The sequence below is a fragment of the Bos javanicus genome, chromosome 21, assembly GCF_032452875.1.
Source record: "Bos javanicus breed banteng chromosome 21, ARS-OSU_banteng_1.0, whole genome shotgun sequence".
In the NCBI taxonomy this organism is placed as follows: Eukaryota; Metazoa; Chordata; class Mammalia; order Artiodactyla; family Bovidae; genus Bos; species Bos javanicus.
Window position 1 is genome coordinate 33984656 of NC_083888.1, and position 140347 is coordinate 34125002.

Genomic DNA, 140347 nt, shown 5'->3' on the forward strand with positions numbered 1-140347 from the left:
GTTTACAAGAGCATGCAAAAAGGGTGTGAAAAGCTACATGCTCCCCCAATAAGAGTGATTATCACTGGAGAGAATGCTGGGATTGCAGCTAGTGGTCAAGGGGAGTTTCAATTAATCAGCGTTTAATTATTTCAGGATGAGAATGCATTCACACATCACTCATGTAATTTCAAAAAGTTTCATGTACGTTTCATAAAAACTTCTTTTAGAGCAAGCCTGGAAGGCATACAAAATGTTAACTATGGTTTTTGTTGGATGCGGTACTATGAATACTGTTATTTTTCTATATACTTTTAAAAAATATTTATTTATTTGGCTGTCTCAGGTCTCCATTGCAGCACATGGGATCTTTCCCTTTGGTGAGGTGCGTGGGCTCAATAGTTATGGCGCAGGGGCTTAGCTGCCCTGGGGTATGTGGGATCTTAGTTCTCTGACTAGGGATCAAACCTGCATCCCCTGAATTGCAAGGCTGATTCTTAACCACTGTATCACCAGGGAAGTTTCTATATATTTCAGCATTTTTCAATTTTCTGTTGAAACACTACCAACAGAATTTTCCGTGAGGATGGAAATGTTCTGTCTCTCTGCTACCCGATATACTGAAATCACTAGCCATGTGTGGCTATTGGGCACTTGAAATGTGGTTAGGAACTGTGAAATTCGATGAAGGACTGAATTTTTCATTTCATTTTAATTAATTAAAATTAAATCTAAATAACCACATGTGGCTAGTGGCTGCTGCATTGGTCAGGGCAGTTCTAATATAATGAGTTCATATTATTTTGTTGCTTTGTTTCCAAGGGTTATTTTTCCATTTTTAAAAATCAGAGTATAACAAATACAATAAAGTGCACAAATTTCAAGTTTATAGCTTGATGAATTTTGACATATGCACAGACCCATGATACTACCACCTATCTCCAGATATAAACCACCACTGGGGGAATTCCCTAACAGTCCAGTGACTAGGACTCCAGGCTCTCACTGCTGAAGGCCCAGGTTTGATCCCTGGTCAGGGAACTAAGATCCCACAAGCCTCACAGAGCGGCCAAAATAAAGAAAAAGAAAACCACCGCTGGGATCCAGCTGTGAAACACTTTCTCACAATTCAGAGTACTCCTTTGACCGCTCCCACTCCTAGTCAGTCCCTTTCAACACTATTCTGACTTCTTTCACCAAAAACTAGTTTGACCCATGTTTGAACTTGAGGTAAATGAAATCACACATTACATATTCTTCTTTCACTCAATCTTATGACATCCTTGCTGTTGTGTGTAATTGTAGCTTTGTTCTTTTTCGTGGTTGTGTGGGATATTCATCCCATTGTGTGAATATACCACAGTCCCGGCACCGCCCCCCGCCCCATCCTACTGTTGGTGAATATTTGTGTTATTTCTAATTTGGGGCTATTACAAATAAAGGCAGTATGAACATCCTTGTGCTTATGTCTATCAAAAGTCTCGCTTGTCTTTTGATGGACATAAGCATTCGTTTCTATTGGGTATTTGCCCGAGAGTGAAATTGCTGTATCATAAGTTCTTTGTATCTTTACCTTTAGAATACTGTCAAAGATTTGTCCCAATGTGGCTATAACCATATGTATTAAATCATGCCTACCTTTTATAATTGTGGTGGGGGCGGGGGTGGGGTGATGCTAGTTTGAGAAATAAGAGAGACAGCAAGAGAAATCCTTTTTCTAGACAAATTCCATAATTAGAAGCAAATTTGGCAACACTGTGTAAAATACATTACCCTTTGCTTAAACTGATTTATATAGGTATTGGGAGGAGGTTTGGCTTGGCGTCTTAGAGTTCCGATGTTGGAGTCAGATAACCAAAGAACAAATCTCACTCAACTCTGCAAGTAACAGCTATGTGACCTTCAGCAAATGACTAACCCTCTCTGTGCTTTGGTCTCTGTTTATAAATGGAATAATATCATCTCACAGGATTATGGTAAGGATTAATAAAATAATGCTTACAAGTTCTATAGCATGTGCCTTAAATATGGTAGTTCAATGAATCTTAGCTAGTATTACTATTATTAATATTTTTATTAACGTTTGATGACCAATAGTGTTTTCAGCCAGTTTTAATACATGATAGTCCACTTTTATTACAAAGCATTGGTAATTAATTCTCCATTCCCATTCTTTTCTCCATTTCCACACTGATCAATTCTTATGAAGTTTCTCTCTGATCTCTATGATTGTGGCAGTTTTTCTCACAAATGGTTGGATGCCTTGCATGGCTTTTAGACTCAATTTAAAGACCAGTTTGCTAGAGTGTTGCTAAGAGAAAATGCGTCTAATTTGCCAAAACCAAATTAACTCCTAATACTCAAGGGGAAATGTTTAAGCAGCAAACAGTTGATAAAAATATAAACACTTTCATTCTCCTTATTCCATGTGGACTTGAACTTAATTATTGAACTTACTCTCACGTGTCCAGACAAAGCATATGCAATTAGCACAATTTAAAAAATCATACCATCTTCAAATTACCTAAATTGCTTATTCAACCAACAGATGATACAAAATCTTTCCAACTAATTTAAACCAACAAGTCTGCCCATCATGGGGTCTTTGGATGGCTTTTTTTTTTTTTTAATCCATATCAAGTCTCATTAGGAACACTGGCCATATTTTGAAATAAATGCTAATATTGTAAGACATTTTATAATTCAATCTCTTTTGTATGCCAGTCACAGCAGATACCTTTCATTTTCAATGTAATGTTATTCTCTATTGAGTCCTAAGGCAAAAGCTTGTCATTGAGCACATATGCGTGGGTGGGTGTGTTGCAAATACAATCAATTAATTGACACATTACAACTGAAGTGGCTTTGGTTGCTCCATCTTCAATTTTCCAGAATTGTTCTTGTCATTATGTTGGAGATTTACAAGGTAAAGGTATTTGTTAGGTCAAACTTGGCAATTTATGGCCTCTACCTGGGGCCTTTCTTATATCCTAGTATCTGGGCTTGCCTTTTCAGCAGAGAACACATATAATCCCTAGAAGGACAAGGTCCCCCAGTTTCTTTTGCTCATGCTCTTGCCGTCAGGGTTCTTTCTTTATAGATGATGCCTTCTTTTGTGCAGACAGAAGGTCCCTCTTTCCCTGTGAAGTGCCCTGCAATGTAGGGGGTGTGGGTTTGATTCCTGGGCAGGAACTAAGATCCCATGTGCCCTGAAGCAACTAAGCCCCTTGCCATGACTAAGACCTGACAGTTAAATAAAAAAAAAAAATAAGAAGAAGAAAAAAAGTACTCCTTCAGAAAAATCCTCAAAAAACAAAGTAGAGTTTAGAGAACTTATGTTTAAAAAAAAAAAAATCTGGGGCAAGGCAGCCATGGCAAGATGCCATCCATCCCCTTTCCTTTATGTACCAAATGCATCACCCCGATACCCCAGAAGGAAATCCAAGGTTAGCATCACCCCCAGGGAATAGCAATTCAAACATTTACTGACTCAGGTAATCTTCAGAGATGTTAGCTTTAGCTGTGGATGTTATTCAGGTGTCATGGGGGTGGTGGGGGTTGCATTCCAGACAGGAGATCAGGACGCAGAGGACCCTGCACCAGCTGCTGCTTCCTCAAAGAAGCCCTGCCTCCTTTTGTCCTTTTGTATTAGTGGACTTTCTCTAAGGATCTTCAAGACGGTTCTCATTCCAGCTGATCTTTAGGAGATGCTGGGCGGTGGGAGGGGGCCACTCCTTTCAAATCACCTTTCTGCAGACAGTTTTCCGATCTGATTCAAGGCCACATCCTGGGCATCTGGTTTCTGTAGCTCAAAGAATTACTGCTCCTGATAAATTGCTCTGAGTTCCAAGGCTACCGCTGTCATCCTGCATTCTCTGACCATTTTCCAGGTCCCCTCATACACACTTAGATTCTCTCTCTCTGTCTGTCTCTTCAACCCATTACACACCACTCCCACCCAAACAAGCTTTATGACAAAATGCACTGGAGCTAGCTAGCTAGCACAGCACCCAAAGCATACAGTAGAGGCTCACAAATGTGCTTTGCGTTAGAAGCTTTGGAGCCCTGAAGCGAGGGATGGAGGCAGGGCTCTCACCTCCGCACCTCTGTAGTTCTCACAGAGCACGTGGCAAAGCAGTGTCAGGCCTGGGGGCTGGAAGGGCGGAGGACAGACATTTTAAACTGCTCAACACCGGTTCTTCAGTGAGAGGGAGTGAACAGTGAGTTCCCATGTAGACTGAGGTGGCACAACTACCTGATAGACAGTGTGGAAAAGAATCGCATCTCAGGGGGTAGTTGAATTAGTAAGTCTTCAGGGTCCCTTCCCATCCTGGGATTTTATGACATTCCTTGTGGACGAAAAAGGGGAGAGGCAGGAAAGAAAAAAAAAAAACAAAAACAGAGGAGAGAGGGGGAAAAAGTGAAAGAATAAAATATAAAAAGAGACAAGAAGGAAGGCCGAAGGCTGGGGACCGTTCTATGCATGGGCCAAATATTCAGATAGAAAGTGCAGAGTTCCTGAGAGGCTGGTGTCTCAATGGGTGGTGCACAGAGTGTCACAGCACCCTTCAGCACCCACCCATTCTTGTCCTGTGGGCCAAGCCTTTGGGCCTGGCCCCACCCAGGGGGCATGAGGCCCACCTGAGCAGTGTGTGTTCATTAGGAAGCTTGGCCTGGGACAAAGAAGGGCAGAACTCTCAGCAACTCTGCACAATCTCTTAGGGGCACGCAGGATCTTAGGAGTTCTCCAGGAGGGTTCTCAATCCTTAGAACAGAGAGGACAAGAAGGAGCCCTTCGTCCTCCGAGCCTGCCCTCCCACAATGAGAGGATTGTGTGGGATTGACATCCACAAGCACTCAGCAGCCGGGCCTGTGTCCAAATGCAACTGTGTGGTTGGATTCATGAACCAATCATAGACATCAGGCCAGTCCCTGCCCCCTGCTCAAAAGCAGCATTTGCAGGTAGAACAAATCAGCCCTCCTCCTAAAAGATTATACTTCTGAGTTACGTCCCTGACAGTGGTGTGGACTACAGTGGCGGGGCTTGGGGCTGTGACCCTCAGAGGGGAATCTTTCTCAGAGACAGCTTTGCTGGCCTGGGAAGGGAAACTGGGCTCTGGCCCCGGGAAGCGTCCCAGCTGGGACAGGATGCTGGATGTCAGGACCTGGGCCTGGTCTCCAGACAGGGCTGATCCAGTTAGGAAGACCTGATACTCATAGAGACGGTGAGGGATGAGATAGACTGGAAGCGAGAAGTAGGGAGCGTAGGGATGGACTCTTCACCTGCCCCACTCTTTTCTATTCCTTTCCTCTTCCACCCCACTTCCTACCCCGCGATTCAGCTGAAACACACCAGCCCAGTCCCAGCACTGTAAGCTGGACAGGAGTGTCACTTTTCATCCCTCTTCTCTCCTGTTTCCCACCCAAGAAGCCCAGTTTCTAGGACTAAAATCAGTCTGCTTCCAATCCTGAGGGTACGTACCTCAGCCCACACCAACATCACATGCCCTACCAAGTGTCCATGCATCACTTCACTGAGCATCATCACTGCCACCACCAACACACACACACACACACACACACACACACACACACACCGGCTCCTGGGGTAAAGGTGCCAGCTTGTTTTTGCAGTTTTCCCCCTTTGCTGCTCTCCATCATTTGCCCGCTCTGTCCTTTACATGACTTGTGCCAACTTTTGTGCATAAGTCTTGCCCCTCTACCTCCTCAGAGAACCCAAGCTGGTGCTGAGACACAGAAACTAGGCAGTCCTCACACACAAAGCCACAGCCCATCATGGTGATAGGGTCAAACCAGGGAGGATTGTGCATGCTCTCACACTTACACACACACTCTGGAGCTCCCCAAGAGTTCAGTCTGCAGAAAACCACCCCTCCCTCCCTGCTAACCTTCCTCACTCACTTGCAGCCTCCCCCATCCCACTTGGTCTCCCGGCTCCATCCCTGAGTTGGAGGCGCACAGAGCAGGCACCAGGATGTAAACACCTGGAAAAAATCACAAAGCAGTCAAGCAAAAAAATCACACAAAGGACCCCAAAGGGAGGATCCCAGGGGATCCTTCCTTCTGCGGCTTCCTCTTGCATCCCCTCCCTCTGTTCCCCTCCCCACCCCCGACAAAGAGTCACCAAGCCCAGTCCAAATCGATTGTTTTATTGACTGTTTACATCATACAGACGCCTTTAGAAAAGGGCGCGGGCTCCAGGGGGCTATTCCGCCCCGAGGCCTCACTTGTGCTGCGCTTCACCGACAGGTCTGGTCCCCGATGCCCCTAACCCCCCACCCCAACCCCTAGGCTTTTCTGCAAGAAGAACGAAAAAAAGACCACCGCCCCAGTTGCCGCGCCCACCCCGCCCTCCCTCCCGCCCGACTCCCAACACTATACTTGATACACTTTTACGGGACACAGACTTTTCTCCTACGGAGCACGCTCTTCTAGGGCTACAGCCCGGCAAACACTGTTCTCGAAGAAGGAGGGGCGGGGCGGGGGAGGCGCGAGCATCCGTGGCTTTTCTCCATCAGGACCCCGCCGCAGTCACACGCAGGCTTTGTGCGAACTGGAGCACTAGCCCCTCACGGGAGACCTGATCCAGGAGGCCAGAGCAGGCTTCCTGGGCTCCCCGGCCCTTCTCTAGCTGAGGTCCAGGCCGCGAGCAGCAGCGGAAGCGGAGCTGTCGAGTCTCCGGAAACCCCAAGTCCCCCACAACGAAATTGGCCCGGGACCAAGGCCGCACCCTCAGCGGAAAAGGGGTGCGTGGTTCTCCGGCACTTTAAGTTAGGGGAGAGGGCGAAAGAAGACGGATTCCCCCCACCCCAAGACACACACACACACATTTTTCACCAGAGGCAAAGAAGGGAGTGTTAGCACCAGACCCGGAGAGTCGCTGTCTTGGAACACAACGAAAATACGAAAATCAAAGTGCGGCGCTGAAATGCGCCCCAGGCACCCGGCTCGGCTCCAGCCGGTCCGAAGTGGAGAAACGATGAAAGTACAGAAGCGTTTGGTTTCCAGGCATGAGGGGGCTTTGAAACTAGAAACGGGATTGCCGCCGAATCCTGGTTTCTGGGATGCGCAGCCCCGGAAAGGGCAGAGTAGGGGGTTGAGGCGGGACGCCATAGCGCTCCACGCCAGGGACGTCTGCTGGGGGTCCCGGGCTGACCGCGAGCCACAGCATGACCATCAGATGTTTCCAACGTCTTTTTCTATTTCCTTCGGCTTCCGGGCCCACAGTGAAGTGGGCTCCGGGGCGGGATTGCGCAGATAATTGGAATGGGAATGGAGAGGCTTGGAGTTCGCCTCACGGTCAGCGGATGGTGTCTCACACAGGGCGGGAGGAGCAGGGGGGAACTGTGCTTGCATGGAGGGGAATTCAGCCCACAGGGACAACGACCGTCGTGGGTGGGACTGGTGAAATCGTCCCACTCCCCACTGGACGCTCCCAGTAGTCAGGGTAAGGAGGTGGAGTAAGTGAAGGTGGGGTTGGGGCATAAATCCTAACAGCCCTAAGCCTCTGCTCCCAGATACCCGAGGTCGGGGACGGGGATGGGCCGCCAGGTAGGCTGGGGTTCAGCCCACCGTCTGCCTGTAGTTGCCGTTAATCTCCTGGGCGATGTCGACCGCTTCGGCACCTAAGGGCAACCGGTCACTGTACTCGGAGCCCGCCTCGAACTCCTCTTGGTTGGCCTTGGACTGGGATTCCACCAGCGAGCAAGCTGCCAGGCTCTCCTCTCTCTGCAGGTCCCCACTGGGGTCCCCCTGCTCCGCATCTTCGTCAAGGCTCTCCCCGGGGGCCTCTTCTGGCTCCTCCCCGCCCGCCTCGCCACCTGCGGGGTAGCTTTTCTCGGACTCGAGGTAGGAGGCGCGCGGGTCGAAGTCGGCGGCGATGCGCTTCTCCATGGGGTCGGGGGCCTGCGGCCTCAGGATTAGGCGGTAGGGCTTGCCCGGGTGTTTGGCCAGCAGATGGCAGCAGGCGGCGCCCAGCAGGGGCACGGTGGCCAGCACCAGAAGGAACACGCTCACCGCCACGATCACCAGCAGCGAGGGCAGCTCTTTCTTGGTGGCGAACACCACTTGCACGTGGCAGGCCTCGCCTGCTAGCGCCAGGCACACGGAGTAGTTGGTGCCGGGCCGCAGGCCACGGAACCAGTAGGCGTTGACGCCCTCCTCTACACGCGACCACTGCACTGCTGCGCCGCCCCCCGCCGGGCACAGATAAAGCAGGCGCAGTGGCCGCCGCCCGGGTCGCCCTCCTCCCGAAGCGCCCCCGGGCCCCGGGCCCCAGCGAGCCGCCAAGGGCGTCAGCTGCACCCGCGCCTCCCGCTCCGCCACGTCCAGCGCGATGACGCCCAGCTCAAAAACGTGAGGCTTGAGCTCGGCGCTCTGGTTGAAGGCGTGGTTGGACACGTACCGCGAGAGGTCTCCTTGGCCACAGCGCTGCTCCTCCATTGGGTCGGCGGGGACCTGATTTTCCGCTTCTTCACCCTCACCTGCCTCCTCCTCCGCCTCCTCCTGCTCCGGCCCCATCTCTGAATCCCCGAGGACGCTAACCCGGCCCACGCCTTGGCCTTTGATTTTGCCTTCGGGCTTGGACGTTAAGACGCTGTTGCCCCGGGTTTTAGCTGTGGACTTACGCTCAGAGGTTGGAGCCTGCCCATCAGGGTCTCCCCCTGCGCCAGGAGCGTGCTTTGGGGGGCCGGCAGCTGCCACTGCCACACGAACCGACGTGGAGTTGGCGCCCAGCTCGTTGTGGGCACGGCAGGTGTAGACGCCTGCCTCCTTGGCACTCAGGAAGGGCACCAACAGGGAGCCATTGGTGAGGGCCAGGAAGCGCTGGGTGGCTGGGGGAGCCGGCCAGGCGTGTGCTGGAGTCGGGGTTGGGGCCTCTGTCTGCGTTGGCCCGTCCCCATCTCCTTCCCCCTCCCCGTCTTCCGCCCCGTCCCCGCCGTCCTCCCCGCTCAGGACTTGCGGGGCTAGCACTACGGTGCCACCCGGGATCTGAAGTTGCCATTGCAGGCGGGGCGTGGGGTGTCCTTCGGCGACGCAGTGTACCATGAGCGTCAGGCCGGAGGGCAGGGGGCTGCCTGGCGCTTCGGGCGGCGGCTCCATACTCAGATGCACACTGGGCGGTACACAGGACAGGGCTGGCAGGCGATGCACCGGCACGCCCTGCAGCTCAGGAGGCGAGGCGCACGCTATGGAGTCGGGCTCGGGCAAGGAGACCCGGGTGCTCGCGGCCCAGGCCTGCAGCCACACAAGACTGCAACTGCAGTGGAAGGGGTTGTGGTAGAGTTGCAGATGCGACAGCGCGCTTAGCGCGTCGAAGGTGCCGGGAGCCAGTGTGCGAAGCCGGTTGTTGTTGATGCGCAGAGAGCGCAGATCAGGCAGCGCACCGAGTGCGTCCCGGGGCAACGAGCCCAGGCGGTTGTGGTTCATCTTGAGCAGCTGTAGCGCGCTCAGATTACGCAGGTCGCTCCATGGGAAGCTGGATATGAGGTTGTGGCTCAGGTCGAGGTTCTTGAGCTGGCTCAGCACGGCCAGCGAGCCGGGTTCCACCGTGCGCACCTCATTGTGCGCCAACCACAGCGAGGTGACCTGCGTGACGTCGGCGAAAGCCCCGCGCCGCAATACGGTGATCTTGTTCGCCGACAGACTGAGCGTGGTCACGTTGGCCGGCAGTCCTTCTGGAACCTCGCGCAGCTCCTTGTAGGCGCAGTCGGCGAACTGGTGCGCGTACTTGTCCACGCAGGCGCACGGCTCTGGGCACGCTGCGGCCGCTCCTAGCAGCGCCCAAGCCAGACACAGGGCCCTCAAGGGCACCATCGCTGATCCTGCAGGTGGAAACGGGGGTGGGGGGGGCGGGGTGAGGGGATGGTAGGCGTGGGGTGGGGGTAGGATAGGCATGGGAGAGGGAGGGGGTAGGCGTAGGACGGGGAGAGGGAGGGGGAGAATGTGACTCACCGAGCTCCAGCTTCCCTCCCCTGCCAAGCTCTGCCTCCTGTAAACCTGTCTAGGGCAGATCGCAGGGCTCTGGTAACTTTCTGCTCTGGGCCCAGAGTCTCTCTTAGGCACGAGTTGGAGCTCAATAAGTCTCGGGATTCAATGCGTGCTCCCTCTCAGGACTTCCTTTTCTAGCAGCCTCCTACCTCGCTCTTTTCTCTCTACCTATCCCGTCAGCCTCCACAGCTAGACCCTCCACAGGCTGGGCCTATACCCGGTCTGCCCTGAGCTTTGCATTGATCCCTGACTCTGTTTCTAACCCTAGGTTTAACTCAGTGAAAGGGATACATAGGCTATTTTTGTCCATGACTGTCTGTCCTCCCCTGAACTCTTTGTCACACTGCACAGAAATCGCCCACACACGCCCATACAGACACCGGACAATACAACACAAGCCCAGGCGCCTGCCATCAAACCGGGACTTCTGTTTAGGGGGTCCCAACACATTTAATAGACAGACAAACACAAAGACACCCAGACACAGGCACCATATCCTCTGGAGACCTCATTGTTCTCTGAACTGAACACAGCATTTGTACAGCGTTCTCCAGCACCGGGCAAGGCACTTTCCTGTTCATTGTTGGAACTGACAGACATCAGGGCACAAATCCTCACATGCGCGGACCCACATACCGGGACACAGGCGGGCACTTGCGTCTGTAGACAGCCCTCTGAGACTGAAATCCCAGCGGCTCAGCAAAAGGTGTGAACTTGCTGCAGGTGGCAAGAAGACTGGGACGGGAACGGGGAAGCAGACTCGCCAGGCCCCTCTCGGGCTGCAATCAAAGCTGCCTTTCCCGGGGGCTGCAACTCCAGGGAGGGGAAAACCATCAGGGCTGCTCAGTTAACCTTCATTCTCCAAGCTGGGACCAAGAGCAATGGAGGGATGTCACTAAAGATTCTTACTTCCACCTCGGGACCTCCCATGGGGTGAGGGGGTGTCCCTAGCCAGTGGGGTCAAGGCGGCTGTCACTAGCTAATCAAGTAGAAGGTTCAAGATTTGGCCTCTCTTCTGCAGCCCAGATGCCTGACAACGCCCCCGCCTCCCCCCAAAAAAGATTCTTATCCCCAGTCACAACAAACGCACCTACAAACAGAATCCCGGCTTCCACTTAGGGCTCCTGACAGGTTGCCAGAGCCCCTCCCACACTCCGGTCTTTAGAACCGGCATCCCCCACTTCCTCTTGTTCCCGAGGGAAAGCCCCTCCCCTCTGCTCCCCGTCTCCTGCTTGCAAGAGCCAGCAGGGTCTGGCACCCTGGACGGACTCTACCCCTTCCTGGGTCAGGGTTGTGCAGTGGTCTCCGAGGCTTACCGGCTGCTCTCCAACTCTCCGTGCGCTGCCCTCGGGTTGCAACCCCCTCTCCAGACTGGATGTCGCGGAGCCAGGACGACAGCCCAAGGGCGCTTCCCACATCTGTTGCTGCGACTGTGGGGGAAGATGGTAGAGAGGCAGAGAAAGGGACAGGTAAGTTGCGGATTCCCCTGGCCCTGAGGTCCCACTTCAGTTTTCTCTTTCGCATCTGTCTCCCCGCACCTCTCACCGGCTGCAGATTGAAGAGTCCTCCCGGGCTGCGGGGCTTTGCGCAGCCTCTCCCACCTCCCGCATCATCTACATTTGTTAAAGCCGTAGAGATTCGTCCCCTGGTCACAAAGAGGCGCCCCCACGCCCACCGCCCTCGACTTGGCTCTTTCTAGTTCACCGCACTCCCAAAACCCACGTTTCCCCTACATCTACACATCTGCAGACATGATCACTATTCTTAATTATACAGCCCCCTCCCCCTGTTCAAACATGTTGGCACAGACACAGACCCTCACACCGTCCACACAGTTGCTCTTCAATATTAGAATCACCCATCATCATGTAATAATCGCGCCAATGTGTTGAGCTCTCGCTTCGTTCACGCACATTTTCACTCGCCGGTGAGTGTTCACACCCGGGACACTCACCATTCTCCTCCTCCTGCACGCACACACATTCATGCGCACTCACCCTCACGCCCGGGTCCCGCCAGGGCCCGTTAGCTTTGCTGCTAATTGAATGCGAGCCTCTTTTACGCCCCGCAACACGTGAGACAAACCATCTTTGAGGAATTGGGGGAAGGAAAGGCGCACGCCTGAAGTGGGGGAGGCGTGTCTTTGCTTTAAAACTCTTTCTGCAAAGGCAGGCGGTGGTGCCGACAGACCTCGCCCGGGACTGGCTGAGCTGCGCGCCGCCCGGCTCGCGCGGACCCTTCCTTCCCGCACCCTCGCTGCTAGCCGCCTCCTCCCCGAAGCCACGTTCAACACGATGCATAATTGATAGTGTTAGCAGAGCGCCTCACCCTCCCTGCTATTTTTGCCTGGATCCGGGCAGCTACAAGCCCCTGTCTTCCCCGCCCCCTCCCCACCCCCAACAGCCCAACCCGGAGACTAGAACGCACCGCCCTGCTGGGCGCGCGGAGAAGCGACGCTCCCCTCCCCAGCCCACCACCGCCCCAGCCCAGCCTCCTCAGCTGGACTGCGTACGTCTTGTCTTTTGTGGCTAACCCAGTGCTTGAAGCCCACCGCCCAGCGTATGGGACCGTGCGTATCGCAGAGTAGGGCAGGGCGCTTGGGTACCATCCTGCGCTCCCAGGAAGCCCACCCAGGCGCACCCCAGCGCCTCGCCCTCTGGTCTTGCTAGCTTGGGGCTCCGAGGCTGCAGCAGACGGCGGGATGGAGAGGCATGGTTACAAAACGTCTGCTCCTTTTGAGCACTGTGGGTTGGGGATGTAAGGCTTGAGCATCTCTCTCCCTCCTCCGCCCCCACCAACGTCTTCACGGTCTAACCAGCAAACACACCATCAGCCACCACCGCCCCCCCCACTATCCCTGACAGCCTCCGCAGCCCCGATACCGCCCTACTGTCTCACACCCTCACACAACAGTCGGCCTCAGCAGACTCGAATATTTGCTCTTCCAGTCTCTGGCGAAACTCCGACAATTCTTCTAGCGACAAGAAAGTGGAGGCTCAGGGATGTCCATGCATTTGTATAGAACTCGACTTCTGTTCCCCCACAGTGTCTATGACAGCCCTGGAGACAGAGTTGCTGACCAGAATCGGAAAGGAGGGTGCAGGCGGTGAACATGCAGAGCCCCGTTCCTCGGTTTTTCCGTAGACACTGAGCACTCTGGGGGCTCTTGGCCCCCCAGCCCTCACTCCGGCCAAGGCGGTCTCTGGAGGTGGGTCGGTTTGGGGCCTCTGAGATCAATCTTCTTACTTGAATTTGAGCATTTTAATGAGCTGAGTAGGTGGGGGAGAGCGACGGGTGAGGAGGGCTGCATCTAAAGGGACCACCCCACGAGGGGTTCCGAGGAGGCTTTGTAAATTAAATATGAACAGACTGCTCCATGCATACTCCGCATCCTTTCCTCTCGCCTATTCCTGCGGTCGCTACAGGCAGCCCTGATGGGACCAGCGCATCTCATCAACCCAGAATTCAGAACCCTGAACTTCACTTCACTTGCCTGTGTCTGTAATCCCTACAGACACCTCCGGGGAAGGTGATGGGGGCACCCAGAGGGAGAAGGTGGCTTCGAGGAGGGAGGAGGGGTAAGAGGCTCTTGACCACGAGGTAGGGGCGGCACCAGTAGGTCCCCATGGCGCCGGCCGCGGGCCTGGCACAGCTTCTTTGTCTGCTCAGCAAGGGGGGTTTCCTGGATGTACAGTCTGAGCGTCTTGGGAATCTTGAAGGGCAATTCCAGGAGCCTTGGTCGAATAAGAGGGATCTGGGGAGATGGGGGCCCTGCAGCCAGGTTGGAGAATAGAGTCCTGGATGGGGGGTCCTGGAGACTTTCTTTGGCAGGGGGAGGGGTGTCTGGCTTAAAGGCAGTGACCTAGACTCTGGCTTGGAGGCAGGTGACTTGTGGACCAGTTTTCACTCCCTCCCCCTGTTTTGGTTCTTTTTGCCTTGGGCTAGGAAGCCTAAGGGGAGGCAGGGTTAGGGTAGCTCAGAACGGTTGAGGGACTGGAAGACAGAGGCTGGGGAATGGAAGGAAAAATGACCTCTCTCTCCGCAGAAGAACTTCCCTCGACCGTGGGGACTCGCCCAACCTGGGAACCTCTGGGGCCCGAGAGCCAAGAAAGACCCCCTTCCTTGCTCTTTTCCCGGGGATGCAGAAGCCAGGGGAATTTGGCAGGGAGACAGGGCTCCAGGCGCCTGGAGAGGGGCTAAGGGCTCAGTAGCCACCCAGGAGAGGGCGTCAATTCCCGCGGACCCCCGCAGCTCCCACCCACTCTCCTGCAAGCGCTTTTGTTCCCGGAGCCTGCCTTGGGGAAAAAAGACAACCCTTACCCCCGCCTTGAACCCTGAAGAGTTCAGTGCCCGCCAAGGCAGGGCTGGAGCCCGAGTCGCCCCGGGCAGAGTCCGCCGAGGTCTCGGTTGGGAGCTACGACTCCAGGATCAGGCTCCGAGCTCCTCTTGGAGAAGGCTGCGCGTATTTCCACCGGCGCCGCCAGGCGCGCAGGAGCCAGCCTCTCTAATGTTTGTAATGTGGATGATGGTACAGTTACTGAAGGGCTGGGGAACCGGGAGCGAAGATACCACCCCCACCTCCGCCTACGTCTTTTATGGTTAAAGAAACAGACACCTAATTAGGTGCGTGGAAATAGGGGAGAGACGGGGTACAAGTTTCCAAGACGCCAGCGTGGAGGCCCAGGTTTGAAATCTGCAGAATCTAGGCTAAGGTTTTTGGACCAGGCTGTGGTGCCGACCCTAGATTCACCCAGAGAGGATAACTCGAGCTCTGGGCAGCTTTTTGTGGACTTTTAACTGCGACCTTGCCGACCCTCACGGTTCCGAGGGTAGGGAGAGTTGAGACCCCCTGGATCCCGGCACTAAGCTACCCGGATTCTATTCAAAGCTAGGGCCCAGGGCTGGTTCGCGCGCTCCCCCTGCTGGAAACCGCCTGTCGGGCTCAGAGGCGCAGGGCAGCGGCTGGGGTACCTTGGGCCGGGAGGTTCTGAGGCTCGAACCGGGGCCAGGACCGAAGCCTGCGCGGCTCCCGGTTCTTCATCCCGCGGTGCGACATTCCGAAGTGGGACATGCTAACCCAAGCAACAAAGCTTTCGTCCCCATGCCCACCACTCAGCGGACGTCCCAGGAATCTGCAGCTTCTTCACCCCCGCACAACACAGGCACAGTCCTCGCTTTGCACCCCGCTGTGTTTCCCACGCCGAGGGCACAATTGGCACCTTCTGGATACTCGGTGAGCAACGAAGAAGTTTCTTTCTCCTGGGAGGAAGCCACCCTGTACTCCTCCCCTACCTTCCCTGTGCGGGCTAAGTGCTTTCTCTTTGAGTCCAGTACCCAGGCTTGGACCGGAGGAGAGAATGGCACCCCACTCCAGTACCCTTGCCTGGAAAAATCCCAAGGATGGAGGAGCCTGGTAGGCTACAGCCTGTGGGTCGCAATGAGTCGGACACGACTGAACGACTAACACACACACACACACACACACACACACACACACGGCTAGAAGGCCGACCTTAGGTCTTCTGATTTTGCCAGACCTATAAAATGCCTGTATCTGAAAAACAAAATCTCTTTCAGGCTCTAAGAAGGAAATAGAAAACTGCAGAGTTGGAAGTGGTAGACGTTTGATGAAATGTTTAGGACATATAACATTGTGCAGACCATTCCTTTGCAACTGCACGCAGAGTTGTACACGCCCTTGTATTTATTTACTGCCTTCCTAAAGAAAAGCTCAATGCTTTTTAAAGGAAAAGAACAAAAATCCAAACATCCATAATGGGCAATGTCCAACCAAAACTTACTGTACTTGTAAAGAAGGTGGATATAGGACCCATAACTAAGAAAAAAATTAGTCAACAGAAATAGAAATCACAGAGATGATGGAATTAGCAGACAATGACTTGGAAATCATGCCCTTGTATTTAATGTGACAGGCAGGTGATTTAATGAAAGAACAAGGGTCTCTGAGAGTAAGAAAGCCAGAACCCAGAAGGGCATCAAGTATCTTCAGCATAGCAACCTATTCAGGAGACCCTTCCCACCTGCCCTCCAGCCAAAATCTCTTAAACCCACAGCTTCCCACCTTTCAGCTTCTGTAGTCCTTGTTTATAAAACCACACCACCACCACCACCCCCAGCCTGTCCTCAACCTTGACTCAGATGATAAAGAATCTGCTGGCAATGCAGGAGACCTGGGTTTAATCCCTGGGTCAGGAAGATCCCCTAGAGAATGCATGGCAACCCACTCCAGTATTCTTGCCTGGAGAGTTCCATGGACAGAGAAGCCTGGTGGGCTACAGTCCTTGGGGTTCAACAAAGAGTTGGACACGACTGAGCGACTAACACACTTCAATCCCAACTTCCATCTCTCCTTCTCCTCATACACACTCTACATAGTGGTTAGGAGGGAAGGTGCTAGCATCTGACTTCACCGTGTATGCACTGTGTGACCTTGGCCAAGTTACTTAACCTCTCTGTGTGGAGTGGGGGCAGTGGAGTGGAGGGTATAAATAAGAATAACTGTTTTATTGGGTTGCTGTGAGGATTAAGTGAGTCAATGCATGCAAAACACTGGCACTTAGGTAGTACTCAGAAATGAGCTATTCCCTGCCTCCCAACAATAGCTAGAATTAACTATCATTATTATCTTACAGCACTGGGTACAGGTATGATGAGATGTTCCACTGAGCATGCTCCTATATGTTTGTGTACTGCCTCTCCAGTAGGAAGAAAGGCCTTGGCCCTCCCCCTAAAATCTCTCTTCATTCCTCCTGTACCTCCCACACACCATGGCACAGGTAAAAATCAGAATTGCTATTATCATTATTTGTAAAGTCTTTCTAGTCTCAGATGCTTAAACCCAGGTTCTCATATTTGCAGCTGTCACCAGTGCGCCTGTTTGGGAAGAGAGACCTGCAGCTGCAGGCTTGGAGAAAGGTTTTTAATTAAAACCACAATCTGTTTAAGTATTTATTGGGCTCTGTGACTTTAATTATTTTCTAGGGAAAAACAGAAAAATCCACATTTGCATATGGGAAGACTGTTGATTTCAGAGGAAAGTAGCAACCTGTGGCAGTTTGCTGGAGGCAACTGGGAGGAATTTCCTGAATGGTTCAAATGAAGCTCGACATTATTAATAAGCTGGAATCCAGTCCATGACCTTCCTCCCAGCGCTTTCATGAAATTAGCTTAACTTGCTGGCAAGGCGCTTTATTGCCATCAAAATTAACGACAGCTTTTCCAGTGGCATCTCATGTAATTATCTGAGTCTGTGCTTGTCTCACCAAAGATGGGAAAGTCCCACCTGGAAGATACAACACGCCTGCCTGGGCAACCTGCTTAGCTATTCTACCCAGTCCAGGCATGACTGGAACCCCTAGAGCTGGAGTCCTGGGCAGCCAGCCTCTCCATGGCAGGGGGAAGCAGGGGCAGGGAGGCCAGGGGATCATTTATGATGCTTCCATCTGCAGATAACAGAATGCCCATCTTAAAGTGTGTTAAACTATTAAGTGCATCATCTCACAAGCAGGAAGCAGGTCTGGCTTCAGGGAGGGCTGATTCAGTAGCTCAATGACATTGGCAGGCTTGGGTTCTTCTGTCTCTTCTCCCATTCTCAACAGGGCTTCAACTTGAGCCTCATGTCCCTCAGCGTCATTGGAGGGCTTTGGCAGCAGCTCAGGTAACATGCTTATCAGTAGCACACCCCAGAAGAGAGAGACTGGAACTATTGCCTCTCATTAGGTCTTTTGGACACATATTGGCTTAGGACTCTCCATCTTTGAGCCAGTCACTGGCAGAGGGGATAGGATTGATTGGCTTAGAGTAATCATCTAGTCCTGAAATAGATGTTGAGGAGTCAGTCCCAAGATTCACTACAAGCAAGAAATCTCCTTTCAATAGAAGTTGGGGAATTGCATGATCAGAGTAATCTAACATTGTGTTAAAATGAATTGAGGTTGACATAATTATAATGAACCGTAGTAGATACCTTTTATCTGGAAATAAGACCAGATTATGTCCACAGATTGTGACCATGGTCAAGGCTCAACGTGTGACCAGGATCAGGGAGCTCTCTTGAGCAGGCATACAGACTAGAGGATTCTCTGCTTTCATAGAATTCTTGAAAGGATAAAAATCTGTTCTTGGAAATGCCAGCGCTGGATCCAAAGCTATTTTGGGAGCCGTGGAAGTTTCAGTCGTTAGTTGGGTATTTATGAACAGGAGATGTTTCTGAATTCAAAGACTGTTCCTACATGACTTCACATCCTGAACATGTCACTGGGTCCCAAGGCAGGGGAGAGAGGCATTTTACTGTCGAGGTGGAAAACAGGAGGAAGAATTCTACTGGTCTTGTGAAGAACGCGGAGGTGGCACAAAGGTGTCAGCTTCACAGATTTGCTGTGTGATCTCAAGCAACTCCTCACCCTCTCTCATTCTAAGTCTCTACCATTGGGAAGGTAGACGAATGGGCTAGAAGAGCTGTCTGGGGTGCTGCAGCTTGAGAAGCAAGCTTGCAGGTTGAATTGAGGCCTCTAGGGGGCATCTGCCAGGGCTTCCTGCAGGAGGGGCTCTTCATCAAGTCTGGGGACCACCTCTTGCCCTCCTCCTCATGCCCCCAGACAGGTTTCTTGTTCCCCTCCCATCACACTGCAGCCCACCTCATCTCTTGAGGCCATCAGCATCCCTGCGCCCAGGAGCTCACCCTTTCCCAGAGTGCTGTCCACAACTCTGTGGGCAGGGGGATTCCTGCTACAAAACACTTCCTGAAGGTCCTTCACATAGTAGGAGTCTGGGGGCAGAGGGCGTGATGTAATTAGAGATTAAATCCAATCAATGAATATTTCAAGAACATGGCAGGTAGGCTTAGAAAGAAAGGCCAAGGTTGCCAGGGACTCCCTGGCTGGTGGGGTGGGGTTGGGGGTAGGGATGCAGAAGGGATTCCAACTCTTCCAACAGCTGAGGCCACTCATCTCTGTTCCGGGGCCCTCAGCTCTCTCTTGCTTGGCATTATCAGAGGACTTGGAGAGCAGATCACAATAAATATGCTGTCAGAGACTCTCTGCCCCCCAACCCAGTGTGGTCTCTGGCAGAGCCCACAAGGGCAAGCAAGGCCCAGGGAACCTCCGCCACTTCCATCCCTCAGACTCAAAGCTCCTGGAGGGTCACCCGGGGTCTCTGCATCCGCTGTCCCCATCAAAGCCCATGGGGGTCATGTGGCGGCATGGACTAAATTGAATTTCCTCCTGGGAATCTTTAGTCTCCTGTGGCAATCAGGCTTTTCATTTGTCTCTGAATATGGTTTCCCAGAGAGCAGAACGGAGGCAGGGATTTGCACCCAGTGATCCATTAAGGAAATGCCTCAGCAGAGACTAGCAAGGGAGAAGGGAGGCAGGAGAGGAAGGGGAGGAAGCCAAGCCAGGGTGTGATTTCAGGCAGGCTTAGCCCGATCCCAGGAAGCTCTAGGCATAATCACACCTCAGAGTTTGCCCTGATTTAGGGAGGGGAGCTTGGCTTCCACAGACACAGGTAGTCTTAAGGGGCTGCCCCTGGGGTTGGAAGCTTCCAGGCATTTCCCTCTCTGTGCCTGTAGGCAATCAGTTTCAGCAGCTGAAGGGCAGGCCTTGGAAGAAAGTTGCAGGTGTGAGCTGTCAGAAGTAAAGCACACAGAGGCAGGGACTCTCTTGGTGGTCCAGTGGTTAAGAATCTGCCTTCCAATGCAAGGGACGCAGGTTCAATTCCTGGTCTGGAAACTAAGATTCCATGTGCCAAGGAGCAACTAAGCCCATGCACCACAACTACTGAACCTGTGGGCTCTGGAAAGAAGCCTGCACCACAACCAAGATCCCACCTCCACCTGCTGCAAGACCCAACACCACGCCCCTCGCCAAATAAAAGCACACAGAAGCAGAGGGATGGCAAGCAGAGACAGGTTTGCTACATCATTCATTCCACAAATATTAATTGAGTCTCCCCATCCCTGGTAGCTCAGCTGGTAAAGAATCTGCCTGCAATGCTGGAGACCTGGGTTCAGTCCCTGGGTTGGGAAGATCCCCTGGAGAAGGGCATGGCAACCCACTCCAGTATTCTTCAACCCACTTCAGTATTCTTGTCTGGAGAATCCCTTTGGACAGAGATGCCTGGTGGGCTACAGTCCATGGGGTGGTATGGGGTGGGGGGTGTCACAAAGAGTCAGGCACAACTGAGCGACTATGCAGAGCCCCCCACCCTGTTACCGGGTGCCCTGCTTGGCCTGGGCAAGCTGTGAACCAGGCAGACGCTGTCTCTGCCCTAAGAGAGCTTATGGGCCCCTGTACCTCCCAGCATGATCAGATCTCCTGTGTGTATGAACCAGCTTCTGGAAGGCAAGTATCCCTTGGACAGGCTCCAACAGGTCACCTGGGCCAAAGTCAGAAGGACTCTCTGAAGCCTGCACCTGCCTGAGATGAAGGACAGATAAGGAGCTGTCTGGATTTACAGAGCATCAGAGCTCAGGCCCTGGAGCTCCTCTCCCCCTACCTCTCCACTTTACAGGAGAGAAGACAGGCCAAGACGGAGGTCACAGAGCAGTCAGGGCTGCGAGATGCCCCCGGCAGGCAGCTTCTCTGAGATGCTCTCCCAGGGCAGTCTGGTCAAGGGCAGGCTGAGCTCAGTGGCCATCACTGACCTTGCTGGTTAGGAAGCCCTCGAGATTCTCGGTAGGTGTGGCCTTTCCGACAGCAGAGGGCAGGTGTTTCTGGAGTGGGACAGGTGCTCCGACTTCAGGTTTCTTGTATTAGTACCCTGTCATTCTCCTCTGGGCCCTGTGGTCATCAGCAGCAGAGCCGTGCCCATGTCTGAGCCAGACTGAGGTGCCCTGGATTGGAACAGCCCTGATTACAGCCCTCATCCCGGCAGCCAGCTGGGCCAGAGGTTTAGAGAAAGGAGAGCTCTCCTCAGTGGGTCTTGGCCTGATGCAGAGGGGCCTCCAATCTGTAGCTGGGCAAGTCCAGTTCTAATGGCCACCCCTTGGTGGTGGTCAGCGTAAGGGGATCCAGAACAGGAGATCAGGGGTGGGGAGCTGTACCTGCTTTTCCACCAATTTCCTCTAAGCCTTTTGGAAAAGCTTCTCTCCGTTCTTGGATTCAGTTTCCCTTCCTGAGCCTTGGGGCTAACCATCCCTCCCCACCCACCGGCCCCAGCTGGAACAGTAGCTAGGATCCATCATATTCTTTTTTGTCAGGCCTGTCCCTACCAAATTCATCCCCAGGAGGGACAGCCCCGTCCCTGCCCTCAACGCCCCCACCCCGCAGTTCTCTGCAATGTCATCTCTGAAGTTCCCCAAATAGGGTTTCCTGCTGCCAGGAAAACCAGCGTGGACAGGCTGAGAAGCGTGAACCCATACAGCGATGCCACAGCCTGTCTCCGGAGCCCTTATCTCCAGACCCAGCTGGGAACTTGATGTATTTATTAGCTTCTCCCAGGACCTCCTCTGTCCAACCCACATCTTTGTTGGTACTGCAAGAAAGTGACCTTCCTGCAGATAGCTGTGTCTGGGCGGGGGGGAAGCTGTAGTAAATCCATCCAGCCTGCAGCCTGCAGGGTGACCCCATCGGGGTAGAGGAGATGGCGGAGGAGGCTTGAAGAGATGCGGACAGAGGTACTAGTCAACGGAGCTGGGGACAGAGTTGCCCAAATCCTAATGAACTGGAACCAGAAGAGAGGAAGGGGAGAGAGGTAGGGGAAGGGGGAGGGGGAGGGGAGGGCACGGGAGAGGAGTATTATAGACCAATCGCTTTCTGGGAGTCAACCCAGGGCCTTCTCTGTGGCACTGGATGTATAGTTATTTTTTACTGAGCATTGCTGCATCTGAACATCCCTTGGAGAAAGAAATGGCAACCCACTCCAGTATTCTTGCCTGGAGAATCCCATGGACAGAGGACCCGGGTGGGCTACAGTCCATGGGATTGCAAAGAGTTGGACATGACTGAGTGACTAACACTTTCACTTTTCAATTCACAAAGTTAATGCTGTATGTATTTCATCTGATCTTCACAATTTTATAAGTATGTATTATCACCTCCAATTTGCATCTGAGACCTCAGAGGCTAAGTTGTTTGTTCAAGGTCATTCAGCAGACTTAGGGTTTGAACCAGGTCCCTCCAAAGCCCACGTCCTAACTACTACTCATCTTCTCCCCCGCGACGCCCCCAAGCAGACTTGACAAGGGCACTGTCACCGTGGGCCCAGGGCCACCCACCCCCTGCCTTCTCCTTGGTTGGTCTGCTTTACTCTACAATCAGTCTGCTGTGGTGTCGGCCAGAGCTTCATGGCTGGAGAACTCCAGGAGAACTCCAGAAAGAAAGCCCTCAGATAAACCCTACCCCCAGGCCCTCTGCATTTTGTCTGCACAAAGAACGCAGTTTTAGACAATCAGACATGCGACACTGGATTTTGGAATATTTCCGGTCACAATTGTTTGGCTGGATAGCTTTGTGGAAATTTTCTGTGGTTTGCTAGCTAGCTTTTGTAATCTGCTTAGCTATCAACTTTGGGATATTTATAATATTTATCAATTGACTTCAGCATAGTCCAGGCAGCTGGTCTTTAAAGAATTCTTCTGGGCTGAGTTTAAGGAAGTTCCTTGAGCCAAGAATGAAGGAATTTTCCCCCTCTGTTGGCAGCAAGTGCATTCTGTAGGAGTGGGTAGAGATTTTCAAACTTTGGGTTTTGTTTTTTGAGAGGGGGAGTCAGCTGAAATTCTAGATCTATCTCTGCTTTATCCAGGTCCAAAAGCTTTGGAGCTGACACCTGGATTCCAAGACAAAAATAAATAATAAATAATAATCAATAATGGTGCTGCCCCATCCCTCCTAGCCCCAGGCTCAGCCTGGATCTGGGCCTGAGTCCAGGACGAAGGCCACCCCAGGGAAACGTGTCCTCAGAGACCTCTGCCCACATTCCCTCCCATCTCCCTGTAGCCTAGACTCACCTCAACCCCACTGTGAACCAAGCCACATGGAGGGGCTGACACCAATCATGACTTCTTGACTTGCATTATAATCAGAGATAGGGCCTTACCCTAAATTATGCACTCTCAACAGGGCCCATATTGCCCCAGAGAGGATGAAAATTGGTTCAGGGTAGAGAGGACACTAACACTTTAGATATTCCAATGGTTTCTGACCTTCCAAAGGACCACAGAACATACACAGATATATAGGACACCTGTATAAGGAAGAAGTAAAATGATCTCTATTTGCAGATGACATAATTTTGTATATAGAAAACCCTAAGGAATCAAGTATTAAAATTTCATGGGAGAGAGTCTCAACTAGGAAAAAACATTGTCTAAAAAGGCTCCTTGGTGGTGGGGGGTGTCAGGCAACAATGGAGAAAGAAATTGGAGAAGCAGGGTCTTTAAAGAAAAAAATAGAACTAGGATAAGTTCAAATTCTGGGACCCTGGGGCCACAAGGTTTTGGTGTGAGTTTTCTGGGCCCTGCATTTTGCATCGTGTGAGATCAAACAGCCCAGGAGGCCACCGGAAGGAGAGGATGGAAACCCCCATCCAAATGCATGGCAAGATACCTGGCAGTGTGGGCTATACAAGGCTCCAGTGTAGACACAGCCTCCCTGTGGGGCAAATCCCAACTCTGCCGCATTCAAGTTCAATGACCTGGAGCAAGGTACTCAACCTTCCTTCCTCAGCCCCCATCCCAGGTCCAGAATAGAATGAGGACGATAATGTAAACCGCACAGGGTGTCTGGGGAGACGATAAGGCTGCTCTGCTGAGTGAGAACGAGTGTCCAGTGACCTTTCAGTCATGTTAGTTGGGAGCTTTATTCACCTGATTGTCCCAGGCACTCTCACCTGGATGGTCATTGTGTCCTCCCCAGGGTTCAGTAAGCTCAGGTGGAATCCCTGCTGGATGCTTCTAGAAGAGGATGGCTACACTTAGCCACCGAACACGGATATGACTTAGCAACAGAGCAACAGCAAACCCAGTATTTCCCCAGATTAAGTCTTCCACTTCCACTGCCATAAGTTTTGCTGTTCCTGTGATCCTTCTGAGCTTGTAGTTACTTCATGCTACTGCTGCGGCTGAAGTCACTTCAGTCGTGTCCGACTCTGTGCGACCCCATAGACGGCAGCCCATCAGGCTCCCCCGTCCCTGGGATTCTCCAGGCAAGAACACTGGAGTGGGTTGTCATTTCTTTCTTCAATGCATGCAAGTGAAAAGTGAAAGTGAAGACGCTCAGTTGTGTCCGACTCTTAGCGACCCCATGGACTGCAGCCTACCAGGCTCCTCCGTCCACGGGATCTTCCAGGCAAGAGTACTGGAGTGGGGTGCCATTGCCTTCTCCAAGTCACTTCATAGTTGTCCTTAAATCAGACCTTTAAAGAATTCTCTTTTAGCATCATTCTGAGCAGCCAGATTCCAGAAATCAGGGCATTGATAGGCTGGTTATATATTTTCTGATAGATGTTAAAATAAATACAAAGTTGTCAACACGTTAAAAATGCTTCTCCATGCACCATCTACTTAAAGATACCTGCCATGCCACCGGCGGTACACGTGGCGCTTTGGAAAAGATGCTGCCATCACGAGCCTGAGTCCACACCACGCCGCTCCCCATCCGCAAGGAGCAGCAACCTCAGCACGGGTCTCAGTGGGGCTGCAGCGCCCTCTGCTGGCCAGTTTGGGAGCCTCTCCGGCTCGACTCCCCTTCCGCCTGGGCTGGAGCCACAAGGGGGGACTCTCTCCGACTGGACGTTTGATGTCACCAGCGGTGTAGTTTTCCTTCGTTGTGAGGCGTGAAGAGAAGTGAGAAAGGACCCCCTGCCGCAGGTGCAGGGGCTGGGGCACTTGGGGTGCAAGGTGGAGACCCGCCTGAGGTCGGAGGAGGTGGGTACAGGGCGGGGGCTGGGCCTCGGGCAGGTGCGGGGTGAAGGGTCAACTCTGAATTACGGAGGATTGTCAGGGACGGGACTGAGGGATTGGAATGAGTCTAGGGTAGATGTTAAGGGCAGGGCCGGCCAGGGCTGGATGAGAGGAGGGTGCAGCTCAGGGGAACAGCAGCACCCGGCGGTGAAGTTGTGCAAGTAAAAGGCAGGGCGAGGTTGAGATGAAAATGGACTTGCAGATCACCTTCCTGGGGGTGTCAGTGAGCTCCTGGGCCTCAGAAGGGGGCCCTAGAGTTGGGGAGGGTTGGGCAGGGCCGAGCTGGTTGTCACGGGAAGGCTGTTTTCAGCTCCAGGTCTGTGTGGTTGAAACCTCCCATCTGGGTGTTTAGGGGGCGCAAAGCCACCCACTGCTCGACCACTCCAAGGTAGACTCCCTGGCTCTCCTTCCTGGGACCCAGGACCAGCACACCCCACCCCAACCCCACTCCTTAGTTCTCTGCTCCATCCCAGAGCTTGTTCTTCATCCCCCTGAAGGCAAGCCCAAGTCCTTTGTTTACTAAGATCCAGTATCTGTTTATTTTTCTATTGTTTATAAAGCAATAACACTGTCATCTTGTTTGTCGCTAAGATCTTACATTTGTGCAATTCTTCATACATTAAAAGGCTATTTTCACAAACGTCTCCTTACTGGTTCACACAGGATCCTATGAAGTAAAAAACGACCCATCTTATACCATGTTACAGACTGGGAGCCTGAACATCAGTGAGCTTGATGCAGCAGACCAGAGTCAGGGGCTACTGAGTGAGGACTGAAACTCTGCCCTGGCTTCCAGCCCAGCAAGCTTGTGGTTCATTGACATAGGTAAACCTGAGATCGATTCAGAGATTCAAAGCACAGGGGAAGTATCTGGATTTGCCATTAGAGACTTGGGCTTCCCAGGTAGCACTAGTGGTAAAGAACCTGCCTGCCAATGCAGGAAATGCAAGAGACACGGGTTCGGTCTCTAGGCCGGGAAGACTGCCTGGAAAAAGAAATGGCAACCCACTCCAGTATTCTTGCCTGGAAAATTCTATGGTCAGAGGAACCTGGCGGGTTAGTCTATGGGGCCACAAGAAGTCGGACATGGCTAAGTGAGACAGGTAGGTGAGGCTAAGGATGGGGGCACTGATCAAATCACATTACCTGGGTCCTCACCCAGGCCGGGGGGCACTAATTCCTACAGCGCCTTTGCCAAGGGAACCCCTGCAGGCACTAATGAGAACTCCACCTGAGACGGCCAGGGTACAAAGTTACCCAGCAGGAGGCAGATGTAAAGTCCCTGGTCTCTCTGGTCCCTGACTACCTCTAGGGGGTGATTCTTGAAACTGGTGCTTCTTTCCCTCCATGTGGTTACCTGCCCTTGGAGATGATCCCAGATAGGTCCACCCTGGTCTCTCCACTTAGAACAGGGGCTTATGTCCTTGAGACACTCATCACTGAGCAATGAGGGGTTCTCAGCTCTGTTGAGTCCTGAAAGACGCCCTCACAAAGAACAGCTATGCCAGCTAGCTTCCCCTTCACCAGGCAAGAGACTGCTCAGGACTCTGGGGTGGGTTGGGCAGTCTGTGATTGGCACACCAGGCTTTGAAGATTCACATCTTTATTAAAGGCTTTGACAGTGGCGAGAGGGCTGAACAGTCCTTTGCTATAACAAATGTGATCAACTCCATCTGAAGGAAGAAAGCCTTGTGGGGCTGGCTTGGAGCTGGAAATCAGCAGGTTCAGTCTTGGGGTGGGGCTGGGGGTAAGATACGGTGAGGAGGGGCCCAATTCCTTCCCTGCTGCAGCCAAGATGGTCATCACAGGCAGACTGAGGCTCCAGCCCCCTCCTCCCCTCACCCAGCCGCTAGTTTTACCGAGCTTCAGAGCCAGTGCCTACTTTTAAGTCGGAATCTGATTTTAAATGCATCAGAGTTCACTATTAGAGCCAGCACTCTCACATGGCAACAAGTTCCTATGTGATCCCTCTGTGGGTCTTCAGGGTCCCCAGTGGGTGGGGGTGGGGATGTGGGCACACAGCCTTCACCCATGTGAAAGCTGAGGCCATGGGGGTATCCCCAGGATCAGGGCGTCAAGGAAGAGGGATGGCAGAGGGGCTGAGGGGAAGGGGCAGTGGTTCCGCTAGTCAGATGAGACCACCTGCCTGTGTTCCGCTCAAGTTTGGGGGCCTTAGTTAGCTTAGGGTTGGGGCCAAGGGCTCAAGAACGAAAACCTCCTTCACCACTGCCCCAGAAGCCTGCTGCTCATTCCTAAAACCCCAGAATGGTGGGGCTAGATGAGAGCTCTGGGACCATGCAGGATAACCAACCCATTTTATAGGTGGGGACATGGGGGCTCAGGAAGGGGCCCTTTCCTGGGTCCCACTCGGCGCACACAACCAGAGCCAGGACTTCCTCTGCTGCTCCACACTGCTTCTCCTGGGAGGGCAGTCTATCAGAGCAAAGGCGCTGAAACTTGGCGGGCCTCAGAATCATCTGGAGAACCTGCTAAAGCAGTCTGCTGGGCCCTACCCCAGAGATTCCCAGGCTGCAGGTCCCTGGACTCCACTGAGAGCAGTGCTGGGTTGGAGGTCACCCCTTGGGAGGGCTTGGGGCAGGTGGTGGCATGGCAGAGAGAGAGAAGGGCCCAGTGTGGCCAGCAGGAGGGAAGCAGGCTTGGAAGGTCATGTTTGGAAGCAGGGAGCGGCAGGGAGTGGCAGGCCCCATCTCCGCTGAGAGGAGGCCCTTTGGGGGTGAAAGTGCCCCAGAGGGGACATGAACTGGGCTGGCCTCCAGGCAGGCAAAGGCTGGAAGAACCCAAACCCTTCAGGGAAGGTTTGGTTTGAAAGGCACTTTGGTACCCGTGGGGCCCCTGGTGGTGTACGCAGTGTCTGTGGGTGCTGTCAGCAGGTCCCCTGGGGCCATGCCAGGGCTCAGGAAGGAGCAGTAAGGGCCCCTCTGAGGTTGGCTGGGGCAATATGGGGGCTGCTTCGAGAGCCTAGCGACCAGGCCTTCTTCACCAGGGACCCCGCCCTGCCCCTGGTTCTGGCTCCTGGAGTGGGAGGCCCAGGGGGTCTTCGAGCTAACTCATGGTGCTCTCAGGGCCACCCAGGGATCTGGTGGCCCCTGTCGGGTGGTTGCTTGGCCTTGGAACCTTCTCTGTGGAATTTTTAGAGAGGTGGAATTTGGTCCCGGAGAAGGACCAAATGACAAGGGAGATAACTGGGGACCAGGACCTGGGAATGCTGTGGTGGGCAGGGGCTGGCTCAGGGACCCCATCTCTCTCTGTCCCCAGAGAGTCTGAGCTAGTCAGCCCCTCCCCTCAGGTCTGCTGCGTAGCCCTTTCTGCCAAGCTGTGGCCAGCCGGAGGGGCAGCGACGCTTCCTGCCCCTGCCGAGGCCGGCGCCCCCAGCAGGCCTTCGAAGTAGGTGCCTAGAGAATGCAGGTCGAACGCAGGCTGGGACGACGTGGGGCTCTGGAGGCTCAGGAATCGGTTGTACTTCTTCAGGCCGCCCTGCGGGTCATGGTGGTGTGCGGTCAGCAGCTCTATGAAGGTGACCTTGTGGAGGGCCAGCAAGCGGGCCTCGGCCCGGGGCAGGATGGCCGCCCGCACCAGGGGCTGCAGGGATGAGAAGCACTGCAGGCTGCTGAAGGGGTGGACGTGCAGGGCCAGCTGGGGGCTGGGGGACACCTCGAGCAGGCGGCACAGGTCGCGCATGGTCAGCACGGCCGCCAGGGCGCTGCGTTCGCTCATGTTTCTCGCCAGGTAGGTCTTGGCCAGGCTCTTGAGTTTGAAGCTGCTGGCCCCCGGCACGCACTCCCGGATGAGGGGCAGGGTGGCTAAGAAGCCCGAGATGGACTTCTGGAACTTCCCCAGCATGTTCATTTCCTCCAGAGCCTGGAAGAAGCTGGGGAGACTGGGCCCCCACAGCTTATAGCAGGCCAGGATGGGCTGGCGCATGCTCGCTAGGAAATGCAGGAAGTGCTGCAGTCCCACCTCCAGGGAGACGGCCTTGGAGTACACGTTGAGCACCTCGGGCTGGATGAGCGCGCGGAACTGGCTTTCCTGGTTCACGGCTGCCAGCTGGCTAATCTTCTGGGCTGGGCAGGAGAGAACGGCAGCGTGAGGCCTCAAGGGCATGGCTACGGGCACCAACCCCACCATCCAGAGACCCCACCTTGGGGCCTGATGGCAGGAATCAAGCATCAGCCTCAAACGCAGCTCTGACCCTGGCTCTGATAGGGATGGGGGTCAGAAGGGGAGGGGGGCTGCCCTCCAGGCCCCCTTCCTCCCCTGCTGGGAGTCCTGCTCCCCCCTGCCCTGCCACGTTCCGGAGTTCCCCAAACCCTTTCACTTCGGGTCCCTCCTGTCTTCTGCCAGCCTCCACCCACCTACACTAGGGACCCCTCACTGCTTCAGCCTAGCCCCTCACTCCCTTTCCCCTGGCCGCCATGTAGCTAAAGCCCTCAGCATCAGAGTGCTGGCTCAGACAGCACACCTGCCCAATCCACTCCATTCAGAGCATGGCCTCGAATCTTCCAGTGAGGTCTGCAAACGGCTTCCCTGTCCTGTGAAATACTCGCTGCTTGTGTCTCCCTGGGCTGGCCTCATGCTGAGCCCAGGCAGCTGGATGGGACCCAGCTTCCTGCAGGGCCAGGGTAAGCACCGCGGAATTGAAGGAGAAGGGGTCACATTTCTCTGTGACCTTACAGCAACCATGGAAAGAATGGGCTCTGTACTCAACCTAAGGCTGTGTTTGGATTGCTGGTGTCACCTCGGCGACTTTAACGTTGCGTTTCTATTTAGAAGTGTGTTCCCAAGGCTCCCTAATGGAAGCACCAGTCAGGGAGGGACTCATGGAGGTGCTTGCCTCATGCCTCAGGCCCTGGTCAAAGCAGACGTCCTTATTCAGAGAACCAAGTTCAAACACCCGAGAGTCCCCGGGAAGTGCAGTGCTCTGGCCACAGCTCAGGGCTCTCCCGGGCTCACAGATGGCTCTGCCTGCACTTATCCTGGGGACTTAGGGACTGAGCAAGAAAGGGTTGGGGGGTGGCCACCGGAGAACCCACTTTCATTGTCAATCTTGAGGTCAAAGAAAACGAGGGGCTTGTCTTCCACCAGGGAATTGGAGGGGCTGTCGTCCAGGACTCCGAGGGAGCTGGGGCCCTCCAGCTGGAGGTCACTGGACTCGCTGCTGTTGTCGGCCAGCTCTCGGGAGTCCTGCAACACAGAAGAAACCAACAGGTCAGGGGGCTATGGGGGCCGAGAGCGGGCAGCAGCCATGTGAGCCGGTTCCTCGTCAACAGGCGTGTGTGCTGGTGTGTGCGTGAGCGTGGGGCGGGGGGCGATGAGACTGCGTGAGTATGTCGGGGGGTCTGTGTGTGCCTCAGGGAGGGCCTGTTACTGGGAAAGAGGGGGCACTTCCAAGCGAGTGCCTGAACAGATGTGAACGTGCATGCACACGTGTGAGGGTCATGCGTGTGAATCAGGGCACGTGTGTTAGTGCGTGAGTAGGATGGGATCATGGGGGCAAGTGTGAGTGAGTGTGAAAAAAGTGTGGGAATGAATGCAAATAGTGTGTGTGTGTGTGTGTGTGTATGGGGGGTGTGGGTTTGTGGGCCTGCGTTGACACAGGTGTGTGTGCAAGTGTGATACTGTGTGGCTGAGTGTGCACATGGGTGAGCAGGGCTCGGGGGGAGGCTCAGGGAAGGTGTCGGGGCTGAGGTGGGCAGGGCCCAATGTGTCTGCTCCTCGCTTCAACTCATTGAGCTGACTCAGAACAAACATCATGAACTGGGGGGCGCTGGGGGAAGGAGTCCCATCTCGAACCTCAGGTGTTTCTCTGGAAGGGGCAGGACGCCTGGCTTTTCTTGTCCCCCAGGTGAGCTGAGGGCCCGGCACCCTGTGCAAAGGAGAGGGGAGGGCCGCCCGGCCCCTGGGACGCCACCTCTAGGGGGCACAAGGCGCCTGGCTGTGAGAGTAGTGGAGAGGCGGCGGCTCAGACCCGGGAGCCCTCTGCCATTTGGCGTCCAGAAGACAGCTGCTTAGGCAAGCAGGCTGGGGCTCCGCCAGGCTGGGCACCTGAGGCTCTGTTCTCCACCAAGGTGTGAACGCTGTTGAAGGGCCCTGGGGGTGGGAAGGGCTCTAGCTGTAAGCGTTTAGACCCCCGGGGCTGGGGCGAACGAGGGAGGTAGAGCCTTTCATAATATAGGTAATTGCTTATCATCTGCACACCTGGCAAAGCTTGGGGGCCCACTCAGAACTTCCTGTGTCACCTATGGATATTAACCAGACACCAGGAGGAAGGGACGTGGCCACTGTCACAGGGCCTGCTGAGGGCACTGCTGGGACAGAGTCCAGAGCGGGCCCCAACCTTGCCCTCTGACAGACTGCCCTGGTGACTGATGGAGTTGGCCTCGCCCGAGGCCTCTCTGAACTCTGACGTCTGGCTCTCGTCCCTGGCCTGGGGCAGAACTAGCCTACTGTCTTCGGCCCTTCCACTCTCCAGGTCAAACCTCTGTTTTACTGAAACTTCAGCCAAGTGCAAAGTCTTTGCTAACCACAACTAAAATGTGCTGGGATTTTCCTGAGAGTGGCTGATTTCTGCTTTATGTGCATTTCATAGCCCTCTCCAACTTCCTCCTAGGTGCTGATAAAAACAGACACTCACTGAGTCCATATAGAGCTGGTTTGGCTTAAAGCAGCCTGTGAGTTTTCTGGGACTCTATATCCGAGGCCCTACTTTGACAAAATGTAGGCCTTATGGATCAGTATCCTCGAGTTGGCCACGCATCCAAGGCTGGTTTGGCATGTCCTGCTGAGTCTCTGTCATGCTGTCAGGGCTCCCATGCCTCCCTGGAGGGAGCCTTCTCCGGGAGTCTTCTTTGAAGTTGCTAGAGCAGACAGGAGACACTACCTTCTTCCCCTGTGGGAGAATCTAGTTGTTTCCTGTCTCCAAGCTTCCAGTGCCTGTTCCGATCACAGGCAGGGGTGCTCTCACACTCGGGCTGGTGGAAACAGCTGGACTCCCCTTGCTGCGGCCTCCCCTGCGCTTCAGGTGAAGTGCCGTCCCCTTGGCCCAGTCTTCTCTGCCACCCACCGACTTGGCCTTCCCCTCTTCCTTCTTCTCTTTGCTCCAAACTGCCAAAGCCCTCACAGTGGCCCTGAGTGCTTCCGTCTGTCTTCCGGGACTGTCTCTTCAGGCTGGAAAGCCAGCGCCTTCTCTTCAGATAGTCCTTTCCAAGACTTGATCTCCCTGGAGAGCAGCATCTTTGAGCTAACTCCCCCATCTTTATTCCAGGGTCACTTATGATAGCCACGAGACCCTCACTTTTTAAGAGCTTCTCGTGGCCCTGGGGTCATTCTCTCTTTTATAGTCGTGGAAATATCCTTTGTCCTGAACTTACTGAAGACCCTGCTGGCCACCTTAATAAAAGAACACCCCTTTCCATTGAGTTGTCAAGGGAGGGAAGGCTGAATCTTCCAGCCCAGACTCCTCTTCCACCCAGATTTCTCTTGCCCTTGGGGACGACCATAAAGTATGGCTACTCCACTGGGCTGGTCTCACAGGAATGCCTTCCACTGAACTCCAGCTAGCACTGCAAGCAGTTCCCCATCCCTGCCTTAAATCCCAGCAGTACAGCTGGGAAGTATTGACATTTAAAAAAGACTTTCCTAAAGACCCAGGGTTAACAGAATCAGCACAGCTGATTATCCAGCTGATATCCAGCTCCGATGCTGGATATCTTTCTGTCCTTCCACGCCCCCCACTGCCACTCCTCAACCTCATTCCACAATCAGGATTAAGGGGGTGTAGGAGCATGGAGCATAGAGGGGGAGAGTAGCAGAGACCTGAACCCAAGAATCCAAGAGAGGGCCTTTTGTTGGAAAAAGCTTGAGATTTGCTTGGAAGGGAAAGGAATGGCAGCAGAAAGAACCAGAGGGTGGAGGAGATCAGAGCCCTCAAGTGAGGACTGGAAAGTGGAAAGTGAGAAAAGGCTTTGAGGGACCCGTGAGTAGGAGATGACGGTGGTGAGTGTGAAGGGATGAAGGATTTAAGGAGTGTTGCCGTGAGTTATGAGTTGTATTCTCTGTAATAGTCTTTGAAAGATGACTATATACTAGATAATTGGTTAATGGACTGTGTTTCTTTGACTGCAAAACTGAGCCATGTGGGATCTGGGATATTTCTCAGGATACACAGACAATCAGGATACATGTGCAATTGGGTTCACGAACTCCATTTCACTCATCTTCATCACAGTCAACTTAGCAGATTAACCACATCTCAACTTAGCACAGCAGGTGGAATGGCCATACTGAGGTGCTCCTAGGAAGCTGCTAGCTTATCACCTTTCAAAAAACCTCTAGGAGGTTTATCTGGAAAGACCCAGCATCTCCCCTTCCCAACCTGGATCATATCCCAGCATGTATACGTCACCTCTGTTCAAGGCTGATACGTACACAAATGAGCAGCATTTCTTTGACACAGATATGCAATCGAATCCCTCAAGAGGAGAAGGGGGCGACAGAGGAGGAGATGGTCAAATGGCATCAACAACTCAATGGACATGAGTTTGAGCAAGCCCTGGGAGATAGCGAAGGACGGGGAAGCCTGGTGTGCTGCAGTCCATGGGGTCGCAAAGTTAGACACGACTTAGTGACTGAACAACACAACCACCTTGATTGTGCATAAGCAGTTTAAAAAAATCTTTATGTCCAGGTTGAGCCCCAGACCAATATAGTTAGACTCCCTGGGGGTGGGACTCAGGAATCTGTCCTTGGTAATACCCCCAAGTGATAGCAGTGCACAGCCAGGATTGGGAACAACTGTCCTAATTACGGGTTCATTCCACGTTTGGGCATCAGCAAAGCAGACAGAAGCCAAGCTCTTTGCTATTCAACATTCTCACCTGAAGTATCTAGTATCGACATTAATGCTAATTTAGAGGCCTTACAAATAGCTGTGAAAAGAAGAGAAGCGAAAAGCAAAGGAGAAAAGGAAAGATATAAGCATCTGAATGCAGAGTTCCAAAGAATAGCAAAAAGAGATAAGAAGGCCTTCCTCAGCGATCAATGCAAAGAAATAGAGGAAAACAACAGAATGGGAAAGCCTAGAGATCTCTTCAAGAAAATTAGAGATACCAAGGGAACATTTCATGCAAAGATGGGCTCGATAAAGGACAGAAATGGTATGGACCTAACAGAAGCAGAAGATATTAAGAAGAGGTGGCAGGAATACACAGAAGAACTATACAAAAAAGATCTTCACGACCCAGATAATCACAATGGTGTGCTCACTCACCTAGAGCCAAACATCCTGGAATGTGAAGTCAGGTGGGCCTTAGAAAGCATCACTACAAACAAAGCTAGTGGAGGTGATGGAATTCCAGTTGAGCTATTTCAAATCCTGAAAGATGATGCTGTGAAAGTGCTGCATTCAATATGCCAGCAAATTTGGAAAACTCAGCAGTGGCCACAGGACTGGAAAAGGTCAGTTTTCATTCCAATCCCAAAGAAAGGCAATGCCAAAGAATGCTCAAACTACTGCACAATTGCACTCATCTCACATGCTAGTAAAGTAATGCTCAAAATTCTTCAAGCCAGGCTTCAGCAATACGTGAACCGTGAACTTCCTGATGTTCAAGCTGGTTTTAGAAAAGGCAGAGGAACCAGAGATCAAATTGCCAACATCCGCTGGATCATGGAAAAAGCAAGAGAGTTCCAGAAAAACATCTATTTCTGCTTTATTGACTATGCCAAAGCCTTTGACTGTGTGGATCACAATAAACTGTGGAAAATTCTTCAAGAGATGGGCATACCAGACCACCTGACCTGCCTCTTGAGAAACCTGTATGCAGGTCAGGAAGCAACAGTTAGAACTGGACATGGAACAACAGACTGGTTCCAAATAGGAAAAGGAGTACGTCAAGGTTGTATATTGTCACCCTGCTTATTTAACTTATATGCAGAGTACATTATGAGAAACGCTGGACTGGAAGAAACACAAGCTGGAATCAAGGTTGGCGGGAGAAATATCAATAACCTCAGATATGCAGATGACACCACCCTATGGCAGAAAGTGAAGGGGAACTAAAAAGCCTCTTGATGAAAGTGAAAGAGGAGAGTGAAAAAGTTGGCTTAAAGCTCAACATTCAGAAAACGAAGATCATGGCATCCGGTCCCATCACTTCATGGGAAATAGATGTGGAAACAGTGGAAACAGTGTCAGACTTTATTTTTTTGGGCTCCAGAATCACTGCAGATGGTGACTGCAGCCATGAAATTAAAAGACACTTACTCCTTGGAAGGAAAGTTATGACCAACCTAGATAGCATATTCAAAAGCAGAGACATTACTTTGCCAACAAAGGTCAGTCTAGTCAAGGCTATGGTTTTTCCTGTGGTCATGTATGGATGTGAGAGTTGGACTGTGAAGAAGGCTGAGCGCCGAAGAATTGATGCTTTTGAACTGTGGTGTTGGAGAAGACTCTTGAGAGTCCCTTGGACTGCAAGGAGATCCAACCAGTCCATTCTGAAGGAGAACTGCCCTGGGATTTCTTTGGAGGGAATGATGCTGAAGCTGAAACTCCAGTACTTTGGCCACCTCATGCGAAGAGTTGACTCATTGGAAAAGACTCTGATGCTGGGAGGGATTGGGGGCAGGAGGAGAAGGGGACGACAGAGGATGAGATGGCTGGATGGCATCACTGACTCGATGGACATGAGTCTGAATGAACTCCGGGAGTTTGTGATGGACAGTGAGGCCTGGCATGCTGCAATTCATGGGGTCGCAAAGAGTTGGACACGACTGAGTGACCGAACTGAACTGAACTGAGAGGTCCTTGGCTCCTGAGGAACTTTCTCAGCACTTGAGCTTACAATTGGGATCAGATTGGCCAGACACACGCATGCCTGTATTTTGCAGCCAGAAAACCCTAGCTCTTGCAAAGCCTGAAGGCCCTAGAGATACCGCACATGTTATCTGTTAACCCAGATGATCCCATTAGCCAGCCTGTGGTCCCTACGGCCCTCTGTCTCCTGCTCTGGCCCCTCTGCAGGCTCCAGGGGCCACGGCTCCCATCTTCTCAGCCAAGCACCTGTGTCTTTTTCTGATGTGCACACTCACCAGCATCATGGTCCCTCCCCTGGGTCAGTTGCTCCCCCGGGCCTTCCTTCCACTGCTGGTCACCATGCACTTCTTCTGGGGGCTGCCCCCTCGGCAAGGCCACCTCCTGCTTCCACTTTGTCCTGTTGCTACCAGGAACTGGGGCATCTTCTGTTCCAAGAGTGGGTGAAGACATCTACCTTTTTCTCCTTTGGCTCTGTTGACACAGGGCCCGCAGTAGAGGTGTGGCTGACCCACCTCATTTTTAAACACAGTCCTCACCCCAGGTCTCCAGCATCAGACCTGGGACTCCCTCTCCACCCCAGAGTACAGCCCCACTGCCTCTCCCAGCAGGGGCGAGGTCTCTGACAGAACACCCGAGCTGCTCGAGCAGCCTCTCCCCAGCCCTGCCCACCACACCAGATCAGTGCCAGAGCCCTGACATGTCTGGATTCCAGCCACTGACACAGCTGCAGCCCAAGCTGGGGGCTTGCATGCCCTGGTACACTTGGAAAACACAGTATCTTAGCAGGCCACTATTCCACAGGCGACGTAAGAGATGTGAGTTCAACCCCTGGGTGGGGAAGAGCCCCTGGAGAAAGAAACGGCAACCCACTCCAGTATTCTTGCCTGGAGAATCCCATGGACAGAAAAGCCTGGTGAACTACAGTCCATGGGGTCACAAAGAGGTGGATACAACTAAAGCGACTAAGCAGGCATTCCGAAGCTCTCACACAGCGGCAGGACGGATAAAGGCCACAGGGAGGGGAGGACATGGGAGCCGGGAGCATCCTGCAGACATCACCCTGCCCCCTTCTGCTAAGGAACTCTGGGAGCACCAGGGGTCTGGAAGCGGGCATGGCAGGTGGGTGAGAGACACACCTACTTAGGAGGATCTAATTTGTTTGCTTTGTAAAAAAATTTTTTCCCCAATAAGTTTCAGATTCCCGTAATGGTTAATTTTAAAAACATGTCTGAAGAACGCCCACACAAAAGTAGTGAGCCTCTGGTTCCCTTGCCTCCAGACCTGGTCTCCAAACACGAGCAGCTGTTTCTAATCATTTAATTCTTTGTAACCTGAAATGCACTTCTCCTTCCTGAGTTGATCAACCTCAGAGAGCACCTAGTGGCTTCTTGCCTGACAGCTAAGTGCTAGTCTGACCCCACCCCCGCCCCCACGCCACCAAAATATTGCTGGTTTCAGGACTTCCACCTGACTCTCACGAAGTCTGGCCAGATTAACAGCATTCGAATCCTTCTCTTGCTCTTTCTTTCCCAGGCTTCTACTTCCATCCAGGGTTAGCCTTGTTTTAATGTTATCAAGATTATGGGATAGAAAGAAGTAACCAGCTTTCTGAGGAATTTAGAACATGGTAAGATTCACAAAGTGATTGGCTCTGAGGAATAGTGAAAAGGGTAGGGGGAGTCCTGGGCAGCTCTGGGGTCCCACCTTCTGCAACTAGGCAGATGTGTGCAATTTACAGAGAGGACAAGAGGCAAGGTAAGTTTGAGGTTTCTGTGGGGCATCTGAGTGGAGACACTGGGCGGCTGCTATGCGGCTGTGCGCATGGTTGAGATCATGGGGAGAGTGTACAGATTCTAGGAGATGAGATCCCAGAACCTAAGCTGGAAGAACAACATTTAAAAAAACAAAGAGACCTGAAGGGGGAGTGAGGAGGACCAGCAGAGCTGCAGGAGGAAACCTCCTGAACCCAAGGGAAGCAGAGTGTTGGGGCATTAGGACTGAAGGTGACCACTGGACTCAGAGGCACGGAGGTTACCCTGGAGATGGTGGCAGGGCTCACGGGCATGGTGGGGAAAGGCAGGGGACTGGGGCAAGGAAGGAGCACTGAGGGGGTGAAGGTTGAAGGGTAAATGGTTTGTGTGTGGGGAGTGCATGCAAAGATGGGACTTCTCCAGGGTGCTTAGTTACAGCCCACAGGAAGTGTTTGAAGATGCAAATGAGGATGGGGAGATGGAAGGAGGTTCCCAAGGGGGCAGGAGGGCATGGCCAGGGAGAGGAGGAGTGAGTCCTAGAGGGGGGGTCCTCTAGTCCTAACAGAAGGGATGGGGAGGGATGTGATGGGGTCGGGTCAATCGGTCATCAGAGAGCAAGATGTGGGCCGCTGCTACGCCACCTGTCCTGTGGTCCTCCTAGGGCAGAAGGTTCAGCCACCGGCCAAGAGCGAGGGTGGGGAAGAGGGACCAGGGCTAGGGAAGCAGGGGTGCAGCGAGGTGCCATGGAGGGCAGGGGGCGGGGCATGCCTAGGCAGGAGGCTAAGGAGCCCAGGAGACAAATCATTTATAGCTTTCCTCCCCTCGACTTTTCTCCAACAGAAGTTGGCCTCCAGGTGGCAGTGCAGAGCAGGGGAAACGAGTGCATCCTTCCAGGGCTGTCTTTGGAGGGCAGGCTACCAGAAGCGGGTGGTGGGGAGACAGGGCACCAAGATCCTGGTGGAAGACTGGCTGAAACGGTGGACCTTGCTGGCTGGTGAGCAGGAGGTAATGGCAGAAGGAACTGGGAGGCAAACAGCCCAAGTCCTGGAAGTAACTGACGGAGAGCTCAAGGAAAAGGAAGCTATGGTCAGTCTGGGCCAGTCTAGAGAGGGAAGGTTCTCAGTGATGGAGTGGTCTGGGGGCAGGAGGCAAGGGGGGTGGGGTGGCAGCTACAGGGGAATGGGGCAAAGATCCCTGAAAGGTCAAGGAGAGGAGAGGCCAGGGTGGCGCATGTTGAAGTTATCCAGGAAGAAAGCGGGACCCGGGTGGGGAGAGGAGACCTAGGAGGCAGTCTTCCTATACAGTGGGGAGCAGAAGGATGTCTAAGATGAGCTGGGGAAAGTGGGTTCATCTGGAGAGTCCGAGCCTCCGGGGCATGGAGGATGCTGCCAGATAGCAGAACCAAAACAGTCCAGGAGGCACAGAAGGCCTGGACCCCACCTCCCACCTCTGATGCTTACACAGGGTATGGAGGAAAGAGGGTCACAGCAGCCCCACAGGTGAACCAAGTGTCCGTGCAGAGGAGACAAAGACCACCAGCCAGGAGGAGCTAGGCCCAGCAGGGAATCTGATGGTCATGGAAGAAGGGTTTGCGAGGGTAATCGTTCAATAAGTGTTTATTGAGCAGCCGCACCTGCCAGGGCCTGGGAGCCACACAGTCCCTGCCCTCATGGGCTTACATCCTGGCAGAGGCCCAGTGGGAAGGCTTGGGGTGGGAGAATGGGGCAGTGGGAGTTGCAAAGGGTGCAAGAAGCTTCATCTTGGGCAGAGACTTGAGGATGTGAGGAATGAGAATATCCTGACTGCGGAGGCCTTAAGCCTCTTTGTTCAGAGGTCCACGGAGCCATTCATTCCCTGCTTCATTTTGTGACAAGACTTTCGGGATGCCAACCTGCCAGTCTCCAGGGCTGCAGAGAAGGGAGGCACTTGGGACTCTCAGAGGCTTGTCTGCGGGGTGTCTGTGCCAGTGGGTGGCCTCTCCAGAGGGTGGGGTGGTAGGAAAGCACTTGGAGAGGCCTCCGGGGGGACCTGGGCTGGGGGATTTTCCATGGGGGCCCTGCCAGAATCCCCAAGGGAGATCACTGGTCCAGGAATCTGGGATGCTCTGCCTCCCCGCATTATTCTCCTGTAAAAGGTGTTACGCTGGGAGATCCCAGGGGAGTGAGGAAGGGGAAAGATGTTGAGCCACTGGGACACAGAAGGGAAGGGGTCAAGGGGTCGTGCAGCCAGTTGCACCAGGCGGGGTTGGCTGCCTGCTCTTTGGGGGTGGGTGGGATCCTCCTGGGGATTGGCAGGTTGGCTGGGAGGCCCAGTGGTGGCCAGGGTGGTGGCTTGACCCATGGAGGGAGGCCAAGTGCACGTGTGGGCACCATACGTTTTGAGCGGCAGGTGAAAGGTGCTTCGAGGGCGCAGGGCTCTTTGTGCCCCGCGTGACAGGAAGCTGATCCCACGGTGGACGGCGGCTTGCTCCTGGTGACCGGCAGGCTGGCTGGGACTCTCAGCGTCGGGGATGGCAGCTTGCTCGGCAGGATGGTGGGGAGGCCAAGCCGGGGGGCGGCATGTGCCGTGGGACAGACGAGAGGCCTGGAGGGAGTGGGACGCTCGGCGAGCTCTCAGCGGGGGGTGGACGGACGAGGAAGGAGGCAGGACAGCAGTCTCAGTGGGCTCCGCACGCTTTCCAACACAGAACCTCAGACTGAGGGCTGGCAGGGGCCTCAGGGGCCACCCAGTCCAGCCTTCCACTCTAATTCCGATCCTTTTCACCCCTGGGCAGGTGACAGCCCGGCCTCTATGAACCGTTATGAACAAACCTCCGGGGACAGGAGGGTCACAACCCATGCAGCCACTTGTCCCACTGTGGGATGGCTTTAAAGAAAGTTCTTGTTTACATGGAGTCACAATGTGCTAGTCTGGGCCCTGCGTGGTGCTGCCCTGCGCCCTCACACCCCAACGTGGCCCTGCATCGCTGCCGTTAACCGGGGAGCTGGTGTGGGTCCGCCCTCCTCACTGAGACTTAGGAGGGCAGAAAATTCATAAGGAAGGTGCAGACACAGGCATTAGCTAGTCCAGAAAAGACACAGGGCTCTGAAGGGAAGCCCTGTCCAGGTCTTCAGAAAGAATACATGTGATTACTGACGGCTCCTACCCTGGTACGATGGGAGGGCCGGGGCGATCCAGGCCACAGCTGGCAATTGGAGACTAACCTCCAGACAGCTCAGGACTCCCTGCCTCGCTGATAAATCCCCTGGGTGCGAGGTGAGTCTGAGAGTCATCTGCTGGGGCTGTGGCCCCGGGGACCTGGAATGGGCGGAGGCAGTGTCCTGGGCCGGACTTCTGAGCCACTCACCGGGTTCTCAGCATCTGAGTCTTCCGAGCTGCTGATCACCACGACGCGCTCCTCTGAAACGGAGCAGGGGAAATGGGGTTAGGTCCTGCCAGGGCTGCTCATGGACGGAGCCCAGGGTGTGCTCCTGTGGGAATCCTTGCAGGCCAGTGGGCTGGGTGGGTGACATGTGCCCTGAAAGGGGGCTGTCAATATTCAGCGTGCGTGCCAGCATGGATCTGCCTCTTTAGTCGCTCATTTATGTCCAACTCTTTGCAACCCTGTGGACTGTAGCCCGCCAGGCCTCTCTGCCAGTGGAATTCTCCAGGCAAGAATCCTGGAGTGGGTTGCCGTGCCTTCTTTCAGGGGACCCCCAATGCAGGGATCGAACCCGCCTCTCTGACATCTACCTGTGTTGGCAGGCGGGTTCTTTACCACTGGGCCACCTGGGAAGCCAGGATCTGCCTGTATGGAGGGGTTACTCAAGGTGGCTTTCCATCACTGCCTGCTATGCCTTGTCTGTGAAGACTTAATTCAGCTGCTGGCCCTGGAATGATTCAGAACTGACTACCCGTGGAGGGGGTGTGACAAATACCACCTGGTTTGGAACCTTTGGCCATCCTAAAGCAGCACACTGGTTGTTCCGATTCTCAGCTCTGTGAGCCGAGATGTTTCAGTTAAAAGATACTTTAGGTTTACAAAACCTTCTGATTACCAATAGCATTTGTGAGCAAGGATTCTGCATTGGGGCTGAGTGTATGGCCAGGGTCAGGGGTCAGTGTAGGACCTAGAATGAAAACAAAGCTGGACACTGGGTAAAACAGCTCCAGGAAGAACTGTCTTGAACATTCCAGGATTCTGTGTGTTGACCTCCACTTACATGAAAGGACTCCCTGTCTGGCAGTGGCCATAAAAGATACCTTGAACAAGCGAGATACTTTAGGTGGATGGCCTTTGTAAAAAAATTTGGGAACCGATGGGTATGGACTTTACCCAAGTCTTCTCTGAGCATGTGCTAGACACCCACCAACAAACATTGTTTGGGGAGACCCATCCTGTGCAGAGGCATGGTACTGCGTTCAAAAAGGGTGTGTCAGGGGAAGGAGCTAAGGAAATGTGTTCCCCAGGCCATCATGCTCCCTACATGGGCATCCCAGCAAAGCATGGGCTAAACCATCCACTCTCGTGCCACCCCTCCCCGCCCCACCCCCAGACAAACCCTGGGCTTGCCCTTCCCCATTTGGTGGCAGCTGAGGGCAAGATGGAGAAGGCAATGGCACCCCACTCCAGTACTCTTGCCTGGAAAATCCCATGGGCGGAGGAGCCTGGTGGGCTGCAGTCCATGGGGTCCCGAAAAGTCAGACACGACTGAGTGACTTCACTTTCACTTTTCACTTTCATGCATTGGAGAAGGCAATGGCAACCCACTCCAGTGTTCTTGCCTGGAGAATCCCAGGGACAGGGGAGCCTGGCGGGCTGCCATCTATGAGGTCGCACAGAGTCGGACACGACTGAAGTGACTTAGCAGCAGCAGCAGCAGAGGGCAAGACACACAGGGTATGCTGCTTGCCTTGGGCTTCCTGGGAAGGGCGTCAGGATGCAGAGGAGGGGTCCCACCCAGCCCCTGGAAGACAGCATGCAGGCCTCAGCCCATCCTGCCCATCCCCACTCCCTACCTGTCTCTGCAGGGTCGCCGGTTTGATGGTTGCTCTCGGGCAGGGAGAGCTCATCTCTTATGATGGGGCTCTTGGGGCTGGGGGGCCCATCCAGGTGGGGTGGCGAGACTGCTCTGGAGGTGCTGGGCCTGGGCTGCTCAGGGGAGCTCCAAGCCAACCTAGACTCTTCCCCCTCCTCAGACTCCATCTTGACGGCCTTCCGGGGGCACTCGGTCTGGCAGGCCTTCCTCTTCTGCGGTGTGGTCGTGTTGGTGCCCTCCTGTGCAGTGGGGTGTCACAGGGCAGGGTCAGGAGCCTCCAGGGGACTGGGGCAGTGGGCAGAGACCCAGACCTGAGTGGTAGGAATCTGTTCCCCGCCCCATGCCCTTTGCTCCTGCTGTCCCCTTTGCTACCTGCCATGAAGATCACACCTCTCTACACAGAGGCCCTCCCAGGTCAGCAGGCACACTGGCCCTGCTGGTGACCACTGACCACAGATCTCTGCTGGCTTCTGACTGCCATGGGAGAGGCTCCTACTTGGAGGGAGGCTTCCTAACACGGCAACCAAGAGCTGGGAGAGCACAGAGTAAGTGCCTATTGAGGTCTGGGTTCTCACTTCCATTCCACCTCTTACCACCTAGTGGGATCTGGGCCCTGGGAAGGGGAGGCGAGGGCTGGGGAATATCTTACTTCTCTGAGGGAGGGGTCTTGGATGGAGAAGGCGTACACTGGCACAGGGTGTGCCCCTGGCACCGGCTGTACCACGGCCAATCCTGAGGCTTGCATCTGGTCCCTCGGCACCTCCTCTGGCTGCAAAGTTGGGAAACAAAAGTAGTCAGAAATGACCAGGCAGGGGACTTCCCTGGTGGTCAGGTGGGTAAGTCCCTGCACTCCCAATGCAGGGGGCTCAGGTCTGATCCTGGTTGGGGAGCTAGATCTCACATGCCGAAACTAAAGAGCACGTTGCCTCAACTAAGGCCCAGTGCAGCCAAATGAATAAATATAAAAAACAAAAATGACCAGGCAGTATGACCAGCCAGGTCCCCTGGTGTGGGGTCAGCTCAGTCTCCAAGGCCTCACCTAGACATAAGAGCTGGCTCCTGGTCCAATACCCAGAGCCCACTGGGGACCAGAAGTCTTCCTTGCAGCCTCCATGACTTCACCTTCTGGCAACCTTAAGGTGCTGGCACCCCAGGGACTACGTAAATGCCTGTGCATCCTAATGGTGCCAGAAGATGACCTTAGGGATCACACTGCCCAACACCTCAAGGCTTGCTTGACCTCTACTTAGACCCAGTCTAGACAACTCCAGGGCTTCCCTGGTGGCTCAGACAGTAAAGAATCCACCTGTAATATGGGAGACCTGGGTTCAATCCCTGGGTTGAGATGATCCCCTGGAAGAGGGCATAGCAACCCACTCCAGTATTCTTGCCTGGAGAATCCTCATGGACAGAGGAGCCTGGCAGGCTACGGTCCACGGCACTGCAGAGTCAGACATGACTGAGTGACTAAGCAGAGACCAGCACAGACAACCCTAGGGACAAAGTGGTGGTGGTGGTCCCTATAATGGTAGGTAGTAGCTCCTCTCTAGCTGCAAATTCATCATAGGGAGGGGACCCTTCCACTGAGCTGACATTGCCCCCTGCCCCATCACCTGTTCACAATAGCCCAAGGGTGGAAGCAGCCCAAACGTCAGCTGATAAAGAGATAAAACATAGGGTAGCCATTCAGGAGAATGCTATTCAGCCATAGAAAGGAATGAAGTTCTGACCACACAAGGTGGATGAACGTTAAACACATCATGCTAAGTGGACAGCTAGCCACAGAAGAATGCATATTGTATGATTCCATTTATCCGAAATATCCAGAAGTGCCAACTGCAGAGACAGCAGACTGCAGGTTGCCGAGGGTTGGGGGAGGTAAAGTGAGGAGTGACTGCTCCGTGTATACAGGCTTTCCTTTTGGGGAAATGAAAGTACAGGAACTATAGTCTGGGACAGTTACACCAGACTGTGAGTGCACTGAATGTCACTGCATGGTACACTTTAAAATAGAGAATTTTACAATGAAATTAGTTTAAAAAAAAGGAGGTGGTACTATGATTATTGCCCATCTACAGAGAAGGAAACCAAGGCACAGAGAGGCGAAGTGATTTCCTAAGGTCATATACCTAATAAGGGCCTGGACCAGGGGCTCGAAACTAGTGTTATTTTTAATTTTTAAAAAATTTGTTTATTTTTGGCTGCATTGGATCTTTGTTGCTTTGTGCGGGCTTTCTCTAGTTGTGGCAAGAGGGGGTTACTCTCCAGTTGCGGTGTGAGGGCTTCTCTTTCTTAGAGCACAGGCTCTAGGCGCATGGGCGCAGTAGTTGCGGCATGTGGGCTGAGTTGCTCTGCGGCATGTGGAATCTTCCTGGACCAGGGATTGAACCCATGTCCCCTGCACCGGTAGGCAGATTCTTATCCTCTGCGCCAACAGGGAAGTCCGAATCCAGTGCTTTTGAAATGCAGCAAAGTCATGACTAGCATTTTTTGTATTACATAGAACACTACAGAACAGAAAAATCTTATACATTCCACATTTATAAGTGTAATTTATTGCATAAAGCTTCTGTTTTAGCTATAGGTATGTGCATGTGTATACACCAGTAGATTAGATGTAAAATATATCTTTTACAGTGGGTGCTGGTCAAAAAGTTTAAACCACTCCACAGTCATTAAGATGGCCACTACTTAAAAAAAAAGTGTGAATGAGAATGTGGAGAAACTGGAACTGCTGTGGACTGTGCAGCCACTATGGAAAATTTTATGGTGATTCCTCAAAAAATTAAAAACAGAATTACTATATGATTCAGCAATTCCACTTCCAGGCAAATATATGTTATATGTATTTGATCACCATTAAAAATAAAAGAATGGGGACTTTACTGGTGGTCCAGTGGTTAAGAATCTGCCTTCTAATGCAGGGGACCTGGGTTCAATCTCTGGTCCAGAAAGATTCCATAGGCTGAGGGGCAGCTAAGTTTGTGTGCCACAACCACTAAGCTTGCGTTCTAAGAGCCTGTGCTCTGCAACAAGAAGCCCCTACATTGAGAAGCATGTATGCCGCAACCAGAGAGGAGCCCCTACTTGCTGCAACTAGAAAAAGCTCGAGTGAGCAATGAAGACCCAGTGCAGCCAGAAAATAAATAAACTTTTTTTAAAAATGAAAAGAGTTCGAAAGGTCTTCGTCTGCCTGTCTGTGTGTGTCTCTGAAAACTGCTGACATGTAAGAGAACCTCTTTCCACGTGGGCTGTGAACTCCCCAAAGGCAGGGCTGGGGTCCTCTCAGCCTCTGCCCCATCTTCCTGACACCCCCTACCCATGTTAATGAAGCAGAGACACACATGAGAGCTCATTAAAGAAAAAAAAAATCATCATGACTGATTCATAGTTATTTTACAGTTTTAAAACAATTTATTTTTTCCATTAAAGTATTGTGACATCATTACAAAAAGAACCAAGGGAGAGAGAGGAAGGACAATGTCCGAGGTGCCGTCCTACCCAAGCGCTCCTAGTTAATTACACCAGTTGGTATTTATCATCCTCTCCACCTAGGCATGGGGTGGGGATTAAAATAAATTCCTAAGGCAGGAATGTGGGTCGAAGCGGTGCTTCTCTCCTGGCACAGCCGGACCATGCCTGCCCCCCTCAAGCAGCCGCACCTGTCCTTTGCACTCATGGTGTATGACCCACTTCCATTCCCCAGCTCCATCCATCCCCACCCCAAGCCTATTACCAAAGTGAAAGCAAGAGAGTCTGCACAGAGCATTCTTCTGATGCTCCAAGTTCAACCTGCTTAGTAACTGGCGGTGAGAGGGCACAAGATGAGACCCAGAAAAATGCCCAGACCTTCTTCACACAAGACAACATAGGCTGTCTTGCTGTTCATTAACTAACGACTGGCACCTGGAAGCCAGAGCAGTCTGTGGCCCTGGGGCACTTTTCACCACCATTCATAACTTCTTTGAAGACTTTTTTTCATTCTAGCATTGTCTATCATATCAAAATAACCTAAAAGCCAAGGAACTGGCTAAATAAATCACGCTACACCTATTTTAGCATGGACCACTATGTAGATGTAAAAAGGCATCAGGAAGCTCCCTGCCTACTGATGAGATAAGAATTCCCAATAGTATTGTGCCCTAGGCATAGTATATATGCGGCACTGTGCTACCTTTGTCCAAAAAAAAAAAGCAAATATATAGTCATATTTGCTTGTAACTACATAAAGAAATTCTGGAAGGATATATAAGAAATAAATAAAGATATATAGGTAGGCCTTTGCTGGTGGCTCAGTGGTAAAGAATCAGCTTGTCAATGCAGGAGATGCAGGCCTGATCCCTGGGTTGGAAAGATTCCCTGGAGAAGGTAGACAATCCACTCTAGTATTCTTGCCTGGGAAATCTCATGGACAGAGGAGCCTGGCAGGCTACAGTTTATGGGGTTGCAAGAGTCGGACACAATTCAGTGACTAAACAACAATATGGGTGTAAACACTGGTCAGATGGGGGACAAGGTGGGAGGAAGACATTATCACTTTCTTTGTTTTTATTACAATTTCTGACCATGCGATTGTATTACTTGTCCTAAATATCCAGAATTAAATGTTCTTTTAAAATTCTATATGTGTGTATATGGGAATGCAGTACCCAAGACAGTTGGGAACTGGCTTGATGTCCTGCCGTTAGCATTAGCATGCTGTGTGGCCTTGGGTTAAGTCACACCCTCTCTTGGGGTCTTAGCTTCATCCTCTATACAAGAGCAGGTCAGACTCCAAGATTTCTTCTAACTCTAAAGCTCTCAGATCCTAAGTTCTGCCTCCTACAGGAAGCCTCTTCTGATTGCCTCAACCTACAGCAATTTCTGTCTCCTACGGGCCACGCCATGGAAAAGCTAGAAAGGCTGGCTGCCCTCACCAGAAGACCTGCTTTCCATGGAGGACCAGTCAATCCTGGGCCCAGCTCCTTGACAGGCACACACACCTGGATGACCAGGATGGGGAGCAGACCAGGTGCCCGATCCAGGGAGGAATTGAAAAAGCTTATCCTGGGAGAGAGGAGAAATGCATGCAAGTAGCCAAGAGGACAGGTTAACAGGATGCCACTGCATTTGCACCCAGGGATATGTTCTAAGAGCACTGCAGAGATGGGAGTGGCTCAAGCCTCAAGAATGAGCAAGCTTCCTGTCCCTGGAGGTATGTGCATGGTGGCTGGACAGTCACAGGTCAGTGGTGCTGCAGAGGGAATGACCACATGAGAGGGAGTGCAGGCGCTTTCCAACCCTGAATACTATGGCTCTCAGGACTGTGATGGCCCTGAAATCACATCGATGGAGCCCAGGCTGCTGTGATCACTGCCTGACTCCTGGCCTCATTCTCCATTCCTCTCCAGAACCCTATGTGGGGGAAGGGCCACATATCTGGAGTGGGGCGCACAGAGGGGAGGGTCATCTGCCATGTCTATCAAGGGCCTGCCTGCCAGGGACCACTGCTTTATCTCCTGTCCATCGCTGGGCCTAACACCTCCTGGAGACCTACTATGACATCAAGACCTACGATGGCACTTAGGAGCCCAGAGCCAGCCAGCCCTTCCTCTGCCCCCTCCCACTGAAGGCTCCAGTCCAGGCCCTGCTGTCATTCTCTCAGTTGCTCCCTCTCCTCTGTCGCCTGCAGACACGGGGACAGCAAGACTCAGTTTCCTTTCCAACAGAGGGGAGCTCCCAACCCACCCGGCCTGCAGGATGGACCACCTCCCCTTCAAACCTCAAGTCCATCTCACCGGGTCAGTGCCACAGGTGTCTCTGGGAGTGCTGGCAGCTTCTGGGCTGGCTCTCCTGGATAGAGCTGCATCTGGAGAACACAGAGAAGGTCATGGGCAGGTCAGGGACATCCCTGGTGAGACGCATCCTGTCTTAGGACAGTGACAAAGAAAACATTCCTGTTGCTTTTCCTGGAGACCCCTTTTCCAGGGCCTCTGGCAGCTCCATGGAGTGGCTGTAGTTGGAAAGAAAGCTCCCTGATTGCAGTGGGCATGAACTCACCTAGAAGGAAGAGAGAGGTGGCATGGGAGAGTGCTTGCCTTTGGCTCCAGACCCCAAGCACAGCTCTCTCCAACTTGGGGCTGTCACCAAGGCAAAGCACGGACAATCCTAACAGCGTTACTGCTCACCGATTTCTCTGCACACTGAGAGCTCCATGACACTCTTCTGACCTGTGGCCCATTTTTATTAAATCTAAATCTCTCATGCTGGAAGATAAAATAACTCCTTTCTCTGCCACCACCGAGGCAAGCTGTTTAAACTCTATGGAGGTTGTTTCCTGTACATGCGGTAATAGTTACCGCCTAGGCAGAGAAGGCGCATGTCCACGCTAGGACTGCATTTTGATGAATCCACATCCACTAGCTCCGAGGACAGGAGTGGGCAGGTCTCCATCACTGCCATCTGCCCAAGAACCTTCAGATTCTGAGGCTTCCCTCCCCTTTCTCAGTGAAAGGGCATCCTCACACCAGAGCCGGAGATTTTGTCAAAGAGCCATTTCAGCCTCCCCACCTCGGAGGCCCTCCTGTGCAGCCCCTGTGTCTCTTGGAAGCCTCTGTGCTGCCTCCAGCGTCTAGAAAGCTGCTGTAACTCCTGGATTTGGGCTACAGAGCCAAGCACTCTCATTCTCCAGCCACATGACGTGCCCTAACCTTGTCTCCCATTTGGACTGGACAACTCCAGGTCAGAAACTGGTCCTGTCTCCCCACTTCCCCAGTGCCCAGGCAGGGCCCACAAAGGTAGGCAGCTAGTCCAGATGGCAGGCCATCCGAGGGGCAAAAGATCCCCTCCACTGAGCCTGGTTTTGGGTAAGCACCCAACCAGGGGATGGGGGTGGGGGGCAGGAGCGGTGGTGGTGGTAGTGGTAGTGGTCGGCCCCTCTGGGCTAAAATGATACAGGGTATGGTTCTCAGCTTTATAGTTTCTTAAGTCCCTTGAGGGGCTTCCCCCAGTGGCTCAAGCAGTAAGGAATTTGCTTGCAATGCAGGATACCGGGGTTCAATCCCGGGGTCGGGAAGATTCCCTGGAGAAGGAACTGGCAACCTATTCCAGTCCCTCTTGCCTGGAGAATTCCATGGACAGAGGAACCTGGTGGGCTACAGTTCATGGGATCACAGAGTTGGACACAACCGAGTGACTTTCACTTTCAACTTCCTTAAGAGTCACAAGATCACAACTAATACTTAGGGTCTTGTAAATTAGTCAGAGGTGACCCTTCTGGGTGGCTGCAAGCTTCCGCTCCCCCAGACTTATCCTGCTCTTGTAACCTATGATGTGATCAAACCCAAGAGACTTAATAAAACCCCCAGTTTCCTCTTATGTCACATGGGGCTGATCTTTTCCACCTGCCTTTCGCCAGGGGCAGTAGCAGGCCCAAGCCCTCCCAGGGTAAACAGGCCAGCCATGAGGTGATGGTGGCTTACCTGTACCCCGGGTGATGCAAGAGACGAGGTCCTGCAGGCGCACCCTGAATTCGTCGAAGCTGTCTGTGTGCACGGTGGCTCGCAGGCTCTGGGGCTCCTCCTGGCGCAGCTGGTGGAGTGCCTTGCGCAGGAAGTCATGCATGTCCAGCACCTCCTGATCTGAGGCGTAGAGTTTCATCCTCTGCACCAGCACGCTGCCCATACGGATCCGCTGCAGTACGGCATCCAGCCGGCCCAGCTGGCCCGCTATCTCTTCATAGTCGCGCTGGTACCGCGCACCCACGCCTTGCAGCAGCTCACGCTCCTGCTCAAGCACGTGCGCTACCACCTCGCGCACTCGCTCACGGATGAACTCCTCAGTGTCTGCGCGTACGCGGCCCAGCTGGCTGATGGCAGAGCGCATCTGCGCCTGCGCTGCCCCAAAGGTGCGGTCCTGCTCCTGCAGGTCCTGGGTCATGGTGTCCAGCTCATCCTGCCGCTGCTGGATCTCCATGCTGATGTCACACTTGAGCTCGCTGTGGCCCCTATCCAGGAGCGCGCAGGAGCAGCACAAGGGCTTGGAGCAGCCTCGGCAGTAGATGCTGTGGACACAGAAGGTTGGGCTGATTTAGGGCATTCCTGCTTTCTTTTTCTCTTTAAATGTTCTTTATTAAATGCCTCTTCAAAACAGTTACAAAACTTTGAATCCTGGTATGTTTCTACATCTGTGCTTTTCTCAGTTCAGTGTTTCTGGTTATGGTGGTAGTATCCAAACTACTAATAAAACTTATTGGAACATAAAAAAGTTACTAAAGTAGCAATAGCTAGCCTCCATCCGTGAAATACTGTATATTAACACATATACGTAATTTAGAAAGACAGTAACAAAGATCCTACATGCAGGGCAGCAAAAGGGGCACAGATGTAAAGAACAGACTTTTGGACTCTATGGGAGAAGGCGAGGGTGGGATGATTTGAGAGAATAGCATCGAAATGTGTACATTCCCATACGTAAAACAGATGACCAGTACAAGTTTGATGCGTGAAGCAGGGTACCCAAAGTTAGTGCTCTGGGACAACCCAAAGGGATAGGGTGGGGAGGGAGATGGGAGGGGGTTTCAGGATGGGGCGACACATGTATACCCATGGCTGATTCATGTCGATGTATGGCAAAAATCATCACAATATTGTAAAGTAATTATCCTCCAATTAAATAAAAAATTTTTTTTTTTTTTAAGCAGAGTTCATCATCATCAGAAGCACCCAGCACTTCTGAATTTCTTTTCTCCACCTCGGAGGCAACCAGGAGAGCATCCTTCACACCTCTGGCTCTTCAAACCACTTCACATAAATATTCACACTCTTCTGCTGCTGCTGCTGCTGCTGCTAAGTCGCTTCAGTCTTCCGACTCTGTGCGACCCCATAGACTGCTAGCAGAATTCTAAGGACTTGATACATTTCATCCCACTTAATCCTCAGTAGAGTTTCTTAAGAGAACTATTATTATCCTCACTTCACAGATAGAAGAAATCAAGATGTTCAGAGGTTAAATGACTGACTCATACCTACAACAATTTTGGGCAGGCTGATTTTTTTTTTTTTTAAAATCAGATCATGCTAAACGATTATTTTGTAACTTCCTTCTCTAATTTAACTTTTGTTCAGGACACTCCCCATCTAGGTCTACAAGCATTATCTTCAGTTCAGTTCAGTCGCTCAGTTGTGTCCGACTCTTTGCAACCCCATAAACCGCAGCACCCCAGGCCTCCCTGTCCATCACCAACTCCCGGAGTCCACCCAAACCCATGTCCATTGAGTCGGTGATGCCATCCAACCATCTCATCCTCCTTCGTCCCCTTCTCCTCCTGCCCTCAGTCTTTCCCAGCATCAGGGTCTTTTCCAATGAGTCAGCTCTTCGCATCAGGTGGCCAAAGTATTGGAGTTTCAGCTTCAACATCAGTCCCACCAATGAACACCCAGGACTGATCTCCTTCAGGATGGACTAATGTATTCTTTAATAGCTCCATTACATTCCAGATGGACCACACTGACTCAGTCATTGTATTAATAATGCACTGGACCACTTTAGTGGAAGACAGTTTTTCCACAGGGTGCGTGGGCGGGGTGTGTGCAGGGGAGGGGGAGGGGTTGGAGGAGGGGTGGCGAGGGGTGGTTCAGGCAGTAATGAGAGCAATGTGAAGCAGCAGACGAAGCCTCCTTAGGTTTCTGACCAGGATGGGTCAGCAGCCCAGGGTGTTGCAGAACTCCGTGTTAACGGGCATTCTGGTGATTTCCTGTTTGTGCATTTCCCCCCAATATGGACAATGCTTTATGTAGCCTAATGCATGGATCCTTTTGTTTCTATGAAATATATTACAAAATAATAGAACTGCTAAGAGAGTGTATATTTTTATTGAATATATTTTAGCCAGCAGACACTTCCATAGCATTTACTATGTATTAAGACACTTATAAACCTTTCACAAATATCAACTCACTTAATCCTTATAACAATGTTATGGAGTGGGAATTATCATTGTTCCCATTTTAAGGATGGAGAAACTAAGCATGAGGTACAATAACTTGTTCAAGGTCACACAATTAGAAAGTGATAGAGTCCAGAAGTAGGCAGAATTCTGTAGTAGGCAGAATAATGGTGTACATTCAAGTACTGATTCCTGGAACCTGAATATGACATGTCACATGGCAAGAAGGGCTTCCCTGATAGCTCAGTTGGTAAAGAATCCGCCTGCAACACAGGAGACCCCAGTTCAATTTCTGGGTTGGGAAGATCCCCTGGAGAAGGGATAGGCTAACCACTCCAGTATTCTTGGGCTTCCCTTGTGGCTCAGTTGGTAAAGAATCCACCTGCAATGAGGGAGACCTGGGTTTGATCCCTGGGCTGGGAAGATCACCCGGAGAAGGGAAAGGCTACCCACTCCAGTATTCTAACCTGCAGAATCCCATGGACTGTATAGGGCATGGGGTCGCAAAGAGTTGGACTTGACTGAGTGACTTTCACTTCATTTCACATGGCAAAAAGGACTTGATAGGTGTGATTACATTAAGGATCTTGAGATGGGAAGATTATCCTGGATTATCTGGGTGGACCCAATGTAATCACTGCTGCTGCTGCTGCTGCTAAGTCGATTCAATCGTGTTTGACTCTGTGTGATCCCATAGACAGCAGCCCACCGACTCTGTGCGACCCCATAGACAGCAGCCCACCAGGCTCCCCTGTCCCTGGGATTCTCCAGGCAAGAACACTGGAGTGGGTTGCCATTTCCTTCTCCAGTGCATGAAAGTAAAAAGTGAAAGTGAAGTCGCTCAGTCGTGTCCGACCCTCAGGGACCCCATGGACTGCAGCCTTCCAGGCTCCTTCATCCATGGGATTTTCCAGGTAAAAGTACTGGAGTGGGGTGCCATTGCCTTCTCCAAATGTAATCACAGGAGACCTCATAGGGGAAAGAGGAGAGAGGCAGCAGAGTGAGGGAGAGGAAGCGGAGGTCACAGTGATACTGCCCTGGTGGCTTTGAAGGTGGCAGGGGATCATGAAATACAGAATGCAGGCAGGGACTTCCCTGGAGGTCTAGTGGCTAAGACTCTGCTTTTGATCCCTGGTCAGGGAACTAGATCCCACATGCCAAAACTAAACATTCCATGTGCTGCAACTAAGGCTGGGAGCAGTCAAATAAATAAATAAACAATATTTTTTTAAAAAAGAAAAGAATGCAGGCAGCCTCTAGAAGCTGGAAAAGGCAAGAAAATGGACTCTCCTCAAGAGCCTCCATAAGGAACACTGTCCTACAGGCATCTCGATTGTAGCTCAATGAGACCTACTGCAGACTTCTGACCTCCAGAGGTAAATAACCATCTATCTGTAATGGTTCAGTTCAGTTCAGTTGCTCAGTCGTGTCCGACTCTTTGCGACCCCATGAATCGCAGCACGCCAGGCCTCCCTGTCTATCACCAACTCCCAGAGTTCACCCAAACTCATGTCCATCGAGTCGGTGATGGCATCCAGCCGTCTGATCCTGTGTCGTCCCCTTCTCCTCCTGCCCCCAATCCCTCCCAGCATTAAGGTCTTTTCCAATGGGTCAACTCTTCACATGAGGTGGCCAAAATATTGGAGTTTCAGCTTTAGCATCTTCAAGCTCCTAAATTTGTGGTAAATTGTTACAGCAACAATAGGAAACTAACTAAAACCCAAGTAGCCTGGCTCAGAGTCCACATTCTGAAACATTGTATTAAACATTACTCTTCAAATAGCACCAGGAGGACCTCCCTGTGATCTGGTGGTTAAGAATCTGCCTGCCAAGGCAGAGAACATGGGTTTGACCCCTGGTTCAGGAAGATCCCACATGCAGGGAGGTGACTAAGCCTGGGCACCACAATTACTGAAGCCCGTGTGTCCTGGAGCCTGTGCCCTGCCAACAAGAGAAGCCAGTGCAATGAGAAACCCCGGTTCACCGCAACTAGAGAAAGCCTGCAATGCAGCAACGACGACCCAGCGTAGCCAGAAGTTCATTAATCATAGATTAAAAAAATTTTACCAGGAAAAATATTAGTTACTTCCCTAGAAATACTGCTGTAATTTACTCTCACCAGCAATGAGAATAACAAGTAAGCCCATCTAAGGCCAGGAGAATGGATTTTAGCTGGGGCCACTTTGGTCTCAATTATTGAGATCAACTTGTCCCAGAAATGCCAACAGAGAGCCTGCTGGCCAACCCAGTTCCAAAGTCTTGGCACCAGGTACCAGGTATGAGTCCTCAGCTTCACCAGCTCTCAACCTTCCCAAGTCACCCAAGGTGGTAAGTCCCAGGGCTTGAGCCTCTTGATCAAACAGAGGAGACTCATTTCACACTAGCAAAACTTCTCTGGAAACAGAAAAATGTGCGGAAAAGGGAATGGGGGTCACTACTGGGTCATGTGCCTTCAACGCCTCCAGCCTCAGCACACTGAATCTAAGTAACAGAGACTCATCTAGCCTGTGAGGCAGGGCCAGTGACTGAGGTAAGTGGTAGGGGGAGCAGAGAAAAACGCTGGGCAGATGCGGATCTGACCTCAGCTCTGCGCCGTTCCTTGGCAGGTCACGTAACCTCTCTGGACCTCGGTTTTCTTATCGAGGTCCAGAGACCTCGGGTAATTCCCATCTCATATGGGAGTGCTGGAGAAGATCAAATAAGTCCGTCATGAATGTTTTGAACAAAGACTATAATTATGATTGACTGAGATATTAGTGTTCTCTAATGACACTATTAATGAGAAATGCCAAGGATTATGAAAACAATGAGTAACTCTAGAGAGGGAAATTTGGCAATATTCATCACAATTACAAATGTGTTTATCCTTTGACCCAGCAACACCCCCTTCTAGATTTCTTTTCTACAGCTCTATCTCCAGGCATAAAAGGTAACATCTGTACAACGTAACACAGTCCATAATAGCAAAGAATAGAGACAACCTAAGTGCCCATCACTGCTTAAAGAGTTACATAAATTAAGATGCACCTGTGCAACAGAGTACTACACAGCCGGAAAAAACAGAGGAGGCTCATTAGAGGCAAAAATCTCCCTGGCAAATAAGGATAATAATAGGAGTAGTAGAAGGATTAGATGTGTTACATGTATATAAGGTTAGAACAGTAACCAGCATATACTGTATTCAATTATGATGATGTATATTTTAAATAAATCAAGATGTGGAAGTGTATATATAGAATGCTACCCTTTGTATATGAATGGAGAAAAATAAGAATATATTCATATTTGATTGCATTTGAATAAAGAAACCTTGGAAGGTTACAAATTATTAGTTATGGGATGGGGCAGGGCAGAGGTGGAGTAAGACATTTCACTGTACACCTCTGAGTTTGCTCTCCTGGTTGAACTGTGTCAATGTATTACCTATGTTTTTAATTAAAGAACGGAATTCTATTAGATGTGGGCAATGCTGCTGCTGCTGCTAAGTTGCTTCAGTCGTGTCCGACTCTGTGTGACCCCATAGACGGCAGTCCATCAGGCGCCCCCGTCCCTGGGATTCTCCAGGCAAGAACACTGGAGTGGGTTGCCATTTCCTTCTCCAATGCATGAAAGTAAAAAGTGAAAGTGAAGTCGCTCAGTTGTGTCGGACTCTTCGTGACCCCATGGACTGCAGCCTACCGGGCTCCTCCGCCCATGGGATTTTCCAGGCAAGAGTACTGGAGTGGGGTGCCATCACCTTCTCCATGTGGACGATTAGATAGGCTATAGACATAAAGGGAGAACTAGAACCAGCTGTCATTTTCTCAGCTTTGGGTCCATGGGAGAGGGGGTGAGTCTGTGGTAAGTGTCCCTTTCTCAGAAAAGGTAATCCATAGGGATTTCCCTGGTGGTCCAGTGGTTAAGACTTTACCTTCCGATGCAGGGGTGCATATGTTCGATCCCTGGTCTGGGAGCTAAGATCCCACATGCCTCGTGGCCAAAAAACCAAAACATAAAACAGAAACAATATTGTAACAAATTCAATGAAGACTTTAAAAAATACCCACATTAAAAAAAAAAAAACTTAGAAAAAAAGAAGAGTGCTCCAGGCTGGGAAGGGGACCCCTAGAGTGGCCTTTCTGGAGGGAGAGCAAGACCTGCTGCGTGGATCACAGTCTCTGCTGGGTCCTCTTCTTTGGCCCCTTCTGCGCCAAATGCGGTCTCCCAAGGGAAACCAGCCATCACTCCCCCTCTGCTGTCAAATACTCTACCACTGAGTGATACCCTCACCACTCCCCTCTGGATGGGAGGAGACAATTAGCTTCAGGTCTCTCTCTGTTTGGGGCCTTACAACAGACACCCTGGGGCCCAAAGCCCAACTTTCTGCTCAGACTGAGGTGCAGACTCTGAATCAGAATGATCCCTCATGGGGCTGCCACCCAAGACCATGAATGACTTCTTTGGCTTAGTTCTTCACCTCCTGTGTGCTTGGCATTTTTAGGGGTGACAGAGGTGAGGTGGGCACCTGCCCACAGGAGCTCCATGATAAGGATTCAGACTTAATGCAAAGAGGTGTAGGTCTGGAGAGCAAAAGGGCACTCATTTACTCCTGGAATACTCAAAAGAACGAACTAAAACACCACCAAATCAATACGCCAGAATTAAAATAGCTGAATTCTATTCCAGCAAAGAAAACGAAAGAAAATATGGTGCCGGGAGCCAGCCCGGGAGTCCCCACCCCATGACAAGGTCATGTGGGAGAGATCTGGTGGGCAAGGCGAGCCAGAACTCGAGGGGTGCCCCTGTGGGCCTGCCTGAACATCTACCCCAAAACCTGAGCCTGTCTGTTTTACTGCTTCATGACTTTCACCAACTCCTCTGACAGTCACAAGGGGCTATCCCCAACCACTCTTATCTGTCAGAAAAGCAACTTAGAGCTCTAGTTTATAAGTCTCCAGGGTATACACAAGGAGACTTAGTTATTCTAACAATGCAGAGCCTCTCGGGGAGTTAGAAAATTGTTAAAATAGAACTGATAGAAGATTTCTTTGTTGAGTTAATGCCTGCTGCCAAGTTTCCATATTTCTTGCCCACTGTGTTCCTGGGAGTGTAATTAATATAGCTGATATATAAGAAATATAAGTAGAAGCTTTAATGTTAATAATAACCTTGGACCCCTAAGCTAATAAATTCTTCCCTTGATTACCCCCACGACACTCTTGCCCTATAGGAATGCAACCCTGTCTAGTGTTTTCGGGGAGTGGTACTAAACTCTACGAAAAGTCACCTTTGGAGAAAGTAAGTTTTTCTGGTTGACTAATTCTTATCAGAATAAAAATGTTAGCAGTTCTCCTGACCAGAAGATGATGTAAATCAGCCAAAGCCTTTGTATTTGCGATCATGATTAAGGTCTGCTGACCTTACATGACTTTGCATCCCCCATTATCTTCTATGTACAACTTGAGGTATAAAAGTCCCTGCTAAAAATAAAGCTATGGGCCTTGCTCACCGAAGCTTGGTCTCTCCGTGTCGTTCTTTCTTGTCTCCTTTTCTTTCCTTTTGTCTCTACTCCTTCCTCAGGCCAAAGTAATTGGAGCGTGGGGGTATATTGATTTCCCATGTAAGCCAATTATAATTAGGCCTCTGATTCTCTCCACTGACGCTATCCCTTTAAATCGCCGAAGCCATCATCCTGAGGGAATCCCTGGATCCAACTGGGGCTGGACCCCGGGAATATGGTAAATATTTTCCAGTTCCCATTCACAATGGCCATTTTTAAAATGCTAAAAAAATTAATAATAATACCTAGACATAATCCTAACAAGAAACATGTAGAACTTATATAGACTAAAGGACAAAAAACCCACTAAGAGAGAAAGTCTAAAAACATGAAAGAGTGTATCAACGTCCCAACTACCGAGACTATTATTATATTAATTTTTCTGAAGTTAATATAAAGGTTTGAAGCAATTTTGGCAAGCTATGAATGAGGTTTTAAAGCAATTACAAAATATTTTTAAATTGTTATTATTTTGGCTGCGCTGGGTCTTCGTTGTGGTGTGTGGGCTTTCTTTAGTTGCAGAGCGGGGGCTTCTCCAGTGTCGGAGCATGGGCTGTACTGCGCACGGGCTCTCTAGCTGTGGCACGTGGGTTTAGTCGCCACTCAGCATGTGGAATCTTAGTTTTCCGAACAGCGATCGAACCTGCATCCCCTGCACTGGAAGGCAGATTCTTAACCACTGGACAATGAGGGAAGTCCCAAGAATGAGATTTTAAAACTTAACCAATTGATTCTAGATTTCACATGAAGGAGTAAACAGATCAAATAGATTAGAAATTTTTTGAAAAATCCGTGTAAGGATGGGGATTTTCAGTGCCACCAACAACATTATAGAACTACCACTATTAATGTATTGCCCTAATAGCCAAGAGAAAGATCAGCACAACAGAAAGCCCTGAAAGAGACCATGTCATCTGTCAGAATACAGCATTTTACATAATGAAAAAGAGCATCCCAAACTAATGGACATTAAAGGGGTTTTCAACATTTTTATCAGGAAAACTGGTTATGAGAGGGGGTGGATAAATCAAGTTAGAGCTTTGCCTCATACACTACAACAAGATATATTTTTGATGAATCAGAGTTAAATATGAAAAATAACACCATGGGGATATAACAGTTGGCTATTTACTCTCATGATCGTAAAGACCTTATAACCAAGGAAGAAATGGAAGAAATCATACAGTCAACAGATGGAGTTGCCTGAAAATTCAAAATGGTCTATTTTTTGAAAAGACATGCACGAGCTCCTATTTTAAGGCAATTACACTTTGTGACACTCAGGGATGTTCATTCTGTTTTAGATAATTATAGAGACAGTAGGAAGGAAAGGAAAAATTCTATACTGATAGTACTTACCTCTTTCTCTTCCTCCCTCCCCCTTTTTATGCACTGAGATTTTCCAAACGTTTCCATACTCAATTCTAAACAAAGGAGTTTGGACTTTAAATAGGAAGCAATGGGGAACCAACAGAGAACATTCCAACTGGGAATTACAACAAAGCTCTATCTCTTCTGTTTTGTGCCACATTGTTTGGTTTATTCCTTTATGACTGTGCAGTGAATTGACTGCACTATGGATACTTTAACAGAAGCTCCGATAAGTTCCCTGGGTTCTCAGTCTTCCCATTCCTAAGCTGCCTGCGTGTAAACGTCCATGCCAGAGGCCATCTGACAGTGGACGAGGCATCGGGAGCTCTCCCATGATTCCTGCCTATGAGACTGTGAGTGAATTACGTTCTCTCTCTGAGTCTTATCTATACAATAGGGATGAAGGTTCTGTCTCACAGATGGTTACAAAGACGAGGGGCTGGTGTATGGAAAGCAAGCAGCACAGTGCCAAGTACACACTGGACATTCTGGAGTTGTGAAAGAAGACAGGGCATTAAGCACACAGCGGGGTTGTGTGCGTGGGGAGCGGGGCTAGCCCTGATGCTGGTGGGTGAGCCTCTCAACCTCGGGCAGTAAGAAAATATCACCACTGAGTGTGGTCTCTGGACTGCTCCCTTCCCAGTAGGGACATGCCACCCTAAACCAAGCTCACCTCCCATGAGGACCACAGTGGCATGCCACTTACGCTGTCCTAAATCTTGCACACTCAGAATGCAAGAAGCAAAAATCCTATGAAATCAGGACCCGTGGAGGAGAGCTGGCCCCAGAGCAAAATTCCAGGGCAGGGCCTGGCTTGGTGAACGGTGACAGAAAAACCGTCCACGTCACACCTCCATCTCAACAAGGTGACTGGGAGCTTTCACTTCTGTGGAGTAGTGAAAGGAACGGCCTCCTTTGGAAATTCAAATAATTAGCTAGAGGGGAATTAAAGGGCTCTGTTAGTCATTTGCACAGCAGTATGAATGCACTTAACGGGACTGGGTTCCTGCTATCTCCAGGGTGACACAGTTGAGGAAATAAGATTTCTGAAGCCAGGAGAGGAGATGCATAGTTGGAGATGCCGAGATGCTCAAAGAGAGTGAAAGCATTATCCATTAACTAGCCATTAGCTGAGGAGGTGGTGGCAGAGATGGGGAAACCTGAGGTCTTAGGAAGATAAGAGAAGTTAGGAAAGAGGGGAGAAGGAAGCCTTGTCTATTTTGCACTGTCTCCTTATACTGGCCCCACAACCAAGAAAAAGGAAGAGAAAATTTGTACTTTTCCTCCCCCACTCTTTTCTGTATAGGTCTCTGCTTTCAAGACGAGCTGGTCAGTGTTCTGCTGGGCCATGTCACTCATTCAGCTGGAGCACTGCTGCATGGGTCCCTGCCTCCCTTCCTTCTTTATGGCAGTGAAGGGAACTACTATCCAAAGGCCACTCGAGCCAAAGATCAAGGGGAATTCCAGACTCCTCCCCTCCTAGACTGCTTCAACAATTACTCATCCTTAAGTCTTACTAAATTCTATCTTCCTTTACTTAAATATAATTACTGAATACCAACTATGTTGCAGCTATGGGGCTAGAGTGTAGAGATGATTAAGGCAGAATTCTAGTTCCTAGATCTGTCATACCAATTCCCAACAATACTGCCTTTGTTCTTGCCCCAATTAGGACTTTGATGCCTTTAAGACTGTCCCTTAGTAGGCCTCCTTGGTCTCTCCAGTCAACCCTTCCTCCACATAGTATTTCTAATATGTGATTACCATCATTAGCTTAAGTGATATTGATATTATATTGATATTTTAACAGAAGCTCCGATAAGTTCCCTGGGTTCTCAGTCTTCCCATTCCTAAGCTGCCTGCGTGTAAACGTCCATGCCAGAGGCCATCTGACAGTGGACGAGGCATCGGGAGCTCTCCCATGATTCCTGCCTATGAGACTGTGAGTGAATTACGTTCTCTCTCTGAGTCTTATCTATACAATAGGGATGAAGGTTCTGTCTCACAGATGGTTACAAAGACGAGGGGCTGGTGTATGGAAAGCAAGCAGCACAGTGCCAAGTACACACTGGACATTCTGGAGTTGTGAAAGAAGACAGGGCATTAAGCACACAGCGGGGTTGTGTGTGTGGGGAGCGGGGCTAGCCCTGATGCTGGTGGGTGAGCCTCTCAACCTTGGGCAGTAAGGAAATATCACCACTGAGTGTGGTCTCTGGACTGCTCCCTTCCCAGTAGGGACATGCCACCCTAAACCAAGCTCACCTCCCATGAGGACCACAGCAGCATGCCACTTATGCTGTCCTAAATCTCGTACCCTCAGAATGCAAGAAGCAAAAATCCTATGAAATCAGGACCCGTGGAGGAGAGCTGGCCCCAGAGCAAAATTCCAGGGCAGGGCCTGGCTTGGTGAACGGTGACAGAAAAACCGTCCACGTCACACCTCCATCTCAACAAGGTGACTGGGAGCTTTCACTTCTGTGGAGTAGTGAAAGGAACGGCCTCCTTTGGAAATTCAAATAATTAGCTAGAGGGGAATTAAAGGGCTCTGTTAGTCATTTGCACAGCAGTATGAATGCACTTAACGGGACTGGGTTCCTGCTATCTCCAGGGTGACACAGTTGAGGAAATAAGATTTCTGAAGCCAGGAGAGGAGATGCATAGTTGGAGATGCCGAGATGCTCAAAGAGAGTGAAAGCATTATCCATTAACTAGCCATTAGCTGAGGAGGTGGTGGCAGAGATGGGGAAACCTGAGGTCTTAGGAAGATAAGAGAAGTTAGGAAAGAGGGGAGAAGGAAGGCTTGTCTATTTCGCACTGTCTCCTTATACTGGCCCCACAACCAAAAAAAGGAAGAGAAAATTTGTACTTTTCCTCCCCCACTCTTTTCTGTGTAGGTCTCTGCTTTCAAGACGAGCTGGTCAGTGTTCTGCTGGGCCATGTCACTCATTCAGCTGGAGCACTGCTGCATGGGTCCCTGCCTCCCTTCCCTCTTTAAGGCAGTGAAGGGAACTACCATCCAAAGGCCACTCGAGCCAAAGATCAAGGGGAATTCCAGACTCCTCCCCCCCTAGACTGCTTCAACAATTACTCATCCTTAAGTCTTACTAAATTCTATCTTCCTTTACTTAAATATAATTACTGAATACCAACTATGTTGCAGCTATGGGGCTAGAATGTAGAGATGATTAAGGCAGAATTCTAGTTCCTAGATCTGTCATACCAATTCCCAACAATACTGCCTTTGTTCTTGCCCCAATTAGGACTTTGATGCCTTTAAGACTGTCCCTTAGTAGGCCTCCTTGGTCTCTCCAGTCAACCCTTCCTCCACACAGTATTTGTAATATGTGATTACCATCATTAGCTTAAGTGATTGCAATGATGCCCCTTGGAAGTACTGCCAGAATAGTTATCAAGTGCAGGAAATATTTTAAGTGACGTGTAGTTATATGTTAATGAAGGAGATTCAAGTTTTGAGCAAAGTTAGATCACTTGTGCAAATTCATTGAGTTGTATAATAATACACTACAATTATATAGTATTGAATACTAGTCAACATGAACATGATTTAAATTTACATGTCAGTAAATCTTGCAAGACAACAAGACAAAGTTTATCACAGATAGTGATTATCAAGCTATTTTAATTTCTGCTTTATTGACTATGCCAAAGCCTTTGACTGTGTGGATCACAATAAACTGTGGAAAATTCTTCAAGAGATGGGAATACCAGACCACCTGACCTGCCTCTTGAGAAATCTATATGCAGGTCAGGAAGCAACAGTTAGAACTGGACATGGAACAACAGACTGGTTCCAAATAGGAAAAGGAGTATGTCAAGGCTGTATATTGTCACCTTGCTTATTTAACTTATATGCAGAGTACATTATGAGACGCGCTGGGCTGGAAGAAGCACAAGCTGGAATCAAGATTGCTGGGAGAAATATCAATAACCTCAGATATGCAGATGACACCACCCTTATGGCAGAAAGTAAAAGGGAACTAAAAAGCCTCTTGATGAAGGTGAAAGAGGAGAGTGAAAAATTTGGCTTAAAGCTCAACATTCAGAAAACGAAGATCATGGCATCTGGTCCATCACTTCATGGGAAACAGATGGAGAAACAGTGGAAACAGTGTCAGACTTTATTTTTTGGGCTCCAGAATCATTGCAGATGGTGACTGCAGACATGAAATTAAAAGACGCTTACTCCTTGGAAGGAAAGTTATGACCAACCTAGATAGCATATTCAAAAGCAGAGACATTACTTTGCCAACAAAGGTCGGTCTAGTCAAGGCTATGGTTTTTCCTGTGGTCATGTATGGATGTAAGAGTTGGACTGTGAAGAAGGCTGAGCGCCAAAGAATTGATGCTTTTGAACTGTGGTGCTGGAGAAGACTCTTTTGAGTTCCTTGGACTTCAAGGAGATCCAACCAGTCCATCCTAAAGGACCAGTCCTGGGTGTTCATTGGAAGGACTGATGCTGAGGCTGAAACTCCAATACTTTGGCCACCTCATGCGAAGAGTTGACTCATTGAAAAAGACCCTGATGCTGGGAGGGATTGGGGGTAGGAGGAAAAGGGGACAACAGAGGATGAGATGGTTGGATGGCATCACCTACTCGATGCACATGAGTTTGGGTGGACTCCGGGAGTTGGTGATGGACAGGGAGGCCTGGCGTGCTGTGGTTCATGGAGTTGCAAAGAGTCGGACACAACTGAGCGACTGAACTGAACTGAATTTCAATAAATAAAATGGCAAAACAGATGGAGATGGCTGAAACAATCAATTAACTAAAGCCATGAATAAGAAAAATGATATTTGATGATCAGATAGCAATAACTTGTGGCTCAGCTGGTAAAGAATTTGCCTGCAATGCAGGAGACCTGGGCTTGATCCCTGGGTTGGGAAGATCTCCTGGAGAAGGGAAAGTCTACCCACTCCAGTATTGTGGCCTGGAGAATTCCACGGAGTCCATGGGGTCGCAAAGAGTCGGATATGGCTGAGCGACTTTCACTTTCACTTTCTGGGGGCTTCCCAGGTGGCACTAGTGGGTAAAGAATTCTCCTGCCAGTGCAGGAGCTGCAGGAGACTCAGGCTCAATCCCTGGGTCTGGAAGATCCCCTGGAGTAGGAAATGGCAACCCACTCAAGTATTCTAGCCAGGATAAGCCTATGGATAGAGGAACCTGGCAGACTACAGTCCGTGGGGTCGCAGACTCAGACACACCTAAGCGTGCATGCATGTATGTAACTTAATACTTTGTTCGTTAAGGAACCTATGATACAGAGGCAGCTCTTCTATTTAGTTGTACCAATCTCAAAACACCTCTCCAACTCTAACAGCTTTGACAGAACAAATCCAAATTGTAAAATATACCAAAGCAGGTATTTATTACGCAGTTCAATGACTATAAAGTTAATCATTAAATGTAAATAGAATCTGGGGACGTAGAAAACAAGTAGTAACTCCTTATGTGACAAACAACTTTGACGTTCTCAAGTACTTTTATAAAAATTGGTGTAAAATGATTTTATGTAGTTTTGATGTCTACCGTGGTTCTGATCTTTGTTATTCATTCAATACTCATTAAACATATACAACCAACTCCAGTATTCCTGCCTAGGAAATCCCATGGACGGAGGAGCCTAGCAGATTACAGTCCATGGGGTTGAAAAGAGTCGGACATAATTTAGCAACAAAAGTACCACACAATTACTTTTATAAAAAAGATAATAAAATGATTTTATGTAGCTTTGAGGGCCTACTATGGTTCTGATCTTTGCTATTCATTCAATACTCATTAAACATACACATTTCCCCCAAACTGTAGTAATACTGTTAAGATTATTAATCTGAAAAACAATAAAATCATAAATTAAAAACTGTAATACTAAAGGTAAGAGAGCAAGAAGAAAGTAAGTAAGAGGAAGAAAGAGGAGGAGGGGTAACATAAGAAATTTTCACTGAAATAGAACTTCTAGACTAAAGGAGCAAGTCAGGTTCTAGAATAACTTGATACAAAATGCCCAGTACTAAGACAGCTTGGTTAAATTAATAAATCTCAGTAATGAAAAGTATCTTTAGGTATCAAGACAGAAAAAGCAAATGAATATGTCCTCAGGACTCTCCTGGTGAACATTTGATGCTGAACGATAATTCAGCAAAGTCTATAAAGCTCTAAAGAAATGACATCTGGAGATCATCAGATGGTCAACACCAAAATCAGACTGATTATATTCTTTGCAGTCAAAGATGGAGAAGCTCTATACAGTCAGAAAAACAAGACTAGGAGCTGACTGTGGCTCAGGTCATGAACTCAATATTGCAAAATTCAGACTTAAATTGAAGAAAGCAGGGAAAACTATTAGGCCACTAAAGCATGACCTAAATCAAAGCCCTTATGATTATACAGTGGACGTGACAAATAGATTCAAGGGATTAGATCTAAAAGATAGAGTGCCTGAAGAACTATGGACAGAAGTTCGTGGTATTGTACAGGAGGCAGTGATCAAGACCATCCCCAAGAAAAAGAAATGCAAAAAAGGCTAAATGACTGTCTGAGGAGGTCTTTCAAATAGCTGAGAAAAGAAGAGAACTAAAAGGCAAAGGACAAAAGGAAAGATATATCTATCTGAATGCAGAGTTCCAAAGAAAAGCAAGGAGAGATAAGAAAGCCTTCCTAAATGAACAATGAAAACAATAGAATGGGAAAGACTAGGGATCTTTTCAAGAAAATTAGAGATACCGAGGGAACATTTCACACAAAGATGGGCACAATACAGGACAGAAATGCTATGGACCTAACAGAAGCAGAAGATATTAAGAAGAGGTGGCAAGAATACACAGAAGAACTACACTAAAAAGATTTTAATGACCCAGATAACCACGATGGTGTAATCACTCACCTAGAGCCAGACATTCTGGAGTGCAAAGCCAAGTAGGCCTTAGGAAGCATCACTACAAACAAAGCTAGTGGAGGTGATGGAATTCTAGTTGAGCTATTTCAAATCCTAAAAGATGATGCTGTTAAAGTGCTGAGCTCAATATGCCAGCAAATACGGAAAACTCAGCAGTGGCCACAGGACTGGAAAAAATAAGTTTTCATTCCAATCCCAAAGAAGGGCAATGTCACAGAATGTTCAAACTGTCGCACAACTGCACTCATTTCACATGTTAGCAAAGTAATGCGCTAAATTCTCCAAGCCAGGCTTCAATAGTACATGAACTGAAAACTTCCAGACGTTCAAGCTGGATTTAGAAAAGGCAAAGGAACCAAAGATCGAACTGCCAATATCTTCTGGATCATAGAAAAAAATAGAGAATTTCAGAAAAACATCTACTTTTGCTTCACTGACTACACTAAAGCCTTTGACTGTGTGGATCACAATAAATTGTGGAAAATCCTTAAAGAGATGGGAATACCAGACCACCTTACCTGCCTGCAGCAAAACCTGTGTGCAGGTCAAGAAGCAACAGTTAGAACTGGACATGGAACAATGGACTGGTTTAAAATTGGGAAAGGAATACAGTAAGGCTGTATATCGCCACCCTGCCTATTTAACTTATATGCAGAGTAATCACGTGAAATGCTGGGCTAAATGAAGCACAAGCTGGAGTCAAGGTTGCTGGGAGAAATATCAATAACCGCAGACATACAGATGACATCACCCTTATTATGGCAGAAAGTAAAGAGGAACTAAAGAGCCTCTTTATGAAGGTGAAAGAGGAGTGTGAAAAAGCTGGCTTAAAATTCAGCGTTGAAAAAATGAAGATCCTGGCATCCAGCCCCATCACTTCATGGCAAATAGATGGGAAACAAGGGAAATAGTGAGAAACTTTATTTTCTTGGGCTCCAAAATCACTGCAGATGGTGACTGCAGCCATGAAATTAAGACGCTTGCTCCTTGGAAGAAAAGCTATGACAAACCTAGACAGTGTATTAAAAAGCAGAGACATTACTTTACCAACAAAGGTCCAAATAATCAAAACTATGGCTTTTCCAGTAGTCATGTATGGATGTGAGAGCTGGACCATAAAGAAGGCTGAACGCTGAAGAACTGATGCTTTTGAACTGTGGTGTTGGAGAAGACTCAGGAGAGTCCCTTGGACAGCAAGGAGATCAAACCAGTCCATCCTAAAGGAAATCAGCCCTAAATACTCATTGGAAGGACTGTTGCTGAAGTTGAAGCTCCAAAACTTTGGCCTCTGGATGCAAAGAGCTAATTCACTGGAAAAGACTCTGGAGGCTGGGAAAGATTGAAGGCAAAAGGAGAAGTGGGCAGCAGAGGATGAGATGGTTAGATAATATCACTGACATGAATCTGAGCAAACTTCTGGAGACAGTGGAGGACAGAGGAGCCAGGCACACTGCAATCAGACACGACTTAGCAACTGAACAACAAGTCTGGTTTTACTTCAATATCTGTTTTTTCATCAAAGTCAAGGAAAATTAAACGTAACATTGCTTAAATAGCAAGCTTCCTTTGAATAATTTAATTCTAAGGGAAAATACAATCTCAGCTCTAAACAAGCAATTTGCAGAATTCTTTTTTTGCAGCTGGGCCTGGTTGTTAGTTGAAGACTGCCTGCATGTGGAGGCTGGGAGCAGCAGGACAGGCTCTGTGCAGACAGAGTCTGCAGTCAGGAAATCCTGTGTCCTGGCCTGGTCCTTGCTCAGATAAGACCACTTACTTAGGAATGAGCTCCCATTCATGTTCTGGCCTTGTGCAACAATTCTTTCTTTCTCAATAATCTTATAGGAGGGTGTGGAACAGACTACCCTATGACCCAGCAATCCCACTCCTGGGCATATACCCAGGAAAACCATAATTCAAAAAGCTACATGCATCCCAATGCTCAATGCAGCACTATTTATAATAGCCAAGACATGGAAGCAACCTAAATGTCTACTGACAGAGGAATGGATAAAGAAGATGTGGTACAGATACACAATGGAATATTCTTCAGCCAGAAAAAGGAATGAAATTGTGCCATTCGCAGAGCTGTGGATGGACCTAGAAACTGTCATACAGAAAGAAGAAAGTCAGAGAGAGATAAACAAATATCATATAACATCGTTTATATGTGGAATCTAGAAAAATAGTATAGATAATCTTATTTGCAGAGCAGAAATAGACACAGATGTAGAGAAGAGAAGTACGGTTACCAAGGGGGGGAAGAAAGGGTGGAATGAATTGGGAGATTGCGATTGGCAAATATATACACTGCTGCTGCTGCTGCTAAGTCGCTTCAGTCGTGTCCAACTCTGTGTGACCCCATAGACGGCAGCCCAACAGGCACCCCCGTCCCTGGGATTCTCCAAGCAAGAACACTGGAGTGGGTTGCCATTTCCTTCTCCAATGCATGAAAGTGAAAAGTCAAAGTGAAGTCGCTCAGTCGTGTCCGACTCTTAGTGACCCCCATGGACTGCAGCCTACCAGGCTCCTCCATCCATGGGATTTTCCAGGCAAGAGTACTGGAGTGGGGTGCCATTGCCTTCTCCGATACACTACTATGTATAAAATAGATAACTAATGATAACCTGTTGTGCAGCACAGGGAACTCTACTCAGAGCTATGTGATAACCTAAATGGGAAGGAAATCCAAAAAAGAGGGATATATGTATATGCATAGGAAAAGGCAACTCACTTCAGTATTTTTGCCTGAAAAATCTCATGCACAGAGGAGCCCTGCAGTCACAAAGTGCTGGACATGACTGACTGACTGAACATGTATATGTACAGCTGATTTACTTTGTGTACAGGAGAAACTAACACACCACTGTATAGCAACTATACTCCAACAGAAATCAATTTTAAAAAGAAGAGGGCAGATCCAACCAGCAGATCCCATTCTCTGACCATACTGGAAAAGGCACAATTTCCTACTTGAAAAGCACTGCTCCGGTTACCAAGGAGTCAAAGAGCTCCACTCAAGGCTGGCTTCATACCTGTCCCCTGCACTCTGCTTTCTGCAGCCACCGCATGATGTTGCCTCTGCCCCGAACCCTTCCCTGGGCTGTCCAGGGTGCCTCTCCCTGGACCTGCTGCAAATAATCCCGACTTCTGGTCTTGGGAACCCTTTTCCCAGTTTATCATCTCACCATACTTCTCAAACTTGATTACTTTTTGTTTGTTCAGTCACTCTGTCATGTCCAACTCTCTGTGATTCCATGGACTGCTGCACACCAGGCTTCCCTGTCCTTCACCGTCTCCTGGAGTTTACTCAAACTCATGTCCATTGAGTCAGTGATGCCGTACAATCATCTCAGCCTCTGTCATCCCCTGCTCCTGCCTTCAATCCTTCCCAGCATCAGGGCCTTTTCCAATGAGTCAGCTTTTCGTATCAGGTGATCAAAGTATTGGAGCTTCAGCATCAGTCCTTCCAATGAATATTCAGGACTGATTTCCTTTAGAATGGACTGGCTGGATCTCCTTGCTGTCCAAGGGACTCTCAAGAGTCTTCTGCAACACCACAGTTCAAAAGCATCAATTCTTTGGCACTCAGCCTTCTTTATGGTCCAACTTTCACATCCGTACATGACTACTGGAAAAACCATAGCTTCGACTATACAGACCTTTGTAGGCAATGTCTCTGCTAATAGGTCTTTCATTTTCCCCACTCAACTATAACTAAAGTTCTTCCTGCCTACAAATTTTAACGGTCCTAGGTTGATTCCCCTACCCTATCCAGCCAAGCTTTGGGATCTGACACCCTAACATGGGTCTCAGTTCCACTGACAGTCCAAAACCTACATTACCCTCAGTTGCAAGGCACTCCCAAGCACACGTGATGATAAGGCTGGCAGCCACCTTGACCTCCAGGTCAGGCTGTCCATGGCACTGTGAGACCCTGGCCTTCTCCCCATGCTGCCATCTCTGCATTCCTGCAGGCCCCACCTGCACCATGGCCTCAGCCTCCTAAGGCGGCTCCTTTTCCCCCAGGTCCAGATTCTTTGCTTCAGTTTCAGGTTGGGTCATATACCCAACAATAAATTGGTAAATCTCAAATTCTTTATGGAAGAGGAATGGCAACCCAGTCCAGTATTCTTGCCTGGAGAATCCCATGAACAGAGGAGCCTGGTGGACTATAGTCCATGGGGTTGCAAAGAGTCAGACACGACTGAGGGACTTTCATTCTCCAAATGTAAATAAACATGTAGCCAAAACAAAACAAACCAATCCTGGTCTCCCTGCTCCTAAACTTGCTCACTTCAATCAAACAGCAGAATGCAGAGAGAGGATCCAAGCACTCTTCCACTCTCTGCCTTACCTCCTCTAGGGGGTTTCCAACAGAGTCCCCCATAGATCCACTCACACTGTGTTCTCCAGGATATTCCCTAGTATAAGAGCCAACTGCAGGGAAATGGGACAAACTGAGAACCTTCTTTGTCCTGGAAACTACAGGAAAGAGTCATAACTCTTCCAGTGCCCCCGTGTTTTTCCTTTCTTTCTTTTTTAATAATTGTATTTATTTTTGACTGTGCCGAGTCTTTGTTCCTGCATGAGCTTTTCTCTAGTTATGGAGAGCCAGGGCTGCTCTCTAGTTGTGACGCGAGGGCTTCTCATTGAGGTGGCTTCTCCTGCTGTGGAGCATGGGCTCAGGGTGCACAGGCTTCAGTAGTTGTGGCACGTGGGCTCAGTAGATGGAATTCCCCAGCTGTGGAGCATAGACTTAAAAGCTGTAGTGCACAGGCTCGGCTGCTCTGAGGTACGTGGGATCTTCCCAGACGAGGGATCGAACCCATGTCTCCAGCATCGGCAGGCAGATTCTTATTCACTGAGCCACCAGGGAAGCCCTCTCCCCCATGTTTGAGCCTAGCTCACCCTTCTAGCCCCTGCCGTCCTGCAGAGCCTTTACCTGGAGTTCCTAAAAGGCAGCAGACATGCTGGAGCCTCTGCATTTGCACACGCTCCCTCCCCTTTCTGCTTCCTTACCTATCAGCCTAAGTATGACACCCCCTTGGAAGCTGCAGTCCCCAACCAGCAGCCAATCCAGGCTGGGCAGGCGGCCTTTCTTGAGCTCACTTGCCCAGTGTTCCTTCTTCCTCCTGCCCCTAAATAACTGACTGAGCACACGTGGGACGTTGGCCCTCTGGCAAGGGAAAACATGAGGGAGGGGACGGTGTCTTACCACGCTGTCCTAAGGGCAACTATGGGCACAGACTGACCCAGGTGAGCCGGCTTCCTCAAAGCCCTTTGCAGCCTTGATTGTTAACTGCAGATCTGGTTCCTTCTCCAGACTGTGACCTCAGAGGTTGAGGGCCGTATCTGTTTATATTTATACCCTAGCACCTAGCAGAGGGCCTGCTATGTAGTAGGAAGGTGGGCTGAAACAATGGACTCCAGAGGCATGGCGACCAAATGCCGAGGGCCCCAGGGAGGATCCTCCCAGGCTGGATTTAAAAGTTTGAAGCCATTTCTGATGCTGCCTCCTAGTGTGAACCGTAAGCGAGCTCAACATCAAAGGATGGAAAGGTTTGTTATTGACTTGCAAGCTGAAGGAAGTTGTGGGTTATATATGACGCTGAGGTTTTCTGCAGAAGAAACAAGTTGAGCTTTTCTAATAATCGCTGGTAAAATGTGAATCAATGTGAACTGTGGCTGTGTATGTATGATTTTTAAGTAACGTGGTCAGCTTTTTGAAGCCATTTACCATGCTCAAGGGAAAAGAATCCTGTCCTCTTTCTGGAAGGACCTCCTTGCCCATTGTACCAGGGGAGAAATCCACGCCCACCCCCACATGAAAGGTGAAGCACTCCATAAGCTACCACCATCCTGGGGCTCTGGCAGAGGTCCTGTCCTTATTGCAGTGTGGGAGATGCAAACTGTGCTTCATACAACTGCTGCCCATCAGCTACTAAAACTGTGCAAGCTAGATGTTCACATTTACATGGGAGCAGACAACACAGAACCACAGGATCTATAAAGAGAATTAGCAGCCAAAATGGGGACCAAACTGATTTCTGGCTCATACTGAAAAAAGGGTAATATAGGAAACATAAAACTTGTAACACTTCTAAGCTTTTTAGTCAGGGAGATTTAAGAATACACATTGAGAAAATAAGAACAGGCTGACAAGAAAAAGCATCCTGAGAACACTGACCTTACTTGGCAATTAAAAAAAAAAAAAACATGATTGCTAGGGGAAAAACTTAAACAAAAAAAACCCACTCAACGTAAGTAGTAAATAGTAGAAAGAAGTCACACACACACACAAAAAAGCTGGTGGATTAGAAAATCAATTCAAGTACCTGTAAGAATCTGGAAGAAAAAAGGCAAAGTAAGGGAATTAATGGAATTCCTGGTGGGCTACAGGCCATGGGGTCGCAACTGGACATGACTGAGCATACAGAGTGCCATACCGAGTGACGTTAAGTCAGACAGAGAAACACAAATAGCATATGTTATCACTCATATGTGGATTCTAAAAAAAATGATACAAATGAACTTATTTACAAAACAGAAATAGAGGTACAGATGTAAAAAACAAACTTACGGTTATCAGGGGGAACATGGGTGAGGGATAAATTGGGAGATTGGGATTGACATAAATACACTACTACATATAAGATAGATAACTAATAAGAACCTCCAGTTTAGAACAGAGAACTCTACTCACTACTCTGTAATGACCTATTTGGGGAAAGAATTTAAAACAGAGTGGATATATGTGTATGTATAATTGAGTCATTCTGTTATACAGCAAAAACTAATATCACATTGTAAATTAACTATACTCCAATAAAAAATTAATTTAAAAAAAAGCCCCCCCCCACACACAAATACTTATAAAAAGAAAAACATAAGCAAATGAATAGAGATCAATACATTAAAAAAAGTAGAAGACAATTTCTTTGAGCTGAAGAAAGAAGACTTGAATTTTCAGTTCAACAATGTCAGAGAGGATTGAAAAAACAAAAGACCTATAGCTTGAAGAATCATTTTCAAGAATAAAGAAAAATTACATAAAAGTCATTAGCAGGGGCTTCCTTGGTGGTCAAGTAGTTAAGAATCCACCTGCCAACGCAGGGGACACAGGTTAGATTCCTGGTCTGGGAAGATTCCACATGCCTCGGGGGAACAAAGCCTATGTGCAAAACTACTAAAGCCTGGATGCCTAGAGCCCGTGCCGCACAAGGAGAAACCACTGCAATGAGACGCCCTCGCACCGAGAGCAGCCCCTCTCTTTGCAACTAGAGAAAGGCTGCATGCAGCAACAAAGAAAAATAAAATAAAAATCTTTTTAGCAATCCTTAGCAAACAAAAACAGATTACCCAGAGAGGAAAAATAGACAATGATTGACTTTCTCACCTGCAACACAGAAGGCCACAAATTTACAAAGCAATGTTTATATATTCCAAGATGAAAGATTTGTGATTGTGACCTCAGAATTTTACAACGAGCTAAATTTTCCTTTAAATGTGACTCTATGGTCTCACTGCCTAAGGCCTGGGTTTGATCCCTAGTCAGGGAATTAAAATCCCACAAGCTGCATGGCACAACCAAAAAACATTACACATACATAAACATGACAGCAAAAGAACATTCAAGTTAAGATACTCAAGGTTCTGGAAAGTAAGCTCCAAAAATCAACCAAAAAATTTACTTGAAGTATTCCAGTCAACTGGGAAATGAATAACATTAAATAATTGAAGAAAGAGGAAGATATATTATAGAAAAAAATTATTGTGGGCACCAACACCAATTAGAATCTAAGATTATAAATAACAAGTGGGTTATAACATGATAATTAACTGCCAAAAAAGGATGCTTAGAATAGAAAAGACATAGAAAATTTGGTAATAATCTAAAGATAAAATTTCATGTTAATCCAACTACATCTGAATGTGGGAATGGAAGGAGAGAAGAAAAAGTATGCTAAAACTTTTATCCTATCTGGAAGAACAGTTGTAATTTGACTGTGTGGATCACAATAAACTGTGGAAAATTCTGAAAGAGATGGGAATACCAGACCACCTGACCTGCCTCTTGAGAAACCTGTATGCAGGTCAGGAAGCAACAGTTAGAACTGGACATGGAACAACAGTCTGGTTCCAAATAGTAAAAGGAGTATGTCAAGGCTGTATATTGTCACCCTGCTTATTTAATTTATATGCAGAGTGCTGCTGCTGCTGCTGCTAAGTTGCTTCAGTCGTGTCCGACTCTGTGCGACCCCATAGACGGCAGCCCACCAGGCTCCCCCATCCCTGGGATTCTCCAGGCAAGAACACTGGAGTGGGTTGCCATTTCCTTCTCCAATGCATGAAAGTGAAAAGTGAAAGTGAAGTCGCTCAGTCGTGTCCGACCCTCAGCGACCCTGTGGACTGCAGCCCTCCAGGCTCTTCCATCCATGGGATTTTCCAGGCAAGAATACTGGAGTGGGGTGCTATTGCCTTCTCCAGAGTACATCATGAGAAAGGCTGGGCTGGAGGAAGCACAAGCTGGAATCAAGATTGCCGGGAGAAATATCAATAGCCTCTGATATGCAGATGACACCACCCTTATGTCAGAAAGTGAAGAAGACCTAAAGAGCCTCTTGATGAAAGTGAAAGAGGAAAGTGAAAAAGTTGGCTTAAAGCTCAACATTCAGAACACTAAGATCATGGCATCCGGTCCCATCACTTCATGGCATATAGATGGGCAAACAGTGGAAACAGTGGCTGACTTTATTTTTTTGGGCTTCAGAATCACTGCAGATGCTGATTGCGGCCATGAAATTAAAAGATGCTTACTCCTTGGAAGGAAAGTTATGACCAACCTAGACAGCATTTTCAAAAGCAGAGACATTACTTTGCCAACAAAGGTTTGTCTAGTCAAGGCTATGGTTTTTCCAGTGGTCATGTATGGATGTGAGAGTTGGACTATAAAGAAAGCTGAGCGCCGAAGAATTGATGCTTTTGAACTGTGGTGTTGGAGAAGACTCTTGAGAGTCCCTTGGACTGCAAGGAGATCCAACCAGTCCATCCTGAAAGATCAGTCCTGGGTGTTCTTTGGAAGGACTGATGTTGAAGCTGAAACTCCAATACTTTGGCCACCTGATGGGAAGAGCTGACTCACTGGAAAAGACCCTGATGCTGGGAAAGATTGAAGGCAGGAGAAGGGGACCACAGAGGATGAGATGGTTGGATAGCATGGTCGACTTGATGGACATGGGTTTGGGTGGACTCCGGGAGTTGGTGATGGACAGGGAGGCCTGGCGTGCTGAGGTTCATGGGGTCGCAAAGAGTCGGACATGACTGAGCAACTGAACTGAACTAAACTGAATCTACTCTTGATGGTTCAGTAGGAAAAGAATCTGCCTGCAATGCAGGAGACCTGGATTCGACCCCTGGGTTGGGAAGATCCCCTGGAGAAGGGAATGTCAACCTGGTATTCTTGCCTGGAGAATTCCAATGACAGAGGAGTCTGGGGGTCTACAGTCCATAACGTCGCAAAGAATCAGACACAACTGAGCGACGAACAACACATACACACGCACTCTTGATGGTGAGAGAGAGAGATACACATATACACATATGTTCTAATATGTTTGTTAAAAATTTAAACAAGAGTAGAAAGAGGAGATATAGATACATCTCTACAAAGAATACACGTTAAAAAAAAAATCCGAGGAATATGCTAGTGAAAGGAATATGGTAGGCACCAAAGAAAACCTCAACATAGTCATAGATACAACTCTTAAATACTAGTAGACCATATTGTAGAAATTAACATCAAATGTTTAAATCAAACAGCACAAGCCACTTGAAAATTTTAGACAACCTTCTGCCCCAAACTCTTCTATCAAAGAGAAAATGTTTAAAAAGAGAAAAGACTGAAATTAGAGGTATTTGAGAAATGATTGACTATGATTACACTACTTGTCAAAGGTATGGAAGGCAGGCAACGTTTTACTCAGAGAAGAATGCAGTAAACAATGAGGACAGCAAGTAAATGAATTAGATGTTCCGTCGAGTTAGATGAATAATGGGAGAAGAGTACAACAAAGAAAATAATGAGGCTAAACATACAATGATTAATTAGAAAAAAGGAAAACATTAATATCAGCAAGCAATAAAAAGACCAAAAAAAAGCTGGTGCTTTGAAAAGATCACTAAAATAAGCACAAATATACAACATTAGGAGGCTTCCCTGGTGGCTCCGGCCTGCAGTGCAGGAGACTTGGGTTTGATCCCTGGGTCAGGAAGATCCCCTGGAGAAGGGAATGGCAACCCACTCCAGTATTCTTGCCTAGAGAATCTCCTGGACAGAGGAGTCTGGTGGGCTACAGTCCATAGGATTGCAAAGAGTCGGATGTGACTAACACTTTAACATTCATACAACATTAGAAATAAGAAAGGGGACACAATTACAGGTATAGAGGAGATATTTAAATTGTAAGATAACTCAAGATGAATCAGAAAACATCCCAGAAAATCTGATTCATGACCTTCCACAAAAAGGGAAAAAAATCTACTCTCCAAAAGAGGCACTTGTCTCAGATAGCTTTTCAAGAAACTTCTACAAGCTTGGATTGCTTATGTCCTTTATTCTACAACAGAGAAATTACAAGAATAGTATTTTAACATTTATTGAGTATTTAATATGTGCCAGGCACTATACCAAGCAATTTATATATATCATGTTCAAAAAAGCTTACAAACTCATTGAAAGAGATTAGTATCAAATGGATATAAAAACTTGACAAGGAAATCATACATATGCATAAAATTGATCACATTTATAAATACAGATGATAGTCTAGATAAAATAGTACTAAATGGAATCGAGGTAGAAATTAATATAATAGTATGTCATGACCAAATAGAGTTTTTCCTCCTGGGAATTAAAATAATGGTGCAACATAAAGAAACCTAGTGATATCATTCATTATACTAAACAGTGAAAGGACACCTTCAGAGTCCAAAGAACACCCATCCCCGAGTTAAGACAACAGCAACAACAAAACTCTTAGTAAACTAGAAGCACAAGGCAACTTTCTTAATGTGATTTTTAAAAGTCACCTAAGGAAATCAACAATAAACAACATACCAAAGAAGAAAACATAAGAAACTTTTTCATGAAAGATAGGTACAAAGCAAAGTTGCCTTTTCTAACCACTTCACAGTTGCCCTGGCAGTTCTGGCCAATTCAGTGAAACAAAGCTACAAAAAGGTAATATGTATAAATAATATGTATAAATACTGGAAAGAAAAAAGTTTTTATTATTTCTAGGTGATATGACTATTCACCTAGAAAATCTAAAAAAAATCAACGGAAAAACTTACAAGAATAAAAGAGCCCAATAGGATGGCTAGATATAGCATGTGTGTGTGTGTGTGTGTGTGTGTTAGCCGCTCAGTTGTGTCCAACTCTTGGTGACCCCATGGACTGCAGCTGGCTAGGCTCCTCTGTCCATGGGATTTTCCAGGCAAGAATACTGGAGTGGGTTGCCATTTCCTTCTCCAATAGATATATACGCTTACATATTAGTGAATGTTAATGATAATCAGATAAAAACTATAATGGAAAAGATTCCATTCATAATATTATTACATATTGTCTCATAGGCAGTACGTGTTCAGTCGTGACCAACTCTTTGAAACCTCATAGACTGTAGCTTACCACACTCTTTCCGTCTATGGGATCTCCCAGACAAGAATAATGGAGTGGGTTGCCATTTCCAGGAGATCTTCCTGACCCAGGGATCTAACCCATGTCTCCTGAGTCTCCTACACTGCAGGCAGATTCTTTACTGCTGAGCCACCAGGGACCTTCACTACATATTGTAAATTTAACTATAATTTAAAAGTTCAAGATATTTGTGAAAGCGTTAAAAGTTCACACAGGTATGCTATCTTTTTGCTAAAAAAGGAAAAAATAAGTCCTATAAGATTATATACTTATATCTGTGTATATATTCATAAACTCTGGAAACTTTTAAAGCTGGTGAAAGTGAAAGTCACTTAATCATGACTGACTCTTTGTGACCCCCATGAACTATGCAGTCCATGGAATTTTCTTTCAAACCCAAAAGATGTAACCAGAGATGAGGTCAATTCATCCAAGATTTAATTCCATCTCAATCAAAATCCCAAAGAATATGTGAATTCTGAAGCTGCCTGAAGTGTAAGAGCAAAAGAAGCTGCACAAATTGTAAAAGCAAAATTATTTCTGAAGAGTGGGAATTCACCCTACCAAATATAAAGCTGCTAAGTCACTTCAGTCGTGTCCGACTCTGTGCGACCCCATGGACTGCAGCCTACCAGGCTCCTCCGTCCATGGGATTTTCCAGGCAAGAGTACTGGAGTGGGTTGCCATTGCCTTCTCCTAAATATAAAGCTACTGAATTCCTTAGAGCAGTAAGGATTAGCATAGGAGTTGGTTTTCCACTCTGTTGGTGCAGAACAGAGATTTACAAACATATTCATGCCTACACGGACACGTAGTACAAGATTAAAAGGGCATTTCAGATCAAAGCCAAGAGCAGATTATTTATAAGCTAGAGGGATATATTGTACAACATGGGGCATATAGCCAATGTTTTATAATAACTATAAGTGAAGTATAACCTTTAAAACTGTGAATCACTATCCGGTACACCTGTAACTTATAGAATATTGTACATCAACTATGCTTCAATTTTTAAAAAATGGGAAAAATCAAACAAAAGGAGTGGATTATTCAATGAAAGTTGTTGAGAGAACTGGCTTTCTATCTGGAGAGAAATACGAAGCGAGTGTTCCTATCTCACATCACACACAAAGATTTGTGATTAAATTAAAGATTTAACAATAAAAATAAACTATTAAAATAGAGTATAAGTAAATATTTTCAATATTGGCATAGGCAAAATCTTTTCTAGGATGACCAAAGCCAGATACCATAAAGGAAGAGATTAATGGATTAGACTATATAGAACTAAAAACTTGAACACAACACCTCATATTAAATGAATGACAAAGGTCAACACAGGAAAAATGTCTGCACTATAACAAGCTCTTATAATTAAAGAGTAATTCCTAAAAGTAAACAAATAAACAAGCAAAGGACCTCAGTAAGCAATTCACAAATGAAGAAGCTAATGACTAATAAACACATGAAAAGCCACTAGACAACCTCAATAATAAATAAAGAAATCCAAACTCAAACAATAATATCAGCCCTTGTGGAATCTGGTAGTACAGGTGGTAAACCTCCTAGCAGGAAGCAAACAAGTTATAGTTTAGCAGAAATGGAGCTCTGTCTGAGTGTGCCCTTTATAGGCAAGGAATGCCTTCACTTTGTAAGCTGATCCCCAAGAATCTTATACAGCTATCTATTGTAGGTGGGTGAGAGGAGAGCGTTAAAAGTTCACACAGGTATGCTATCTTTTTGCTAAAAAAGGGAAAAATAAGTCCTATAAGACTATATACTTATATCTGTGTGTATATTCATAAACTCTGGAAAGTTTTAAAGCTGGTGAAAGTGAAAGTCGCTCAGTCATGACTGATTCTTTGTGACCCCATGGACTATGCAGTCCATGGAATTCTCTAAGCCAGAATATTAGAGTGGGTAGCCTTTCCCTTCTCCAGGGGATCTTCCCAATCCAGGGACCCAGGTTTCCCACATTGCAGGCGGATTCTTTACCAGCTGAGCCACAAGGGAAGCTCTTTAAAGCTGGTAACAATGGTTAACCTTGGATTGGGAAGGGAGAAGGGATGGGTATTAGGCAGATGTGGGACAAAATGGAATGGAGATTTTGTTCTCTCTATAAATTTTGTTAGCAATTTTTTGAACTGTATTAATGTATTTTATCTGTCTAAAAAAATCCTGAATTTAAATTCCTGTGCTGCTTGGTAAAAATAATTAAAATGGGACTTGACTTTCTTCATACAGATCCTCCCAGGAAGCTCGGGAGTGCTTTTGAGCCAGGAACTAACTACCCACATCTCATTCTACAATCTAGCTATAGGGAGACTGAGTGGCAGTGCTTACGGAAAATTCCCCTCTTTAAGAGTTTTTAAAGGGCAGTTTGGTAACATGTATCGAAATGTAAAACTTTCATGTCCCTTCACCGAGTCACGGTGTTTTAAAAAATTTATCCTGAAGAAATGACTGGATATGGGTGAAAAGATGATTCTGCAGCATTATTTTCTCGTGAGGGAAAATTAACTATTACTATCCATCCATTCGCATGGGAGAGTGTAAACTGTGGTCATCGCTACTGATGCTGCTGGTGTGTGGACCACATTGTGAGTTGCAAGACCTCAGAAGCTCCTTGACCCACGCCCCAGCTATGAGGCTCTGGATCCCTCCTCCCCGCACCCTCTACCTGGCTCTTAGATGCACAACCCCACCCTCGGCCGGCCTGCTCACCTGGTCAGCATAGGGCTGCGGTGGTTGGGGTTGGAGCAGAAGATGATGTTGGACTTGCGGGTGCCGTCCAGAAACTCCCGCACCGACTGGCTGCGGAGCTCCGCCAGCGGCCGGGCCTCGTGCTTGAGGAACCACTGGTGCGCCTCGAAGCACTTGGTGCAGATGAGCTGCTCGCACTCGAAGCACCAGTAGTGGGCCGGCTCTTTGCAGCGGGTGCAAAATGCCTGCTCGCGTGCGATCTGCTGGTACACCGACAGCCGCCGCTGCAGGCTCTCGAAGAAGACGTTGTCCAGGGCCTGGGTGCCGGCACCTGAGGGCCAGGGAGCCCGGCAGACGGGGCACTGCATGCTGGACTCCTCCAGGCATCCTGAGCACAGCGTGTGCAGACAAGGCAGCAGCTTGGGGCACTTAGCTTCTGCCCGGCAGCCCTGGCAGCGCAAGAACTGGAACTCTTCCTCCGTGGCTTGCTGGGGAATCAGAGAGGGAGGTGAGACGTGAAGTCCCAGGAGTCCCCACCCAACCGGACACCCACCCTGTGGCTGCACGCTGAGAGTGGCACTTCCTGTTTCATACCAGGCTGTCATTGGATGACACAAAAACCCAGGCTTATCAGTATCCCCATCCTCCACTGACTTAGGCCTTCCCAGGCTCACCCCATGATTTACTGAGCATTTGCTTCTCATAAGACACAGTACCAGGCCCCAAGATACACGGATGTGTAGCAGCAGTTCCCAACCCTTTGGAGACCAGGTTACCGTTTCTTGAAAGACAGTTTTTCTGCAGGTGGGGTGATGTAGGGATGATTTAAATGCATTACATTTATTGTGCACTTTATTTCCGTTTCCACTGTGATAATTCGGTAGTGCAAGTGATGAGAGTGGCTGTAAATACAGATGAAGTTTTGCTCTCTTGCTGGCTGCTTGCCACTGTGAGCCCGGTTCCTAATAGGCCAGGACAAGTGCCAGTCCGTGGCCTGGAACTTGGGGACCCCTGATTCCAGGACAAACCCCTGCCTTCAAGGGACTTTAAAAAAGGAGATTCATTAAATGTGTGTCATATAACCTCACATAAAATGCTTACTGCACTTTGATGGTTCCTCAGAAACTTAAACATAGAACTACTATAGGATCCAGCAATTCTACACCTAGCTATACACCCCAAAGAACAGAAAACAAGGATCCAGATGCTTGTACATCCATTATTCTGTACACAGCATTACTCACAGTAGCCGAAGGGTGGAAACAACTCAAGTGTCCATCAACAGATGAATGGATAAACAAAATGTAGTTTATACATACAATGGAATGTTATTTAGCCTTAAAAAGGACATTCTGATACATGCTACAACATGAAAATACCTTGAAGACATCATGTTAAGTAAAACAGCCAAACACAGAGACGAATACTGTAGCATTCCACTTATATAAAATATCTAGACTAGGCAAATTCAGAGACAGAAAGTAGATTAGAGGTTACCAGCAACTAAGGGGAAGAGGGAGAAGGCAACGGCACCCCACTCCAGTACTCTAGCCTGGAAAATCCCATGGAAGGAGGAGCCTGGTAGGCTGCAGTCCATGGGGCCGCTAGGAGTAGGACACGACTGAGCGACTTCACTTTCACTTTTCTCTTTCATGCGTTGGAGAAGGAAATGGCAACCCACTCTAGTATTCTTGTCTGGAGAATCCCAGGGATGGGGGAGCCTTGTGGGCTGCCGTCTATGGAGTCACACAGAGTCGGACACGACTGAAGCGACTTAGCAGCAGCAGCAGGGGGAAGAGGAGAATGCGGAGCTTAAAGGGTACAGATTTTGTTTCAATGAAAAAATTCTGAAAACAGACTGTGGTGATGGTTACAAACATTGTGGAATGCATTTAATGCCACTGAATTGTACACCTAGAAACAGATAAAACATACATAACATAATACAGTATCTGGCACCTGAGAAATACTCAAACATGTTAACTAGTATTGTAAATATTATTTCTAGGTGTTATAATGCAACTAATAAAAGTTAATGCAATATGGTATTATTTGTACTTTCATGAAGGAGAGTAAAAAGGGCCTGGAAGAAAACAGAGCAAGTGATCTAAGCATTTCCTTTGGGGGTGGGGAGTTTGTGCAGGAAAAGACCAGTAAACCTCTAAAAACCCCTCCGGATGGGGGTTAAGGGAGCACGGTGCTCCAGGAAGAGGATCCAAGAAGCTTCCTAGAGGAGAAACCACAGGAACCCTGAGCCTTAGCCAAAACACCTCTCTCCCACTTTGTGATCTGGGAACAAGGGTTCTGGCTTTTCCACACCTGGCGCCATGTCCGGGGTTGCCAGGAGGGTGCGATAAGACTACTACCTCCATTTTCCTTAACAGGTGGTCCTTCATCTGAGGTAGGGGATAAGAGGCACGTCACCAGCTTGGACGGAAGAGTCTGTTACGCAGTGCCACTCACTCTCAGGATCACCCTGCAGCTCGTGGAGAATCGCAACCCAGAGAGACCTCTCCCCTCAAACTCATGCTGGTCCCCTTTTCTACTTTCCACGACCCCTAACCCAGCCGAAAAGGTCAGGACCCTCGCACCTGGTCTCCCTTCTTTGCGTCATTTTTCAAGGTACTTGGTCAAGTTCCCCAGTCCCCCCATTCCACCGACCATACCTAATTAACAAAGCCCGAACCCCATCTCCCCAAACGCTGTAGTACCTCTGTGGGGCTGTCGCTGTGGCTGGACTGGTGGCCTTCGGAGAGTGACTCCGGGGGAGGCATGCTGGGGGAATGGGGCAGTGCGGGGTCCTGCTGGGGCCCCGGAGATCCAGCAGGTTCCGGATCCTGCTGCATGGAATCCAGCGCAGTTTCGATTCTGTTTCGCTCTTCGAGAGCGGAGAAACTGAACCGGAGGCAGGCGCCAGATCACTGAGCTCCCGGGGCAGCCCTAAAGGGGAGGTGCCAGCTCAGGGCCCGCCTCCCAGAGGAAGTGAGACACTAGCTACCGGCGGTTCTAGGGTCGGAGAGGCTGGCCCAGGGTCCTGAAGACACGCCCAGAGCGGTAGGGAGGGAGAAAAGAGCAGTCACACGCAGGACAGTGGCAGAACTGATGTTTGTGCAGGATGGAGGCCGTTCCTGCCCTCGGCTTGGAATCTTTCATTCAGCTCACACTGGCACAGCTTCGTGCCAGCCCTCAGCTGGGAGCAAAAGCCACACAGCCGGGCCACGCGTGGCTCCTACTTTGGAAAAAAAGTGAAAGTGTTAGTCTTCTGCCGTTAGTCTTCTAGTTGTGTCCAACTCTTTGGGACCCCATGGACTGTCGTCTTCTAGGCTCCTCTGTCCATGGGATTCTCCAGGCAAGAATACTGGCGTGGGTAGCCATTCCCTTCTAAAGGGGATCTTCCCTACCCAGGGATGGAACCCAGGTCTCCTGCACTGCAGGCAGATTCTTTACTGTCTCAACCACCCCATATCTAATGGAGGAGCAGGCCCCCAAAGGGAGTTTTTCACAGTGTTGAGACTGGCTGGACAGGAGATCACTCAGCTGGGATTTGAAGTGATGGTTGGAATTTGCCAGAGATTCAGAGGCTGGGGATGGGTAGGTGACACTTTAAACCGAGAGAACAGCATATGCAAAGCTATGGAGATTTGAAACAGAAGGTGTTTCGAAACTAGTTTTGAAAAGAGCAACCTGTTTTGGTTATTTTCAGATTCAAGAGGGGACCCATGCATGATGTCAGACCAAGATGGGCTGGGCAAGATGATAGCTAAGGAGATGGACCAGGGCTATGGACAGCAGAGAGTTGGTGAAGGGTTTGAAAACAAGGAACCATGTCCATTGTGTATATTGGGACAGTCTCTCTGACAACCTAGGGCCAGGTGGTCTGGGACAGTGGCTGTGGGATGAGAGGAGGGACCTGAGTCAGACACTGGGAGGACTCTGAGTGGAGATGAGGGTATCAGGATGATGCCTAGTGTGACAGCTGGAAGGGCTGGTGGATCTGAGGCAGTAGGGAATGGGGAGAGCTGGTGGGCAGGTATGAGAAAAGTGAGGAAACAGCAAGTTAGCAATGGGTCAAAGGAGAAGCCCCAGCTCTCAGCTGGTGAGGGGAGAAGGTACAGCTCCAGGTGGCATCACTGGGCCAGTGCTCCTGTCTTCAAACCTCAGTGCATTCCAATCATTGTGATGACTCCCATGGACCCATTTTGTGTTCAGTTCCAGCTTGGGACAGATTAGAAGGGCGGTGACAGGACCTTGCGCTTGTAAAACTTTAATAGTTGGGGGTGGGGTGAACTTATAGTTCAGGGTGGGGGTGGGAGGATAGGGGAGAACTAACTTCCTAGGGACAGTGCAAAAACCTCAAGAGCCTACTGCATGCACCTTGCTGCTTGATTAGTGCCCCCAGGGCTTTAGAACCAGGCTATGAAGCTAGGAAAAGACAAAGATGGTAAGCAGCCATTTGCAGAAGGGACCTGGAAGTGGACAATGGCTGAGGGGCCTTTGGAGGCAGGACTGGCATGTGTGGAACAATAAAAGCTTTATTAATTTCTTTGCCCACTTTGGAACACAGCCTGCCTTGTAGGAAATTAATATTTGTTGGTATACAGAGTAAATTCACCTTTTGCATTTGGTTTTCTCAAGCCAGGGAGAAGCAATTTACCTCTGGGTACCTGGATTGTAGGGTGTGCTATTTCAGCATCTGTGACATTGAGGGTCTGTGATGCTCAGGAGGGCTGCCCTAGGATAGCACTATGCAATCCCCTTCTTTACTCTGCCATGTTCCCTGAGATCTGCACACAGAATTTCTTTCTTTTTGTGCTGAAGCTCAGGCCCTTCTGCCCTAGGTTGACCCACAATGACCTGGTTACCCCTTCATTCAACAGATAAGCACTGACATCCTCTCTGTGCCAGGCCCTGCTTGCTGGGCTTTGTTGTTGTTCAGTCGCTCAGTCATGTCCGACTCTTTGCAACCCCATGGACTGCAGCACGCTAGGTTTCCCTGTCCTTCACCATCTCCCAGAGTCTCCTGGAGCTTGCTCCAACTCATGTCCATTGAGTTGGTGATGCCATCCAACTATCTCATCCTCTGTTGTCCCCTTCTCCTACTACCTTCAATCTTTCCCAGCATCAGAATCTTTTCTAATGAGTGGGCTCTTCGCATCAGGTGACCAAAGTAATGGAGCTTCAGGGATAATTTGCTGATCATGCCTTGGAGAAACCCTAAAGGCAACCTTCCCCAAATCCGTCCAGAGTTTGTTAGTTTATGCTGAGAAGGCTGGTAGCATTTCTTTGCTTCTGGAGAAGATTCAGGTCCTGAAAACTCTCTTACAAAGCTCAGCTTCTCTTCCTGCTCCTTTTCTAAGACCTAGTGGGAAAAGGTGTAGGAGGAGCGGACCGCTGCGGGCCTCCAGGAACACTTGACTACCCTTCCTCCCAGCCCCGCGATCGCAGTTCAGTCCTCCCAGCGCAGGGGGCGCTATGCAAACGGTGCGAGCCGGGCTCAGTCGGCCTCCTCTTGCACTCGGGCCGCCTCCACCCCTCTCCCGGCAGAAACCGGAAGCGGCGGCCAGCGGGGGCGGGGCAGTGTAGCGGCTGGCTGGTCAAGCCCCGCACTTCCCTGGGGCGCGGGGCGTGCCTTCTGTTGGGAACCATGCTTAGCAGGTCTGGGTATCGGGCGCTGCCTTTGGGGGACTTTGACCGTTTCCAGCAATCAAGCTTCGGCTTCCTGGGCTCGCAGAAGGGCTGCTTGTCCCCGGAGCCGGGCGGCGTGGGTCCGGGGGCCGGTGAGTGGCCGCCCAGCGCAGCGGATCCGAGGGAGATCAGCAGGCACCCCCGAACTCTCTGCCTCTCTGGAGTCAGCGTGTCTTGCGTCCTCGCAGCCTAAGAGGAGGGACCGAGAGGGGTTTTCCACGATGTGGAGAAGGGCTTGGATCAGGCGCTGGGACACTACCGCCCATCCACCCTTCTTAGAGCTACGGGGCGGCAGCACTGGAGCTCTCTCATCTTCAAAGAAGCCTCGCCCCACCTCATTTCTTCTTGGCATTTATCAGCCCAAAGGTTTCAGGTTTCCATTTTGCCCAGAAAGAAACTAAGGTCAAGATATAGGAGGTCACCAGCACGCCAAGAGCACCTGGTCGCCGAGAAGTGGCAGAATCTTCACCTCAGGGGACACCTAGATTTCTCAAACTTGAGTATCTGCCGGTTTCCTGGTGGAGATGCGCAGGCCAAAAAGGAAGGCCCTTAGATGCCTGTCGTGTCTTCCCAGGCCCTGTTTTTCTCCAAAGCCTTGAGTAATTCCCTTGACCCAGAGGTCAGATCCCACATGCCTCAGGCTGACAACCAAACCCCAGAGGATTCGGCCCTTCTGTTACTCCCTGTAATGAGAGCTGCCCCTATCCAAGAGTTCTTTTCCTGCTGGGGCCACATGGGTCAGAAAGAAGCAGGAAAAGAGATTTAGTATTCCGGTGCTCAGAGAACCCAAAGGGTGTGGTGTTCCTGGAAGTGTGGAGCAGAGGATTCTGTCTGCTTCCAGTTCAGGGTTGGGAGAGGATCCCCAAGATCCTGGGATTTTCTCAGCTTTCAACCCCATCCTGGGGTTCTCATTCACCAGGAGCAGGGACCTGTGCTTCAGCCAAGTCTTTCCTTCCTAGTCCCCCTCCCCCACCTCTCTTCTGAAGCTGCTTCAAGTGAAGCGTGCATTTTGACGGTCATTAGAACATTAAAGTGTGGTGAAGAATAAATTGTAAGCTAAGAAAGAACATCTTAGCCCTCATCTCTGGCATCTGTTTAAGAGCCATTGACGCTTTACCTCTTTTGGTTAACGCATTACCTCCAAACTGAAAGCACACTTCCAGCCAATAGTGGAGGAGGTGTTAAGCCAGCAGCATTCAGTTCAACCTAGCATTTGTTTACAGATGCTGAGTTCCTCCTGGGTTTACCAGAAGTGGGAGGCGGTTTAAATCAGACAAAAGGATTGACTCCTGCTCAGCCCAGTGAGGAGAGCGGAGCTGTCCTGTGATTAACTTCTCAGTTCCAATGACTGCTGCCTAGCAGAGAATGGGCTTTGTGAGGTTGGGACTTGGAACACATTGATTCTGATATGTGGGAGGAAGGAACAGCCCTTAACTAGCTCCTGCCCACAGATACGGAGTTAGTATTAGGCAAGGCAAGTATTTGATGGTCTTTAGGGCACTCCAGTGAAATGAAACACTGTGAGTTAGGAAAGAACATCTTAGCTCTGAGAAGGAAGGAGCCACTGAAAGGGAAGGTGGGCAAAAAGGTGCACTTGACTGAGTTCACTCAGCCGGCAGCTGTCATGCCAGACGCAGTTGGCATTTCTTGACTGTCTCTGCTCTCTTGTCCCCAGATGCACCTCAGAGCTGGCCCTCCTGCTTCTGCCATGGCCTTATCAGTTTCCTGGGGTTCTTGCTGCTGCTGATCACCTTCCCCATTTCTGGTTGGTTTGCCCTGAAGGTAAGGCCGGCTGGGTCAGTCCCCAGAGTGGTTGGGCCACACTGAGAGCTTTAACATTGGTGCATGAATTTCCCATCCTCTGCCCGCTTCCTCTAAGTATTATCACACCTCTGTGAAATGGGCGCAGATGGTAAAGAATCTGCCCGCAATGCAGGAGTCCTGGGTTCATTTCCTGGGTTGGGAAGATCTCCTGGAGAAGGGAATGGCACTCCACTCCAGTATTCTTGCCTAGAAAATTCCATAGACAGAGGATCTTGGTGGGTTACAGTCCATGGGGTCACAAAGAGTCGGACATGACTGAGCAACTAACACTGTGAAATGGGCTGGACAAGAATTGTTCACAGCTTTCAGATGAGGAAACTGAGGCTCAACTTTACTGGGAGCCAGTAAGTGACAGAAACAAGTCTTCCCAAATGCCCAAGTTTAGGGGTCTGAACACAGGTGTTAAGGTACACACAAATATCTTCTTCCTTTTGGGTTAGGCTAAGTTAGAAATGAAAAACACTCAACCTGGCCCAGCAAGTGATGAGTAAAAGGAATTTCAGCCTTGTTTTCAGCAAGGGATGGGGCAGAAGGGAAAGGATGAGCTAGAGTAGATGCTCACACCTGAGAGCTGCAGTGGAGGTGGAAGCTGACCCTCATGCAGCCCCAGACAACAGTCACTATCTCTGGAAAGTTTAGGGTTTGGGTGGTCTGCAAGGGAGTCCTTCCTTAGAAGGCCCTAAATCCTAATCCTAAAGCTGCCACTGAAACAAATATCATGTGGCCTTAGGCAAGTCACTGCCTCTCTCAGCCTTCATTTCTCAATTTGGGTATATTTCCTTCCTTGAGGACTCCAGGAACCTGAAGCTGGCAAAGCCCTTCCCTCAGGGTCACTATTAGAGCAGCCCAGCTTATCCCTTGACTAAGACAAGGGCAGACAGTTTCCTGGTTTGAGTTATGTTTAGCTTTAGACCACATAGGTAAAAGGTTTCACAGACAATCAAGTCAGTACAGTATCGTAGTTGAGAGCATGGCTTTTGGAGTTACTCAGAACTGCTTTCAAATCTTGCCTGTTTCACTTGGGGGCTTTGTGGTTTTTAAGCAAGTCAGTTAACCTCTCAGAGCTTGGTTTTTTTCATCTGGAAACAGAGCTAAGGATCCCTGACCCTGAACCTGGGGGAGAGACGTGGGGGAAAGACCTGGGCAGACATAATTGTCAGCATCAGCTAGTGCTTTTGACCCTTTCCCTTGCTATTACGAGCAGATCGTGCCCACCTATGAGCGCATGATCGTGTTTCGACTGGGCCGGATCCGCACCCCTCAAGGACCCGGTATGGTTCTGCTCCTGCCCTTCATCGACTCTTTTCAGAGGGTAGATCTGAGGACACGAGCCTTCAGTGTTCCTCCCTGCAAGGTGAGGGGCTTCTCGGCTCCCCTGGATAGAGGGAGTGGGGAGCTTGTGCTGGGTGTGTTGTGGATGTCAGTACCTTGGCCTGCGAGTAGCCATCAGGGCTGAGGGGTGGGGAAGACACCAGAAAAAGGAGGAGGGAGGCTGGGAGGACATCCTTGCTGTATATATCGAACCCCTGCACTTGGGGTTACCATTTTGTTCTCGAGGAGCCAGTGGCCAGGCAAGTGGGTCAGGTTAGGTGGTCTCAGTGGGCCTGGCCTCCCTGCAGCCCCTGCCCCTCTTTCCTGGCCTCTCCTAACAGTTGGCCTCTAAGGATGGGGCTGTGCTGTCCGTGGGGGCCGACGTCCAGTTCCGCATCTGGGACCCAGTACTGTCGGTGATGACGGTGAAGGACCTGAACACAGCCACACGCATGACAGCCCAGAATGCCATGACCAAGGCCCTGCTCAAGAGGCCCCTTCGAGAGATCCAGATGGAGAAGCTCAAGATCAGCGACCAACTCCTGGTAGGCAGCTCTGCACCAGGCAGAGTTCCGTGGCTGGCACACGGGCCGGGCTCTGCCTGCTGGGGCACTTTAGCATAGCACCAGATCACTCTGGGCCTTAGTTTACCTTGTGTCCCAAGAGTGTAATAACTTGTGAAGAGTCAGTGGTCTTGGTGGGACTGTCAGCTGAGGAATGGAAGATGGGCACAGACCATAGCGATCTTGGGCAAACCGGGCCTGAGAAGTAAAGGGGCTGGGCCAGGGGAGTGGCCTTGAGTCTTGCCACTGACTACCCGAGGTTTCACTCTTCACTGCCCTGCAGGCATTGCCATGACAACGCTGGGCCTCAGGGGCTCTGAGCGGCCTCCTGGGCAGGCAGGTGGGTGAAAGGAGCAGGGGCCTTCCTGGCCCAGTCACCTTCTGGGGAATTCCATGCTCCCCAAGGCAGCATGTGCATTTTTGTGGTTTTGTGTTCTTTGTTCTGGGTCTTTTTGCTGCCTCTTGTCTGTGTGTGAGCAGTTACACTGGAATTCACCTCAGATCCCTCCTGTGACAAGAGGGGTTGAAATACACATGTGACGGCAAGTCACCTGCTCCCATGCTCACCTCAGGCTTTCTCCCATGTCCTGGCAGGGGACCGTGGGTGAAGTTTCTCCTTGTTCCCCTAGGCTCTGCCTTCCCCAGGGTTAGAGGGCAGGGAAGGGAGTGGGTAATGCCATTCCTGGAGGTTCCAGTCCCTTCAGGAAATAAATCAACTGGCTGAAATTCCCAAGAAAATTCTATTTGTGATAGTAACAATACTTCTTACACGCATAGCATTTTGGCTGCCTCAGTGTATCTCAGCTTTGCATTTTGCTGCACAAAGGCTAGTATCACTCTTTTGTTTTGGAGGAAGGAAATCAAGGCTCAGAGGTTATTTGACTTGCCCCTAAGAGCCGTGGTCAAGGGCAGAGCTGGGCCAGAGCCAGATCACCTGCCCCTGCCCTCCAGTCCACTGCTTGGTCTTACACAAATCAGATTTTGTTCTTGGCCTTTGTTTTTGGCCTTGCTGCACATTACTTTGGTACAACAAAGCCAAGAGAGGCCATTTGGGGGTGTGAGTCCCATACCAGGGCATTAGAGTCCTTTAGGGCCATTACCCAGACTGACTTAGCTCCTGGCAAAGTGGATTCAGCACCTGGATAAAATCAAATTTCAGGAAATCCACCACCTTCGGCGAGGCCTGGTTCAGACATCCGTCTCTCATTTTCACTCTTCCATCTGCCTGTTTTGCACCTGGAAGGATTGCACGCTTCCCACCTCTCCCTTGCTGGGCCCTCTTAGCTGCTTACCCACTTGTGCCTGCTGCTTTACTCCTCCCGGCCCCTACTGCCGGCCCCACCCCTACCCAGCCCTCTGCAGCAGGCCTTTCTCTTGATCCTCGGAGAAAACGCTCTAGGGTGAGAACTCTTCCAGCTTCCTCCAGTGGTCACCCCTTGAAGCTCATCTACCTCTGTGCTGTTTTCCTGCCTTCCTGGAAGCATCTGGTTCCTCTGCACTGCCCAGTGCTCGGGGCCCAGGACTCGGCTCCCTCCCTCCGCTCATCCTCTTCTTGCCTTTCTGCATGCTCTCCCTTTGTCCCACACCCCTTCTAGCTCTTCACCCCTCTCTTCCCTTTCCTTCCTCCTTTCCTGTTGTTACTCTAGGCTCCCCTAGGCTCCTAAGACTGACGTCACTGCCGACCCCACAGTGACCTCCCTCTTGCCAGCACGGGAGCACTTCTCAGTCCTTCCTCATGTCACCTGGAGGCGGCCTTGGACTCGATGGGCGCGTCCTTGTCTTATGATTGGATCCCCTGTTTCCTCTGAATTCCGTTATTCCACACTTCTGGTTACTCCCTGTCCTCCTGTTTCTGGGTTTCCCTCAGTGGTCTCTTTTCCTCTGTGATCCCCCTGGAGCTGTTTGCTACTTCTGGACACTAATTATTCACGACACTCTGATCCAGTCCCATTCTGTCCTGCTTCCTGGACCTACTTTCCCAGTTGTAGTTGGCTGTCCCATAGACACCTCAAGCTTAATGTATTTAAAAATACCTTATTCCTTCCCTAAAGGAATGCTCATCATTCCTTCCCTCCCACCCCCACATCTGTGCCTTCCTCTGTGTGTGCTTTCTGGGTGAATGCCCACACTCATGATCTGTGCAAGAACCCTCATCAGAAACCTGGCTCCCCCAGCTCCTCACCACCCTTCCTCTTTTCGCACGCTCAGGCAGCCGAGAAGCCCAGTGGTGCCTTTTCTCTGGTGTCCTCTGTAGCTTAGAGTCTAAGAGCTGTGCCCCTCCGCCGTGTGTCTTGGCTCAAAGCCGCCTCTGCCTGACACTGCGTCTGTGTAACTTTTGCCTGCAGTTTGAAACACCATCCTACCTGGTCTCCCTCCATCCTCAACCCCTCCAGTCCAGCGTCCACATAGCAGCCAAGAGAATCTTTGCAGCTAGGAAGACTGCTCTGTCACTTTGCTGCTAAACTCCTCTCGGGGGCCCCTTGTGCCTCCGAGTAAGTCCAAATGAGAGAGAGCAGCCACCTCTGCCCCCTTGGCTGTCTCCAGTGTCCCAGCCCGCACTTGAGGGTCCGGTTGCGTGGAGCTGTGGTTACTCGCAGTTCCCCAAAGGTTCGAGGTGCTCCTCTCTGGTCTTCGTCACATGCTGTTCCTGTTGTCTGGAAGGGTCCTCCTTCATGCCCCTTCACCTGGATAACTCCTCCTCCTCCTCCTAGCATCACCCCTTCCTCCCTGCCCCACACCCTCCCCTGGTGCACACTACAACTTCCCATGGCTGCGTTGTAATTGCCCTCTGCCTCCGTCCAGGCTGGGCACTTCTCAAGGGCTGGCCTGGTACCTCAAGAGTCACCGTGGCCATACCAACCTGCCTAAAGAAGGTGCTCTGGATGGGACCTTTGTGGAATGAGTGCCATGTTTCCCCACACTTCCTCCAGCTGGAGATCAACGATGTGACCAGGGCCTGGGGGCTGGAGGTGGACCGTGTGGAGCTGGCAGTGGAGGCCGTGCTCCAGCCGCCCCAGGACAGCCCAGCAGGGCCCAGCCTGGACAGCACCCTGCAGCAGCTGGCCCTCCACTTCCTGGGAGGCAGTGTGCCTTCAGTGGCAGGAGGTGCCCCGCGCCCTGGACCAGGTGAGGAGCCTCAGGGAAAGGGTGGTTCCCCCCGCCGGGCGTTCAGCTTCGTGTCCAGCACAGATTGAGCTTTGCCTCTTGTTCCTTTAACCAAGCGCCTTGTGCAGTGCACACCCTGCCCGGCTGTTCCAGCCACCCCGATTCTAGAGCTGACCAGAACTAAGGTAATGAGAAGAGTCTTGAGCATGCGGAGGCCTTTGGGAGCCTCCATGGGAGGAAGCAACAGCATCCGGAAGAGAGTTTAAGACTCAAGGCTGGAGTGATTTAGAGAAGGGGGTTGGGGTTATGGCTAGAAACTCAAGGGCAGCCTCTTAGCAGAGGAGGAAACTGAACGCAGGCTGCAGGGGATATAAGAGAGAGCGCTGTGAAGGCACGGGGGCCACCATCATCCTGACCTTGGCAGCGCACTGACTTCCTTCTCTCTGCCTCCCTCCCCCATCCCATTTCCACCACCAGCAGATACCTTGGAGATGGTGAGCGAGGTTGAGCCGTCTGCCCCTCACGGGGGTGCCGGGCCCAGCCCCAAGCAGCCTGTGGCCGAGGGGCTGCTGATGGCTCTGAAGCCCATCCTGTCCGAGGCCCTGGTCAGCCAGGTCGGGGCCTGCTACCAGTTCAACGTCATCCTGCCCAGCGGCCCCCAGAGCATCTATTTTCTGGATCTCACTGCAGGTGCCGCTGCCCTCTCTGCCCTCTCCTTCCCCGCTGGGGCTGCTCGCAGCCCCACCACCTGTGGTCCTTTTCAGACCAGGCCCTGCTCCTGCCAGCAGTTTAGGCAAACCCACAGCTGTCAGGAGCTCAGATGATGCCCAGGCCTTGGGCTCCCTGTCCCATCCCCATGAGCAGGACCGCCCAGCTGGCCCAGCTGCCTGGACTAAGAGCCCTGCACGCGTTGCAGGCCTGTTCGTGCCAGGCTCTGTCTGAGTGCATTTTGCGCATCATGTCACCTACTTCTCATCATAAACCCGTGACTTAGTGATTATTAGCATCCTCATCTCACCAGTTTGGAAACTGAGGCTCTGAGTGGTCACACAGTCAGTAGGACTTGAACCCTGGGTATTAGCACCTGAGCTCTTAGCCACTCTTCCCACCCTTCCCAGTGGGACGTGCTGACCTCTTCTACCCACTGTAGCATTGCTGTCCCCCCACTGATTCTCACTTTTCTTTCTCCCCACAGGGCAAGGGAGGGTGGGACGCGGAGTGCCTGATGTCATCCCCGACGTGGTGGTGGAGCTGTCTGAGGAGGACCTGCGGTCCCTGTTGTGCAGGGAGCTGCGGCCCCTGGGGGCCTACATGAGTGGGCGGTTGAAGGTGAAGGGCGACCTGGCCGTGGCCATGAAGCTGGAGGCTGTCCTCAAGGCCTTGAAGTAGCAGGTTTGGCTGCCTGTCAGTAGCCTGGCCCCGAGCCGGGCACCAAGCCAGGGAGACATCTTGGAGGCGGAGGCCCTGGCACTGCACCTTGGATTGTTGAAGCCCTGAGGAGTGTCAGACCCAGTGGGAGACAGTGAGTGGAGGCTGGGAGACACTGGAGCTAGGAGAGGCTGAGTCAGGCAGCCCTGCCCTTCTCATCCACAGCGGTTCTCTCAGCAAGTGTTTGCTATCCTGGTCCCCTGCCGAGTGCCCTGCCTGAACTGGGTACACAGGCAGTGACAGGAGAGCCAGGCCTGCCCTGCTCCTCTGGCGACCTGGCTGGAGAGGAGGGGCTGACGGAAACAACCCAACTGCAGCTGGTTTGGTCCTGGTTTGAGGGAGCTCTGCATGTGACTCAGGCTCCAAGTTCCAGAAGAGGGGGTTAGAGAGGGGGATCAGAGCAGCTCGGGGAGGGAGAGAGAAGGGACCAAGCAGAGGTCCCTGCATTGGGAGGGATCTGAGATTGGGCTCGGTCTGCCTTGCTGATTGCAGTCCAGGCCCAGACTGGGGTGGGGGAGGGTGGGGGGAGAAGGGGGGCAGGGCGGCGTCTCCCTGGCCCTGCTCCTGAGGGTGTCTTGACTCATCTCCCAGCCTCAGTCTTGCATGCCCGATGGGCTGGGGCCAGGGCAGCATGACAGAGAGCCCTGCTGTTCCTGTGCTTCTTACCAGAGGTTTGAAAACCTCAAATAAATGTGCTGTTTACAATGTATCTGGAGAGACATAGGGGTCATGGGGGTGGGGAAGAGGGCTCCGAGGTGATGTCCATGCTGCCAGCCTGGGACCCAGGCCCTGAAGGGTGACCCGAGCCCCAACAGTGCTCTGGAATCACCCACAGTTCCCCTTCCTGACGAGGGCCTGAAAGCAGGCAGGAGCAGGCACTCTGTTCCTGTTTATAGTCTGGGGAGAGGTTTGCAGGAAGGATGTGGGTGTCGGGCAAACTGTTCATCCAGCGAAGGGCAGGGCCTCCTGTCGCACTCGAGGGGAGATGGAGCTGCCATCACCTGCCCCTCCTGCTGTACGCCTGGTCGCTGTTTCCCCATTGGTCCGGCTCAAACCCCAGGGACCCCAGAGAATGAGGGCCTTAGACATCTTGAGTTCTAAGGAATGAATCTCACATCCTAGAGAGGCTTGTGAAAAAGAAACCCACAGAAATTCGAGCCTCCTCTTTGAGGAACAGCCTCTGGCTTGTCCTCTGGCACCAAGCCTTCCCTGACAGGGCCCTGTCCAACTGCCTTGGCACCAGGCTCCATCCAGTTTACCCTTTGGTTCCTGCCAGTGCCCGCCTTGGCCCTCCTCTTGTAGGTCCTCCTGGAGTAGACCAAGCTGCCATTGGGTTCAGGTTTCAGCCCCAGGGCCCCTCCCTGAAGGGCCAGAGCCCAGGCTGCTGACCCCTCCCTGTCCCTCTCTCCACCGCTCTGGAGGCCGCCCAGCTGGGGACGCCCGTTCAAAAGCCTTCCCTCCCATCCCCACCGCCCATGAGCCCCGGGGGCCTGGGCTCCCCCACTGCTTCGGGGCTGTCTTCGTGCCCGTTCCCCACTGTTTCTGTTACTGTTCTTGTGTGAGTGTCCGCCCTCCCTGCTGGACCTCGAGCTTCGTGCCTGAGCCATCCATCGTTGTTCTTCCGCTGCTGCTGCACACAGCACCCCACAGGATGAGAGGGGAAGCCCCAGGCGCCTTCCTCGTGAGAGCTTAAGGGAAATCGAAACTCAGATTTTCTTTGTGTGTGTCAGAGGAGCAGCATCACCAGGGGAAACTGAAACTTATAGATGTCTGTGTGGGTGGAGAGCAGAATCTGCTGCCAGCTGTTAATGCCCTCATCCCATCGAGGGGAACTCATTCCTTGGCGAGGCCAGCGCTCCAGGACAGGGAGCCCACAGGCTTAAGGCCTCTGGGCTTCAGAGGACCCAGCAGACTCTGCAGTCCCTGGGGGTTGGGGTGCAGCGAGGGGCACCTAATGGGGCCAGGGTGTGAGGGGGCGGGGGAGGAAAGGGTGTCCATCAGAGAAAGCTTTCTGAGGAGTTGATGCCCAAGACTCACAGTTTACATGGAGATGAGAGAAGAAAGGAAATGGGGGAGACACTTGGCAGAGGGGAGAGTCCCTGTGAGGCCACAGGAAGGGTAGCAGACACCTCCGATTTGGGGAACTGGGACCTAAAGTCTGAGGCGGGGATGTATGCAGGGATTTTGTAGTAGTAACTGATACTGCCTGCCAGCTATGCCCCTCTACTGCATTAGACACTTCCTGTATTTGTTTCCCCAAGGTAACCCGAAGAAGAATGATAACTAAAACAGTTACGTGATGCTTTTCTATATATAATGTATTATTCTGATATTATTTTTTAAATAAGTATTTAATGTTGAAGAGAAAAGTTTAAAAAGGCAAGCTATGAAAATTGTTCCTCATACTCTTGACTCCATCCACGTAGTTTCAAACAGATATCCTCTGGTATTAGTCTCCAAGTTCTTCTTCCAGAAGCTAGGCTTTGGGGATTTCCCTGGTGGCCCACTGGTTAAGACTCTGTGCTTCCACTGCCGAGGGTGCAGGTTCAGCCCCTGGCCAGGGCGCTAAGATCCCACATGCTGTGCTACACAGCCAAAAAAAATGAAGTTGGAGTTTTAAAAACATAACACTTACGAGAAAATCCACATATATTATTCTCTGGGATTTTTTTTTTTTTTTTTACAGAAATGGCAGCATAGCAAATACAATGTTAATTTGTTCACTTAACATTGTGCTTGAGAATCTTTCCATATTTGCATACCTAGACTTTCCCTATTCAGTTTTATATGAATAGTTACATAGGATTCAGTTGTATGGGTGTATCATAGTTTATTTTACCTGGTTTGGATTGATAGACATTCAGATTATTTTTGTGTGTTTTGCTATTTCAAACAATCATGCACCTTTCACATATGCTATTGTGGTTGAAGTTCATCTGTGGGATAAAGTCCTAGAAAGGAAATTGCTGGGTCAAAGCATTTATAGTTTAATATTGCCCAAATGCCTTCTTTAGGGATTATTCTAATTTACATTCCCATCATCAGTAAGTGAGAGTCTGTTTTTCCTCGCAGCCACGCCAACACAATGTGTTATTAAACTCTGGAATTTTTTGACAGTCCAGTAAATGAAAAAGCTCATCTCAGTGAAAAAGTAAATAAAAAAGTTCAACTTTTTAAAAAGTTGTTCAATTGTTTATTGCTTTTTAAGGTTTGGATTTTCCATTCCAGCAAAAGCACAGGGTTTCTTTTCAGTACCAGATAAAAAGCACAGAATTTACCTTTTTAACAGGTAATAGGATAAAATGCATTCATTTTTTAATAGTAAAAGATGTTTACCATTTTTCACACTAAGTAGCCAGATAAATGATAATTATATTGCAAGCCATATGGAAACGTGATTAATCTAAGAATATAAAATAATTACATACAGTTTGGGGGTATACATACATATGTTTTCATCCACCTAGCCAGTCTGTGTCTTTTGGTTGGTGCATAAAATGCACCCATTTTAAATGCACTTTGACAAATGGAACACCATGTAACCACTACCCACCAGAATCAAGATATAGAACGTTTCCATCAACTCACGTGGTTCCCTGTATCCCTTCCCATTCAATCTCAGTCTCCCCACCCCCACCCCCACCCCCAGGCCCAGTCACCACTGATCCATCTGCTTTCTAATAACTACTGATTAAATTTCACATTTCTAGAATTTCATACAAGTGAAACCATGCCATGTATATCCTTCTGTGTCTAGCTTCTTCCTGTAGAGCTTTTGAATCGTCTGTGTTATTATGTGTGCCCATGGTTTGCTCTTTTTCTATTGTTAGTGATACTCTGTTGTATGGATAGAGGTACAATTTGCATATTCACCTGTTGATGGACATTTGAGTAGTTTTCAGTTTTGATTATCAAAGCTTCTCTGGACATCTATCTGTGTATGAGTCTTTGTATGGATATATGTTTTCATTTGCGTAAATACTAAGGAGTAAAACTTCTGGCTCTAGAAACTGCCAAACCAATTCCAGGATGGTCGTGCCAACACTTGGTGTTGTCAGTCATTTCCAGTGGGTCTGCCTGATGACTTTGAGCCCTTTTAGGGTGCTCATTGGGTATATGTCTTTTTTTGTGAAGTATCTGTCAAATTTTTTTCCCACTTTAAAATCTGGCTTTATCTTATTGGTATAATATTCATATTAGTTCTAAGAGTTCTTAGTAAATCCTGGATACATGTCTTTCAGCAGGTATTTGAAATATTTTCTCCCAGACTGTAGCTCGGCTTTCTAACTTCTTAATGATTTATTTTTTAAAGCAATAGATTTTAATTTTGATGAAGTTAGTCTATACTTTTTTAAGTATTTATATATGTATTTGTGTCAGCTCTTAGTTGGGACACAGGGATGGGGTCCTCATTGTCATGAGGGGTCCTTGCAGGGCACAGACTCCTTAGTCGTGGTACTCAGGCTCAGTGGTTGTGGGGTGTAGGCTCCAGAGTGGGCTAGCTTCAGTAACTGCTGCTCGTGGTCTTAGTTGCTCCATAAAGCGTGTGCGGGATCAAACCTGCATAACACGGTGGATTCTTAACCACTGGACCACCAGGGAAATGCCTATAATTTTTTCATGGTGAGAGGTTTTGTATCCTTTCCTGAAAGTCTTTGCTCATCTTTGCTGAAGGTCTTGAAGATTTCCCGCTGTGTTTTCTAGTACTTTTAGCCACAGTGCCTTAAAGTACTAGCTGAATCTATAAACTTTTAGAAGTACTTTTTTTTTTTTTAGTACTTTTAGGCCTGATCCACTTTGAGTTACTTTTTGTATATGGTATGAGATAAAAGGCTGAGACGTTTCCCCCGGTGCCCCTCCCCACCCCCCACCCCCCCGCCCCCCATGTGGGTATCCAGCACTTCTTGCTGAAAAGGTATATTTTCCCCATTGAATTACCTCAAAACTTGAAATTTTTCATGTCTCTTATTTTGTGTAAAGTTGAAATTTTGTAATATGTTTAGGAGCTCTTGTGTTTCTTTTTCTGTGAAATGTTATTTCATGTATTTTTTTTTTAGTGTTGGTTGTTTCTATTTTTGTTTTGACATCTGGAACTCTTTATACTAGAGAGATTAGTTCTTTTTGATATAAGTTGTAAAAATGTTTAACCCAATTTGTTGTTTGTAGTTTGACTTTGCTTATGATATTTTCCCATGAAATTTGACAGATGTATTTGAAATAATACATATTTTATTTTATGGCTTTTAGGTTTTAAGTCATAAGAAAAACTTCCATTCTAAGATCATAAAGGAATTCCATGTACTTCCATATTTTATTTTTTACATGTAATTGTTTGACAAAGCCCCTGGGATTTAAATGAGCATAAAATATACAGAACCACACTTTTTTCAGTGCTGTGTATTTCTGTTTGCCTTGGGATCTATCTCTGGGTTTTCTGTTCTGTTCCATTTGTCTGTTCACTAAGACCACGTGGTTTTAATTATTGAGGCTTCATAAAATGTTGAATATCTATAAGATTAATTCTTTTTAATACTTCTTAAGACAGTCTTCCTGGGAATTTCCTGGCAGTCAGTGTTTAACCACTCAGCACTTTCACTGCCGAGGATGTGGGTTGACTCCTTGGTCTGAGAACTAAGATCCTAGACGCCACCCAGCGTAGCCAAATTAAAAAAAAAAGAAAGAAAGAAATTCTTCCTGCCTATTCTTGTTGCTGTTTTAAAATAAGCTTTAGAATTACCCTAGCCTTGCCTGGAGAATCCCAGGGACGGTGGAGCCTGATGGGCTGCCGTCTATGGGGTTGCACAGAGTCGGACATGACTGAAGCGACTTAGCAGCAGCAGCAGTAATTGTTTAGGGGACTTTTGTTGGTGGTCCAGTGGTTAAGACTCTTTGCTCCCAACACAGGAACTTGGGTTCCATTTATGATTGGGGAACTAAGATCCTGCCTGCCAGTGGAGTGGTCAAAAAATTGTTTATATCTTTATGGAGACCGTATTAAATGTGTGAAATAACTCAAATAATTACAGTGTTTATGGTACTGAGTCTTCCTGTCCATGAACTGGCATGTTTTTATGTGTTTTTTTTTTCCTCTTAGTGTTCTTCAGAAGTTTTGCAGTGTTCATACGGTCTTGAACATTTTTTTAAAGTTTATTCCCAGGTACTATATCTTTTCTGATACTACTATAAACGGGGGCTTTCCCTTCATTATATTATCCAGTCACTGTGCAATTTACTGCTCTGTAGGGGCTCTGTACCTTACTAACTTAATTCTTACCTTACTAACTGTATTTTTATTCATAGTACTTCAAAGTACTTCATCTTCAATATACAGTCGGATGTTGACAACTCACCTCCTCATATCAGTGCTTTAAAGTGCTTTCCCTTTTATAATTGCATTGGCTAGCGTGGAGGTGGGTATTTTTAAGGTGAAAGAGAGAGGATATTATGGGGAAAGATCCAGTAGAGAGAGAGGCAGAGGGAGACTGTAGAGGAAGAGAAGGGAATGGGATCCTGAGCCCTGATGGGATTAGCTCTGGACAAAGATTGACACCTCGCCCTGGAGAAAGAAGGGAAGAAGTAAGGCTGGGACCAGGATTCTGGCACTCCTGTGCGCATGGGGGCGGGCTGGGGTAGGCGGCAGCTCCAGGGTGTTCATTAACTGAACAGTTTGCAAGGAAGAGAAGTGCCAGTGGTAAATCATGGTCACTGTGTCACTTACACAGGCCTCACTGAGTTAGCCCTTTGGTGGGGCCTCCAAGCCAAAAATCATGAAATTGAGAGTGATGAGGTGGTGGGGACTTGGGGAGGTTTGTGTATTGCAGGGGTGGAAGCTGGGAGGAGAAATTTTCTGGTTCCTCCTGGTGAGTGGTTCTTGATTCCCATCCTAGGCCAAGTGGAGTCCAGCTCCCCCAACCAGGACAGCAAGAGATGACTGGTCCACAGATGGGATGACCGAGCACCAGCAGGTCCCCAGAAGGACTTCCCAGAGGGATTTGTGGCAGGACTGGGCCCAGAACCTGTGTCTCATGGCTCCAGCCCATGACTTCCTCTTCCATCAGTGGGGACTGTGGGGCAGTGGGATTGGCATGGAATAAAGAGGGTCTTAAGATTCTGGCTTTGTGTTGCTCCACTTAGCCTGGCTCCACTGTGTGGGGATGGGTGTGGACTGTGTGGGGGTGGGCAGAGGGGGGCATATTCCCCATCTGCTGCCCCAGATCCTCTGCCACTCAGCCAGGAGAAAGGCTGGAGAGAGAGAGAGGAAAGGAGTGAAGAGGGGAGAAAAGGAGAGAGAGGAGACTGAGGATCAAAGGGACTTGCCCACCACAGTCCTCAGCCTGGAGCTTCTTCCCCTGGACTGGGACTCCAGTGTGCTTCCACTGACTTGCCAGAGATTGGCAGTGTCCACCATATAACAGGCACCAGCAACTGGTTTTTAAAATGGACTTGTTGCAGGACTTCCCTGGTGGTCCAGTGGCTAAGACTCCAAGCCCCCTATGCAGGGGGCGAGAGTTCAATCCCTAGTTAGGAAACTAGATCCCGCATGCCACAACTAAGAGTTAGCGTGCTTCAGCTAAGACCCAGCACAGCCAAATAAATAAACACACATTAATTTTTTTTTTAATGGACTTGTTGTGTAAGATGAAGCAGCATTAGATTTGCTGAGGAAGATGAAGACAGACAGAGCACAGGTGAAGCTAGGAAGAAAGGAGAGACCAAGGGAGACAGGGAGAGACAGACAGATGGAGAGGGATGCTGGAAGATGAACAAGGAGAGACAAAGCAACAGGGAGACGGACAGCAAGGAGGTAGGAGCCAAACCATGGTACCTGCCACAGGGGCGAAAACAGGGCCCTGAGGGTCACCCTGGAGGGGCCAGAGTCACACCTGAGGGGAACAGAAGATGCTTGCGGTGGGGGCACCCAGCTGTCTCTTGGGACACTTTGTCCTGTTCTGTGTTTTTTCTCCTTGAAGGAGCTAGCAGAAGCCCAGTCGTGAGCTTGTGGCACCGTCTTGTGGCAGTTTGGGGGATAGCTGGTTTTCTCCTGGAAGTGCTTTCAAAGGCTGGGAAGGATCTTGGGGGCAAAGGAGCTGCTGCTGTGGAGAGAAAGTGAAGAGTAGAACCAGAGCCTGGGGCGCAGGCCTGGGAGATGCCCACCTTACCCAACTGCTCCCATACACGCTCACATACCCACCCCTGTGTGCACCCAGGCCCAGGGTTGGTGAAGCAGGGATGAGGGGTCAGGAGGGATGTGGGAGGCCGGATAATGTGAGGGTTTGGCCAGGAGAACTGGGGGAGATTGACCAGAGAGAGGAACAAGGAAACTGCAGATCATGGAGCTAAATCTGCAAAATGGAGCCAATTATATCAAAGGGCAGTTTAAGACCTTTCTAGGATGAGGTATCTCCCCCAAATCAATTATTGAAATGCACAGAATTGTCAAATATAACATATTACCATAAAATAACACAAAGTGATTTTTGTAAGTTTGCCTTGGAAATTATTTGACTAAGGGTAATTCACTCACGGTGTAATTATCTGCATGTTCTCAGCACTCCTTGGGGTTCTCCGCACTCCGTGGGCATTCATTTACATTCTGGAAGTACTTGTGGAGTTAAAAAAAAAAATCTACAAATTATTTACAAATAGAATGAAATTCTTATGAATACTACCCATTTAATAATTAAAGAAGTTGACACAAATTAATGATATAAGTTAACAATTGATGACATTTTTTAGACATTTGATTAAAACATTTATTAATTTGGGCTGTTCTGTAGTTTTTGCATTTTAGAGCCAGACTTTCAGGTTTTAAACATTGAATGTAGGTTCTTGAGAAGTTCTGGGACTCTGGTCACTCTATCCCCTGGGATTACCTTACCTGAACAGTAAGTGGCTCTGGTAGTATTGATTTGGTGAAAAAGTTGATTCAAGTATTTCTATATGATCTCATGGAAAAACCCAAATGAACGTTTTGGCCAACCCAATACCCTATTGGAGAGCTATGAAGAGTAAAACTATATGAAAGCAATATATGAAAGCATTTAGCACAATGTCCAGTAAACTCCAAGCACCCAATAAGCAAGAGATGTCATTAAGTATACCTGCATACACACATAATCCCATATTCATTCTAAAAAATTGTTTTGGGCACTCACCTTACATTAGACCAAGCAATGTCTTAGGTGCCGGAGTAGTTGCTAAGTTGCGTCCCACTCTTTGCGATGCTGTGAACTGCAGCACACCAGGCTCCCCTGTCCTTCACTGTCTCCTGGAGTTTGCTCAGATTCATGTCCATTGAGTATCTGCTGGAGTTTGCTCAGACTCATGTCCATTGAGTTGGTGATGCCATCCAACCATCTCATTCTCCGTGGCTCTCCTTTTGCCTTCAATCTTTTTCCCAGCATCAGGGGCTTTTCCAGTTAGTTGGCTTTTCACATCAGGTGGCCAGAGTACTGGAGCTTCAGCATCAGCACCAGTCCTCCCTATGAATATTCAGGGTTGATTTCTTTTGGGATTGAATTATTTGGTCTCCTTACAGTCCAAGGGACTCTCAAGAGTCTTCCATAGCACTGCAATTCGAAAGCATCAATTCTTCAGCTCCAGCACAATTTGAAAGCTGGAGACTGCCAGTAGCCTTAATCAGTACACACCTGAAGCTTTCCTTCCATTTTTCACTATAGAGCTTTCCAGTCCTCTGCCTGTCTTTGAGTCTCTGCCAGGACAAAGCGATGGTGGCTGACTCCCTTGCTCTATAGCAAGCTGTGAAAAAATAACCTTTTTTTTTCCCATTTGGCTGGTCTTCATTTATTTCCACAAATGACAAAAACTGCCTAACAGTATAAAAGCTGCTCTGTTGAGAATAAACTGTATGGAAAAGTATGGAGACCCATTAAGAGGCCATTGTAATAATCCAGGCAAGAGATGATAGTGGCTTGGACCATGCTGATAGCAGAGCAGGCGATTAGAAGGAATTAGATTATAGTTATGTGTATTTTATTATTTTATTTTGAAATTATAGATTCATTGGCAGCTGCAAAGAAATGCACAGAGAAGTCCCATGTCTGCCTCCCTGAGCCACCCTAGCATCTCATATAACCACCAAACTGTATCAAAACCAAGGAATTGACATTGGGATAATCAATCAGATTTATTCAAATTTCACTGGCTATATATGTGCTTATTTGTGTGTGTGTATAGCTCTACACAATTGAATCACATCTAGGCTATACATGAGTAACCACCACAGCAATCAAGATGCTCTATGGTGCTGTCCTTGGCATCACCTCTTTATAGTCAAACCCCTCCTTCCTGTTGCTCACTCTGACAGCCACTAATCTGTAGTCTTATCTCCACGATTATGTTCCTCAGGATTGCCAGATAAATGGAGTCCTGCAGTATGTATCCTTTTGAGGTTGGCTGTTTCACTCAGCTGAACTCCCTAGAGATGCACCCCAGGTGTTGATGTGTTCGCAGTTGACCCTCTTTCCTGCTGACTGTTGTCCTGTGGTATAACAGTATACCACAGGGTGTGGTATAACACCCTCTTTCTTGCTGAGTGTTGTATTGTGGTGTGGACGCACCGCAGTGGGTTTCACACTTCCCCCTCTGAAGGACATCTGAGTAGTTTCCAGGCTTGGCTATGACAAGTAAAGCTGCTATGAACTTTTGTGTACAAGTTCTTCTGTGAATGTAAGTCTTCGTTTCTCTGGGATAAATGCAATGGCTGGGCCCTTGTTAGGTCTGTTTTTAGTTTTGAACTGGTATGTTGATATTTTTTAGTCTGTCTACCCTCTGATGAAGAAGGGTTAAGAGGCTTATGGAAGCTTCCTGATGGGAGAGACTGACTGACTGAGGGGGAAATTGGGTCTTGCTCTGATGGGCAGGGCCGTGTTCAGTAAAACTTTAAGCAGTTTTCTGTTGATGTGCTGGGTTGTGTTCCTTTCCTGTTATTTGACCTGAGGCCAAACTATGGTGGAGGTAATGAAGATAATGGTGACCTCCTTCAAAAGGTCGCTTGCATGCACTGCTACACTCAGTGCCCCTAGCTCTGCAGCAGGCCACTGCCCACCCACGCCTCCACCGGAGACTCCTGGACACTTACTGGATGAAGCACAAGCTGGAATCAAGATTGCCAGGAGAAATATTAATAACCTCAGATATGCAGATGACACCACCCTTATGGCAGAAAGCGAAGAAGAACTAAAGAGCCTCTTGATAAAAGTGAAAGAGGACAGTGATAAACTTGGCTTAATATTCAACATTCTGAAAACTAAGATCATGGCACCTATCACTTCATGGCAAATAGATGGGGAAACAATGGAAACAGTGACAGACTTATTTTGGGGGGCTCCCAAATCACTGCAGGTGGTGAGTGCAGTCATGAAATTAAAAGACACTTGCTCCCTGGAAGAAAAGCTATGACCAACCTAGACAGCATATTAAAAAGCAGAGACATTACTTCTGTCTAGTAAGTAGATCTGTCTAGTCAAAGCTATGGTTTTTCCAGTGGTCATGTATGGATGTGAGAGTTGGACTATAAAGAAAGCTGAGCACCAAAGAATTGATGATGCTTTTGTTGTGTTGGAGAAGACTCTTGAGAGTCCCTTGGACTGCAAGGAGATCCAACCTGTCAATCCTAAAGGAAATCAGTCCTGAATATTCATTGGAAGGACTGATGTTGAAGCTGAAACTCCAATACTTGGGCCACCTGATGTGAAGACCTGACTCAATGGAAAAAACCGTGATGCTGGGAAAGATTGAGGGCAGGAAGAGAAGGGGACGACGGAGGATGAGATGGCTGGATGGCATCACCGACTCAATGGACATGAGTTTGGGTAAACTCCAGGAGTTGGTGATGGACAGGGAGGCCTGGCATGCTGCAGTCCATGGGGTCGCAAAGAATCAGACACGACTGGGCAACTGAACTGAACTGAACTGAAGTTGATATTTTATAGATAGAGCCAAAGAATCTCCTGATAGACTGGACGTGCGTGTGAGAGTAAAGGAGACGAATCAGGGTTCGAAATGGGCCAAGGCACTTGGTACTGAAACATCGTAGGGGCTCAGTAAATGCCAGCCATTCAAGTGACAGCAAACACGGCTGTGGGGAAATGAGAAAGCCTGTGAGACACAAGTCACAAAAAGTACCTGACAAAAGGTTAGGAATGAGTCAGAGGGCATTTAGTGTCCGGAAACCCCTTGGATTATTTGCATGTAAAAATGAAAGAGGGGTTTCACTTCTTCTTAGGATGAAGAAAGCTGCAAGAAAATGTCACTCCCATTCTGACAAGAAGAAGCCAGGAATCTGCAAAACTGTAATTTTTTAAACCCATGAGAGAACTGAGATCATCATAGGCAACCAAGAGAACTGAATTCCAAACAGGCAAACGGTTTTGCCTTGGGGAGAGCATGCTGGAGGGCGGGGGAGTTTGCCCCACCCCCACGCTCAACTCTTTCCCGGGAGGAAGACTGGAAGCAGAGCAGTAGTGGGAGAGGGAAGAGAACCCGACTGGAAGCAGAGCAGTAGTGGGAGAGGGGAGAGAACCCCCTGGTGGCACGCGTGTGCAAGTGACTGGCTGCTGCGGGAAGGCAGGCTTTACCTTCCCAGAGGAAGTTCTCTAAAAGCCTCTGGGTTTGGGGAGGGAGATGGGAGGGAGCTTCAAAAGGGAGGAGATATATGAATACCTATGGCTGATTCATGTTGAGATTTGACAGAAAACAGCAAAATTCTGTAAAGCAATTATCCTTCAATAAAAGATAATTTTAAAAGCCTCTGGGGTGTTGGGGGGGAGATGGTGGGACGCAGCACACTGCTGGAGGAGAGGCAGAAACTAAGATCCACTGCTTCTGGGAGGATAAAAGTCAGCGCCCCCTCTCGTCCCTGTGGGGCGGGCAGGAAAGATTCTCCTGCCCAAGACGAAGGCGAGGGTCAGGAACACTGCCAAGGGGCACCCTGTGGGTCCCAGGTACACAGGCTCAGTGAGTGAGGCTGGACCCGGGAGGACCGAGAAACAGCAACAGCAGTGTACCACTAGGGGGCGAGCAAGAGCACGCAGAGGGAACCACTCCGTGGAAGAGGCAGGCAGGGACCTTTGAAAGCAAACAGTGGGACGAAAATTCTGTGGAACACCTGAAGTACAAGGACTCCATTTTAAATATAAAGACCTAGGTAGGTTAAAAGTAAAAGTAAAAAAAAAAAAAAAAAGACATGCTCTGATCCAAAGCTCAAGTGTCTATATTCAGTTCAGTTCAGTCGCTCAGTCGTGTCTGATTCTTTGCAACCCCATGGACGCCAGGCTTCCCTGTCTATTACCAACTCCCGGAGCCTACTCAAACTCATGTCCGTCGCATCGGTGATGCCATCCAACCATCTCACCCTCTGTTGTCTCCTTCTCCTCCTGCCTTCAATCTTTCTCAGCATTAGGGCCTTTTCCATCGAGTCAGTTCTTCGCATCAGGTGGCCAACGTATTGGAGTTTCAGCTTCAGCATCAGTCCTTCCAATGAATATTGAGGACTGATTTCCTTTAGGATTGACTGGTTGGATCTCCCTGCCATCTGAGGGACTCTCAAGAGTCTTCTCCTACACAACAAAAGCATCAATTCTTTGGCACTCAGCTTTCTCTGTAGTCCTACTCTCACATCCATACATGACTACTGGAAAAACCATAGCTTTGACTAGACAGACCTTTGTTGATGAAGTAATGTCTCTGCTTTTTAATATGCTGTCTAGATTGGTCATAGCTTTTCTTCCAAGGAGCAAGCATCTTTTAATTTCATGACTGCACTCACCATCTGCAGTAATTTCGGAGCCCCCAAAAGGAAAGTCTGACACTGTTTCCATTGTTTCCCCATCTATTTGCCATGAAGTGATGGGACCAGATGCCACGATCTTAGTTTTCAGAATGTTGAGTTTTAAGCCAACTTTTTCACTCTCCTCTTTCACTTTCATCAAGAGGCTCTTACTTCTTATTCTCTTTCTGCCATAAGGGTGGTGTCATCTGCATATCTGAGGTTACTGGTATTTCTCCCCGCAATCTTGATTCCAGCTTGTACTTAATCCAGCCCGGCATTTTGCATGATGTACTCTGCATATAAGTTAAATAAGCAGGGTGACAATATACAGGCCAGACATACTCCTTTCCTGATTTGGAACCAGTCTGTTGTTCCAGGTCTAACTGTTGCTTCTTGACCTGCATATAGGTTTCTCAAGAGGCAGGTAAGGTGGTCTGGTATTCCCATCTCTTGGAGAGTTTTCCACAGTTTGCTGTGATCCACACAGTCAAAGGTGTTGGCATAGTCAATAAAGCAGAAATAGATGTTTTTCTGGAACTCTCGCTTTTTCGATGATCCAGTGGATGTTGGCAATTTGATCTCTGGTTCCTCTGCCTTGTCCAAATCCAGCTTGAACATCTGGAAGTTTATGGTTCACATACTGTTGAAGCCTGGCTTGGAGAATTTTGAGCATTACTTTGCTAGTGTGTGAGATGAGTGCAATTGTGTGGTAGTTTGAACATTATTAACATGAGACAAAGTAGATTAGGAAACAGAATATTTCCAGGAATAGAGGGACAATTCATAATGAAAAAGAGGTCAAGTTCATCAAGAATAAAAAGGGCCTCAAAGTGATGACCTGTAGAATGGACCATCAGGATACATACGAGTACAACTGATAGACTTGAAAGGAGAAATAGGCAAATCTTAATATTTGATAGAATGAGTGACTAAACAGAAAATCCACTTGGATATGGATAACTTGAATAACACTATTAACCAGTTTAATCTGAATGACATTTATAGGGTTGACTCCACCTAACAACAGCAGGATATATATTCTTTTAAAGGCATATGGAACTGTACCAAGTTAGACCATATGCTAAGCCATAAAACAAGAATCAACAAATTAAAAATAATTAAACTCATGCAAGTATGTTCTCTCTTCATAATAAAATTAAGCTATAAATCAATAACCAAAAGATATCTGGAAAATCCCCAAATAATTGGAAATTAAAGAATACATTTTTAAATAACTGATTCAAAGAATAAAATGAAAATAATTAGAAATATTTTAATTAATTGAAAGTGAAAACACAACTTATCAAAATTTAAAGCAGCACTTGGAAGTTATAGCACTATGTATTTATATTAGAAAATAGAGGAGAATATGACTTTGTTTAGGTAGAGATTTCTTAGATAAAATAAATAGTGCGATCCATAAAAGAAAAAAACTCTTGATTATATTGCTTTCATCAAAATTAAAAACTTCTGTGCTTCCAAAATTACTAGTAAGAAAATAAAAATACAAACCACAGATTGGGAAAAAATATTTGCAAAACATTTAACTGATAAAGTATTTGTATCCAGAACAGATAATTCTTCCAACTCTGTAATGACAGACAATTAAAAATGGGCAAAGGATTTGAACAGAAACTTCATCAGACATGAGATACGATGGAAAATATGTATGTGAACAGATGCTCAACATTATTAGTCATTTGGGAAATGAAAATTAAAACCACAATGAAATAACAGTACTTACTTCCTAGAATGGTTTAAAAACAGACACACACACACAGTATGAAGTGCTGGCAGTAGTTACTTTGTGGAGCAATAGCCACTCTGGAAAACAGTTTGGCAGTTTCTTGTACAGTTAAACATACACTTATATGACTGAGAGCCTCATTCCTAGGTATTCACCCTCCCCCCAAAAAAAAATGTATGCCCACTCAAAGACCTGTATGTGAATATTGACAGCAGTTTTTTTGTTTTTGTTTTTTGTAATGGCCCCAAATCAGAAACAACCCAAATACATAATTTCTGAAATAAATGGAAAAACAAACTGTGGTCCACACAATGAAATACTTCTCAGCAATAAAAAGGAACAAGCTGTTGATACAACATGGATGAGTTTCAAAAGCATTATGTCAAGTGGAGGAAGACAGATACCAAAGGCCACATACTGAATCACTCCATTCATATGAGATTCTGGGAAAGACAAAACTGTAGGGACAGAAAGCAGAGTAACAGTTGCCGGGAGATGTGGGTGGAGGTAGAAAATCGACTGCAAAGACGCATAAGAAAACTTAAGGGTCATGGAAATATTTTACATCCTGATTGGGGTGGGGGGTTTCTACAACTACACATACTTGTCAAAACTCATCAAAATGTATGCCTAAAATGGGTGAATTTTACTGTAGGTGGATTATTCTTTAATATATCTGAATTATATTTTAAAAGTGAAAGATGTAATAGCTGTGAGTCAGAAATGGACTTTGATGTCACATATCCTGGAAATGGGGCTTCCCTGATGGCTCAGCTGGTAAAGAATCTGCCTGCAATGTGGGAGACCCAGATTTGATCCCTGGGTCGGGAAGATCCCATGGAGAAGGGAATGGCTACCCACTCCAGTATTCTTGCCTGGAGAATTCCATGAACAGAGGAGCCTGGCGGGCTGCAGTCCATGGGGTCGCAGAGTTGGACATGACTGAAGCAACTTAGCACATCACATCCTGGAAATAGAGTCCTGCGCCATCTAGTGGCTTCCTAGGGCAGTGACAGTCCTATTTGCTGGCTGAGAAGCTCCTAGCCTTCTGGAACCCCAGACAGAGGCCAAGGCGTCCCTTCTCTTGTCTGCCATGGATACCCTGCCACTTGGATCAAGTACCTTGAATCCAGGATTCTGTTGCCCTGGTCACCACAGGCACTGTCCCCAGGCTTTTTTGGGGTATACATGTTGATACAGAAAAGAAGGAATTCCAACCAGGACTTGACTATTTAATCAGATGTGGCCAACCCCAGCAGGGAGAAAAGAAGACAGTAACTTATTTAAAAACAAACAAACACTTGAGAACTTCTCAAAAAGGAAAAGAAGTGACAAATTATCAACTTAATGTGGTATTTCAGCTGACTTCAAGGTTCTAGCAAGCAGCAATTATTCAAACTGTAGCCAAATTTTTGCAAGCTTTGCACACCTGCTCCATTTTATTCTCTCTGCTTCCTGAGAGGAGCACTTAGGACTGTACAAAGGGAATGTTGGGTCCAAACTGCCTGGAGCCAGATATCGGGCCCAGTTTTGCCCCACCACAAGTCTGGGGCCCAGGAAAGCATTCCAAACACTGGGTGTTGGACAATTGTGGGCGCCTCTAACCTCTTTAGGCAACACCATAACGGGATTTCATTTGCTGGCCTTTTATCCAGGGTTTTGTATACACTGCCGAAGTAAAACTTGTCTGTGGTTATCATCATGAAGGTCAGTAGGGAGGACACTTGTCTTTGTCAGATTTGAGTGTCAGGAGTACATGAACTTTATAAAATCCATTTGGATGCATAAAACCCATCCATCATTTCCCCCATACGCTCTGGAAAAGTTTAAATAGAGAAATAGAAATGACCTGTTTTTTCTAGTTTGGAAGAACTCATAAGAATACTCTCTACATCTTGTATCTTTTTTAGAGAAATTTGTAAAATTTCTTCTGTAGTTATAGGTCTTTCACTCACTGAGTCCATTTTGGCAATTTACAAATATATTCCTAGAATATTGTTTTTAATGGTGAAACACTTATTAATAAGCATGAAAAATGCATGTACTATTCTCTTAAATTTCAAAAGTCATCTTCATAGCTGTGTTATTACTTCCTTTCTAACCTCGTATTTGGTATTATTTTCTTGACTAGACCAGTTGGTGGGTTGTCTATTTTGTCTATGCCTTCCCCTTCCCATAAAGAACAATCTAGACATGAATTCCACTACTTCTAAGAGGAATTATGCTTGTTCTTGCCCAGCCACTTTTTGAGCTGCTGTTTCTAGGAGTCATGAATCTAGAGAGCTGTGGAGGAAGGCGATGAAGGTTTGAACGGTGCCCTGGCTCTGCTTCAAAGCACAGGCATATGGTTTTCTGTCTGGTCTCAGATGCCTTGAGGATCTGATGGAAGCCACACCCCTTCCTCCAGAAATTTGCCTGCAATTGAATCTTGGCTGTCCTATTTACTAGCTGAGGGAACTGGGGTGAGTCATATGATTCTCTAGGCCTCAGCTTCCCCATCTCCCAAATGGGAATAATAACAGTGCTTTCCTCATAGGGTCATTGTGAGGATTAAGTAGCATAACTTTTGTATAGCATTTGTGGGAGAGCCTGGCGCATGGCTAGGGCTTCCCTGGTGGCTCAGATGGTAAAGAATCTGCCTGCAATGCAGGAGACCTGGATTTGATCCCTGGGTCAGGAAGATCTGCTGGAGAAGGGAATGGCTACCCACTCCAGTATTCTGGCCTGGAGAATTCCATGGAGAGAGGAGCCTTGAGGGCTCCAGTCCATGAGGCCGCAGAGTTCGACACGTACTCTCGTACTCTCACTCGTACTCTCGTACTTCGTACGAGAGCTACTCGTACTCTTACACTTCGGCTGGCACCGCTGTCAGTGACTCACAGTTCAGGAAGTTAAGCGTCATCACCCTCATCATTAGTGGTCTCCGCCTGCGGGCCCTTTTCTCTCTCCACCCCCGAAGGTCCTTGTGCTTCCCCCACCTCAAGGTCCAGATCTGTGGGGGCTTCTGTGAGCCAAGGCACACCGTGGGGTGATGGAAAGACAGAAAGTGAAGTCGCTCAGTCGTGTCCGACTATTCGCAACCCCATGGACTATAGCCTACCAGGATCCTCCGTCCATGGGATTTTCCAGGCAAGATTACTGGAGTCAGTTGCCATTTCCTTCTCCAGGGAAATCTTCCCCACCCAGGGATCGAACCTCGGGGTCTCCTGCATTGTAGGCAGACACTTTACTGTCTGAGCTACCAGGCAAGTCCTGGGCTGATGGAAGTTTGTCCCAAAGGGGAAGAGGAAAGGAGGGAGGAGTGAGTTAGTAGCAAGGACAATGTCCTGCTACTGGCGATGCCCTGAGGATGTATGAACCTCAAGGGACATGCTGCGTGGGGTCCTTGTGCCTAGGCTTTGCAGGAAGCAGAGATACCTGCCCTCGAGTGTTCATTCATCAAGCCTGCATGCCATGACTAGAGGGGACTGAAGACCACAGGCCCCTCTCTGATGTTCTGGGCCTTTTGAGGCTTCTAGGATGAGAGTAAAATGGCTCAGAGCATTGAATTTCCCACCTGGTAACCAGGGGCTCAAAGTGGATTACATTAATTTGTTTTTTTTTAAAGAATGATTTCACTTAGCTAGGGCAAATGGGAACCAAAGTCCATACCTGCTTCCCCTGTCTTCCATGCCTTGAGTTTCTCTGCTGAAGCTTTTTTAGGACTTTCTCATTCTTAGAAAGTTCTGCTGCAATTTCCAGGGTGATGTGTGTCAGATGAGCCCTTGGGTCCTGAGTTCTGGCTGCTCTCTTGACCTGAATCCTTGATTCCCCAGTGAAGTTTCTAGGATGTGGGCAGTGCCTTTCATTCTCCTTAGCTGACTGGTGCCCATCCTGCCCACGGGCATTGCCTATAGGACTCAGTCTGGGGGGCAGCAAGGAGTTTATGGGGAGGTGGGGCTTCCCAACAAAGGCTGTAGTTGGGTGTGTACCCAACTTGGCCACGGTGAGGAGTAGCTGTGTTGGGACCATCCCTGGGCATGACCAGCAGGGCTCAGAGGTCTGGAGGGTGGCCAACGGGGCTTTGGTATCTTGACCATGAAGGGGAGATGCTTGGTGGGAGCTGGGGAGTGATGCCCCTGCCCCGAGCTGGAAGGGCAGGCGTCGTTAACCTCACTCAGTCTGAAGCAGCAGGCAAGCAGGAACCTTCCTCAGGAGGCTGGCCCCAGGGGCGGGCATCAGGTGTGCGGCCAGCGCAGATGCCAAGGGACCCCCAACGCAGAGAGGAGGGGCTTGGCACACAGGCATTGCCATGGACCAAGAGGGAACCTGTTTGGCACCCAGCCCCTTACCACCCAGCAAGCCCCACACTGTTTTCTTGGAAGGCGGCTTCCAAGGAATAACCTTTTTTTGGTTCAGGCTTGAAGGTGGTTTGCGCCTCCTCCCCTTCTGCTCCTCCTGCCGCAGTCTCGCTCATCCTCACCCTCTAGCCCCCCAGTCCCCGTTCCCCAGGAGCACTGGGCCTCCCTAGGAGCCTCCCTTGAGCATCGGCTGAAGCCTGTGGCCTCAGACAGGCTCCTCTAGGCTTCAGCTTTCTGACGTGGCAACTGGGGACTCTTGACTCTACCTCTTGGGACCTTCTGACAGTCTGGAATTTGGTGACCTTGTCTGAACTCTCCTTGCCCTCCTGGGGGGCACCTAGGAAGGAGAGCGGTGGGGCTGGAGTCAGGACAGTCTTGGAGGCACGCAGGGGTACAGGCTGTGGCAGAACGGGACCCCTGGAAGGCAGGCTTCTGCCTGCACCCCCTCTCAGTCCTGCCATCCAGCTCCAGATGGAGAGCGGCAGGGCCACAGCCCTCCCCCCGAGTCGGGAAAGAGTCGAACCCTAGCAAGACTTAGTGAGGGAAGGCGAGAGGGGCTGTAGCCATGTTCCACTTGTCCTCTGCCTGGGCTGGTGAATGGCTCAAGGGCTCCAGTGGGCTGGGGCCAGGGCCTTCTGGAAGCACAGCATGGCTCCAGGAAGACGGCCCTCTCCACCCTGTTGGAGCGCCTACCTGCTCCGGGGGTCCTGAGGCATGACCAGTGTGAGAGCCAGAAGGGGGCACCCCCTTCTCCTTGGGGGACTCTGAGTGCAGCAGGTGGGAGAGACCACAAGGACCTGGACGTGGCCTAACACCCTGCGGCTGACCTGCAGGAGTAGCTCACGGGCTCTCCATGCCACATGTGGGCCAGGCAGGAGAGCATTCCCATTTTACTGACGGGGAAACTGAGGCCCAGAGGTGTTGCAGGCCTTGCCCAAAGTCACACAGCCGGTGGGCAGGAGAACTGGCCCTGAAACTCCCAGCCCGGGTTCTTGGGCCAAGTTTCTTTCCCTTTGTCATTACTGTCACTGCCCTGGGAAGGAAGGGAGCTGGCAGGCGTGGGTGCAAAGGTGTTCCAAGGGCTTGTGGGAGGAGACGAGCAGGGGAAGTGCCTTCCTCTGCTCCTTCCGGCCCGGATCTGGGGTCCAGAAGCTCAGGGTACTGCTGCCAGGACAGGAGCGAACGGGCCACCGCCTCCACCAGCCTCTGCCAAGTAAGCTCTTCTCCCTTCCCTTCCTGGGCTCCACCACTGCCCCCAGAGGCTGTCTCACTAGGTAGGGAATGTTTTCATGTTGGGGGGTGCACCCCCTCCAGCCCCTGTGAGCAGGAACTGTCTCTGACTCTAATGTGCACTCTGTTCCACCATAGGCTGGGCATTCAGTAGGCGCTCAATATGCGAGAAGGGGGCAGGTGGCTGGTGGAGGGGGTGACTGTTTGAGAGCAAGGGGGGGTGGGTGGTGGTGGAGGATGAGATGCTGGGGGCCCCTCCCCCAGTGTGTCGTGGGCCTCTCCCCACGCAGAGGGCTTGGTGCCGAAAGACCCTATGGGGCTTCCACCGGGGGCTCGAGGCCCTCTCGGTCAAGCTGTGGTCCTGACAAGGTGGTGGCTGCCCTTTCCACATTCTGCTGCCAAGGATGGATCCCAAGCGTGTCCCCTGAGCCCAACCTAGCTCTGGTCATCCCGGCCGGCAGGCCACATGCAGAAAACCACAGAGTAGAAAAACCTTGTTTTATTCAGCCCAGGCCTGGGCAATCTTACTCTGTGGTATGGCCAAAATATAAAAAATAAAAACCAACAACCAACAAAATAACGTGGTAGGGGAGAGTTAAGTACACAGTGGGGCCTGGCATCCGGAGTCCCTGTGGTTTCGGCCCCCGTTCGCTCCCTGAGGCGGGCAGGGAAGGATGCTCCCGCGCGTCCAGCTGCCCCTGCCTGTGAGTGGGGGCTGGGCCCCTCCGGCCGGGCTCGTCCTGGTGGGAGGCTGCCTGGGGAGCAGGGCCTGCTTTGGAAGGTGGGGAGGTGGGCCGGCTGTATACACCTCCCCAGGATCAGGATCTAAGGAAAGAAAGAGAGCAGGTCAGTGGCAGGCTGAGGGGCAGGGAGACCTCATTCGACTGTCAGCCAGGCCCCCACCACCTCCCCAGCTGAGCGCTTCCCCTCCACTCCCCTCAGTCATCGGGGCTCAGGGAAAGGGGCCTTGCACCCCCAGCTCTAAGAAGAGGGGTTTCATGGGCTCCCACCCAGGGCATGGTCATGGCAGCACACTGCCCCATGCCCTGAGCTCCAGACTGTTTTCTAGGCCATTAGCTACTGTCTGGAAATACTTTCTTACTTCTTCTAACTCAGTACTTTTGGGGGGGAGAAAAAAAGGCCTCCTTTTTCCTCTTCAGAAACATGATTGAAACCCACAGGCGTCAGTCCCGTGGCCTTTCTGGGAAGGCTCCGTCCAGCTTCCTGTGCGCTGGCCCAGCCGCCTGCCTGCGGTCAGGGTTGCGGAGACGCGCTAATGAGACCTGAGCCTCTCCAAGCACTTATGTAAAGGGCTCGGAAGGAAGGGCCTCGGCATTCCCGGTGCCCGCAGGGCCCCGGGGGAGCTGGAGAGGGTGTGGGCAGCTGCTCTGTCCACCCTGCTGAGGGGCCCAGCTCAGGGTGCCTCCGGAAAACAGGGGGCTGTTTGGATGCTCCCTCCCCAGCAGCAGGAGCGACAAGAGGGCGTGTGGGCTCCCTGCCTCCCTTGCTCCCCGCTCAGCCCTCTTTCCTCTTGTATGGCTCCTGCCTCTCTCCCGCCCGCCCCTGCTACTCCTTCCCTCAACTGCTTCCCAGAAAACCTCTACTGTTTAGGTGACCCCTGGAATTTTAATGGCTGAAAGAGACAAGCCCTGAGGAGCAAGAAGGTGCTGGAAATCCAGGCCTGCCAAAGGGCTAGGGATGGAGCAGGAGTCAGTCGTTCCCAGGTCACTCCGTGACCTGGATAATTCTGATCTAATCCCACTAATGAGGAACAGAATCTCTGAATTGAACCAGAGGCTACTTTTCTCACAGTGCGGTGGGGGGCTGTGAACAGTTAGCTTAGTGGTAGCAGCCAAGGGTGAAGCGGCTATCTGTAAACACACACGGAGCACCACATACCAAGCCCTGACCCTGGTCACATGCTGAGCCTTAATCCTGGTCACACACTGAGCCCCAATCCTGGTCACACGCTAAGCCCTGACGCTGGTGACAGGCTAAGCCTCTCATATCTGTGAACCATTTAATAAGCAGGCATGTTTGGGGAAAAGTGCTTCTCTGGGCCTCAGAATCCCTGCCAGCTGTCCCCTAGGTGATGGACTACAGCTCTAGAAGACTACTCTTTTTTTCTTTAGTTTTTAAATGGAAGGGAATTGCTTTGACCTGATCAAGCATTTAAAATTCACACAGAAGGCAACTGCATTTCTTATTGAGTTTGTAAGCAGGCAGTCCCTCTGCAAAGTACTTCACGTGAGGAATCAGGAGAGAGGCTGAGGACAGCCAGCCCGGGCAGCTGAGGAGTCATGTGCCAAAGGCCCGGGTGCAGAGTTCATCAGCTCCCTCCACCAGGGGGCCCAGGGGCTGATGACCGATTGGAAGTGACTCTAGCCAGAATCCCTTCTAATCTGGGACTGCTTCATTCAATCTACTTTACAGGGACCCTAAGGCTCACACAGCTGCCATTCACTGAGCACCAGTGTAAGGGTTCTGGAATACGCAGAGACATCTGTCAGGCCTTTCAATCCGCCTCACAAGCCTGCGTGGGAAGTGCTGAAGAGAAAAGATCAGAGAGGTGAGGTGAGCTGCCTGAGGTCAGAGTGAGGGAGTCACAGAGCAAGGCCTGCAGAGCCCTGCACCTCCTCGACGCCCCCTGCTAGTCTCCAGTTGAGAGATGGGGGGCCACGCCCCAGATCAGCGCCTGCAGCCTGAGCGCCACCCCCATCCTGAGCACTGGGCTTGGGGTGGGCACAGACGAGCCTCCTCCTGCCCAGCTTGTGGGCTGGTCCAGCTGCAGCCGTGTGTGGCCATCAAGGTGACCCACAGGGCAGGTATCCTCCGTGTTTCAGGTGGCCCTGCCTGCTCCTCGAGTGGGGTGGGCGAACACTTACTGGACAATTTTGCAGTTTGTTGTAGAAACGTAGCGACCTGTATAATGGATGTTGCATCTCACGACATTGTTGGTGAAGTCAGACTCCAAAACGATGTACTTTGGGTTCACATGCACCTGAAGAAGGGAGGGAACAGATGGAAAGGGGTCTGATCAGGGGGCTGTGCTTCACCTGGTCGCCAAGGAAGGTGGAGAGGCAGACAGGCAGACACAGAGGAGACAGAAGAGAGGGAGACAGGGAAACGGAGACAGACCACGCCAGACCAAGAGACGCACCGATGCAGAGACGGGAGAAGAGGCTGAGACACAGACAGAGAAGGGAGAGACAGCTCACAGTCAAAGAAAGCACCATCAGATCACCCTTCTTGGAAGACAGAAGGCTTCCTCAGTCAGAGCTCAGGACAGGGGGCCCGGCACAGGGCGTCCAGAGCCACCGCCCAGGGAACCCAGCAGCGAGTGAGGGGCTGGGCAGGGATCCCAGGCCTGGTCTCCCTGACTACAAAGCCCGCACCCTTTCACCACGTGTGCCCATCTAGATGATCCACTGATGGCCTATCTGATGCCAGGTGGCATCTCCTGGCCTGGAGCCCAAGGCACCTGACACTCAACTGAGATGATGAGCCAAGCATAACCTGGCTGAAGAGGAGCTGCTGGGACACGAGGAAGTCTTTAAAATGTGGACTGACAGGGGAGGGCTTCATTGAGTTAGGCCACACCCAGCCTTATCTGCAGAGCATTTAAGAAGAGATGCAGTGATGTTGTCTTTAAGTTACATTTCTTAGAGGCAGGAACTGGGCATTACATGTCATGAATCGTTGGAACCTAGAACTCAGAAGAGCTTTTGTGTGAGTCTGTTGAGTGGATGAATGAGGGAAGAAAAAAGATACCCTGAACAATGCTGGCCCCTGGGTGAGGCTGAGCAGAGGCCTCACCAAGCCCAGTGAGAGGTGCTCGGGACAGGGCTGCAACCAACAGCTTCTGGGTTGCTGGGTTCTGAAGGCAGCCGCCTAGCAGCCCATCTCTGTGCAGGTTAAAGCTGCTTTCCAGGCCCACCTTCTCTGCTCTTATTTTACTCCAGAGTGGAGAAGAGCCCAAGGAGCCCAGTAGAGTGAGCCCCACCCTGGCTTTGCACCTGCAAGAAAGAGGCTAAGATTTGGCTTCCCCAGGTGAGGCTGTGATGACCTGCCCAGCCTGCATGGAGGCACCATGCTGGGTTCTGTGTCCCTGACGTGCTTTTCTACTTGTGCCCCCAACCAAGGGGCATTGGGATGATCGGACGTGGAGGAGGGGTTCAGGCCAGAGGGGATAAAGCCCTTGGCTTTGCAGGGGGTCCTGTCTGTGTCTCAGGGAAAGGCAGTGTCCTCTCCCAGATGGCACAGAGCCTGCCCTGCTCACAGACAGGGGATGGACTACATGGCTCTCCAAGTCCTCTGTCACTTAGGGAAGAGAGTCACCCCCTCCTCCAGCATTACCACACCTGGGCTGAAGTTTCCTTGGCATTTTTTATGGGAAGAGGCTGTGTCTGCCTGAGACTAAGACCTTCAGATGCGAAGTGCAGACCTCAGGGGACATCATTGGTTGCAGAGCAACAGGAGTGTGAAGGAGGAGCCTTAGTCTGGAGATACTGGCCTCCCCTTTCCCCTACACCCTGGGTTCCAGCTTCAAATACTGCTTCCCACACAGACTTAACTCTTTCATTCTGTTCACTTGACCCAGAATCCACCCAGCCTCCTAGACCCAACTCAGGTCCCCTCCTGCAGGAAGTCTACCGTGATTGCCCCATTTAGAGTGCTCGTGACTGCCTGTGAGATCTAACACCCAGAGGGTGTACACCAGAATGTGCAGCTTATGTCAGGGGTGAGGACATCAGGCTGGAGGAGTGCCTCCAGGGGGCCCTACCTTGAGGATGTAGTTCCCGGGCTGTACGTCGGTGATGTCAATCCACTGGCAATCGATGTCTGCGTTGTATGTGTCATAGCAGCCTGGGCTCAGGCCCTAGGAGAGGGGACAGGAGCAGAGGTTGGGGTGCTGTGCACTCCTCAGAGAGCCACCCCATGCCCACTTCAGCAGCCTGGGGCCTCCTTCCTCTGTGCTTTGTCCTGACCCTGCCCTCCCTGCCCTGAGTAGCTGCTCAGCATGGCTCTGCCTTGTACTAGGCTCACTGGGCAGATGGACCGGAGCAATGAGAGATGTAATAGCCAGAAGGAGGGGTGAAATGAAGGTGGGGGGATGCCTGGGAGAGATGCATGGATGAATGGACAGAGAGAGATAGGCAGGATAGATGGACACTCTCTGGATAGAAAGATGGATTTGGGGGCCCAGCTAGGCAAATGGAACATTAAGCCATCCGGACTCCTTGGAATGTTCCTTTTCCTTCCATGAGTGGACACCCCTGGAAATGGAGGTGCAGGGTAGGCCCCGAGGAGCCCTGTGGTGGCCTCAGGACTGGCGAGAAGACCCGCGCTCTGGAGGAGCCGAGTGGCCAGGAGCCTCGGCACCAGCCTGTCTTCAGGGTGACCCAGCCTGCCGTCTCCAGGCAGCTCTGCCCCACCCCCGGAGCCCGGCCCCGCCTCTGCAGCCCGACCTGACCTGACCTGGGTGTGCGAGGTGCAGGCGTAGCGCTTGAGGTTGCCGAAGTCGCAGGTGCTGTCCTCCAGGCAGAAGCTGGCCTTGTGGCCCTCGGCCACCTTCTTGCCTGTGGCTGCGTCCAGCAGGTCGTAGTGGCTGAACTCATCCATGCTGTGGTAGTGCCTGGGGCGGGAGAGGAGCGGGGGAGAGGGCCTAGTCGGCCCTGCCCAGCCCGCTCCCCTCCCGAGACGGCCCGGGGGACCCTGCCTCCTGACCAGCCTGGGCCCCTGTGTCCCACAGGCAGCATCTCTGGTGTCCCCACCGAGCCAGGCACCCCAGGAGGGCACCTCCTCAGGACCCCTCACTCCTCCCTGGGGTCCTCCCTTGGGCGATGCCCTGCATTCTAGACACTTCCATCTCCTATCCAGGCCGATCCTTCTATGTCCCATCTTCCAGCCCAGCTTTTGCTAAGGCTCCGCTGAAAAGTCCTTGTCCCAGTGATGGATTCTTGGCAGAAAACACCTCATGGGCCCCCCATCCCCCCCAGCACCGCCCCTGCCAGAGTGCTCGTGGGGCGCAGGGTCCGGGCCCAGAAGCGGGGCGGCTGCTCACTGGTGGCAGCTGTGCCACTCCCAGGTGTGCCGTGGCCGGTTCGGGAGGAAGTCCGCTGTGCCCTGGTTCTTCACACGCTGGGGGAAACGCAGCAGCACGCGCACGTCGTAGTCGGTGGCCTCAGGGGCGTAGGCTGTGCTGTGGGGACAGGTGGGAGACGGGGCTTAGGTACCAGCCAGAGACACCCCGCGCGGGCCGTCTTGTCCCTGAAGATTCTCACAGCTGACCCCTGCGTTGCAGCCAAGGCTCAGGCCTCCGCTCCTCTCTGCTGGCCGCCCCCTCCCCTCTGCCATGTGGCTGGAAGCTGCTGGTGGGGATGCTCTAAAGCAGGGCCTGATAATGACCCTCTGAGGATCCCTGATGCCTGCTTATGACTCTCAGTTGGGGACAGTCCCTGAGCGTGGTGGCTCAGATGGTAAAGAATCTGCCTGTAATGCCGGAGACCTGGGTTTGATCCCTGGGTTGGGAAGATGCCCTGGAGAAGGGAATGGCTACCCACTCCAGTATTCTTGCCTGGAGAATCCCATGGACAGAGGAGCCTGGTGGGCTACAGTCTATGGGGCGCAAAGAGTAAGACACAACTGAGCGTGGGGGCACATCAAAATCTTTGGAGGGATTTTTTAAAAACAGCCTTGTCCAAAAGATTCTGACTTCTCCCTTCCCCCTACACCCTGGGTTCTAGCTTCAAATACTGTTTCCCAAACAGACTTAACTCGTTCACTGTACTTTTGTCTGTTCTGTTCACTTGACCCAGAACCCAACCAGCCTCTTAGCCCCAACTCAAGTCCCCTCCTCCAAGAAGTCTGCTGGGATTGCCCCACTTACGGGGATATTAACTGCCTGGGAGATCTAACAGCACTGCCTCCAACACACCCTGATACCACACACACCCCGAGCTGGGCCTGTGTGAGTAGGCCACCTCTCCCTGATTGTGTGGCTTCAGGGCCAGCTACTTGACCTGTTTGAGGGAGCACTGGTTGCAAACTGCCTGCTCACAATTCACTTGCTGTCCCCCGGTTGCCAACTGAGATGGGCCTTGTGAGGAGGGAAGGGAAAAGAGAGAAAGCTGGGGGGGCGGCAGTGAGGGGACATGTCCACACCCCCCGTAGGTAGGAAAAAGGGCTGACTGCAGGCGTCCCCCCTTCAGCTGACTGCGGACAGCTGTCTTGGCCAGCCTCAGGGGCACTTCCCTAGCAATCATTAAGGGTTGGGCCCTGAGGCCAGAGGCAGGAGATGGCCAGTCATGGGGATTAGCTCTCTGTGAGAAGATGTCTGGACACCAGGCGCTGCAGGCTTCTGTCTGCCAGGACGTAAGTCCCTTGGCCTTGTCTGAGGGAGGCTTGGAATTTGTCTCTGTCTGCGCTGGAACAGAACATCCTCCTTCCCTCTGTTCAGCTAAATCCTGCCCTTCTGTTGGGCTCGGCACACCGTGGGAACCCATTAGGGTCTGGGTTCTAGGCCCAGCTTGGCCACAAGCCCGCAGTGAGGCTTGGCGCAAGTCCCTTCCCTCGTCTGAGGCCCGCCTGCCGTCTGTGGGCTGGCACTGGTCTGCGGCCGCGATTTCGGCCATCTCTGCAGGCCCTGCCGCTCCAGGGCGCTGGTCCTGCTGCATTTTCTAGGTCTGTATCCCACACCCAGCCTCCGCGGATGCCTCAGCCCCTGCCAACCGCCCCCTCCTCTGGCCTCGCGCAGCTCCAGCCTGCCAACCACCCCTTCCAGCTCTCCTCCACTCCCTGTCGCTTGGATCTGGGTGAGCGGCTACCAAGGTTCTCCAGCTAGATCAAAAGAGCCCTTGGACGGAGCCCTGGTCGCCTCCTCCCCAGCCCCCCTGGGGGCCCAGGTGTGAGCACACGGGATGTTCCATGAAGATGGAGTAACAGTTTGGTTTTGACTCAAGACTCTTCAAAACTCAGCCTCAACGGACAGCCATGGAGACTGAACTCCTGTTCTCTGAAGCCACTGTAGTAAGAGCAGTACTATGATGCTCTGTTCCCAGGTACAAGACCTGAGTGGGCAGGCCCGCTGAGGGGACTCACATGTGGTCCCTGGACCTCTGCCAGCTCTCACACTGTCTGTGGCCAGTCTGTAAGGAGATAAGGAACTTCCACCAACATGTAAATCAGCTACATCACTGATCACACTAGTTCAGCTGATACTTCTTTTTTTGAAGCAAGACTTTCTCGATGAAGGAAGTGGTGAATTGAGTGACATTCACTGCAAGCACCCTCATCTTGTTACAGACAGATAACGGTCTGCGGTCAGCTACTCTGAATGGCAGTGAATGAGAAGCAGAGAATGAAAATTTCTCACATTTTCCATCAGTGAGAAAATGCTGATCAGTGAGATCCCCAAGCGCTTCCCAGATACTCGAAAGTGAAACAAGAGTTCAACTGCTTTAAGAAAGCAAATAATTAAGGTGCTTTCAACATAGAGGGATGTAAACAAAAGAAGTAAGTCAATGTAATCTTTAACTAGTTGTTTTGGCGCGGGGAGATGTCCTCAACGCATACATATTTGACCAGAACATTCGCCGTCAAACTGAGAAGCAAGCTCTGCGAGAGGCAGAATCACCCAGGTGTAATGGAGAGTCTCTGTGCTGGCCACCTGGCCTCCAGTGCTGATGGCCTTCCCCGCTCTCGGGGGCAACACGCGATGGAGGCCTCACTGCCGCCTGTGCCCTTGGCCCCTTCTGGCCAGCCTCCACCTGTCCTCTGTGGAGATGGCTCCACAATCCTGCCCTCTGTCCTGACGGCAGCTAGAAGACTTTCCTGGAACCTTCTCATGACGCAGTTCAGATCTGAGGGTTTCAGTTCTTCTCACTGCTCCTCAGTTACTGATGTGAAGTGGCGTGCTAAATTGCTCAGTCGTGTCTGACTCTGCAACCCCATGGACTGTAGCCCATCAGGCTCCTCTGTCCAAGGGATTCTCCAGGCAAGAATACTGGAGTGAGTTGCCATTTCCTTCTCCAGGGGATCTTCCCCACCCAGGGATAGAACCCTTATCTCTTATGTCTCTTGCATTGGCAGGCAGGTTCTTTATCACTAGCGGGCGTGAAGATGAAATGTCATTAAGTTCCTTGCAGGGTGATGTATACATAAAAGCTGGATCTCCCCATTCCCTTCCCCACCTGAAACCCTGGGGGCAGACAAGGCTCACCAATGAGAAGGCCAGGGTGGTGCAGCCTGCAGGCAGGTTCTGGGTGACTCCCAGTGACTGTCCACACGTCATCTCCTTACCTGGCCAGGCACTTCTCCTCCGCAGCACAGCGCAGGGAGTACAGGTGGGCTCTCTGGACGTAAGTGGACGCTTGCACGTAGTTGGGGTCTGGGACCAAGTCAGGGAGACCTGGAGTGAGGAGTGGGAAGGAGAGAGAGGAGGGAGCAATAGCTTGGCATTGAGGAGGACCAGGGTTAAATTTACAGCTCAGAGACCTCCCCAACCCCAAATGTCCTTGGTCGTTCTCAGTTCTCTACACTGGCTGTCACCTCCTCTTGGAAGCCTCCCAGTATGTGTGTAAGCGAGGTGTGTGACATGAATCATTCTCTCTAGGCTCGGGTGTGGGGTCAGGGACGTCAGGGAGTAGGGGCTAACCTCTGGAACTCCATGCTGTGGGGATCACTGAGCCTCCTGGGAGACTTGGGGGGTGGATTTGGAGAACCGGAGAAGACAAAAGAGTGCTCTCGGCAGGGGGCATAGCATGAACAAGGGCCTGTGGGCAGGATCGAGTGAACCAAGCAATTTCCTGACGCAGACACTCCCGTTGGTATCCTTATTTCCCAGGGCACCAGCCCCCAGACACTCTCTGCTCGTCTCTCCCCTGCAGCTGGCATTCTTCGTGAACCGCCAAGAGCGAACCCTAGGCTTCCAGCCCTCAGCGGGTACCAGAGGCTCCTGGGCAGAGCCAGGTGAATGGCGGTTGGCGAAAGTGAGGGTGGCCAGGAAGGGAGGGGCTCACAAGAAAACACGTCCCCGGAGCAGGCTGCTGACAGGGCAGGATTCTCGGCTTGGGCGCCCAGCCCACCTCGCTCAGGATTCCTTTCATCCTGTCATTGGCCCCCAGAGTGGACCACACCTTCCCGTCTGCAGCCTCTGGCCTCCAGTCTGAGGAGGGCCTGGGGCCCAGTGCCCAGGGGAAGTCTGGAGTCTGGTGCAGTCCCTGGATCACTTGTTCCTCCGGTCAGGCTGCAGCCAAGGGTCTGTCCACTCTGCTCCCCATCCCGTACATAACTTCATCCCAGTGAGTTATTAGGACTAAGCAGAAGCTGAACTCAGGTGTCCAGACTCTAGCCACCCGGAATAAAGAAGGAAAGATCTTGATGTTGGGTATGTGGAAGGGGTAGGGTTGGAGGTGGCTGGGGGGCCTCCAGAGCCCTGGGTTCCATCCCAGCTCAGCCACCAGCTTAAAGGGGAATGGGCTTGGGTCTCCATGTCCCCTCCTCTCTCATGCTGCCGGGCTTCTGGCAGATAAATGATAAAATGAAGCTGTAAGCTCTTCTTAGCTTCTTTCAAGCCCTCTGTTTTTTGGGGGGCAGGCACAGTGAGGGGGCTTGAGTCATACGGACAGGCTTCTAGCCCCTTCTTCTTGCTGCCAAAATCCTCTTGTCAGCTTGCAGGTCCAGAAGACGAGTCAGAAGAGGGGGACACTGGCTTCTGAGCTTTTCCCAGAGGTTTCTGCCTGCCTGTCACCCCTCACAAATTCATCTCTGGGGCTCCCAGACCTCACCCCTGCCTGCCTGGGGCCCAGGCCTCAGGCGGGAGCAGCCAGTGTGATCTCACCTGCTAGGAATGAAGAGGAAGCACGGAGCACAAGGGTGGGTGAGGATGAGGTGGCTCCTGGCTGATGGGGGCTGTCTTGGCCAGCCTCGGCCCCGTTACTCAAGCCCCTAGGAATGCTTGCAGTCATTTCCCCAGGGAGCGTCAGGCCCTGAAAGCAAGGGCCACCTCCGAATCAAGCTGTCTCTCACTCTCTGGTCCATAGAAGCTTGTGGGTGGGGGAGAGGGGGGTGAATGGCCAGGAATGGCTCCCTTCCCATTATCAAAGAGCCTTTCCCTCAGCAACATGTGGTGGTGGGTCAGCTGGGCCTGAAGCTGCATGAGACCCACATTTGGCACGAGGCAGCCTGCCACCCCCACTCCAGGCTCGGTTTCAATAAACACTGTACAGATGACTCTACAAAGCTTTCTGGCCCGACCCTTCCTCTCAGTCCAGAGAAGCTGAAAGAGCCAGCTAAGAGGCTGCGGGTACTCGGGGCGGGTGCGCTCCCGGCCTCTGACTGCGCCTTGACTCTGATCACATACTGGATTCTGATCCTGGCCACACACTGAAGCTTGCTCCTGGTCCTAGGCTGAGCCAAAGATGACCCTTTTCCTCTTACTGTTGAGGAACCTCAGGTTCAGGCAGGTGCCTCCTGCTCCAGGAAGGCTTCTCTGATTGGCAGTGACATTCCAAGCTGCTCACACTTCTGCCTCACTACTAGATTTCATCATAGTCACCTGTGTCTGCTCCCCTCCAGTCTGTACTCCCTGAGGGCAGGACTCACGCCCCACTCACCCCCGCAGCATGCTTCAGGGCTGACTGTTACGCTCTCAGTCTCTGTCAGGCAAGCTTCTTTACTGATCTGTGGCTTCACACTTTACTGTTCCACTCATCCACAAGCGTGTTCCTCAGCCCGTCTCCCTTAGGAAACCACGGCACACAGTGGTGCTGGAGGGAAGCAGGCTCAGAGACGGCAATGAATTTGCCCACAGTCACACAGCAAGTCAAGGAAGCCCCAGGAAGAGCTTCCAGGTCCCAACCTCTCCTTCTAGGACCTTACGTGTTATTTCTTCTTTGTATAAAGACGATTTTTTTAAAGTTACAATTTACACAGTCAAATGCACAGATTTTAGGCATACAGTTTGATAAGCTTTGACAAATGGACACAGGGTGTTAGAGCCACCACAGTCCTGCTGTGGTCTGTTCCATCATTCCTCAAAGCTCCTCCCTGGCCCTTCTCGGTAAATCCTCCCTCCCTCCTCCCCAGGTAACCACTGATCTGCTTTTTAATCACTTTAGATTGGTTACGCCTTTTCTAGAACTTAAATGGAATCACCCTGATCATTATTTTATGTTCTTTGTTCTGCATCTCTGACCAGCGCGGGGGGTCCTGTGACTCCCCACCTTCACTGCCATGGGGTAAGCTACTGGAAATGACAGAGTCTAGGCTGGGTCCCCTCAACCCCCCCTTAAAATCCCCCACTGAGGTCTCTGGGAACAGCAGGCCCCCTCCCTCAGCTGGTATGTTTTCCCAGGGAGAACAATGCCTCCTTCTCTGCTGCTCTCCCAGGAGGCATTCCATCAGCAGCCAGGCCTGCAGGCTTGGGCTTCAGCCTCTCCACAGGGGCCTGGGTGTGTGGGTGGGCTGTGTGGTGTTGGAAGGGGGCTGAGGGCAAGCTTGAGTGGGCACTTGTGGATGTAGGGGTAGGGGTGCCGGTTTGTTACCTCTGGCTTGTGGAGGCACATCCAGGCCCTCCAGACAGAGTGGCCAATGTTGGTTAAAGTTCAGTTCCAAAAAGACCTGTGCTCACCTCTCTTCCCTACCATCCCAAGAAATGTGCATTTTAAAAGGAAGATCCTGGTCATCAGGTCATCAGAAGGCAGGGAGAACCATCAGTCATGGGATGTAATTTTGTGGGGGGGCCGGGGCTGGGATGTCTTATGCAGAATGTATGTAGTCAGCCAGCTTGTGGACCTCACACTGGAGACATTATAAAGTAGTGTAGTGGGAAGTTTTTCTGGAGACACTTGTTTTTATAAACGCAGAGAACTTTTATAAATGCAGAGAAATGAATTATCATTTCAGAGCAACCATTATCACTGGTTTGTGCAAGGCCATTCTCATAATTACGTTTTTTTAACTTTTCATCCTTACCCTGACCCTTAGACATGTCTTTGAACATCTGTGTCTCTGTATAAAATTGGAAGTGGCTATGTATCCGTGAGGTATATGAATGATATTGTCTTATGGGTCTCATTCCATTTCTTGACTTCCGGTCAATATTAACTTTTAAGATATGTCGTTCATTGCTTGTCATTGTGAGTACGATTCCACAGTTTATACCCTCCATGCCCGATCTAGCCAGTCTCCTGGGGATGGGGTTGCCCCCTCAAAGGCTGGGCGATGGGCGTGCTCAGGCTACCCAGGGAGGCCTGGTCACCTTCAGCGGCCTGCCGTCCTTGCCCAGGAGGTAGGCAGGAGCCTGGCTTCTTACCCTTCTGTCACAGGCCTTTTGTGAGGCCCTGGGTGGGTCTGGCCCCTGTCTATGCCTCACTGCTTCCATTAACACGGACTGAGGGCTGGGAGCCTGGGGCTGACCCCCGGTGAACACTCTTCCCCAGAGACAGTGTGCTGGCCACACGGGGTCAGGCTGCACACTTTGGACTAGGGTTGGGAGGACACTGAGTCATAGGGCAAGGGCCCTGGGGATGACTGAAGCTAGGCTGCTCGGCTGGGGAGGGGCTGGGTGTGAGTGAACCAGTCCCAAGGCCACTCTGCAGGCAGCCTCTGGTCTGGAGGAAGTCCTTCAGCCTCGGGGGCCCCATTAAACCCTCCAGGGCTGGGAGGACACAGAGTGGGGGCCAAGTGCCAGCACTCAGCATTCCTGCTCTGCCTCTGGGGCTTCCTCTCAGTGGGACCCAGGGCCCCTGCACACTGCCTCTTGGGGGTCTGATGTCCTCCCGCCTCACCTGGGCTGGGCCTGGAGCTGCCGGCTGGCCCCCACACCAGCCTGTGGAAGGCTGAGGACTGTCTTCCTGCTCCCTGGCAGGACACAGCTGGGGCCTTCTGGTGGGAGAGAGTCCAGCAGGCGATATCTGCCATCTCGCCCTGCGCCTCATGTTCCAGGTCCCGGCCCTTCTTTAGGCTCAGTTTCCCCATGTGGATGACGGGGAGATTAGAGTAACCGTCCCGTGAGAGCAGGTTTGATGGCTCCATAAACACTTGGAGATTAAAATATTTTTCAGGAGCTATTCAGGCCATTCCCCAGCTTTGGGCAAGAGCCCAGGACCTCTCACAACCTCTGCAGACGATACTCTAGCTGCCAGGAAATTCTCCCACCGTCTGACCTAAATCCTTCCTGCTTTAGAAGGAATCTGTTCCCTCCTGCTCAGCGGTTCCTGGCGGCCGCCCAGAGCAGAGGGTCTGAGGTTACATTCCCTCCGCGTGCCTACACCTCACCTGTTTTCCTCTTGGCTTCCTCTTTCCTGTGAGTTCCATAAACCTCGTCTCCTTTGAAATCCTTCTCCCCAGCCTCCTGCTCACACGAAGCAGCTGAAGGCAAATGGAATGCCAAAGAGCCCTAATCTCTCGAGCCTGGAGCTGGAGGATAAACAATGTCCGGCAGGAACCGGTCAGTGGGTTGTGAAATATGTAGAGAGAGGGATGTTTTGGCCCGAGTGGCCTGACTCCAGAGCAGCCCCTCGGTGGGGAGAGCAGGAAGCTCAGAGAGCATGGCCTGGAATAAGGATGGGCCGGGAGGGCCTCGGGGGCAGGAGCTGGCAGCTCTGGGTCCTAGGAAATGATCGTCTAATAATCAGGACATTAAACTGTCGGTGCCACACCTGGGTGACCAGAAGGCAGGCAAGGTTCTGCAGGATCCACTGTGGCCCACCGTGAAGGGCAATACAGTCCAGGGAAAGGAGCTAGGATGGTCACTGAGCCTAGCCCAGAACCTTTGGTGGCTCCCCATCACCTACAGACTGCTGCCCCCACCAGACGGGGAGAGGCAGTCCAAGGGCAGCGATGGCCTCGCTACTCTGGGTGACAGCTGCAGACTCAGAGGAGGGTAAGTGTTTGTTCAATTGAGCAAACCACCCAGAAATAGCCGGGGCAGAGCTGGAGGAGGCCGCCAGGGAGGTGAGCTACCTCTGCCTCCTGCTGCCTCCTTACACCCCTCCATCACTCACACTCTTCCCAGTGTGAGCATGCCCACCCACCCACCCACGGTTCCCCTCTTGCAGGCCCTGCCTAGTGCCCTGCCCCCACCTCTAGAAGGCTCTGCAGATCCTGTGGTCTTCTAGGTTCCCTTGCTGCCCCTCAGACCCTTCTCAGTGACCTGAACTTTTTATCTTTCTTACAAAACTGCCCATCTCAGCTTATGGTGACTTCACCCTTTCAGCTGCACAGGACATAGCCCTTTTCTATCATGCCCGACCCCTCTCTTTCTCTTACACCCCACATCCAATTCATCAGGAAAAGCTCATTGGCTCTATCTCCAAAATATATGCTGAAACTGACTGCCCCCCACCTCGTTGTTATCCCCCTGGCTCGGCTGCTGATACCTCAGCTTCGATCTCTGTACCAGCCTCCTCTCAAACTCCTGCTGTCTGCCTCCACACAGTCCACTCCCAGCATAGCAGAAAGAGACCCGGCTTAAATGTCACTGTAGTGGCTCCCCCCGGAGAAGGCAATGGCACCCCACTCCAGTACTCTTGCCTGGAAAATCCCATGGACGGAGAAGCCTGGTAGGGTCCATGGGGTCGCTAAGAGTCGGGCACGACTAAGCGACTTCACTTTCACTTTTCACTTTCATGCATTGAAGAGGGAAATGGCAACCCACTCCAGTGTTCTTGCCTGGAGAATCCCAGGGACAGAGAAGCCTAGTGGGCTTCGGTCTATGGGGTCGCACAGAGTCGGACACGACTGAAGCGACTTAGCAGCAGCAGCAGCAGTGGCTCCCCCATGAGTGGAGAGTCAAAGTCCTCACAGTAGCCTACAGGACCTCCATGGTCTGGTCCCCGTTACCTCTCTTACCTGTCTCCTATAAGGCCCCACACCCATGCCGTGCTGTTCCAACTACGCTGGAACACACCTGAAAGCTCAGGGAATTCCTGCCTCAGGGCCTTTGCACTGGCTGGCTCTTCTGTCTGGAATGCTCTACTGGCAGATAGCTGCTTGGCTCACTTACTTGACTCTTTGCTCAAAAGTCACCTTCATGAAGCCCACCCTGACGCCTTTGCAAGCTCTCCCAACACTTCAGAGCTCCCTGATTTCTCTCTGCTTTCTCCACAGTACTTACCACCTTCTATTATTTACTTATCATGTTCACCCATGAAGATACAAGATCTACAAGGACAGGGACTTTGTCTCTTTTCTTAAACTCATGAATACCCAGCGCTAGACCAGCACAGAGAAAGGCACTCCATGAATATTTGTGGAATGGCTGCATTTCCTCATGAGATGGTATCTGCTCTCCTCAGCCAGCCTTCTGTGGTCTGGCCTTAACCTGGCCTTCCAGATTTCTTAACCCCAAGGAGCAGGAGGCAGCTCCTAGCACAACTGACCTTTTCTGCCACTGATCTCTGATCCCATAGTGCCCTTGCCCTGGAATTCCTTGCTGTGCAGGCACATGCACACCCCCCCTTCATCGGGGTACAGTCTTGAGGTCCCAAGGCCTACCTTGTTAGCCCTCCTCTGCCACCGCCCGGTGCCCCTCCCTCTTCCCTCTTCCACCACCTGTCTGCCGCCACCCCGCTGTGGCCCAGGTCTGTGCACGGAGTGTTCTGAGAGCTGGCGAGTTGGCAAGAGAAGGAAGTGGACCTGGACCATGGCATCCTGCCTGCCGGGGCTAAGGCCCCGGCGAGAACAGGGATGGGTTCAGAGTGCCCCTGAGTTCCCTGTACCCCAGCTCGGGGCCTGGCACCTCCATGCCCTCAGCGAGCCTAAGGACAAACACCGGTATCCCACAAAGGGTCTGCTGGCACTACCTACGGGAGCACAGCCTTCGTTATCACGTAGAGGCTAGGACTGACTCCAAAAGCCCTTTCTTTTCAGAAAGGATTAGCTTTGGGGCTGGAAAACCATGGTTCCCATCGGCCCACGACAGGGAGGAAGGGCGGCTTGTCTCCTGAGACTCGGGTGGCTGACGCTCCTCAGGCCTCGACTTCCCCCTCTGGGCACCTTCCTGCTCTGGTGTCCTGATGCCCTTGCTCCATTTTCAGGTGATGCTGAGATGCCCGGTTTCTGGGTGCCCATCAGTAAGGGGGAGAGGGACCCAGGTGCAGCCTGGCCCTGCACTCCAGAACCCAGACAGCAAGGCCCTCTGGCTCCAGCCGCCTGTGGGGAGGAGGCTGTTAGGTTGGGGAAGGGGAGGGATGGGAGCAGCCTCTCCTTCCGGCCTCCCTCCCTCCCGAGCGGGCTGCTGCTCCGCAGGAATGCCGGGCACAGAATTGGAAGCAGGTGTGGGCTGCTGGGGCCGGCCACCGGCTCCTCCCCCGCCCTTCCTCTCCTGCCTTTCCAGCCACTGCCCTGGGGAGTTTTCCATGTGTTCTTGGCTTGGACAGGAGTCGCGTGGACTTGGGCTGGGACTACTGGGGAGAAGTGCCCCTTTGGAGGTGAAATGCCCCTTCGGAGGTGAGAGGGCGTTGAGATGGGGGCACCTAGAGTGGGAGAGAGGAGGAGAGGGGGCCAAAGGCCAGAACACCAACCCCCCTGCCCCAGCCAAGTGTGGCAGCGGACTGGCACTTATAGGGCCTGAAGCGCCCTGCTGGGCCACCACCCCAACAAGCTCTGTGGGGCCTGCGAACTCAAGGCAAAAAAATCCAACTTTGTGTGTCTTAATGGGTTTAGATCTGAGAGAAACAATGAAGGTGGAGACATACCCTTCCTTGAGGGGCAGGAGCAGAAGGGGAGGTTGAGGCTTGGTGAGGGGAGTCAGCCTGGATCTGAGCTTGGCTGCTGATGAATTCTGGGACCCTGGATGAGTTACCGAACTTCTCTAGCCTCAGCTGCCTCCTTTGTAAAATGGGGGTGATAATACCTCACAAGCTTGCCGGGAGGACTAAAGGAAGAAACAAGAATAAAATGCTTGGCATAGTGTCTGGGGCATACTGTGGGTGCTCAGTCGCTTCATTCGTGTCTGACTTTTTTGTGACCCCATGGACTGTAGCCCGCCAGGCTCCTCTGTGCATGGGATTCTCCAGGCAAGAATACTGGAGTGGGTTGCCATGCCCTCTTCCAGGGGATCTTCCCGACCCAGGGATCGAACCTGGGTCTCTTGCATTGCAGGAGGATTCTTTATTGTCCTAGCCACCAGGGAAGTCCTTGATACACATTAAGGGTTCAGTAATATCAGTTGCAATTATAATTATTTAAAACAGGAGCTGTCTCTTCCTGCAGGGACAGTCCAGTTTGAGAGCAGGGGGAGAGGATGTGGCCCTCAACTGGCAGATATGAGAGGAGACAGGAAGTCTGCCTGCAAGGAGGCTGTCCCCGACACAACTTGTTTGTTCTGACACCAGTGACCTCCGATTGCCAAACAGGGGAGCAGCGAGAGGACCCAGGCCCCTCTGTCTCCATAGCTGTCTGACCCTTTACTCCAACTTCCTAGGCCTGAGACTCCATTTCTTTCTAAAGGAGCAACTTGGGACAACTTCAGGGAAGGAAGAAGGAGTGCTGAGCTGCGATTCTGCCTCCACCAGTCACCAGTTGAAGCAGTCATGGGCAAGTTGCTTAACCTCCTAGGGCCTCAGTTTCCTCATCTGCAAAATGGGAGTAATAGTAACAACAAAGGTTGTTATGAGGATGGTATGTGTGCTTAGTCGTGTCCTACTCTTTGCAACCCCGTGGACTGTAGCCCGCCAGCCTCCTCTGTCCATGGAATTCTCCAGGCGAGAACACTGGAGTGAGTTGCCATTTCCTACACCAGGGGATCTTCCTGACCCAGGGATCGAACCCACGTCTCTTACGTCTCCTGCATTGGCAGGTGGATTCTTTACTACTAGTGCCACCTGGGAAGCCTGTTAGGAGGATTAAACGACTCTAACTGTAAATTTCCAAGAACAGTGTCAGGAGCTGTCCATGTGCTTGTTAAATATTCTGGAGTCTGGAGTGGAAATGATAGGGCTTCATGCTAACACCACACTGGGAAGGTGTTCTTTGCTTCTAAATCTGTGCACATTCTGTTTCATCTCACTTTGTCACAACCAGTGCTCACTGCCCAGAACACAGTAGGAGTCAAGTATCTGCTAAATGACCAAATGGATGTGAGAGGTAAGCCTCCATACATGAAGATTTAGGAAAAAAATAATGCGTGGGGGTTAAGAACCCAGGATGGGGAGTCATACAGACCCAAATTCTGGTTTCACTACTAACAGGTCATATGATAATCAGCAAGTGAACCCACCACCTTATCTATGAAATGGGATGGATTATCAGCATCTGGCTGGTGGGGTTGCTATGGGAATAAAGAGAGGTGATGTATAAATATAAAGTGTCCAACATATGCTAGCAGAATTATTCCCCCTGGACGTGGCTGGGAGAACTGGGGCCTGGCTCACAGGTGGCTTGAGGGTGGGGTCCTCTCAGAGTCATGAAGACATGACAGGCTCAGTGTGAAGTCTTGGCTCTGCCGCATCCAGCTGTGAGACCTTCCCGGGTCTCAATTTTCTCATCTGCACCACTGGCCTGTAATCCCCACCTCTCTAGGAGGCTGTGGGGTGAATGAAATTGCACATCGAGGCCACTAAGCTCAGCAGGTGCTCCTCTGCAAATGGCTGGAGTTGTGATCATCATTCCTGCCGGGGGGCTCTGACTCCGGATGCTTGCTGGGTGGAGGCCTGCTCTGTCTGCCCTTGCATCTCCTTCAAGCCTTGTGGAGGTGGGTGCGTGACCTGAGTCAGGCAGGCAGGTCCTGGTGGGGAGAAGGGCAGGCAGCAGGGAGCCTAGGCTGCTCTCAGGGACTAAGGGGTCCCATCTGGACTGTTGGGCGCAGGAGGCTGGATGGAGAGGAGCGGACCCTAGAAATATCTAGGCCCAGACCGTCCCTGGGGGCTGTGGAGGCCTGAGAGATGGAGAAGGAGGGGATGGGAGGAGGTGCCTCAGGTTCTGGAGCAATAGGCTAAGGCATTTGTGATTTTGTCCTGAAGGCCTTGGGAGCCCCAGAACCTCATTGAGCAGGAGAGTAATGTGGTCAGCAATGCAAGGGTGTATCTACCTCACATGTAGGACGGACTGGAAGAAACCAGGGAGGGGGCAGTCACAGCTCCAACCGGCTGTGTGAGGATAGAGCTGGAGGAACCGTGCCAGGCAGGGCTGGCACAGCCATCAGAGGTGCCCTGGGAGGATGCCCTCCAACTGGCCATCCTCCCAGGGCAGCTGCTCCACCTTATTTTCACAGGGTGGCCAGAACCAGTGAAACAGGCCAGGGGTGTAAGGGGGAGCCCTGGGAGAAGAGGCATGGTTTTCCAGGGCCTGGAGTCATCTTAGTCCGCACAAATATCAGCAGATCAGAGGAGCTGAGGCTGTGGGGAGGCAGGAACAGGGACAAGGAGGCTAGGAGGAGACAGCCTGGCCGTGGGAGAGGGAGGGGCACAGCTCAGGGGTCTCAGCAGGGCCTGGGAAGCAGGCAGCCCATCCCCAGGTCTCTGCCTGGATTTGCTGGGACAGTCAGGCCAGGTATGTGACCTGGGCCCCTGTTTCCTTGCCTTCCGTCCAGCTACATGTTTCAGAGACAATGGTATTGCAGGAACCCTTGGGTCCCCCTCTCCAGGGTGGGAGGGAAGCGGGTACAGGCACCCAAGGAAGAAACCAGGCTCCGGACAGGCGCTTGGAAACCGCCCAAACGTGGAGGCCGTGGGCGGTGCGCACATGTGTTTGGTATTGTGAGGACATGTCCACGCCCGTACACACGCGGGCTGCCAGCGCCCAGCCTCAGACCCCTGGGTGTGCGGCCAGGAGGAATGAGGTCAGCCTCGGAGAATCCGCCCTGGACTCCCACACCAGGCCTGGGGGTCTGATCTCAAGCACAAAGCTTGGCCTTCCCCGAGCCGGGATTTTCCATGGTCCCAGCCTAGCAGGGTGGGAAGGGGAACAAATGATGGGGGAGAAGGTACTGCTCCCTCTCTGGCCTCTCTGTGAGCCCGGATTTTGCCTGTATCCCCCACCCACACACCATCCCCTCCAGGATTAGGGAAGGGGCACCTGGAGGGTGCTGACAACTTGCAGCAATACTTGGGTACCTACTCCTCCTAGAAGTCCTCCCTGGTTCCTAGTCCCTGACTGGGGAGGCCCCTCCTCTGGCTCCCCTACACCAGCACCCTCTCCCCACCCGCCCAATGCCTGCCTGATCACAGCCCTGAGATGCCCCCTCCTCTACGCCTCCCTCAGGGCAGGGCCTGGATTCAGCTTGGCATCTCCTTCAGGGCAGAATTGTCTTTAATCTCAAATGAACACTGGGGATCAGGGGCAATGGCCAGAGGCCCTCCTGAGCACCAAGCACCTCCACTCCAGACACAGCCTTGCCCTGGTCAGTCTCCCTCTGAACCTTAAGATCTAACAAGCCACAGAAGGGCCTTAGAAAAAGCCACTGGCTCGGGGCACAGACGATGAGTCCAAGGCCTGGCTCTGCCAGTACTGCTATTTGAGGCCTGGGTTTTCTCCTCCGCCCAGAGGTGGAGCGCTTCTGGCTGAGCCCCACTCCGCGGTCTTGCATTCGAAGAAAATTCACCACAACAGTTTAGCCTATAGATAAAACGTGCTCTCCTCCACGGAGCTCTAGCAGGGGCTGATGCAGGGTGGTACCACACACCACTGCAGGGCTGCTGCGGGTCCTGCTGAGAATCAGATGCAGGTGAGGCCTCGAAATCCTTCATCACATCATAGAAGGGCCCTCCCTCTAGCTCCTGTCTGGAGCACCTGAAGGTTCTCAAAGTGGAATTCAGCATCCCAAGTTGAAGGCTATGCTTTGAATGTGAGGGAGAGCTGAAGCTAAGTCGATTTAGTCGTGTCTGACTCTGCAACGCTATGGATTGTAGCCCACCAGGCTCTGTGTCCATGGGATTCTCCAGGCAAGAATACTGGAGTGGGTTGCCATGCCCTCCTCCAGGGGACCTTCCCGACCCAAGGACTGAACCCGAATCTCTTACGTCTACTGCATTGGCAGGCAGGTTCTTTACCACTAGTACCACCCGGGAAGCCCCTGAATGTGAGGGAGCGAGTACTACCATTGGGGACACGTCCCTCCCCTAGCCTTGGGCTCCAGCAGCCCACAGAGAGACAAGAGTCCCCACCCCTGCAACCCAGCAGCAGCCTCTCACCCAAGGTCAGTATGGCTGGAGACAAGGATGCATCCCCATGTGGACAGAGGCAGAGGAACAAAGGCTGGAGATGCAGTATCTGTGTCCCTAAGCCCCTCAGGGCTTAGCCCTCACCTGGTGGGCCTGGCACAGCCACCCTGGTGTGGAGTAGAGAAGCAGAAGTAAAGAATCAGGAATATTAATTGCAACCTGAAAGAGGCAAGGCTGACGTGGAATGCACACACATTGGAGTTTGAATGGAAAACCTTGACCAGAGCTGACTGCAGACTTGCAGAGACAGAAGCAGGAAAGGGAGTTCTAGGAGGGCAGAGGTTAGGTCAATGGCCGTTCAGCCCTGGCCAGACCACTCATGGGCCCTAGCCAAGGTAGCCTGCCTTAGAACAGCATGTGTGGAGCTGCTCATCTGAAGAAGGAAGGCCGCAGACAGTGTGCAGTGTGCAGACAGCTTTCCCGAGACTAGGTCATATCTTCAACCTCCCCCCCCATCCCTGTCCACAACTGCCTCCAGGGACTTTTGCATCCCAGCCTAGGGTGCAAAACTTAAGAGGGCATCTAAGATCTCAGTAACTAAGGGAAGTAATATTTGAGGCAATATTTTAAAAAAATCAGCAGTACTGCAAAAAAAAGAAATCTGATGAAGAAAATATCAAAATTTCATATAAAGACAGATTGCTATTGCTAATTTTCAGTTTTTCCCTGGCTTGAATACAGTTTGGCATGGCACCATTACTGATTCTATTTCAAAATTTGATATTTTGTTCATCTTTTTTTGGCATGACTTTTGATCTAAAAATGCTCTGAAATATTACTTAAGTAGATTACTAAGTTTTCTGGTGCCCAGGCCAGTGCCTCTCTACTCCGGGCCTGGCAGTGTCCCGCGAAGGAACCCCGGGAGGTCCAATCTGCTCTCCTGTCAGGCCAGACCCTCTCTTCTAACCTCTTGTTCGTTCACGCCAAGCCCACCTATGCCCAGTGACCGGGAACTTGTCACACCTCCGGAGGCGTTCCCGAGGCCTTTCTAACCCGGATGCTCCGTGTTTCACCTTGTGAGGCTGGCAGAGGGGCACCTCCAAGAGGGGAGGACGTGCCCCAGTGGGAACAAGGGAGAGGCGGGGAGAGGGGCTCCTTTATGTGTCCTCAGATGACCCAAGCGTCTCTTTCCAAAGCCTATCCAGCCCCTCCGTCCCCTACCCCCCAGGTCAGAGCCTTGGCCTGCCTGGCCAAATCCTGGCGCCATGGGGATGTGTGGACGGTGGCGAAGGCCTGGGAAGCACTTGGGCTGCCGATGGGGGCCAGGGTGGGGGTCTTGACTTAGCAGGCGGGGGAGGCATTCTGTAAAGGATGGACGAAGCCCCGGGCGCCTGGACGGACTCACCTCGACCGTTCTGGTTGGGCCGGTACACGCTGCCCACGCTCAGGCGGCCCTGCTGCGCGCCGTTGCGCTCGGAGCCCGGCGGGGGCGCGTCGGAGCTGCGCACCGGCAGGTAGGGAGGCTCCAGCACGCGGAAGGGGGGCTGCGGCTCCACGACCCGCGGCGGGCTGTAGGCCTCGGGCGGCATGTTGCCATAGGGTGGGTACCAGCCGAGGCGGGGGTCGCCCCCGCCGCCGCCGTACGTGCTGCCGCCCCCGCCGCCGTTGGGCTGCGCAGCGTCGGGGCCCGGGTCGGGGTAGGCCGGCTCGAGGCCCGCGGTGCCCTCGTGGTACAGGCTGTGCGAGTAGCGCCGGTCCAGGCCGTCGGCGGGCTGCGGCGCGTACGGCCTCTCCGGGGCGGCCGGATAGAAGCCCTGCGGCGGGTACTCGGGCTGCTCCTCGCCGCCGCCACCTCCGTACTCCTCGTAGCGCGCCCGCGGCTGGAAGGGGTAGACGACCCCCGCCGAGGCCACGGCCGCCGCGCCCAGGCCGCCGCTCGCGCTGCGGTAGTACACGTAGCCCTGGTCGTAGGTCCGCGTCGAGGGGTCGTACGTCTCGTACTGGCTGACGAAGGGCGCCTGCGGGTAGGGGAACTGCTGCTGCGGGAAGGAGGACGGCTGGCGGTAGGTGCTGGCGAAGGCAGAGGCAGAGGCCGAGACCGAGGAGGCGGAGCCCCCGTGCCGTTGCTGGGAGACGGAGGTGCGGGCCCGGGCCATGCCCGTGCTGTCCCCGACGGCCACCTCGCGCCAGTTGTCGGGCACCTGGCCGAAGCCGAAGGGGTGCCGCGCCTGGCCGCGCACGGTGTCCGAGCCGACGCGCCCGGGCAGGGGCAGGGACGGGGCCTGCCGACGCCGGAGGCCCCCCTGGCTGCGCCGCGGAGGGGCCTGGGGCGCGCCCGCCAGCAGCACCCGGGAATTAGCCTCGGAGCCCTGAGGCCCCGGCGGCACGTACTCCGCGCCCGAGTTGAGCAGGCTGTACACCTGCCCGTTGTTCTCCCACTGGATCAGCTGCCGCCAGCGTCCCGGGTCCGAGCCCTGCCCTGGCGGCGCCTGCTGCCCGTGCACCAGGACGCAGACGCAGGCGCCCCACACCAGCTGCCAGCCAGTTAGGGCC

General features: G+C 50.6%; 4 protein-coding genes and 1 long non-coding RNA gene across 17 annotated transcripts in view; 2 read left to right on the forward strand and 3 right to left on the reverse strand.

Annotated features, from left to right (window-relative positions):
* Positions 1-6133: 6133 nt before the first annotated feature.
* On the reverse strand, positions 6134-11967 carry ISLR2 (immunoglobulin superfamily containing leucine rich repeat 2). Of its 4 annotated transcripts, none has more exons than XM_061394869.1 (3): positions 11807-11967; positions 11307-11420; positions 6134-9824 (listed from the first exon to the last, which is right to left on the reverse strand). In XM_061394869.1, the coding sequence occupies exons 1-3, from the start codon at positions 11856-11858 to the stop codon at positions 7564-7566; spliced, it is 2427 nt and encodes an 808-aa protein (XP_061250853.1). In that variant the 5' UTR covers positions 11859-11967; the 3' UTR covers positions 6134-7563. The 4 variants fall into 4 exon arrangements, with proteins under 4 accessions (XP_061250853.1, XP_061250854.1, XP_061250852.1 ...); XM_061394870.1 differs by lacking the exon at positions 11807-11967 and adding an exon at positions 10627-10856 and having other exon boundaries at positions 11307-11377; XM_061394868.1 differs by lacking the exon at positions 11807-11967 and having other exon boundaries at positions 11307-11765.
* LOC133234388 (uncharacterized) lies at positions 11370-16958 on the forward strand. Of its 3 annotated transcripts, none has more exons than XR_009732124.1 (4): positions 11370-11459; positions 13037-15223; positions 16644-16787; positions 16870-16958. It is a non-coding gene; the product is annotated as an uncharacterized LOC133234388 (long non-coding RNA). The 3 variants fall into 3 exon arrangements; XR_009732125.1 differs by having other exon boundaries at positions 13037-13519; positions 14036-15223; positions 16644-16958; XR_009732123.1 differs by having other exon boundaries at positions 16644-16958.
* Positions 16959-26496: 9538 nt separating this feature from the next.
* On the reverse strand, positions 26497-83636 carry PML (PML nuclear body scaffold). 5 transcript variants are annotated; one of them, XM_061394873.1, is made up of 9 exons: positions 83375-83636; positions 80685-81151; positions 49974-50554; positions 48291-48361; positions 43163-43282; positions 42494-42752; positions 40842-40894; positions 29962-30112; positions 26497-28992 (listed from the first exon to the last, which is right to left on the reverse strand). In XM_061394873.1, exons 1-9 carry the CDS (start codon positions 83507-83509, stop codon positions 28214-28216), a joined length of 2616 nt encoding a protein of 871 aa, XP_061250857.1. In that variant the 5' UTR covers positions 83510-83636; the 3' UTR covers positions 26497-28213. The 5 variants fall into 5 exon arrangements, with proteins under 5 accessions (XP_061250857.1, XP_061250860.1, XP_061250859.1 ...); XM_061394876.1 differs by having other exon boundaries at positions 26497-28987; positions 83375-83632; XM_061394875.1 differs by lacking the exons at positions 26497-28992; positions 29962-30112 and adding an exon at positions 39094-40078 and having other exon boundaries at positions 83375-83633.
* Positions 83637-86203: 2567 nt separating this feature from the next.
* STOML1 (stomatin like 1) lies at positions 86204-100259 on the forward strand. 3 transcript variants are annotated; one of them, XM_061394880.1, is made up of 7 exons: positions 86204-86440; positions 88024-88130; positions 89377-89526; positions 89825-90028; positions 92977-93172; positions 93629-93841; positions 94347-100259. In XM_061394880.1, exons 1-7 carry the CDS (start codon positions 86308-86310, stop codon positions 94538-94540), a joined length of 1197 nt encoding a protein of 398 aa, XP_061250864.1. In that variant the 5' UTR covers positions 86204-86307; the 3' UTR covers positions 94541-100259. The 3 variants fall into 3 exon arrangements, with proteins under 3 accessions (XP_061250864.1, XP_061250865.1, XP_061250866.1); XM_061394881.1 differs by having other exon boundaries at positions 93632-93841; XM_061394882.1 differs by lacking the exon at positions 86204-86440 and adding an exon at positions 86447-87727.
* A 15913-nt stretch (positions 100260-116172) lies between these two features.
* LOXL1 (lysyl oxidase like 1) overlaps positions 116173-140347 on the reverse strand; it is a 24526-nt gene continuing 351 nt past the window's right edge. The window contains exons 1-8 of one of the 2 annotated variants that reach the window (XM_061394879.1): positions 129969-130022; positions 126529-126676; positions 124989-125097; positions 121753-121890; positions 121167-121323; positions 120472-120567; positions 118574-118689; positions 116173-116513 (exon numbers count right to left, since the gene is read on the reverse strand). In XM_061394879.1, the coding sequence (XP_061250863.1) occupies positions 116507-116513; positions 118574-118689; positions 120472-120567; positions 121167-121323; positions 121753-121890; positions 124989-125097; positions 126529-126676; positions 129969-130007 (810 nt within the window). In that variant the 5' untranslated portion in view covers positions 130008-130022 and the 3' untranslated portion in view covers positions 116173-116506. Of the gene's footprint in view, positions 116514-118573; positions 118690-120471; positions 120568-121166; positions 121324-121752; positions 121891-124988; positions 125098-126528; positions 126677-129968; positions 130023-139199 lie in introns of those variants that run through there. The other variant, XM_061394878.1, reaches the window with a different exon arrangement.

Coding starts and splice junctions, on each gene's coding strand:
- ISLR2 (XM_061394868.1), bottom strand. CDS start 11,514: ATGCGAAAGAGAAAACTGAAGTGGGACCTCAGGGCCAGGGGAATCCGC. Junction 9,825..11,306: donor GGAGAGTTGGAGAGCAGCCG/GTAAGCCTCGGA, acceptor TTCCACCTGCAG/GATCAGCGATGGTGCCCTTG.
- PML (XM_061394873.1), bottom strand. CDS start 83,509: ATGCAGCAGGATCCGGAACCTGCTGGATCTCCGGGGCCCCAGCAGGAC. Junction 43,283..48,290: donor ACACCTGTGGCACTGACCCG/GTGAGATGGACT, acceptor CCAACTTTGCAG/CCAGAGGAGGTGCCGAGGGA. Junction 40,895..42,493: donor CGGCGACCCTGCAGAGACAG/GTAGGGAGTGGG, acceptor GCTCCGTTTCAG/AGGAGCGCGTCGTGGTGATC.
- STOML1 (XM_061394880.1), top strand. CDS start 86,308: ATGCTTAGCAGGTCTGGGTATCGGGCGCTGCCTTTGGGGGACTTTGAC. Junction 86,441..88,023: donor CGGCGTGGGTCCGGGGGCCG/GTGAGTGGCCGC, acceptor TCTTGTCCCCAG/ATGCACCTCAGAGCTGGCCC. Junction 89,527..89,824: donor TCAGTGTTCCTCCCTGCAAG/GTGAGGGGCTTC, acceptor CTCTCCTAACAG/TTGGCCTCTAAGGATGGGGC.